Source organism: Coturnix japonica, chromosome 3 (assembly GCF_054131305.1).
Source record: "Coturnix japonica strain WE chromosome 3, WE-NBRP24, whole genome shotgun sequence".
NCBI classification, from domain to species: domain Eukaryota; kingdom Metazoa; phylum Chordata; class Aves; order Galliformes; family Phasianidae; genus Coturnix; species Coturnix japonica.
In genome coordinates this window covers 39,157,787-39,300,046 of record NC_140665.1, presented here as the reverse complement: position 1 = coordinate 39,300,046, position 142,260 = coordinate 39,157,787, and the positions used below count along the sequence as shown (strand labels likewise).

At 42.5% G+C, this 142,260-nt stretch overlaps 4 protein-coding genes and 5 long non-coding RNA genes across 16 annotated transcripts in view; 8 read left to right on the top strand and 1 right to left on the bottom strand.

The window, feature by feature from the left end:
• COG2 (component of oligomeric golgi complex 2) overlaps positions 1 to 14,700 on the bottom strand; it is a 15,895-nt gene extending 1,195 nt beyond the window's left edge. The window contains exons 1-17 of one of the 5 annotated variants that reach the window (XR_014943928.1): positions 14,564 to 14,700; positions 14,267 to 14,428; positions 13,501 to 13,566; positions 13,022 to 13,102; positions 12,363 to 12,466; positions 12,079 to 12,187; positions 10,231 to 10,410; positions 9,471 to 9,595; positions 8,117 to 8,243; positions 6,704 to 6,843; positions 4,114 to 4,175; positions 3,330 to 3,481; positions 2,549 to 2,749; positions 1,676 to 1,748; positions 1,126 to 1,285; positions 459 to 598; positions 193 to 373 (exon numbers count right to left, since the gene is read on the bottom strand). Coding sequence is in view for 2 of the 5 variants with exons in the window: in XM_015857935.3 (XP_015713421.2) it covers positions 193 to 373; positions 459 to 598; positions 1,126 to 1,268; positions 1,676 to 1,748; positions 2,549 to 2,749; positions 3,330 to 3,481; positions 4,114 to 4,175; positions 6,704 to 6,843; positions 8,117 to 8,243; positions 9,471 to 9,595; positions 10,231 to 10,410; positions 12,079 to 12,187; positions 12,363 to 12,466; positions 13,022 to 13,102; positions 13,501 to 13,566; positions 14,267 to 14,428; positions 14,564 to 14,635 (2,118 nt within the window). In the remaining 3 variants the exon portion in view is untranslated. The remainder of the gene's footprint in view (positions 1 to 192; positions 374 to 458; positions 599 to 1,125; positions 1,286 to 1,675; positions 1,749 to 2,548; positions 2,750 to 3,329; positions 3,482 to 4,113; positions 4,176 to 6,703; positions 6,844 to 8,116; positions 8,244 to 9,470; positions 9,596 to 10,230; positions 10,411 to 12,078; positions 12,188 to 12,362; positions 12,467 to 13,021; positions 13,103 to 13,500; positions 13,567 to 14,266; positions 14,429 to 14,563) is intronic. The other 4 variants (XR_014943929.1, XR_001554071.3, XM_015857935.3 and 1 more) reach the window with 4 other exon arrangements.
• A 6,565-nt stretch (positions 14,701 to 21,265) lies between these two features.
• LOC146761372 (uncharacterized) lies at positions 21,266 to 26,688 on the top strand. Of its 2 annotated transcripts, XM_085541339.1 has the most exons (4): positions 21,266 to 22,328; positions 22,685 to 23,026; positions 23,913 to 23,988; positions 24,078 to 26,688. In XM_085541339.1, the coding sequence occupies exons 3-4, from the start codon at positions 23,935 to 23,937 to the stop codon at positions 26,535 to 26,537; spliced, it is 2,514 nt and encodes an 837-aa protein (XP_085397465.1). In that variant the 5' UTR covers positions 21,266 to 22,328; positions 22,685 to 23,026; positions 23,913 to 23,934; the 3' UTR covers positions 26,538 to 26,688. The 2 variants fall into 2 exon arrangements, with proteins under 2 accessions (XP_085397465.1, XP_085397464.1); XM_085541338.1 differs by lacking the exons at positions 21,266 to 22,328; positions 22,685 to 23,026 and adding an exon at positions 23,324 to 23,404.
• A 2,523-nt stretch (positions 26,689 to 29,211) lies between these two features.
• LOC146761371 (uncharacterized) lies at positions 29,212 to 29,909 on the top strand. Its single transcript, XR_014944996.1, has 2 exons — positions 29,212 to 29,339; positions 29,500 to 29,909. It is a non-coding gene; the product is annotated as an uncharacterized LOC146761371 (long non-coding RNA).
• A 541-nt stretch (positions 29,910 to 30,450) lies between these two features.
• LOC146761370 (uncharacterized) lies at positions 30,451 to 32,632 on the top strand. 2 transcript variants are annotated; one of them, XR_014943927.1, is made up of 4 exons: positions 30,451 to 30,844; positions 31,206 to 31,547; positions 32,422 to 32,497; positions 32,587 to 32,632. It is a non-coding gene; the product is annotated as an uncharacterized LOC146761370 (long non-coding RNA). The 2 variants fall into 2 exon arrangements; XR_014943926.1 differs by having other exon boundaries at positions 30,452 to 31,547.
• A 4,725-nt stretch (positions 32,633 to 37,357) lies between these two features.
• Positions 37,358 to 38,370, top strand: LOC146761369 (uncharacterized). Its single transcript, XR_014944995.1, has 2 exons — positions 37,358 to 37,800; positions 37,961 to 38,370. It is a non-coding gene; the product is annotated as an uncharacterized LOC146761369 (long non-coding RNA).
• Positions 38,371 to 40,331: 1,961 nt separating this feature from the next.
• Positions 40,332 to 43,209, top strand: LOC146761368 (uncharacterized). Its single transcript, XM_085542512.1, has 3 exons — positions 40,332 to 40,412; positions 40,921 to 40,996; positions 41,086 to 43,209. The coding sequence occupies exons 1-3, from the start codon at positions 40,366 to 40,368 to the stop codon at positions 43,207 to 43,209; spliced, it is 2,247 nt and encodes a 748-aa protein (XP_085398638.1). The 5' UTR covers positions 40,332 to 40,365.
• A 2,664-nt stretch (positions 43,210 to 45,873) lies between these two features.
• LOC146761367 (uncharacterized) lies at positions 45,874 to 46,581 on the top strand. Its single transcript, XR_014943925.1, has 2 exons — positions 45,874 to 46,011; positions 46,172 to 46,581. It is a non-coding gene; the product is annotated as an uncharacterized LOC146761367 (long non-coding RNA).
• An 867-nt stretch (positions 46,582 to 47,448) lies between these two features.
• On the top strand, positions 47,449 to 49,312 carry LOC146761366 (uncharacterized). 2 transcript variants are annotated; one of them, XR_014944994.1, is made up of 4 exons: positions 47,449 to 47,516; positions 47,878 to 48,219; positions 49,102 to 49,177; positions 49,267 to 49,312. It is a non-coding gene; the product is annotated as an uncharacterized LOC146761366 (long non-coding RNA). The 2 variants fall into 2 exon arrangements; XR_014944993.1 differs by lacking the exon at positions 47,449 to 47,516 and having other exon boundaries at positions 47,749 to 48,219.
• A 37,159-nt stretch (positions 49,313 to 86,471) lies between these two features.
• PGBD5 (piggyBac transposable element derived 5) lies at positions 86,472 to 141,266 on the top strand. The gene is made up of 7 exons (XM_015857913.3): positions 86,472 to 88,289; positions 111,764 to 112,191; positions 118,994 to 119,128; positions 129,266 to 129,446; positions 134,683 to 134,880; positions 138,873 to 138,978; positions 140,759 to 141,266. The coding sequence occupies exons 1-7, from the start codon at positions 87,602 to 87,604 to the stop codon at positions 140,952 to 140,954; spliced, it is 1,932 nt and encodes a 643-aa protein (XP_015713399.2). The 5' UTR covers positions 86,472 to 87,601; the 3' UTR covers positions 140,955 to 141,266.
• The last annotated feature ends 994 nt before the right edge of the window (positions 141,267 to 142,260 follow it).

Here is a 142,260-nt window from a genome sequence, read left to right as displayed (position 1 = left end):
CTATCATATAATGGAACAAGTAAGTAAGAAATCCTCAAAGCTCTTGGATGTAAATTCTTGACTATTCATTAAGGCAAAGCTGGAAATACCCAGAGAGAAGGCAAACAAAAACCGAAGCCATAAAGTCATTTATATCACTCCCTTCCCCAAACCAGTAATAGCAGTAAACAAATGTCCTCTCTGTTAACTTACTTGTTCTCCAAAATACTCGACATCCAGAGCCAGCTGCAGTCGGATTTTATCATCATCACTCATACCCCCATTTGTACCAACGGGGTTCAAAGCTGCAGTCCTTCTGGCCTGCTTCAACCTTTTTAAGCTTTCTTCCATTTTCTTAACAGAACTCAACACATCTGATACAGTTTCATAGTACCTGAAAAAAAAAGGAAATTAATGAAAGCAAAACTTTTACAGAAAAGCCCACTTTCTGCACAGGATGTTTTGTGTAGCTCTCTTACTTTTGTGTGCTTTCAGAGAGGGCACCTTCCAACCACAGATGGATCATGGGCTGTTTCAGTATATTTCTGTACTCATTCTGCAGTCGGTAGAAGGGCTTAAGAGCGCTGTCAACATAAGATGAAGCTTTAGTTGGCACTTCCTGGGAGATAACAGGGAAAGAAGGTGGGAAAAAGAACCTGTAATTTATCTACTGAAAAGACGGATGACAATTACAGCATATATGTTAAATGCTAAGGGCGTATGTGGGCCAAGAAATAGATACCTATTCACGCCCAGTCAATAAAGAGGTCATCATACGCAAGAAAGACACCATGACAAAGTCATTCAACATTGTTATTCTATGGAATATGCTATGGAACAGCATCCATAATGACCAAAGCTTTTGAGGATACGTGTGCCAGCCAGTTACTCATAAGGGCACTTCCTACTCACACTGACCTCAAGAAAAGCTGAACAGGCTCAGTATATACCACGTACTACTGTTAGAATAGCTACTATCTTGTATTATACCTCACTAAATTGAAAACACTGCTCCTTCTATTCTTATACCAACCAAAAAAACCAGATATGAACAGCCCTGAAGCAAATCATAAATGTACCGCTCAGTTAGCAGTCCTCACCCAGACTCCCTTGAGATCTACTTTAAAATCTGCAATCAGCACTGACCTTATTGGTTCTCCTATATAATCTTGGAATTTCCAATGCACTCTTCAGGTAGGTGAAAGAGGACTCGCTGAGATCCTGGATAATCCTGTTATTCAAGGTAGGCATGCAGGCTGATAAAGAAGTCTTTGAGTCTTCCAAGGCTCCTATTGAAGTAAAAATACTGAAGTTTAAAATGAGCTACCCTGCCCAATCACAATACAAATCAGCATCATCCCCATCTCACTGTCCTAGATGGCTGCTCCCAGGGTCAAATACAGGATAGTTAATAAATGACTTATTAGCCATTTATAAGACATCTCTACTAATATCAGCCAATCCTCAGCCAGAAAAATGGATACACAGAAGAAACAAACAAAAAAGGTAAAGCGACATTCTCCAGGTTCACATTTATTTTCCAGCATTATCAGTGTATCACGGGGCTTGAATCAAAAGGCTCAGATTTACCAAGGAAACGGGGGCTGTACAATTGTATGATATAAGCTGATATGGTTTGGTTAGCAGAAGGACTTGGGAAAAGGGGGAAAGACTGAATTCAGTCTCTCAGATTTACCTTTGATACAAGACAAATTCTTGAAGCCAATCATCTCAAGTTTTGGTTTAATCATTTCTAAGATGTCAGGAATCTAAAGAAGGAAATGTAAAACAGACACAGTCTTATTAACAACATATTGAAATAGCTCCTCCTACACCCTGCAAGTTAGCAGTGTAACAAAAGACCCCTTCAATCTTATCTGTTGGGTTTTTTTTTGTTGTGTTTATGGAAACCCAGTCTCAGGCCAGTGAGAGAATATTAGTGGGAATTAAGGCCTATACATTCAATTCCCTACGTTACCATTTTTGTCTTCAGAGAAAACAAGTGACAATTCACAAAACATTATCGACCCAGATGCAGCTTCACAGGATACAGAAATTTCAGTCTTACTGACCAAAGTACATTGGAAAAGTTCCTATTGAAAGCATATTAATACCGTACAGCTATTTTGAAGTTTCTGGATCATTAGTAAAATATGATGATGATAGAACTCTTTTGAAGAGTTCTCTTATAAAAGAGAATATAATATTAAAGCCAAAACTGCACCACACTTTGAGGCCAGAGATCTTACAAGCAAAAGCGAGTCTCTGAGACAGTGATACCCTGCACCACAAATGAGCAGAAACATTTTAGGAGTATAGTCTATCAGCTACTGATTAAATACCTGAAGAGGTTTCTTCTGTAACTGGTAACTCAAACTAGGTAGAGAATAGACCCCTTATGTCAGGTGATGTTTTCTCTATCAGACCTCTCCAGTTTCAGCATTCAAGATAAATTAAAAACAAAAGATGTACTTTTTCTTCTTGTTTTTTGAATTAACAGGATCCAAAACAAACAAAACTGGCACACAGATTGACAAAGACTTCTGTATGTGAAATCACAAGCACCAACCTTTTCCTGGAGCTTATCCACATCTGCAGCTACATACACCAGCTGAGTACTGGATATGGACGGCAAAGATTGACTTTCTGGAGAAGATCCATTCCCTTGGTCCTCATTAGAGCTGAGGTTTACAGAAGTTTCCTTTCTACCAGCTGGCATTAATTTTTTGCTGTCTTTTGTATTCTCGCTGGAAATGGGCCTTACAGAAACCTGAAAGGACAAATTGAGATGTGAATCCTAGCAATAGCAAAGGCAGTTAAAGTTGCATTTATAGAGACAGTATATAAAGGATTCATAAGTTTTTGACATTAAAACGTTACAACTGCATGTGATAACTGCACTCTTCAATTACATAAAGCAAGATGATTTTAAAGAAGATTTTGATGCACCAAGTAATTAAATGATTTAGAGCTTTTTTTTTGTCACTATACAACAAGGCAGTACAGTTCTAGAGTAATTTTCACCAGTGTGGTGTTCAAATGAACAGACTTAATACAAGATTAGCACTACTTTGGCCAGTGGCAGAGATAGTCTCAAGTATATATGGAACTACTGCCTTGGCAACCAGCAGACAATAACAACCACAGGGGCAGTAACAACACTGCAGGTCAATGACATATTTTGCAGTGATAACTTTTATAAAACAAACTCCCTAATTTGAGTCTTCTTATTAAGCATTTTTAAATTCAGAAAAATAATTACTTTAAAAGAAGTTAAACCCTTTTTTTTTTTTTAAGGGGTCTCTTACTGATGGACAGACATCAGAACCGTAACTACATTGTTCTCTTACCTCATTAATGAACACAGAGTAACGTGACAAAATCTGCAGACTAAGCTTCCATAGGCGATGTGCTAACAATGGTAAAAACATTTGATCCGACCAGCACTTCGAAAGGCTCATCCAGGCTGTGTGAGTAGCCAAAAGACAGTATGAGCTGCCCTCTAAAAAGAATCAGGCGACAAAGGTTAAGTCCCTATGCACAGTCTCAAAGTTAATTACTGATGTTAATAAATGCATTATCCAATGCTTAACAAAAAATATCCCTAAAAGACACAACCACAAAGATATCTAAAAGGATTTATTAAGCTCAGACTAAAACAAACTCTGGAAATACAAGCATTGCTGGACCTGTTGCTCACCAATGTGGAAGACATTAAAGAGGTTAGTACCAGAGGCAGCCTGGACTGTAGGAACTGGTTCAGTTTGTGATCTTGAGGTATGTGGGCCTAGCAAAGGGTAGAGTCAGGACACTGAAATTCAGGAGATTTAACTTTGGTTGGTTTAAGGAATTCAAAAGAATCTTCTTTTTTGAAATACGGAAATAGATCCACAAAAATGCTAATTACTGCTACCATAAGAAGTGCTGTTAGTAAGTGAAGCAATCACTGACCAATGCTCCTATATTGCCTTCCCTACAAAAATGTATCTACTGTTAAATCAGTTCATCAAAGATCAATACTTGTGAACCCTAAGGATGCAAGTCAGTAAATGATGAAGAGGCAAAAATCAGTGCTACTTAAAACACAGCTTCCATGACAATAGGGAAACTATTAATTTTTGCACTGAAGTTTACCTGGTGCTTCCTCTAGGGAATCTGAAAGTGCAGCTTCTAAGGCCCCAGCTATTTCTCTAAATCTGAAAAACAGAAGTTTGGATTATAAATAAATCATTTCTTACATTGATGCTTCATTACTTTTCAGTGTTTTGTCTGTATGCCATTAGTGTACACACACTAACAGATTACACATTTATTCTTTTCCTCAACATAACCCAGGATATAAATAAGGCCAGTCAATCAATACTTGAAAGACAACATTTGATTTTATATAGGCAGATTTAAAACTTACACATTACAAATAAACACATAACTTAGGATAAGATCACGTCAAGTCTTTAGATCATGTTATAGGGAGTAAAGGTTTGTGTCTGTGGGTTCTTTTTCCTAATTGTTACTGCTTTCACACTAGAAGTGAACTCATTACCTCATACTTAATTAAACTGACCTTCAGGTATGTCACATGGCACTGGGAATCTTTAGCTTTCTATGTGTTTGTTAATGGACACTGGCATAAGGTTCTGCAAACAACTCTGTACCTGACAAAAATCAATAGTTCCTCACAGGATGCTCTGCCCCCTTTTCCTTTTTTGCCCTTTTTTTTTTTTTTCTTCTGAAGTGTAACAGCAAATAAGACAGCATTTCCTTCGGGTAAAAATGTAATCATTACTAACATTTTTATCCCTAACTCTGAAATAAAACTGTATTTTAAGCTTCTCTATAGAAAGCTTTTGAAAGCTTCCTTATCGCTTTTATGTTCATCACAGTAACCTCTGCACCTACCAAACTTCCTAATTATGAACCTGCAAGGATCATTTTTAAAACTTCTCAATTATCATTTCCAGATCAGAGCCTTCCCAGCTCTTCCTGTTCCAGCTACTAATGTGCTACATGCATATTTAAATTACTTTAAGTAACAATACCTGTGACTGACACATCAAGGAGGAAGAAACCCATAAGAGATGGTCTATCTTGCTCAGTTGCTACCAACAGTTAGCATGTATTTTCAAGTATTTGTCAAATGGCTTTGAATCTTTATTCCTGCCTCTACAACACTTATACTGACAAAGCAACACATTCAGGTCTTACAGGGAAACAAATTAGAGAACTGAATCACTTCTTTTTAACTATTCAGCTTTTGTTGAATATTTCTTACATGGGAAAACAACCTCAAGCATGAGTTCATTACAGTTCCATTATCTGCTGTACTGATGTAATTGAAAGAAAAGGCAAGTTACTGAGGCTGCTGGTACCTGCACTGCTACAGAAAAAAATGCCTCTGCATCCATCTATTCCTTACAGCCTTCTTTGTACAGGCTTTAGTGAGGAGTTTTGGTTCTGGGCAATTTCTGTAACTGAAAAAACTAGCAACCTTAACCACAAGTGTAATAGTGGAAGAACACACTTCAGTACAAATCCTGTGTGACTTGAGGACAGTTACCTACAGCAAAGAAAAAACTTCCCTGCTATGAATGTTACATTATTTTCACTGTCATGTACTGAAGGATACAAGGGCAATTCCAAATGTTATGCACTATTTGGACTTACAGTAATCTTAAAGGAGAATCACTTCTTTTACCCTTTTGATCAGCCAGAACTCAAAATATCTAAGAGATTGCTGTTTTCTTTTGAAAGAATACACTGAAGCTTCATTTCAGTGTTTAGAACAAAAGCATCAAAGCTTGATCAAGCGGTCACTTGTTTAAAAAGCTGCCCTTTCAAACAGACGGGCAGATTCACAGACTCATTAACGATACCTGTCCTTTGCTAAGAAGTTTATAATTGCTGTAGACACTCATAGTCTGCACAGTCAGCAGCACTATTGTACGCCTGCCCTTTCCCTTGGGCCAGCATCAATATTTGTACAGTTAAATGGTTTGGAAAAATTGATTGGAGTTAGAAGTCAGACTTGGCTGCCACCACCTACTTCTCCTCTTTTATTTTTTAAAAAGACCTGATAATTTCAGTGATCCAGCATGTAGGTCAGCCCCGCAAACAGTTATGATGGAACAAATGAACGTGTAGTATAGTGGGAAACAAAAGCAAGAAAATCTTCTGACTGGTTTGTCCAGCACAGAAAACATAAACAATATCGAAGTAGAATGCAGGACAAGAGGCTATATGTAGTTAGGGTACAACACAGTGTTATACAACACAGTTCTTAGGCTAGCACGTTCAAAAATAAAAGCAGAATATTAAAAACCTCATTAATATTGTGGACCATAAACGAAAACAATCCATAAAATCAAGCATTCATCCTCAATCAGTATATGCAAGTTGAAAGATACATGGAACAGAAAACTGAGGAAGGAAACTGTTAACTGCCTCTGCTAATGATCAGATTCCCAACTAACACTGCTGCATTATCCTCAGGGGAACAAGATCTACTCCTGTAACAAACAGCACATGAAGCTGTTGAGAGACTCTCAGAACACTTTTCAACCTTTGCAACCTACTGTAGGGAACCTGCTTTAGCTGGTGGGTTGGACTTGATGACCTCCAGACGTCCCTTCCAACCCCTATGATTCAGAGATTCTGTGACTCTGGAACAAAAGAGATGACACAAGGAACATTTTACTTCTGAAACAATCAACAGATGTTTACCAACCTTATCTGAAAATAAACAGGCAAGTTCCATTTGTTGTTAAAGCTGTGGTAGGAAGGATGAGATCTCAACCGCTTCACACTGGCCTGTGAGCCACACTGCCGTTCAAACTTCCGTACAAAATCCATACTGGTAGTGTACTTCTGTAGGAAGAGTATGAGCATTCTGATCACTGCCAGGGTCCCATTAAGCAACGAAGGCCACAACACTCTGAAGAGAACTCCTGTATCAGCCTAAGGTTAAGCTCAAGGCTCAGAATGGGCCAACACTGATACCTAATCATATAATGCCAAAATCCTGGATTGCAGTGAAACCAAAACCTGTTATCCAACAGGTGTTACTCTGTAATAAGAAAAAAAGACTGCACAGCACTTCTGAAAAGCATTGAATTGTTTGAGCTCCCTCAACAGCCAGATCACAGAGATCTATTTCTGAACTGAATCACCAAGGTGGAACAACACTGGTGCACAACAATAGGAACAGTCAGCCCCAGTAAATGAGAGATAAAGGGATACAATAGATGGATTTTGTTCTTATTTCCAGAAACATGCTTCACCAAACGCACATGAGAATGAAAGTATGGTATTTTATTTCTGTAAGCAGCAGGACTTTTACCCCACTCCAGTGCAGCAAGTGAGCAACACACTCAGATTCTTTTATGAAGCAGTAAAACACTCCCAGGAGAAGTCCTGGAGCTGCTGCTGATCGGTTCTGCCCTCAGAAACGATCCTGGGCAATGCACTGACATGGGCAAGCTTTTGCATGGCGTACCCCAGTGCATTTGGAGCCTTCTGTTAAATGTTTCTCTTGTGATGTGGCAATTGCATGGTGTGGAGGTGGTATTCAGGAAGTGGCACACAAAAGCCTTTAGGTTAGCTACTTTTGTCCCTGTGCGGTTGTATTTATAACACAATAATTAATTAAAAATTAAGACAGCCCTTTATATACAGAAGTCCTAATCTTGGAAAAACACCACAGTCATCCACTTCCACCTTCATCGATGTTGCAATTCTCTGACTAAAACAGGACAGCTACTCCTAAAATAAATATTTAAGGCCAAATTCACATGACTAACTGGCTTCCAGTAACCGCTTTAAGACCTACCCTGATGGCTGTGGTTTAACCCAGCAGGCAGCTAAGCCCCACACAGCCATTTGTTCCCCCGCACCCTGTTTCCTTGTAGTGGGACATGGGAGAAAACGGAGGGGAAAATGAAGGGAAAAAAAAAAGGCAAAATTTCTGTGTTGAGGCAAAGATGGTTTAACACGACAGGAAAGAAGTGGAAAATAATAATAATTGAACATATAAGACAAGTGGTGCAGAATGCAATTGCTCTCCACTTGCAGACTTGACTCACTCAATTCTTACATGCATCATAAAAAGAAGAACTGGAAAATAAGTCATAAAATGAATTACCTCGTGAAACACATCTGGGTTTCCAGGATTAAACAGCGATGGCAATTTTTCTTCTAAACCACGTACTATTTCTGGCCACACTGAGTTCACTAAGAAATCATATCCAGGTACAATATCCGCTTTTTCACTGCAATAAAAATGAAATGATTCCATGGTTGTATTTTAGCACCAGGCTTCTATTTAGAGGTCAGGATAGCTAAAAGGACATGCACTGCATTAGACAAAATGTAATTGCTTTTTCTCTTTTTTAAAGCATAGGAATGCTGATTCTCTCACACTGTTCTTCCTTCCAGGTTGGGATGATCCCAATGATCTCAACAAATTGCAAGTATTTTAATAGCCCTAAAAGTGTTATACGATTTTATGTTATATATTTTGCAAGCGTGTCTGGAAAGCAACTGCTTTTCAGCTGAAAACTCCTAACTCTTCCTCATGTATTTTCAATATTTAAACAGCTTCAAATTTGAAAGAAATACCAAGTATGTGTAAGGTGACTTACACAATGGAAAGAAAGAGAATCAATTCTCTTTTGTCATTGTATCTATACGTGATACAGTGCTTCCAAACAAAAGACTGAAAGCCACCCTCATTAGGAAGATTTATAAATTGAGAGCAAAAGAGAAGCAAGCATTTCTTTCCATTTCAGTATAACAAAGTCAAAACCTTCAATTATGACAAATACAGACAAAAAACTTGCTGAAAGATTAGAAGTATTGACACACTGATATAACTTAAGAGCAAACGGGATGCCTCCATAGTTTTTGCTAATTACAGCATTCCACCATATTAACCAGTCTGTAAATAGATGGATAAGTGGATACAGTTCAGTACATATTAAACATTTAAACTTCAGAAAAGGCAACTTAATTGCGTAAGGAATTAAACTCTTTTTCAGACAATAGCTGACATATAGAAATCAATTAAACATGTTACGAAATACATCTGTCCAATTGCTGGGGATCATCCTCACTTTTTTTTAAATGTACCCCAGCAACCCAGTAACTCTTGAACTTCTGTTGTCTGAAAGCTTTATGATGCCCTTGCCCTTGGATGAAACATTCAATCATGTTTCCTTCAGTAAAAGAAACCAGCCCCAATTATCTGGTATGTTCTATCATGACCAGTATTCAATTCTACTACTGAAATAGAGGATTTTCTTCACCCCCTGCGAAGGTCTGGACCCCAGAGCAAGAAAATTTGTTCACTGACTTAAAAACACATATGATGCAAATCAAAATTGAATATGAATCCTTAGGAAAAGACCACATTTGTGCATGGAAGGTACAAGATATTTCAAAAATGTATTATCTCTGTGGTAACTTTAGAGCAATCAAAAGAAAGCCCAAACATTTACCTTGAAATAGCTCCCCCTGTAACTTCACGCAAGAGCCGGCAGTGGTGAGGAACAAACTCCAGCAGTTTATTGTACATGGCCTGAAGGCCATTAGGATGAGCTTGAACATACTGTTCCACAATTACCTGTCACGAAGAGTTCAATGTTGAACATCAGAAGTGCGAGTATGAAATACAGTAATAAAACATTCAGATGTCTATTCACTCATAACTCCCAATACCATATCCAAAAATATCTCAATATTCAGTATATTGCTTTCCCAGTTTCCAAGCAGGACACATCAGCTTGAGGGAAAGAAGACCATTCCCCACAGCAGCAGTTGTTACAGCATTAGAAAGCACCAAAAAAAAAAGACCATTCTTAAGTGGATGGATCACAAACATTATACTTCTTCTACCATCCAAAAGCCATCAGCCTTGTTCTCTGAGTGTATGTGCACGCAAAGTAAAAACAGAACAATTTTGAACGTTTCCTTTTCTAAAGGAGGGAAGAAGCATCCTATCGACAATGACAAACAGCTCATGTTTTATCAGATAGACTATCCTTTCACTAAAAAGAATCTCAAATAGATGTACCCCAAATTGGTGACAGGTGAATAGAGAATTCCTCCACCTTTTTCCTTAAGTAAAAGCAACAAAAAATGGCATGTTCAGTTCCCTTGCTCCCTTCACAAAGGTACTTTGAAACTGCTAACTGAAGCTGGAAAAATAAGTATGCTTGTAAGTCAGTTCGCTTTCCTAGATTCTTGATTCTCTCTTACCTCATCTACGTAAGGTTTTACGAGCACTTGACCAACTAATGCCTCTGCATCTCGTGTTTTGTCAATTGTTGCATAAGTGCGAAGACAGTGACGTATTATGTCAACATTTGATGTCTGAAGACCTTCCAAGAGCAGTCCTTCCAGAGACTGCTGCAACATGGCTGTTATTCCAGCTATACGCTATGAAGAAAAATGAAATACAGCAGTTAGAAAAGCTTTGCCATCATTGCTGAAGTAAGTTCTTCTAGAAATACTCGATTCAGCTTTCAACTTTTACTTGAAAGGCGCATGAGTTCTGATAAATGTTAGCATCAAATGAAAATTAACATAAGCTTACTTGGTTACTGACATTATTTAGTGCAGTATTTATTATTACAAAGTTTAATTAAAAGGCCATTCTTTTATATTTTGAAAAAGACATCATAACTTATCTAAGGTACTCACTATAGCGAAGAAATAGGGCAGTAATTATGCCTTGCTGAACTGAACAACTGTGTGTGATAACGCACAAAAGTTTTTCAGTATGTTACCTGGGTAACAACTGCAGCATTTACCCCTCTGTCAAAAACTATAATTACTGTGTTTTCCCAGCAATACTTCCCAAATAATTGCAAACTGAAGACACTGAATTATACTGGCAACAAATGACCTGCTGGTGCATTCCTTCTGGTTTCTGCTAAACAGCTCCTTCAGTCAGCATATATCCTCCTGTTCAATGTATATTCTCCTAATCATTCTTCCTCATCTCCTACAACATTTCTTTTATTAGATCCAACTCCCTGCTACATTAGCTGCAGATATACTGTTGGCCCAGCGTGGTCCCTTGAAGCTCTGTACTGAAAGTGAATTCAATAACATGGCAATAATTTAATCAAAGTCGAACTACCAATTTAACAAGCCAAATTTTCTTTCTAGCACTTTGCATGCTATATCGCGCACATCCATCTTAAACTGATTCTTTTTACATGACCAGATAATCTGTTCAATAGGGCTGACAATAGCAGGACACGGGGAAATGGTTTTAAGTTGAAAGAGGGAAGATTTAGGTTGGATGTTAGGGGGAAGTTCTTCACTAGGAGAGTGGTTAGGCCCTGGAACAGGCTGCCCAGGGAGGTTATGGATGCCCCGTCCTTGGAGGTGTTCAAGACCAGGTTGGACGGGGCCCTGGGCAACCTGATCTAGTAAAGGTGTATGTTTGGTGGCCCTGCCAGGCAGGGGGGTTGGAACTACATGATCCTTGAGGTCCCTTCCAACCCGGGTCATTCTGTGATTCTGTGTGATTCTGTGCTCTGGATACGCAAAGCCAATAAACCAATTGCTGACCAATCATGGAAACCACCACCTGATGACAACTAAAACATTGGTATATTCCAAAATCTTCATCACTGGTCCGAACAAAAAATAAAATAAAAGCACCAGACAGGCTATTAAGAGATCACACAACCAAAACTGGGACATCAACAAGAAGTATAGAAAACTGGGCAAACATTGTTAAGAAATTGTTGTGCCACTCTAAGGCACATTCAGTTTATATTTTAGTCTGTATGCTGCAGCTAGCAAAAACAATATACATCTCTGGAATACGCTTTGTTATTAATAAGCAGACAAACTGCAAGATGCATTAGGCTAACAAAAGCGTCTGTCATATCTCCCACTATTACTTTAAGTAATTTATCCTAAAGCTAGCAAACAAAATACAAGCTCTCAGAAGAAATAACACTTTGCCACAGCTGATAACACAACCTCTTGAAAATAATTTTCTCCTCTGTGGAAATGGCCTTTGTTTTCCAATAGCATCATTTTAGCTTGATCACGCAAATGTTAAGCTGGTTATTAGATAATACTCACTGGTCTCACTTTGTCCAGAAGGGGCATTCCTTTGCTTTGTACTGCATGAAATTGTAGTTGATTAAATTCTGTGGCAATTCTCTCTAAAACCTGTCCAGTTAAAAGAGGGCTAGAAAAGAGATAATGAGAAAATGAGCATGCACAAATCCAACTTGTGTTGCATAAATGTGTACTTTAATGTTGTTTAATGTTTATTTATGCAAGCTACAACAATACCATAAAATTCAGTTGGTCCCATCAATTAAGCAAGCACTTTTTTCCTATTTTTTAAAAAAATTTTTTACCTGTTTCCTTCTAAGGTGGATAACTCGTTAGTGCCTTGAGAATGGAGAATCTTCTCAATTTTCTCAACTGACTGAATAACGTGAATAAGCCTCAGGACACACACCTGTAAGTAAAGAAAGACTTTTAATGTCTGACCCCAAACCCATTACAATACTTCTGAAGATACTTCGGATGCTTTTTTTTTTAAATTTTCTGCCCTGGTAGAAGATCTCTGCCTTCTTAATATTTAAATCATGTATCTCTTACTGATCACAAGTCTATAAAATCCCACAGTGTTATCACAGTTGCTCTTACCCCTGAATTTTTCTGAGTCAAGCAAAAAGACAAATGTTATTCTTCTCCCATACCAAAATTAAGCTGCTGTGCTTCAATTACTTTCACAATATATGTTTACAGACTGCTACAAGCAAAAGTAAGAGCAACTGTAACTAAAAAAAGGCAACTGAGACAGTGTTTCCAACAGACAAAATATTTATCATCAAGAAGATGTGAAAAAAAATGAAGTCAGTCAATCAAAATCTCTCATTTTAACAACTGCAAAATTCTGCACAGTGTGCATCTACATGGCCTAGATCTTTGTAAACTCAATTTTCTAGGGGTTAATGGCAGAAGTTGCCCTAGTAAGCATCTCTTCAAGGTAATAATTTATCTACTGTACCTTTTTTTTTCTGATATCTTCTTGTCTGGACAGACGATCATCTATTGCTTGAATTCCTTCAGTGACACATGACCTTAGACTCTGTGAGAGAAAAACAAGTCAGTATGAAAACCTGGCTTACTACTATGAAGAAGTAGCTTAAAAAGCAAATTAAAAACCTAAACTCTAACAATGCAGAATAGGAAACAGATTAACTGCCCTCAAAGTAAAAAAGGCAGAAATAGTTCCAACATTTTGTATAGATTTATCTAACGAGAGTTCATTCATTTATTATTTAAGAAATCCATCATTGATTGATTAAAAGGCACTACTGCAATGTAAGAAATGTAAGTTAACTGCAGGTCCAATAAAACACATCTCCCATTACCCATCTAGGAATATAATTTGTAAAGATTATAATAAAGACTAATACAAATAAAATGTAGTTTATGTATCATAGAGAAGTGAACACAAGTTATAATGACTTTCTTTGAGCATACCATAACTTCTTCTCTTAACTGACCCAAGGGTACTGAAAGCTGATTGAGGGCCTTGTCCATGCCAACCTAAAGAAATTACCATAAAAACATTTATAACTCATTTGGAAAGTTGACTGAATTAGTGACTATGATTTTATAGACACTGAAGAAGAACTGAGATACACAGACTCTTATAGACTCCAGTTTTAAGCACAATGCAAAAAGATGTTACTTTAAATGCACGTATGAATACATCAGATTGTTACATAAAGCCAAAAATGAAAGAAAATCACAATCTATAACAACTTTTCTTACAAGAGAAAAGATAAATCTCAATCTTTGAGCCTGTATAATGTTATAAACTGAGGTAAAAGAGTAAGAGAAAAAGGGAACAAGCAATTTTAGCATGAAACTCTCAGTAAAATGAGCTGGAACTTCTAAAGATAGTAAGTTTGAAGACTCCTAAAGAATCCTGCAGAATGGCCTTGTCTAAAACTTTACTACTGAATCTTAATGACGTGCTGCCTTCAATTTTACAAGCGTTAGCAGATGAAAACCGAAAGCGTTTGTCTTGAATCTATTTTCCTCATGAGTTATACAACAAAAGTACATTCTAATATATTTACCATGGGACAATCCTCTACTTCAGCTAAATTATCTGGGAATGGGCTTTCACCTCCCCTCAAAGTCACTGTTTAAGATGTCTTAAATCTGATATAGGCTTTTTGTATGAAAAATAAGAAGCACGTTACAGTGAATAGAGCATGGACATGACAGTAGCACTTACTAGGTTCGTTGAGAGATTAACAAAGTCCGCATAGTCCTTATTGATGAGCTCTACCATGGCTGTCTTAAGGAGTTTGTAATAGAGCTCCAGATCCTCCCTGAGCTCCTCCAGCTGCACACGCTTCCTACACTCCGATACAAAGTGATCGACGTCAAAATCCGGCTGGAAATGAACCAGGAAAAGGAGAACGATGGAAGAAGTGCAAACCAAGCATGCACACACACACACCACATCCATCCCCTCCCCTGGATCACCCCCCAGCGACACCCGCCGCTTGTGCAGACTCAAAGAACCCACCTTCATGAACTCGTCCTTGTCGAAGCAGAGGTTCTCTGGCCCCCGCGGCAAGTTCATCTTCCTGGCCTCCATGACGGGCCACGACTACCGACAGCTCCCCAGCCCGGCTCGGCAGGCCCGACACGGCAACAGGAACCAGCTGCCAGCGTAACGCCTCATCCGCCCCGCGGCCCGGACGGGGCGGGCCCGGCGTGAGGTGGGAGAGGCGGGGCAGCCGCCATGGCAGCGCCCCCTGCAGCGTTCCGAGCCGCACTGCGGGCGGGGCGGGCAGCTCAAAATGGCGGCGCCAGCATAAACTTGTGGCAGCTCCAAGCCAGGCCTCTGAGGTTTGGTGTATTTTGAGGTGGAGCTCCTGCTGCTTTTCTTGTGTGTTCCCGAGTGTTAGAAATGAATCAGAGCATAATTCACCTCCTCCATCCTGCTGCCTTCCGGTGTACTCTGTTAGCACCTTCTTTCATGTTTTTCATTCACAGTTTCTTACACGCTGTTAAAGGTAACTTCATATCTAAAAATATGCCCTGCTATTATGTACTTCTGTGTGCCAGAATGGAAGAACAAATGACCTCTTTCCTCACACAGATGCTTTACCTTCTGTTTAACCTTGCCTCACTGAGCTTACGTTACTACTCACCCATCTTTTCAATGTAGCAAACCAGATGTTGGAAATTAAACTTCTGAACAATTTAAAAGTATGTGCTTTACAAAGGAGCTGAGATCTCTTGTGTTAGCTAAGACAAATCCTGCTCTAAAAAGATCTACTCTACTACTTATGCTTTTGCTTACAAAGTTCTTTGACGAAAAAAGAGTATGCTTACATTTGAATCTGTTGTTGAAATGTTTACATCTTTCAGATTTGTTGATGTATTTGTAAAATAACCTTGGAGTCGGTGGAATGTAATCATTTGTCAATGGAAACTGCAGTATAACAAGCTCAGTAAATTAACAGTAAAACCAGAATTAGGCAGCCACCTTTATCTGATGCAGCTATGCACAAACCAGAGCATCCCCATGACTCAGCAGACCAAACCAAGGAGAGAAATGAGCCATTTCACAGAACTGTAGGAATCATACAATCATAGAATGGCTTTAGTTGGAAGGGACACTAAGGATCATCAAGTTCCAACCTCCCTGTCACAGTCAGGGTTCCCAGCCACTAGATAAGTACTAGATCAGGTTGCCCAGAGCCCCATCCACCCTGGCCTTAAACACCTCCAAGTGAGGCACCCACAACTCTTGGCAGCCTGTTCCAGCACCTCACTACTCTCTCAGTAAAAATCATCTCCCTGAATCTATCTTCCATCATTTTTGTGCTAGGATTATTCATTTCATTTCTATTATAAAGCCTTTCATGCTTTTCCTTTTCTGACTCATCACTCATTCCAAGATTTCTAGGCCTAGCAAAGCACAGGCTTTCACTTTTTTCCTTGTCATCCCTCCAGAGACACAAAGGCATGACACTTAATAACTTCTTATGAAAATTGGAATCACTATTTAATCTGCAGGTTTTAGATAACATATGATTAATGAACTCATTGAATGAATGAAGAGAGAGCATCTGAAAGACTGTCTCACCTTATTGCTACTACCTGAATACGATTGTTGTAGGAGCCAGTGAATAGAATAGCTACTTTTAGCTTTTGCGTGAGCACTGAATTTTAAAGATTCCAGCATCCCTTCTTATTCTCAAATAATGAACACTGTGAGGGATGCATAATTATATGACAAATCATGCTTAGTATAATTGTATCATCATTTTCTTGAAGGCTGCCAGTAACTAATCCACTATCTTGGAAATACTTTCATTCCAATATACATAGGTAAGATGGGAAAGAAAGCATCTGCTTTTACCTCCCACCACATTCTCATGACTTCTCTCTGTTTCTATCACTTTAAAAAGCTGAAGGCATCACATTACAATTTATGATAAAGGAGAAAAGTGTGACAGTGTGCATCATGCAGAAACAGAGATACTACAATTAATTTGTGGTAGAAGCTCCAGGTACAAAAATCCTTCAGAAAATGTAGATAATATTTGACAAACTATCATGCCAGCACTGATACATTAGCTTGCGTACCTTGCCTGCCTAAAATGACTTCTCCATCCAGTATCAGGGTGGAAAAAAACCCTGTTTGCTGCTTTCAGTAGATATTAGAAACAAAGAGCTCCAGTTAGACATAGAAGTTCACAACAGAAAATTTTCCCAATATTCATGTTTTACAGCTTTTTATTTGTTTTTCTTTTGATGCATAAGACATGGGAATGAACTTGCTTATGTGAATACAGAAAGAAGAGCTTATGTCCCCTGTTCCAGTCCTGAACACTGAAGTCAATAAATGAATGCTGCTGATTTCTTGGATAACTGTCACTCATTGCAACATGTCACTGCATGAAAATGAACTGGCCTAAAACATGACTTGAATGCATGTCATGTTAAAATGTTGAAGAATAGCCTCTGTTCCCTGATGTGTTCTGTATGAGCTAATACTTTATATAAAAAACTCCTTCTGAGATAACCACCATGACTGTGATGGAAGCTCTTAAAATTAGACTTAATTATTTTGAGTTAATCTGAAATTTTACTCTGGGCTGTTGGTGTCTCAGCTGGCTCCTTGAAACTGAACAGTATCCCAGACAGCGCAGAATTGGCAGCACTGAAGTTGAGATAACTGCCTGTGGCTGATTCAACAGACTCTTGACCAAAATTCAGAGGCTATCAACTTATTTCCACTGGGAGAGGAAACAGCACTCTGCCTAAAAGTGCCTGTGATGCTTTTCATCAGGATTATGTTATGGCTGTTGCTTTTGTTTCTTTCTGTGTTCCTTCTTCATCTTCTCATGCTGTCATTCACACACCTCCATGGAAGACTACCTAGTGAAACCCTTGTATGTATACAGCTAGTACTTCTCAGCAGTCTCACATCTGATTGTTTAATTGGTTTTCCTTGTAATCTATATCTGTTTTGATGGGAGACGCCTTTGGTGGCACAACTTCAGCCACCCGGTTTCTCAAAGAGCTTCTGTAGGTTCTAACAAATGACACAGACAAAAAATAACAATTATATGGTACATGGTCAGTGAGGTTTAATCAAACACAGAGTAAGGATGCATTATGGAAGAGCCAGGAAACACATATTTTCTGCCTTTCTCTGTTTTCAAATAGCTTGTCTGTTACAGAAGGAGAAGGAGGAATTTTAGGTGTCCCTTGAGAACAGGGGCTAAGCATTCTTACCATTTGCATTAGTCACCACTGGATGTCACTAATGCTTCACACAAACATAGAAATCCATGTACATTTTCCAGGCTGTAAAAAAAAATGACTTTAAGGAGCTGGTCTGGAGAAATATTTCTATTTAGAGTGGGATCAGATTGTGTCAGTGTACAACAAGCTTAGAGCTGGTTGAGATCACCAAGTTGTGTTGAACTGGGTGACTTTATAAGTGGTAAGCAGGTATTCTATTGTAAGACTTTGAGAAACAAAGCCTGTAATGATTTTTTTGCATGTATCAGTTAAGAAACATGAGCATTATCCAAGCTGCTAGGGACACTACAAATGGGAAGGTGTTGATATGAGTTGGGTTGTTTGTATATTTTATATTGCATGTAAGTGTACACACATGCACACACAGAGTTCACCTATTATGGATAAAGGAGAGGAAATAAAAGGCTAAAATATGTCAATATTGTACAAACCAGTTAAGAGGAAGGATATGTCTGAGGATTTTAATAACTGCACTTTAAGATGGCAAAGCATCTTCTGTCCAGCATCATGACATAGTTCCACTAGTGGTGTGCCTTTTTGAATGGCTTGCACTGCAAGTCTCAAAAAGACAACTTACTCAGTGACTTATGCTGTCATGACTTTTGCATTAAATTATCAACCACTAGGATACATTCTGCAGATGTATGTAAGATTTCCAGAGTTCAAGAAATCTCAGAGAGGGAAGCACATATGCCAGATATCAGACATACCCAGCTGCTTCAATTTGCTGTGAATTTAGAGATCAACTGTGCAGCCACTGTGCAAGGGATGTCTGTCTACTGCCATCCAGGCAGCTGCTTTGGTCAGATCCAGCAGCCTTGGTTGCCTTCCTCTTGCTGAGAATGCCATGAATTCCCTGGTGTACCCAGATAATCTGCTTGTGCACCACCAGCGATTTGCCAAAGTCTGTCTCATTTCTAGAAATCCCAGAAAAATAGCCAGACTGCTTATTCTTCCAAGATAAAAACTGCAGAAGGTACAAGAGGGTGTGCCAGGCTCAAAACTCTATAACCAAGCAACAGAGAGCAGGAAAAATGGGACAGTATTTATACTATACGGCTTGCTGCAAAAGTCAGGCTGGAGAGGGCTCTGAGCAACTTGATCCAGCTGTAGGTGCTCCTGTTCATTCTAAGAACTTGGACTAGTTGGACTAGACGACCTTTTAAGGTCTCTTCCAACTCAAATTCTATGATTCTATTCTATGCTCAAACTATAATTTCTTTCTTTATTCTTTTGCTATCCTTTTTTTTTTTTTGAATACTATTATTTTTTGCTTTGTTGTCTATTAACTGTCTGCTCTTTTTTCCTTCCATTTCTAGATTGAGGTTTCATTGCTCTTTCATAATTGTCATCTTTTTGATGCTTGTCTGCTTACTAAAACCTAGGCACAACTCAAAGGAAAGTGGCAGCAATACTAATGTATGTAACATGTGAATTTTATGGCGTGGCATACAAAGAAAACCCAAAGTATAATGAGGCTCAGCGTACTAATAATCTTGCTATAACTCTAATGATTTTACATGGGTTATACCAATAGAACAAAGATTTAATTTCTTACTATGAGCAAAAAGACATGCTGAGTCATCATTGGTCAAGGGGAGCTGAATGTAAGAGACATTTGCAGTTCTAAGGGACTGTTCATTCATAGACAGCAGGGCTGTAGCTTTCTTCTAGCAGTCCCTGGGCCAAGGACAGATGCTTGCAAGAAGTGTTGGTTCCTTTGTGGAACAGCATCCTGCTGTAAGACCTTGGGGAGCTGAAACTTTAATCTCGACTCTGACATTAAGTTTCTTTCTGATCAGAGGCAATGTACTTAACCTTTACTTGACTCCATTCCTCCTCATTTCTAAAAATGACACTACATAGCTAGAAACTGCGCAATATTAAAGAAATAATAATGATCCTAAACTCTATTGAAGTAAAGCTTACCCAAAGGCCTGGGAAAAAAAAAAAATCTCTTTTATGAGAAAAGCTGTATTTGATTGGAATTAATTTTGCCCCTTCCTACCAGGATGCTGTCAGGCTGCATTGTTTTCTTCTGAGAAGAATTCTTAATCCTTATGCAGATGGGAAGTAACAATAAACACCATCTGCTGTAAATTAGGTTACTCTCTTAGCAACCACTGTGATCAGGCTCTGTCTCAGCCTCTCATTTTTCTATGCTGAAGTATGCGCTGGCACTTCAGCTTGTATCAGAACAAGTGATTGGAAAGAAAGTGGAAATGAGAAATGAAAAATATTTCTTCCTCTTCTCTTTGTGAGATCCTTCCCTCCCTGCCAACCCTGCTATGTTACTGCTGGGGAGCTCTGCTCCTCACACACCTTCCTCCTCTGGGACTGGTGAGAGAAGAATCATCAATGGGAAGGATGCGACTTGTGTGCAGTGTGAGCAGCTAGATGAGCTGCTCAGCCTTGTGGTGGAGCTTAGGGAGGAGGTAGTTAGACTGCGGACAATCAGAGAATCCGAACAGGAGAGGTTGAGGTCCATTAAGGACTGTGAAATTGAAATTGATGAGTGGTGCCATGCCCTATCAGCCCCGGGATCCAGGCACACAGCTGAGGCTCCCCAAGGAGCATGTTGCCCCCGGTTGCCTTGCAAACAGGCGATAGAAAGGAGTGTGCAGATGGACTGTGCTCCTGCTGCACTGAGCCCTCAGTCCTCCCTGACCCCTACCAATACAAATGTAGAGGTAGGGGGTGTGGGACTGTCGGCAGAGCCTCTGTCCTGCAGATGCCAATCAGACCAAAGTAGTCTGAGAGAAAAGGATGGGTGGAAACAGGTACCGGCGGCTCGGCGAAGTGGGCGTCCCCCCCCACGACCATGCTCGGCTCCCCTGGTGCCTCTGCAAAATAGGTTTAGGGCCCTGGAACCCAAGGGAGAGGTGAATACAGATGTGGAAGCAGCCCCACCTGTGAGGGGGACTCGGGGGAAGCGGACACACTCGCGCCTCAAAACTTCTTCCACACGGAAGGATAGAAGGGTAGTCGTCATAGGTGACTCCCTTCTGCGAGGAAAGGAAGGCCCTGTATGCTGGCCCAACCCTACCCGCAGGGAGGTGTGCTCCCTCCCCGGGGCACAGGTCAGGGACATTGCTGGGAGACTTCCCAGTCTGATCTGCCCTTCTGACTACTATCCCCTGCTGATAGTTCAGGCTGGCAGTGAAGAAGTTAGTAAAAAAAAGCCTTAAGGCTATCAAAGATGATTACAGGAGACTGGGGCGGATAACTGAAGGAACAGTTGTGCAAGTGGTTATTGCATCAGTACCTTCTTGTGGCAGGGAGGGATACTGAGTTGGGCCTAAAAACCCACCTCTTAAACAAATGGTTAAAGAGTTGGTGCAGACATAGGAGTCTTAGTTTTTTTGATCATGGGGCAATTTATTCGGCTCCTGGCATGACAGCTGCAGGCGGAAGTGGTCTGTCTCATAGGGGCAAGAGGGTTCTAGCTGAGGAACTGTCAGGACTTATTGACAGGTGTTTAAACTAGGTAGGATGGGGGAAGGGGACAAAACGAGGGCCGCTGGGTCTGAGGTGGCAGTTCAAGACTTAAAGCAGAGCTCGCTGGGTGCAGACAATGGAGTTAAAAAGCATGGAGAGGGGTGGGGAGATGCTGCCTCTCTCAACTTTTTAAAACGTCTGTCACGTTCAGACGGTGTTGGAAGATGGATGTTTGTGCTTTGTGCCACGTTAATGCCACCATTTAGAGCCATGCTTGCCGTAATGCAATGTATGGCCATGTGCTATATCCTCAAGTAAATCCGGTATTTTAAGGGGAATCAAGTGACTGTCTGATCATTTTCACTTCATCCCTTTTCAAGGAACTTTTGCTTTCATCTTTTTTGCTAATCTTAAAATGCTGGAGTTCCAAAAATGCCCGTTTCAGTTACCATTTGCTCTGGGATAAGAGAACTTGATTAGGGTCGCAATCTACTGTTAACAGAGAACTACAAATGAGAACTTGCCTTTAGTGTATGGAAATAGACGTTGGAAGAAAGTTACTGAAAATACAAACAACTAACTGACTTCACAAGGACAAAGAAAGTATAATTTTTACTATGTGTTTTTTCAGCATAGGAAAACCTTTTCTACCTGCCCTGCTTTAGTTGTACTTCTATTACAAGATGATGCCCAAAAGAAGATGTTTTCACATATATGCGTTGTTGTCTTTCTTAAGGCACGTACAAGTCTGGTTTTTATCATTACTTAAAATTTCATCAAAATCCCAGATTTTACATGATCACCTCATGTCACTTGCCCAAGGACAATTAATAAAATATGCTGCAGTAGCATGACATTAATTTGAACAACTGCAGGAAGTATGTTTGGAGGTAAAGAGTAGGCTTCACGCTTCTAATTTAAACCTCTTCCAGTTGAATCTCTCTGTGCTTTCTGAAGACTCAAAGCACCACAAGGGACGTTTACAAAGCCAAACACTTCACAGGGTCCCATCAGAGCTCCCTGGGCTGAGAAATCTGATTGCTGCTGGAAAGCCTTATTGGAAATAGGTGAGGTGCCTAACGCTGGATAAGCTTAACCTCCTTCTCTAATATGCCACTAAAAGCACTTTGTGGAACACAGTGAAAACACTAAAAAGATCCCTGCGCTGTAGGATGAAAATAAGATACCTTCTGCTATAGTCTTAGGAGAAGCAGAGATTTACTTAAAGTTATGCCAAAAATACCACTGACCCGATGTTTCAGTGTTGACGATCAATTACTCTCTTGATAAAATACCTCGAGGAGCCTGAACATTAATCCTCAATTCTAACCTCTCTTTATGTGATTGTAATGAGCCTTTTTGTTTGTGAGTTTAAACCCTGAGATCACAAGAGTTAATTGCAGCTGAACTTTTATGTCTGTAGATCATGAGTTGTGCTGGAAGGTGTTGCAGCCTACCAAAAAATGAGAAGAGCACTAGTTCACAGCAAGTTGAATCTACGTTACGAGAGCTACATTGGATAGCAGACTTTATTCAACATGTTCTTTGCACCAAACAAGCCAAGACAGCCTTCACTTTTAGCTCTTCACTTGGTCCTTTCCAACCTTGTGATTCTATGATTCTGTGTGTATCACCCAAGGGAGACTTGGTGCTTGCAGGGAGGATAACAGAGAAGACATGAAGATACACCAGAGGGAATGGAGGGGCTCTGAGTGAAATCTACAAAGATTTGGAGCAGTGGCTTGGGCATCCTGTGTTCCTGCAGGTATGCAAGGGGTTGCTTCCTTTGGCTGCACTGCCCTGGTAAATACATATATTTTTGGAACATGTGAACCCCTCCCTCTGCCCCAAGGGCCTTACAAATGGAAGACTGGCACAGCTAGCCTTGGCAACTGGCACTTCACATCACCAAGAGTCACTAAGCCTTTTGTGATGTCATAAATCCCGCAGCAGACCTGGGGCCCCACAAGCACAGCCCCCAAAGCACAGTGCATTCTGGTGCAGGTGCTGGTACTGGTGCTGGTGCAGGTATTGGTACTGGCAGCGTTGGCACTGGTGGTGGTGGTGCTGGTAGTAGTGCGCAGTTTTGACGGATCATGAAGATCCAGAAGCTTTTCCGGAGATTGAGAAAGACATTGAGAAGGTATGTGCCTTCTGGTTTCTGTTCTCAAGGGCACTCAGGTGTGCTTAAAAGCCTGGCAAAATCAGCACATGTCCTGACGATGGCAGCTCAGCCCACAGGCGAATTTGGCCTCCCTGCACATAGCCCATCCCGCGCATATATACCTCCCATGAGGTATATATGACTGCACACCTGTTCTAGACATCATTTCTTCCCCTCTGGTCACCCCCATCATCCCATGCCTCCACTGGCCAGTATCAGCTGGAGGCAGGAAGAAAAGCTGCCTGGGGCTACTGTGGGCTGTCAGCAGCTCTGGGAATAAAGTATGCTGCATCTTTCATAGCAGTCTTGTTTCAGGGGAGAACTTGCTAGTAAACACCATAGTGTGCAGGAGAACATTTAAGTATCTAATAGCAAGTGTGTGCTGCTCTCTCCCAGTTTGCTGTCAGTCTGAAACAGGTGGCCAAGAAAGGGCTGTTAGGAGCGCAATAGGCAGCGTGTGCAACTGAATGTGCCTTCCATTTTCCAGGTGCAGTGCTTGTGTGCACCCCATGGACTACCCTGGTGAGGAAAATCAGGGCCTTTTGGAACCTGAAGTCGAACAGGTGATGGTCTTCTGGATTTATAAAATGCTTGCCATTGCATCGTCCTTTGAGCTGAGTGTTGACCATTTGTATTTGTTAACTTTGAACAGGCAGAGGACAGCACAGATGGAGTATCAGCAGCAACTTCATCCCCGCTCAGTCTCCCCAACATGGGTAGAGTAGCAGCGGCAACTTCTGTCCCGATCAATGACTCCAACAAAGCTGGAGTAGCAGAGGCAACTTCTGTCCCACTTGGTCTCTCCAAGACTGATGGAGTAGCAGACATAACTCCTGCCCCACTCCATCTCTCTAACACGGATAGACCAGAAGCGGCAGATAATGCCAAGTTTGATGACAACTGCATAGATGGAACAGCAGCAGCAATTTCTGACCGGATCAGTCTCTCTAACACCAATGCAGGAGCAGTGGACACTCCTGCTCTGCTTGGTCTCTCCAACACGGGAGGAGAAGCAGCGGCAGTTTCTGCCCCGTTCAATGACTCCAATCCAGATGGAGTAGCAGAGGCAACTTCTGCCCCACTTGGTCTCTCCAAGACTGATGGAGTAGCAGACATAACTCCTGCCCCACTCCATCTCTCTAACATAGGTAGACCAGAAGCGGAAGATTATGCCCTGTTTGATGACAACTGCATAGATGGAACAGCAGCAGCAATTTCTGACCTGATCAGTCCCTCTAAGACCAATGGAATAGCAGTGGACACTTCTGACTCGCTTGGACTCTCCAACACAGATGGAGAAGCAGCAGCAGTTTATGCCCCATTCAATGACTCCTACACAGCTGGAGAAGCAGAGGCAACTTCTGCCCCACTCGGTCTCTCCAACACCAATGTACTGGAAGCGGCAGTTTATGCCCCATTTGATGACAACTACATAGATGGAATAGCGGCAGCAGTTTCTGCCCTGTTTGGTCTCCCTAACACCAATGCAGGAGCAGCAGACACTTCTGCCCCACTTGATCTCTCCAACAGAGATGAAACAGCAGTGGTAACACCTGACCCGATCAATCACTCCAATACAGCTGGAGTAGCAGAGGCAACTTCTGCCCCACTCCATCTCTCCAACACCGATACACTGGAAGCAGCAGTTTATGCCCCATTTGATGACAACTATGTAGATGGAGTAGCAGCGGCAATTTCTGCCTTGTTTGGTCTCTCTAACACCGATGGAATATCAGAGGACGCTTCTGTCCCGCTTGGTCTCTCCAACACAGATGGAGAAGCAGCGACAGTTTTTGCCTTGTTTGATGACTCCTACACAGATGAAGTAGCAGAAGCAACTTCTGCCCCACTCTATCTCTCCAACAGCGACGTACTGGAAGCGGCAGTTTTTGCCCCATTTGATGACAACTACATAGATGGAGTGGCAGCGGCAATTTCTGCCCTATTTGGTCTCTCTAACACCAATGGAATATCAGAGGACACTTCTGTCCCGCTTGGTCTCTCCAACACAGATGGAGAAGCAGCGGCAGTTTTTGCCTTGTTTGATGACTCCTACACAGCTGGAGCAGCAGAGGCAACTTCTGCCCCACTCCATCTCTCCAACAGCGACGTATTGGAAGCGGCAGTTTATGCTCCATTTGATGACAACTACATAGATGGAGTGGCAGCGGCAATTTCTGCCCTGTTTGGTCTCTCTAACACCGATGCAGGAGCAGCAAGCACTTCTGCCCCACTTGATCTCTCAGACAGAGATGAAGCAGCAGTGGTAACACCTGCCGCAATCAATCACTCTACTACGGCTGGAGTAGCAGAGGCAACTTCTGCCCCACTCCATCTCTCCAACACCGATGCACTGGAAGCGGCAGTTTATGCCCCATTTGATGCCAACTACATAGATGGAGTAGCAGCGGCAATTTCTGTCCTGTTTGGTCTCTCTAACACCAATGGAATATCAGTGGACACTTCTGCTCCGCTTGGTCTCTCCAACAGAGATGAAGGAGCAGTGGGAACACCTGCCCCGATCAATCACTCCAATACGGCTGGAGTAGCAGAGGCAACTTCTGCCCCACTCAAGCTCTCCAACACCAACGTACTGGAAGCGGCAGTTTATGCTCCATTCGATGACAACTACATAGACGGAATAGCAGAAGCAATTTCTGACCTGTTTGGTCTCTCTAACACCGCTGCAGTAACAGCAGACACTTCTGCCATGCTTGTTCTCTCCAACAGGGATGGAGTAGCAGTGGGAACACCTGCCCCAATCAATTACTCCAACACGGCTAGCGTAGCAGAGGCAACTTCTGCCATGTTCGGTCTCTCCAACACGGATGGAGTAGCAGCAGCAGCTTCTGCCCCACTCAGTCTCTCCAACACGGATGGAGTAGCAGCAGCAGCTTCTGCCCCACTCAGTCTCTCCAACACGGATGGAGTAGCAGCAGCAGCTTCTGCTTCGCTTGGTCTGACTGAAACCTTTGCAAGTCACTCAAGTTCAGCAAATGGTGTTGAGCAGCGATTTATGAGACAGCCAGAGCTATGGTCTTCTTGGGTAGGAAACCTCTTTGGTGTCACACTTTCCTTCTTCGTAGAAATGCGTAGTCTTGCTTCTCAATAAAGTTCCTCCATTTCACCATAACTGCTGTTGCAAGTGTTTTCTTCTAAGGATCTAAGGCCTCATCTGGAGTATTGTGTCCAGTTCTGGCCTCCCCAGTACAAAAAAGACAGGGATCTCTTGGAAAGAGTCCAGCGGAGGGCCACAAAGATGGTGAAGGGTCTGGAGCATCTCCCCTATGTGGAGAGACTTAGGGAACTGGGTCTGTTTAGCCTTGAGAAAAGAAGGCTGAGTGGGAACTTGATTCAGGTTTATAAATACCTGAGGTGTGGGAGCCATAGTGGCGAGGCTGGTCTCTTTTCAGTAGTGCGTGGGGACAGGACTAGGGGTAATGGGATGAAAGTACAGCATAGGAAGTTCCACACGAATGTGCGGAAGAACTTCTTTACGGTGAGGGTGACGGAGCACTGGAACAGGCTGCCCAGGGAGGTGGTGGAGTCTCCTTCTCTGGAGATATTCAAGACCAGCCTGGACTCCTACCTGTGTGACGTGGTGTAGGGAGCCTGCTTTGGCAGGGGGGTTGGACTCGATGATCTCTAGAGGTCCTTTCCAACCCCTACAATTCTGTGAGCTTGTCCCGTTGTTCTGCGGTCTGTTTGTACAGAACTACAGCAATACAGAGTGCTTGCTTCAAAGAAAACTGTGCACATGGAGGCTGGGAAGCACTGCTGCACGTTGTGTAGATACGAGTACCTCCATGTTTATTATGGTTTGTTGAAGGAAGTAACACAAAACCTTACGACGACGTTCCATATTAATGGCAGTTGCACAGTCACATCTTGTATGACCACATGAAAAATGATTTGCGCTCGGTGCTGTTTCCTGGCAAGCACAATTCCATTGGAAAAGCATGAAAATACAGCCCTGTTGGTGCGTAGTCACGGAGTGCCCCTTCCAAGCAACTCCCTCACTTGGGAAGTGCGGGTGGCTTTTCAGTGACATCTGAACTGGTCCAACAGATGGTTTTTGAGACACGTGTGTTCCTGCCTTGCCTCTGCAAATGCTTCACGGTGCACTTATTTGTGAGATCGATGTTCTGGTTAAAAGCATAAGGATAACCCTGTGTGCACTGCACGTCTAAACATCTGCTTTATGTAATTGTTTTGTTCTTTTGACTTTTGGTCGTCATCATTCCACATCATAACAACGTGTAAAGCAGTGGGAGTTAAAGAGTTAATGTTCTGGTTCTGTGGACTGCCTTTTTTGGGCCGTTCTGGTTCTTGGAGGAGAGGGGCAGCATTCCCCAGAGGACTCTGTGCCCAGAGGAAGAGAGGTGGATCTCCTGGCAGCGCATCAGCCTCTCCCTCTCTCACAGACTCTCTTTTTCACAGCTGAGAAGCATGTAGTTCCCTCTGTGGCCTACAGCATAAAGACTCAACTTTGGACACTATCTTTCTCATTTTGTTTGATTTTGTTGGATTCAGTAAATTAACATTCCTCCTCAGATCGTTGCTGTTGCTCTGTTTCTTTTTTCAGGCCCATCTACTATGTCCCTACCCTCCCCCCCACCATGTTTTCTCAAGGTGCTGGCCCAGCAGTGCCCTGTCTCATTAGTCACGAGATCAGGCTGGACCGGCCATAAATGGTTAACACTTGGGGATCCTGGCGGACAACAGATTGGCCGTGAGCCATCAGGGTGTCCTGGTGGCCAAGAAGGCCTGGGACCTCATTACTACCAGCCTGAACTGTTAATAAAGGTTAATAATCAGAGGGGCAGATCGGACTGGGGAGTTTTCTAGCAATATCCCTGACCTGGGCCCCAGGAAGGCGGCACAATTCCCTATGGGTAGGGTCAGGCTGACTTACCGAGCTCTCCATTCCTCTCAGAAGGGAGTTGCCTATGACAGCCACCCTTCTGTCCTTCTTTCCTGAGAATGGCCCTTTGCACTTTTCTGCAGGGATGTTTCCCTTCCCCAATACAAATGGGTGCATTTACTCTGTCAGCAGTTGGAAGATGTGCAGAGGACATACCAGGAAGGAGCAGTGAGCGATGTCTTTAAACACAAGACAAAGTAGAAGAACAGGTCAGGTGGGCACTAAAGTAGAACAACTCCCAAAGTCATCCAGTGCCTCTAGAATTTATATGGCTTCCTGACGGGGAGGCCATCACTTTGGTTGCTTCTGTTTTGTTCCCTTTCTGCTGCCATTTGGCAAGTGGCAAATCCCAGCTGTACTCCCCAGTGAAAGGACTTTGTATGTGTTCTCCTATTTCAATTTACTGCCTTTTACCCCAGGGGGTCAGAAGCAGTGAATTGCAATTGCTCGAGCTGTGCTCAAGGTAAGACTGCACCTGTTCGTTAAGTAGAGTTATACAGTGTTGTGAGCTCTCATCTGCGGTTGAAACACTGATTGCTTATAGACTTCTGTTATGTTGTGTTTCTGGGCGGTAAAGTAGCAGACAGACACCAAGCAGCATTCAGCTGAACCACCGTGAAAGATTCGTAAAAGAATTTGTAAATAGGAAATCGAACTTCTGACTGCAGTGCTGCCAAGTATAGGTTAAAAATCACCTACCACGGTGCTGCCGTTAGGTTAGGTATCTTTGAAATAGTCACCAGTTAGTAGTGTTCTGTTTCTTTGGCTTGCAGAACTGGAGACGAAAGCGCTGTTTCCATTTTCCTATCTCAGCACGTAGACTTACTAAATGTAATTTCAGAGTGGCACCCAGATCTTTTGAAGAAATAATTGCTGAGCCGTACAAACACCACATTTTTGTTACATTCAGATCTTGTCCCATTGTAATCGTAACCAATTTTACTTTCTTCTTCAGAACCCCAAAATTCTTCTGTTAGATGAAGCAACAAGGTAAGAGAGAGAAAAAAAAATGTTTTCCCGACCTAGCCTCATGTGCAACATAGCTTTGAAGCAGCTGTTTTGAAAGCTGACCTGTTCTTAAAAGAACAAATACCCTCTTCTCCCTACCCTCCCTTCCCCTCCACCTCTTCTGCTTCTCGTTTCTTGTTAGTGCTTTGGATGCTGAAAACGAGTACCTGGTGCAGGAAGCTCTGGACCGGCTGATGGAAGGGAGGACGGTCTTAATCATTGCTCATCGTCTGTCTACTATTCAGAATGCTGATTTTGTGGCAGTCTTCGGTGAGGGCAGAATTCTTGAATGCGGAAAACGTGAGGAACTCCTTGCAAATCCAAATGGACTTTTCAGGAAACTAATGCAGAAACAAGCTTTCCTCCAGAACAGCGATACCTTTGCATTAGACATACAGTCCAGAGAAAATAATCTATTAAAAGAAAACGTATGAGGGAACGTACGAACGATGGAAGCTTACAAACTATGAAGAATGTAACTTATGTTCCAGTCATGTAAAGTAAATGTTCTATTTTTCCAAAAACGTATAAAATATCCTTTTGAAACTTCAATGTGCTTCAACTTTGTATTGAAAGCTTTTTGATAATTATTGTAACTTTTAAAAACGTCTGTCACGTTCAGACGGTGTTGGAGGATAGATGTTTGTGCTTTGTGCCATGTTAATGCCACCATTTAGAGCCATGCTTGCTGTAATGCACTGTATGGCCACGTGCTATATCCTCAAGTAAATCCGGTATTTTAAGGGGAATCAAGTGACTGTCTGATCATTTTCACTTCATCCCTTTTCAAGGAACTTTTGCTTTCATCTTTTTTGCTAATCTTAAAATGCTGGAGTTCCAAAAATGCCCGTTTCAGTTACCATTTGCTCTGGAATAAGAGAACTTGAGTAGGATCGCAATCTACTGTTAACAGAGAACTACAAATGAGAACTTGCCTTTAGTGTACGGAAACAGACGTTGGAAGAAAGTTTTATTATTACTGAAAATACAAACAACTAACTGACTTCACAAGGACAAAGAAAGTATAATATTTACTATGTGTTTTCTTCAGCATAGGAGAATCTTTTCTACCTGCCCTGCTTTAGTTGTACTTCTATTACAAGATGATGCCCAAAAGAAGATGTTTTCACATATGTGCGTTGTTGTCTTTCTTAAGGCACGTACAAGTCTGGTTTTTATCATTACTTAAAATTTCATCAAAATCCCAGATTTTACATGATCACCTCATGTCACTTGCCCAAGGACAATTAATAAAATATGCTGCAGTAGCATGACATTAATTTGAACAACTGCAGGAAGTATGTTTGGAGGTAAAGAGTAGGCTTCACGCTTCTAATTTAAACCTCTTCCAGTTGAATCTCTCTGTGCTTTCTGAAGACTCAAAGCACCACAAGGGACGTTTACAAAGCCAAACACTTCACAGGGTCCCATCAGAGCTCCCTGGGCTGAGAAATCTGATTGCTGCTGGAAAGCCTTATTGGAAATAGGTGAGGTGCCTAACGCTGGATAAGCTTAACCTCCTTCTCTAATGTGCCACTAAAAGCACTTTGTGGAACACAGTGAAAACACTAAAAAGATCCCTGCGCTGTAGGATGAAAATAAGATACCTTCTGCTATAGTCTTAGGAGAAGCAGAGATTTACTTAAAGTTATGCCAAAAATACCACTGACCCGATGTTTAATTTCAGTGTTGACAATCAATTACTCTCTTGATAACATACCTAGAGGAGCCTGAACTTTAATCCTCAATTCTAACCTCTCTTTATGTGATTGTAATGAGCCTTTTTGTTTGTGAGTTTAAACTCTGAGATCACAAGAGTTAATTGCAGCTGAACTTTTATGTCTGTAGATCATGAGTTGTGCTGGAAGGTGTTGCAGCCTACCAAAAAATGAGAAGAGCACTAGTTCACAGCAAGTTGAATCTACGTTACGAGAGCTACATTGGATAGCAGACTTTATTCAACATGTTCTTTGCACCAAACAAGCCAAGACAGCCTTCACTTTTAGCTCTTCACTTGGTCCTTTCCAACCTTGTGATTCTATGATTCTGTGTGTATCACCCAAGGGAGACTTGGTGCTTGCAGGGAGGATAACAGAGAAGACATGAAGATACACCAGAGGGAATGGAGGGGCTCTGAGTGAAATCTACAAAGATTTGGAGCAGTGGCTTGGGCATCCTGTGTTCCTGCAGGTATGCAAGGGGTTGCTTCCTTTGGCCGCACTGCCCTGGTAAATACATATATTTTTGGAACATGTGAACCCCTCCCTCTGCCCCAAGGGCCTTACAAATGGAAGACTGCCACAGCCTTGGCAACTGGCACTTCACATCACCAAGAGTCACTAAGCCTTTTGTGATGTCATAAATCCCGCAGCAGACCTGGGGCCCCACAAGCACAGCCCCCAAAGCACAGTGCATTCTGGTGCAGGTGCTGGTACTGGTGCTGGTGCAGGTATTGGTACTGGCAGCGTTGGCACTGGTGGTGGTGGTGCTGGTAGTAGTGCGCAGTTTTGACGGATCATGAAGATCCAGAAGCTTTTCCGGAGATTGAGAAAGACATTGAGAAGGTATGTGCCTTCTGGTTTCTGTTCTCAAGGGCACTCAGGTGTGCTTAAAAGCCTGGCAAAATCAGCACATGTCCTGACGATGGCAGCTCAGCCCACAGGCGAATTTGGCCTCCCTGCACATAGCCCATCCCGCACATATATACCTCCCAGAATGACTGCACACCTGTTCTAGACATCATTTCTTCCCCTCTGGTCACCCCCATCATCCCATGCCTCCACTGGCCAGTATCAGCTGGAGGCAGGAAGAAAAGCTGCCTGGGGCTACTGTGGGCTGTCAGCAGCTCTGGGAATAAAGTATGCTGCATCTTTCATAGCAGTCTTGTTTCAGGGGAGAACTTGCTAGTAAACACCATAGTGTGCAGGAGAACATTTAAGTATCTAATAGCAAGTGTGTGCTGCTCTCTCCCAGTTTGCTGTCAGTCTGAAACAGGTGGCCAAGAAAGGGCTGTTAGGAGCGCAATAGGCAGCGTGTGCAACTGAATGTGCCTTCCATTTTCCAGGTGCAGTGCTTGTGTGCACCCCATGGACTACCCTGGTGAGGAAAATCAGGGCCTTTTGGAACCTGAAGTCGAACAGGTGATGGTCTTCTGGATTTATAAAATGCTTGCCATTGCATCGTCCTTTGAGCTGAGTGTTGACCATTTGTATTTGTTAACTTTGAACAGGCAGAGGACAGCACAGATGGAGTATCAGCAGCAACTTCATCCCCGCTTAGTCTCCCCAACATGGGTAGAGTAGCAGCGGCAACTTCTGTCCCGATCAATGACTCCAATCCAGCTGGAGTAGCAGAGGCAACTTCCGTCCCACTTGGTCTCTCCAAGACTGATGGAGTAGCAGACATAACTCCTGCCCCACTCCATCTCTCTAACACGGATAGACCAGAAGCGGCAGATAATGCCAAGTTTGATGACAACTGCATAGATGGAACAGCAGCAGCAATTTCTGACCCGCTTGGTCTCTCTAACACCAATGCAGGAGCAGTGGACACTCCTGCTCTGCTTGGTCTCTCCAACACGGGAGGAGAAGCAGCGGCAGTTTCTGCCCCGTTCAATGACTCCAATCCAGACGGAGTAGCAGAGGCAACTTCTGCCCCACTTGGTCTCTCCAAGACTGATGGAGTAGCAGACATAACTCCTGCCCCACTCCATCTCTCTAACACAGGTAGACCAGAAGCGGAAGATTATGCCCTGTTTGATGACAACTGCATAGATGGAACAGCAGCAGCAATTTCTGACCTGATCAGTCCCTCTAAGACCAATGGAATAGCAGTGGACACTTCTGACTCGCTTGGACTCTCCAACACAGATGGAGAAGCAGCAGCAGTTTATGCCCCATTCAATGACTCCTACACAGCTGGAGAAGCAGAGGCAACTTCTGCCCCACTCGGTCTCTCCAACACCAATGTACTGGAAGCGGCAGTTTATGCCCCATTTGATGACAACTACATAGATGGAATAGCGGCAGCAGTTTCTACCCTGTTTGGTCTCCCTAACACCAATGCAGGAGCAGCAGACACATCTGCCCCACTTGATCTCTCCAACAGAGATGAAGCAGCAGTGGTAACACCTGACCCGATCAATCACTCCAATACAGCTGGAGTAGCAGAGGCAACTTCTGCCCCACTCCATCTCTCCAACACCGATACACTGGAAGCAGCAGTTTATGCCCCATTTGATGACAACTATGTAGATGGAGTAGCAGCGGCAATTTCTGCCTTGTTTGGTCTCTCTAACACCGATGGAATATCAGAGGACGCTTCTGTCCCGCTTGGTCTCTCCAACACAGATGGAGAAGCAGCGACAGTTTTTGCCTTGTTTGATGACTCCTACACAGATGAAGTAGCAGAAGCAACTTCTGCCCTACTCCATCTCTCCAACAGCGACGTACTGGAAGCGGCAGTTTTTGCCCCATTTGATGACAACTACATAGATGGAGTGGCAGCGGCAATTTCTGCCCTATTTGGTCTCTCTAACACCAATGGAATATCAGAGGACACTTCTGTCCCGCTTGGTCTCTCCAACACAGATGGAGAAGCAGCGGCAGTTTTTGCCTTGTTTGATGACTCCTACACAGCTGGAGCAGCAGAGGCAACTTCTGCCCCACTCCATCTCTCCAACAGCGACGTACTGGAAGCGGCAGTTTATGCTCCATTTGATGACAACTACATAGATGGAGTGGCAGCGGCAATTTCTGCCCTGTTTGGTCTCTCTAACACCGATGCAGGAGCAGCAAGCACTTCTGCCCCACTTGATCTCTCAGGCAGAGATGAAGCAGCAGTGGTAACACCTGCCGCAATCAATCACTCTACTACGGCTGGAGTAGCAGAGGCAACTTCTGCCCCACTCCATCTCTCCAACACCGATGCACTGGAAGCGGCAGTTTATGCCCCATTTGATGCCAACTACATAGATGGAGTAGCAGCGGCAATTTCTGTCCTGTTTGGTCTCTCTAACACCAATGGAATATCAGTGGACACTTCTGCTCCGCTTGGTCTCTCCAACAGAGATGAAGGAGCAGTGGGAACACCTGCCCCGATCAATCACTCCAATACGGCTGGAGTAGCAGAGGCAACTTCTGCCCCACTCAAGCTCTCCAACACCAACGTACTGGAAGCGGCAGTTTATGCTCCATTCGATGACAACTACATAGACGGAATAGCAGAAGCAATTTCTGACCTGTTTGGTCTCTCTAACACCGCTGCAGTAACAGCAGACACTTCTGCCACGCTTGTTCTCTCCAACAGGGATGGAGTAGCAGTGGGAACACCTGCCCCAATCAATTACTCCAACACGGCTAGCGTAGCAGAGGCAACTTCTGCCATGTTCGGTCTCTCCAACACGAATGGAGTAGCAGCAGCAGCTTCTGCCCCACTCAGTCTCTCCAACACGGATGGAGTAGCAGCAGCAGCTTCTGCTTCGCTTGGTCTGACTGAAACCTTTGCAAGTCACTCAAGTTCAGCAAATGGTGTTGAGCAGCGATTTATGAGACAGCCAGAGCTATGGTCTTCTTGGGTAGGAAACCTCTTTGGTGTCACACTTTCCTTCTTCGTAGAAATGCGTAGTCTTGCTTCTCAATAAAGTTCCTCCATTTCACCATAACTGCTGTTGCAAGTGTTTTCTTCTAAGGATCTAAGGCCTCATCTGGAGTATTGTGTCCAGTTCTGGCCTCCCCAGTACAAAAAAGACAGGGATCTCTTGGAAAGAGTCCAGCAGAGGGCCACAAAGATGGTGAAGGGCCTGGAGCATCTCCCCTATGTGGAGAGACTTAGGGAACTGGGTCTGTTTAGCCTTGAGAAAAGAAGGCTGAGTGGGAACTTGATTCAGGTTTATAAATACCTGAGGTGTGGGAGCCATAGTGGCGAGGCTGGTCTCTTTTCAGTAGTGCGTGGGGACAGGACTAGGGGTAATGGGATGAAAGTACAGCATAGGAAGTTCCACACGAATGTGCGGAAGAACTTCTTTATGGTGAGGGTGACGGAGCACTGGAACAGGCTGCCCAGGGAGGTGGTGGAGTCTCCTTCTCTGGAGATATTCAAGACCAGCCTGGACTCCTACCTGTGTGACGTGGTGTAGGGAGCCTGCTTTGGCAGGGGGGTTGGACTCGATGATCTCTAGAGGTCCTTTCCAACCCCTACAATTCTGTGAGCTTGTCCCGTTGTTCTGCAGTCTGTTTGTACAGAACTACAGCAATACAGAGTGCTTGCTTCAAAGAAAACTGTGCACATGGAGGCTGGGAAGCACTGCTGCACGTTGTGTAGATACGAGTACCTCCATGTTTATTATGGTTTGTTGAAGGAAGTAACACAAAACCTTACGACGACGTTCCATATTAATGGCAGTTGCACAGTCACATCTTGTATGACCACATGAAAAATGATTTGCGCTCGGTGCTGTTTCCTGGCAAGCACAATTCCATTGGAAAAGCATGAAAATACAGCCCTGTTGGTGCGTAGTCACGGAGTGCCCCTTCCAAGCAACTCCCTCACTTGGGAAGTGCGGGTGGCTTTTCAGTGACATCTGAACTGGTCCAACAGATGGTTTTTGAGACACGTGTGTTCCTGCCTTGCCTCTGCAAATGCTTCACGGTGCACTTATTTGTGAGATTGATGTTCTGGTTTAAAGCATAAGGATAACCCTGTGTGCACTGCACGTCTAAACATCTGCTTTATGTAATTGTTTTGTTCTTTTGACTTTTGGTCGTCATCATTCCACATCATAACAACGTGTAAAGCAGTGGGAGTTAAAGAGTTAATGTTCTGGTTCTGTGGACTGCCTTTTTTGGGCCGTTCTGGTTCTTGGAGGAGAGGGGCAGCATTCCCCAGAGGACTCTGTGCCCAGAGGAAGAGAGGTGGATCTCCTGGCAGCGCATCAGCCTCTCCCTCTCTCACAGACTCTCTTTTTCACAGCTGAGAAGCATGTAGTTCCCTCTGTGGCCTACAGCATAAAGACTCAACTTTGGACACTATCTTTCTCATTTTGTTTGATTTTGTTGGATTCAGTAAATTAACATTCCTCCTCAGATCGTTGCTGTTGCTCTGTTTCTTTTTTCAGGCCCATCTACTATGTCCCTACCCTCCCCCCCACCATGTTTTCTCAAGGTGCTGGCCCAGCAGTGCCCTGTCTCATTAGTCACGAGATCAGGCTGGACCGGCCATAAATGGTTAACACTTGGGGATCCTGGCGGACAACAGATTGGCCGTGAGCCATCAGGGTGTCCTGGTGGCCAAGAAGGCCTGGGACCTCATTACTACCAGCCTGAACTGTTAATAAAGGTTAATAATCAGAGGGGCAGATCGGACTGGGGAGTTTTCTAGCAATATCCCTGACCTGGGCCCCAGGAAGGCGGCACAATTCCCTATGGGTAGGGTCAGGCTGACTTACCGAGCTCTCCATTCCTCTCAGAAGGGAGTTGCCTATGACAGCCACCCTTCTGTCCTTCTTTCCTGAGAATGGCCCTTTGCACTTTTCTGCAGGGATGTTTCCCTTCCCCAATACAAATGGGTGCATTTACTCTGTCAGCAGTTGGAAGATGTGCAGAGGACATACCAGGAAGGAGCAGTGAGCGATGTCTTTAAACACAAGACAAAGTAGAAGAACAGGTCAGGTGGGCACTAAAGTAGAACAACTCCCAAAGTCATCCGGTGCCTCTAGAATTTATATGGCTTCCTGACGGGGAGGCCATCACTTTGGTTGCTTCTGTTTTGTTCCCTTTCTGCTGCCATTTGGCAAGTGGCAAATCCCAGCTGTACTCCCCAGTGAAAGGACTTTGTATGTGTTCTCCTATTTCAATTTACTGCCTTTTACCCCAGGGGGTCAGAAGCAGTGAATTGCAATTGCTCGAGCTGTGCTCAAGGTAAGACTGCACCTGTTCGTTAAGTAGAGTTATACAGTGTTGTGAGCTCTCATCTGCGGTTGAAACACTGATTGCTTATAGACTTCTGTTATGTTGTGTTTCTGGGCGGTAAAGTAGCAGACAGACACCAAGCAGCATTCAGCTGAACCACCGTGAAAGATCCGTAAAAGAATTTGTAAATAGGAAATCGAACTTCTGACTGCAGTGCTGCCAAGTATAGGTTAAAAATCACCTACCACGGTGCTGCTGTTAGGTTAGGTATCTTTGAAATAGTCACCAGTTAGTAGTGTTCTGTTTCTTTGGCTTGCAGAACTGGAGACGAAAGCGCTGTTTCCATTTTCCTATCTCAGCACGTAGACTTACTAAATGTAATTTCAGAGTGGCACCCAGATCTTTTGAAGAAATAATTGCTGAGCCGTACAAACACCACATTTTTGTTACATTCAGATCTTGTCCCATTGTAATCGTAACCAATTTTACTTTCTTCTTCAGAACCCCAAAATTCTTCTGTTAGATGAAGCAACAAGGTAAGAGAGAGAAAAAAAAATGTTTTCCCGACCTAGCCTCATGTGCAACATAGCTTTGAAGCAGCTGTTTTGAAAGCTGACCTGTTCTTAAAAGAACAAATACCCTCTTCTCCCTACCCTCCCTTTCCCTCCACCTCTTCTGCTTCTCGTTTCTTGTTAGTGCTTTGGATGCTGAAAACGAGTACCTGGTGCAGGAAGCTCTGGACCGGCTGATGGAAGAGAGGACGGTCTTAATCATTGCTCATCGTCTGTCTACTATTCAGAATGCTGATTTTGTGGCAGTCTTCGGTGAGGGCAGAATTCTTGAATGCGGAAAACGTGAGGAACTCCTTGCAAATCCAAATGGACTTTTCAGGAAACTAATGCAGAAACAAGCTTTCCTCCAGAACAGCGATACCTTTGCATTAGACATACAGTCCAGAGAAAATAATCTATTAAAAGAAAACGTATGAGGGAACGTACGAACGATGGAAGCTTACAAACTATGAAGAATGTAACTTATGTTCCAGTCATGTAAAGTAAATGTTCTATTTTTCCAAAAACGTATAAAATATCCTTTTGAAACTTCAATGTGCTTCAACTTTGTATTGAAAGCTTTTTGATAATTATTGTAACTTTTAAAAACGTCTGTCACGTTCAGACGGTGTTGGAGGATAGATGTTTGTGCTTTGTGCCACGTTAATGCCACCATTTAGAGCCATGCTTGCCGTAATGCACTGTATGGCCACGTGCTATATCCTCAAGTAAATCCGGTATTTTAAGGGGAATCAAGTGACTGTCTGATCATTTTCACTTCATCCCTTTTCAAGGAACTTTTGCTTTCATCTTTTTTGCTAATCTTAAAATGCTGGAGTTCCAAAAATGCCCGTTTCAGTTACCATTTGCTCTGGAATAAGAGAACTTGAGTAGGATCGCAATCTACTGTTAACAGAGAACTACAAATGAGAACTTGCCTTTAGTGTACGGAAACAGACGTTGGAAGAAAGTTTTATTATTACTGAAAATACAAACAACTAACTGACTTCACAAGGACAAAGAAAGTATAATTTTTACTATGTGTTTTCTTCAGCATAGGAGAATCTTTTCTACCTGCCCTGCTTTAGTTGTACTTCTATTACAAGATGATGCCCAAAAGAAGATGTTTTCACATATGTGCGTTGTTGTCTTTCTTAAGGCACGTACAAGTCTGGTTTTTATCATTACTTAAAATTTCATCAAAATCCCAGATTTTACATGATCACCTCATGTCACTTGCCCAAGGACAATTAATAAAATATGCTGCAGTAGCATGACATTAATTTGAACAACTGCAGGAAGTATGTTTGGAGGTAAAGAGTAGACTTCACGCTTCTAATTTAAACCTCTTCCAGTTGAATCTCTCTGTGCTTTCTGAAGACTCAAAGCACCACAAGGGACGTTTACAAAGACTCAAAGCACCACAAGGGACGTTTACAAAACACTTCACAGGGTCCCATCAGAGCTCCCTGGGCTGAGAAATCTGATTGCTGCTGGAAAGCCTTATTGGAAATAGGTGAGGTGCCTAACGCTGGATAAGCTTAACCTCCTTCTCTAATGTGCCACTAAAAGCACTTTGTGGAACACAGTGAAAACACTAAAAAGATCCCTGCGCTGTAGGATGAAAATAAGATACCTTCTGCTATAGTCTTAGGAGAAGCAGAGATTTACTTAAAGTTATGCCAAAAATACCACTGACCCGATGTTTAATTTCAGTGTTGACAATCAATTACTCTCTTGATAACATACCTAGAGGAGCCTGAACTTTAATCCTCAATTCTAACCTCTCCTTATGTGATTGTAATGAGCCTTTTTGTTTGTGAGTTTAAACTCTGAGATCACAAGAGTTAATTGCAGCTGAACTTTTATGTCTGTAGATCATGAGTTGTGCTGGAAGGTGTTGCAGCCTACCAAAAAATGAGAAGAGCACTAGTTCACAGCAAGTTGAATCTACGTTACGAGAGCTACATTGGATAGCAGACTTTATTCAACATGTTCTTTGCACCAAACAAGCCAAGACAGCCTTCACTTTTAGCTCTTCACTTGGTCCTTTCCAACCTTGTGATTCTATGATTCTGTGTGTATCACCCAAGGGAGACTTGGTGCTTGCAGGGAGGATAACAGAGAAGACATGAAGATACACCAGAGGGAATGGAGGGGCTCTGAGTGAAATCTACAAAGATTTGGAGCAGTGGCTTGGGCATCCTGTGTTCCTGCAGGTATGCAAGGGGTTGCTTCCTTTGGCTGCACTGCCCTGGTAAATACATATATTTTTGGAACATGTGAACCCCTCCCTCTGCCCCAAGGGCCTTACAAATGGAAGACTGGCACAGCTAGCCTTGGCAACTGGCACTTCACATCACCAAGAGTCACTAAGCCTTTTATGATGTCATAAATCCCGCAGCAGACCTGGGGCCCCACAAGCACAGCCCCCAAAGCACAGTGCATTCTGGTGCAGGTGCTGGTACTGGTGCTGGTGCAGGTATTGGTACTGGCAGCGTTGGCACTGGTGGTGGTGGTGCTGGTAGTAGTGCGCAGTTTTGACGGATCATGAAGATCCAGAAGCTTTTCCGGAGATTGAGAAAGACATTGAGAAGGTATGTGCCTTCTGGTTTCTGTTCTCAAGGGCACTCAGGTGTGCTTAAAAGCCTGGCAAAATCAGCACATGTCCTGACGATGGCAGCTCAGCCCACAGGCGAATTTGGCTTCCCTGCACATAGCCCATCCCGCGCATATATACCTCCCATGAGGTATATATGACTGCACACCTGTTCTAGACATCATTTCTTCCCCTCTGGTCACCCCCATCATCCCATGCCTCCACTTGCCAGTATCAGCTGGAGGCAGGAAGAAAAGCTGCCTGGGGCTACTGTGGGCTGTCAGCAGCTCTGGGAATAAAGTATGCTGCATCTTTCATAGCAGTCTTGTTTCAGGGGAGAACTTGCTAGTAAACACCATAGTGTGCAGGAGAACATTTAAGTATCTAATAGCAAGTGTGTGCTGCTCTCTCCCAGTTTGCTGTCAGTCTGAAACAGGTGGCCAAGAAAGGGCTGTTAGGAGCGCAATAGGCAGCGTGTGCAACTGAATGTGCCTTCCATTTTCCAGGTGCAGTGCTTGTGTGCACCCCATGGACTACCCTGGTGAGGAAAATCAGGGCCTTTTGGAACCTGAAGTCGAACAGGTGATGGTCTTCTGGATTTATAAAATGCTTGCCATTGCATCGTCTTTTGAGCTGAGTGTTGACCATTTGTATTTGTTAACTTTGAACAGGCAGAGGACAGCACAGATGGAGTATCAGCAGCAACTTCATCCCCGCTCAGTCTCCCCAACATGGGTAGAGTAGCAGCGGCAACTTCTGTCCCGATCAATGACTCCAACAAAGCTGGAGTAGCAGAGGCAACTTCTGTCCCACTTGGTCTCTCCAAGACTGATGGAGTAGCAGACATAACTCCTGCCCCACTCCATCTCTCTAACACGGATAGACCAGAAGCGGCAGATAATGCCAAGTTTGATGACAACTGCATAGATGGAACAGCAGCAGCAATTTCTGACCGGATCAGTCTCTCTAACACCAATGCAGGAGCAGTGGACACTCCTGCTCTGCTTGGTCTCTCCAACACGGGAGGAGAAGCAGCGGCAGTTTCTGCCCCGTTCAATGACTCCAATCCAGATGGAGTAGCAGAGGCAACTTCTGCCCCACTTGGTCTCTCCAAGACTGATGGAGTAGCAGACATAACTCCTGCCCCACTCCATCTCTCTAACACAGGTAGACCAGAAGCGGAAGATTATGCCCTGTTTGATGACAACTGCATAGATGGAACAGCAGCAGCAATTTCTGACCTGATCAGTCCCTCTAAGACCAATGGAATAGCAGTGGACACTTCTGACTCGCTTGGACTCTCCAACACAGATGGAGAAGCAGCAGCAGTTTATGCCCCATTCAATGACTCCTACACAGCTGGAGAAGCAGAGGCAACTTCTGCCCCACTCGGTCTCTCCAACACCAATGTACTGGAAGCGGCAGTTTATGCCCCATTTGATGACAACTACATAGATGGAATAGCGGCAGCAGTTTCTACCCTGTTTGGTCTCCCTAACACCAATGCAGGAGCAGCAGACACTTCTGCCCCACTTGATCTCTCCAACAGAGATGAAGCAGCAGTGGTAACACCTGACCCGATCAATCACTCCAATACAGCTGGAGTAGCAGAGGCAACTTCTGCCCCACTCCATCTCTCCAACACCGATACACTGGAAGCAGCAGTTTATGCCCCATTTGATGACAACTATGTAGATGGAGTAGCAGCGGCAATTTCTGCCTTGTTTGGTCTCTCTAACACCGATGGAATATCAGAGGACGCTTCTGTCCCGCTTGGTCTCTCCAACACAGATGGAGAAGCAGCGACAGTTTTTGCCTTGTTTGATAACTCCTACACAGATGAAGTAGCAGAAGCAACTTCTGCCCCACTCTATCTCTCCAACAGCGACGTACTGGAAGCGGCAGTTTTTGCCCCATTTGATGACAACTACATAGATGGAGTGGCAGCGGCAATTTCTGCCCTATTTGGTCTCTCTAACACCAATGGAATATCAGAGGACACTTCTGTCCCGCTTGGTCTCTCCAACACAGATGGAGAAGCAGCGGCAGTTTTTGCCTTGTTTGATGACTCCTACACAGCTGGAGCAGCAGAGGCAACTTCTGCCCCACTCCATCTCTCCAACAGCGACGTATTGGAAGCGGCAGTTTATGCTCCATTTGATGACAACTACATAGATGGAGTAGCAGCGGCAATTTCTGTCCTGTTTGGTCTCTCTAACACCAATGGAATATCAGTGGACACTTCTGCTCCGCTTGGTCTCTCCAACAGAGATGAAGGAGCAGTGGGAACACCTGCCCCGATCAATCACTCCAATACGGCTGGAGTAGCAGAGGCAACTTCTGCCCCACTCAAGCTCTCCAACACCAACGTACTGGAAGCGGCAGTTTATGCTCCATTCGATGACAACTACATAGACGGAATAGCAGAAGCAATTTCTGACCTGTTTGGTCTCTCTAACACCGCTGCAGTAACAGCAGACACTTCTGCCACGCTTGTTCTCTCCAACAGGGATGGAGTAGCAGTGGGAACACCTGCCCCAATCAATTACTCCAACACGGCTAGCGTAGCAGAGGCAACTTCTGCCATGTTCGGTCTCTCCAACACGGATGGAGTAGCAGCAGCAGCTTCTGCTTCGCTTGGTCTGACTGAAACCTTTGCAAGTCACTCAAGTTCAGCAAATTATGTTGAGCAGCGATTTATGAGACAGCCAGAGCTATGGTCTTCTTGGATAGGAAACCTCTTTGGTGTCACACTTTCCTTCTTCGTAGAAATGCGTAGTCTTGCTTCTCAATAAAGTTCCTCCATTTCACCATAACTGCTGTTGCAAGTGTTTTCTTCTAAGGATCTAAGGCCTCATCTGGAGTATTGTGTCCAGTTCTGGCCTCCCCAGTACAAAAAAGACAGGGATCTCTTGGAAAGAGTCCAGCAGAGGGCCACAAAGATGGTGAAGGGCCTGGAGCATCTCCCCTATGTGGAGAGACTTAGGGAACTGGGTCTGTTTAGCCTTGAGAAAAGAAGGCTGAGTGGGAACTTGATTCAGGTTTATAAATACCTGAGGTGTGGGAGCCATAGTGGCGAGGCTGGTCTCTTTTCAGTAGTGCGTGGGGACAGGACTAGGGGTAATGGGATGAAAGTACAGCATAGGAAGTTCCACACGAATGTGCGGAAGAACTTCTTTACGGTGAGGGTGACGGAGCACTGGAACAGGCTGCCCAGGGAGGTGGTGGAGTCTCCTTCTCTGGAGATATTCAAGACCAGCCTGGACTCCTACCTGTGTGACGTGGTGTAGGGAGCCTGCTTTGGCAGGGGGGTTGGACTCGATGATCTCTAGAGGTCCTTTCCAACCCCTACAATTCTGTGAGCTTGTCCCGTTGTTCTGCAGTCTGTTTGTACAGAACTACAGCAATACAGAGTGCTTGCTTCAAAGAAAACTGTGCACATGGAGGCATGGAAGCACTGCTGCACGTTGTGTAGATACGAGTACCTCCATGTTTATTATGGTTTGTTGAAGGAAGTAACACAAAACCTTACGACGACGTTCCATATTAATGGCAGTTGCACAGTCACATCTTGTATGACCACATGAAAAATGATTTGCGCTCGGTGCTGTTTCCTGGCAAGCACAATTCCATTGGAAAAGCATGAAAATACAGCCCTGTTGGTGCGTAGTCACGGAGTGCCCCTTCCAAGCAACTCCCTCACTTGGGAAGTGCGGGTGGCTTTTCAGTGACATCTGAACTGGTCCAACAGATGGTTTTTGAGACACGTGTGTTCCTGCCTTGCCTCTGCAAATGCTTCACGGTGCACTTATTTGTGAGATTGATGTTCTGGTTTAAAGCATAAGGATAACCCTGTGTGCACTGCACGTCTAAACATCTGCTTTATGTAATTGTTTTGTTCTTTTGACTTTTGGTCGTCATCATTCCACATCATAACAACGTGTAAAGCAGTGGGAGTTAAAGAGTTAATGTTCTGGTTCTGTGGACTGCCTTTTTTGGGCCGTTCTGGTTCTTGGAGGAGAGGGGCAGCATTCCCCAGAGGACTCTGTGCCCAGAGGAAGAGAGGTGGATCTCCTGGCAGCGCACCAGCCTCTCCCTCTCTCACAGACTCTCTTTTTCACAGCTGAGAAGCATGTAGTTCCCTCTGTGGCCTACAGCATAAAGACTCAACTTTGGACACTATCTTTCTCATTTTGTTTGATTTTGTTGGATTCAGTAAATTAACATTCCTCCTCAGATCGTTGCTGTTGCTCTGTTTCTTTTTTCAGGCCCATCTACTATGTTCCTACCCTCCCCCCCACCATGTTTTCTCAAGGTGCTGGCCCAGCAGTGCCCTGTCTCATTAGTCACGAGACCAGGCCGGACCGGCCATAAACGGTTAACACTTGGGGATCCTGGCAGACAACAGATTGGCCGTGAGCCATCAGGGTGTCCTGGTGGCCAAGAAGGCCTGGGACCTCATTACTACCAGCCTGAACTGTTAATAAAGGTTAATAATCAGAGGGGCAGATCGGACTGGGGAGTTTTCTAGCAATATCCCTGACCTGGGCCCCAGGAAGGTGGCACAATTCCCTATGGGTAGGGTCAGGCTGACTTACCGACCTCTCCATTCCTCTCAGAAGGGAGTTGCCTATGACAGCCACCCTTCTGTCCTTCTTTCCTGACAATGGCCCTTTGCACTTTTCTGCAGGGATGTTTCCCTTCCCCAATACAAATGGGTGCATTTACTCTGTCAGCAGTTGGAAGATGTGCAGAGGACCAACCAGGAAGGAGCAGTGAGTGATGTCTTTAAACACAAGACAAAGTAGAAGAACAGGTCAGGTGGGCACTAAAGTAGAACAACTCCCAAAGTCATCCGGTGCCTCTAGAATTTATATGGCTTCCTGACGGGGAGGCCATCCCTTGGGCTGCTTCTGTTTTGTTCCCTTTCTGCTGCCATTTGGCAAGTGGCAAATCCCAGCTGTACTCCCCAGTGAAAGGACTTTGTATGTGTTGTACTATTTCAGTTTACTGCCTTTTGCCCCTGGGGGACAGAAGCAGCGAATTGCAATTGCTCGAGCTGTGCTCAAGGTAAGACTGCACCTGTTCGTTAAGTAGAGTTATACAGTGTTGTGAGCTCTCATCTGCGGTTGAAACACTGATTGCTTATAGACTTCTGTTATGTTGTGTTTCTGGGCGGTAAAGTAGCAGACAGACACCAAGCAGCATTCAGCTGAACCACCGTGAAAGATCCGTAAAAGAAGTTGTAAATAGGAAATCGAACTTCTGACTGCAGTGCTGCCAAGTATAGGTTAAAAATCACCTCCCACGGTGCTGCCGTTAGGTTAGGTATCTTTGAAATAGTCACCAGTTAGTAGTGTTCTGTTTCTTTGGCTTGCAAAACTGGAGACGAAAGCGCTGTTTCCATTTTCCTATCTCAGCATGTAGACTTACTAAATGGAATTTCAGAGTGGCACCCAGATCTTCTGAAGAAATAATTGCTGAGCCGTACAAACACCACATTTTTGTTACATTCAGATCTTGTCCCATTGTAATCGTAACCAATTTTACTTTTTTCTTCAGAACCCCAAAATTCTTCTGTTAGATGAAGCAACAAGGTAAGAGAGAGAAAAAAAAGTTTTCCCGACCTAGCCCTGTCATGTGCAACATAGCTTTGAAGCAGCTGTTTTGAAAGCTGACCTGTTCTTAAAAGAACAAATTCCCTTTTCTCCCTACCCCCCTTTCCCTCCACCCCTTCTGCTTCTCATTTCTTGTTAGTGCTTTGGATGCTGAAAACGAGTACCTGGTGCAGGAAGCTCTGGACCGGCTGATGGAAGGGAGGACGGTCTTAATCATTGCTCATCGTCTGTCTACTATTCAGAATGCTGATTTTGTGGCAGTCCTCGGTGAGGGCAGAATTCCTGAATGCGGAAAACGTGAGGAACTCCTTGCAAATCCAAATGGACTTTTCAGGAAACTAATGCAGAAACAAGCTTTCCTCCAGAACAGCGATACCTTTGCATTAGACATACAGTCCAGAGAAAATAATCTATTAAAAGAAAACGTATGAGGGAACGTACGAACGATGGAAGCTTACAAACTATGAAGAATGTAACTTATGTTCCAGTCATGTAAAGTAAATGTTCTATTTTTCCAAAAACGTATAAAATATCCTTTTGAAACTTCAATGTGCTTCAACTTTGTATTGAAAGCTTTTTGATAATTATTGTAACTTTTAAAAACGTCTGTCACGTTCAGACGGTGTTGGAGGATGGATGTTTGTGCTTTGTGCCATGTTAATGCCACCATTTAGAGCCATGCTTGCCGTAATGCACTGTATGGGCATGTGCTATATCCTCAAGTAAATCCGGTATTTTAAGGGGAATCAAGTGACTGTCTGATCATTTTCACTTCATCCCTTTTCAAGGAACTTTTGCTTTCATCTTTTTTGCTAATCTTAAAATGCTGGAGTTCCAAAAATGCCCGTTTCAGTTACCATTTGCTCTGGAATAAGAGAACTTGAGTAGGATCGCAATCTACTGTTAACAGAGAACTACAAATGAGAACTTGCCTTTAGTGTACGGAAACAGACGTTGGAAGAAAGTTTTATTATTACTGAAAATACAAACAACTAACTGACTTCACAAGGACAAAGAAAGTATAATATTTACTATGTGTTTTCTTCAGCATAGGAGAATCTTTTCTACCTGCCCTGCTTTAGTTGTACTTCTATTACAAGATGATGCCCAAAAGAAGATGTTTTCACATATATGCGTTGTTGTCTTTCTTAAGGCACGTACAAGTCTGGTTTTTATCATTACTTAAAATTTCATCAAAATCCCAGATTTTACATGATCACCTCATGTCACTTGCCCAAGGACAATTAATAAAATATGCTGCAGTAGCATGACATTAATTTGAACAACTGCAGGAAGTATGTTTGGAGGTAAAGAGTAGGCTTCACGCTTCTAATTTAAACCTCTTCCAGTTGAATCTCTCTGTGCTTTCTGAAGACTCAAAGCACCACAAGGGGCGTTTACAAAGCCAAACACTTCACAGGGTCCCATCAGAGCTCCCTGGGCTGAGAAATCTGATTGCTGCTGGAAAGCCTTATTGGAAATAGGTGAGGTGCCTAACGCTGGATAAGCTTAACCTCCTTCTCTAATGTGCCACTAAAAGCACTTTGTGGAACACAGTGAAAACACTAAAAAGATCCCTGCGCTGTAGGATGAAAATAAGATACCTTCTGCTATAGTCTTAGGAGAAGCAGAGATTTACTTAAAGTTATGCCAAAAATACCACTGACCCGATGTTTAATTTCAGTGTTGACGATCAATTACTCTCTTGATAAAATACCTCGAGGAGCCTGAACTTTAATCCTCAATTCTAACCTCTCTTTATGTGATTGTAATGAGCCTTTTTGTTTGTGAGTTTAAACTCTGAGATCACAAGAGTTAATTGCAGCTGAACTTTTATGTCTGTAGATCATGAGTTGTGCTGGAAGGTGTTGCAGCCTACCAAAAAATGAGAAGAGCACTAGTTCACAGCAAGTTGAATCTACGTTACGAGAGCTACATTGGATAGCAGACTTTATTCAACATGTTCTTTGCACCAAACAAGCCAAGACAGCCTTCACTTTTAGCTCTTCACTTGGTCCTTTCCAACCTTGTGATTCTATGATTCTGTGTGTATCACCCAAGGGAGACTTGGTGCTTGCAGGGAGGATAACAGAGAAGACATGAAGATACACCAGAGGGAATGGAGGGGCTCTGAGTGAAATCTACAAAGATTTGGAGCAGTGGCTTGGGCATCCTGTGTTCCTGCAGGTATGCAAGGGGTTGCTTCCTTTGGCTGCACTGCCCTGGTAAATACATATATTTTTGGAACATGTGAACCCCTCCCTCTGCCCCAAGGGCCTTACAAATGGAAGACTGCCACAGCCTTGGCAACTGGCACTTCACATCACCAAGAGTCACTAAGCCTTTTGTGATGTCATAAATCCCGCAGCAGACCTGGGGCCCCACAAGCACAGCCCCCAAAGCACAGTGCATTCTGGTGCAGGTGCTGGTACTGGTGCTGGTGCAGGTATTGGTACTGGCAGTGTTGGCACTGGTGGTGTTGGTGCTGGTAGTAGTGCGCAGTTTTGACGGATCATGAAGATCCAGAAGCTTTTCCGGAGATTGAGAAAGACATTGAGAAGGTATGTGCCTTCTGGTTTCTGTTCTCAAGGGCACTCAGGTGTGCTTAAAAGCCTGGCAAAATCAGCACATGTCCTGACGATGGCAGCTCAGCCCACAGGCGAATTTGGCCTCCCTGCACATAGCCCATCCCGCGCATATATACCTCCCATGAGGTATATATGACTGCACACCTGTTCTAGACATCATTTCTTCCCCTCTGGTCACCCCCATCATCCCATGCCTCCACTGGCCAGTATCAGCTGGAGGCAGGAAGAAAAGCTGCCTGGGGCTACCGTGGGCTGTCAGCAGCTCTGGGAATAAAGTATGCTGCATCTTTCATAGCAGTCTTGTTTCAGGGGAGAACTTGCTAGTAAACACCATAGTGTGCAGGAGAACATTTAAGTATCTAATAGCAAGTGTGTGCTGCTCTCTCCCAGTTTGCTGTCAGTCTGAAACAGGTGGCCAAGAAAGGGCTGTTAGGAGTGCAATAGGCAGCGTGTGCAACTGAATGTGCCTTCCATTTTCCAGGTGCAGTGCTTGTGTGCACCCCATGGACTACCCTGGTGAGGAAAATCAGGGCCTTTTGGAACCTGAAGTCGAACAGGTGATGGTCTTCTGGATTTATAAAATGCTTGCCATTGCATCGTCCTTTGAGCTGAGTGTTGACCATTTGTATTTGTTAACTTTGAACAGGCAGAGGACAGCACAGATGGAGTATCAGCAGCAACTTCATCCCCGCTTAGTCTCCCCAACATGGGTAGAGTAGCAGCGGCAACTTCTGTCCCGATCAATGACTCCAATCCAGCTGGAGTAGCAGAGGCAACTTCCGTCCCACTTGGTCTCTCCAAGACTGATGGAGTAGCAGACATAACTCCTGCCCCACTCCATCTCTCTAACACGGATAGACCAGAAGTGGCAGATAATGCCACGTTGGATGACAACTGCACAGATGGAACAGCAGCAGCAATTTCTGACCTGATCAGTCCCTCTAACACCAATGGAATAGCAGTGGACACTTCTGACCCGCTTGGTCTCACCAACACAAATGGAGAAGCGGAAGCAGTTTATGCCCCATTCAATGACTCCTACACAGCTGGAGCAGCAGAGGGAACTTCTGCCCCACTCCATCTCTCCAACACTGATACACTGGAAGCGGCAGTTTATGCCCCATTTGATGACAACTACATAGATGGAGTAGCAGCAGCAGTTTCTGCCCTGTTTGGTCTCTCTAACACCGATGCAGGAGCAGCGGGCACATCTGCCCCACTTGATCTCTCCAACAGAGATGAAGCAGCAGTGGTAACACCTGCCCCGATCAATCACTCCAATACGGCTGGAGTAGCAGAGGCAACTTCTGCCCCACTCCATCTCTCCAACATCGATGCACTGGAAGCGGCAGTTTATGCCCCAATTGATGACAACTACATAGATGGAGTAGCAGCGGCAATTTCTGCCTTGTTTGGTCTTTCTAACACCAATGCAGGAGCAGTGGACACTTCTGCCCCACTCGTTCTATCCAACAGAGATGGAGAAGCAGCGGCAGTTTTTGCCTTGTTTGATGACTCCTACACAGATGAAGTAGCAGAGGCAACTTCTGCCCCACTCCATCTCTCCAACATCGATGCACTGGAAGCGGCAGTTTATGCTCCATTTGATGACAACTACATAGATGGAGTGGCAGCGGCAATTTCTGCCCTGTTTGGTCTCTCTAACACCAATGGAACATCAGAGGACACTTCTGTTCCGCTTGGTCTCTCCAACACAGGTGGAGAAGCAGTGGCAGTTTTTGCCTTGTTTGATGACTCCTACACAGATGAAGTAGCAGAAGCAACTTCTGCCCCACTCCATCTCTCCAACACCGATGCACTGGAAGCGGCAGTTTATGCCCCATTTGATGACAACTACATAGATGGAGTGGCAGCGGCAATTGCTGCCCTGTTTGGTCTCTCTAACACCAATGCAGGAGCAGCAGACACTTTTGCCCCACTTGGTCTCTCCGACAGAGATGAAGCAGCAGTGGTAACACCTGCCCCGATCAATCACTCCAATACAGCTGGAGTAGCAGAGGCAACTTCTGCCCCACTCCATCTCTCCAACACCGATACACTGGAAGCGGCAGTTTATGCCCCATTTGATGACAACTACATAGATGGAGTAGCAGCGGCAATTTCTGCCCTATTTGGTCTCTCTAACACCAATGGAATATCAGTGGACACTTCTGTCCCGCTTGGTCTCTCCAACACAGATGAAGGAGCAGTGGGAACACCTGCCCCGATCAGTCACTCCAATACAGCTGGAGTAGCAGAGGCGACTTCTGCCCCACTCAAGCTCTCCAACATCGACATACTTGAAGCGGCGGTTTATGCTCCATTCGATGACAACTACATAGATGGAATAGCAGAAGCAATTTCTGACCTGTTTGGTCTCTCTAACACTGCTGCAGTAACAGCAGACACTTCTGCCACGCTTGTTCTCTCCAACAGCAATGGATTAGCAGTGGGAACACCTGCCCCAATCAATTACTCCAACACGGCTAGCGTAGCAGAGGCAACTTCTGCCATGTTCGGTTTCTCCAACACGGATGGAATAGCAGCAGCAACTCCTGCCCCAGTCAATCTCTCCAACACGGATGGAGTAGCAGCAGCAGCTTCTGCTTTGCTTGGTCTGACTGAAACCTTTGCTAGTCACTCAAGTTCAGCAAATGATGTTGAGCAGCCACTTAAGAGACAGCCAGAGCTATGGTCTTCTTGGGTAGGAAACCTCTTTGGTGTCACACTTTCCTTCTTTGTAGAAATGCATAGTCTTGCTTCTCAATAAAGTTCCTCCATTTTACCATAACTGCTGTTGCAAGTGTTTTCTTCTTAGGATCTAAGGCCTCATCTGGAATATTGTGTCCAGTTCTGGGCTCCCCAGTACAAAAAAGACTGGGATCTCTTGGAAAGAGTCCAGCGGAGGGCCACAAAGATGGTGAAGGGCCTGGAGCATCTCCCCTATGTGGAGAGACTTAGGGAACTGGGTCTGTTTAGCCTTGAGAAAAGAAGGCTGAGAGGGAACTTGATCCAGGTTTATAAATACCTGAGGTGTGGGAGCCATAGTGGCGAGGCTGGTCTCTTTTCAGTAGTGCGTGGGGACAGGACTAGGGGTAATGGGATGAAAGTACAACATAGGACGTTCCACATAAATGTGCAGAAGAACTTCTTTACAGTGAGGGTGACAGAGCACAGGAACAGACTGCCCAGGGAGGTGGTGGAGTCTCCTTCTCTGGAGATATTTAAGACCTGCCTGGACGCCTACCTGTGTGACATGGTGTAGGGAGCCTGCTTTGGCACGGGGGTTGGACTTGATGATCTCAAGAGGTCCTTTCCAACCCCTACAATTTTGTGATTCTGTGATTCTGTGATCAAATGTTGGCAACCTCTCTCAGCTGCTCGGTGCTGGGAGCCATCCCTAAAAGTAAATAGGATCAGCAGGAAAGGGCTGCTTACCAGATGAAAGAAGCTTTAAAGCAGCCTGCCACTGGCTGAGCTGCTGGGGAGAGGGCCAGCAAGGCACTTGATTGCAATATGGCTTCCCCCATCCCATCCCATCCCATCCCATCCCATCCCATCCCATCCCATCCCATCCCATCCCATCCCATCCCATCCCATCCCACTGTCTTTACTGTTTGCCTCTCTGGGCAGCCATCAGCCTCCTCTTAGAATCATAGACTCATAGAATTGAGTTGGTCCTCCCTGCTTCACCCCGAGACTGCTTCACAATTACAGCATGTCAAATGCTTTAGGACAGCAAGTGTGTGGATAGATACTTGTTATTCACTTGGCATGGCACTATTCCATGTAAGGTGTTTTTGAAAGAGAATAATTTTTATTTTATTTTATTTTATTTTATTTTATTTTATTTTATTTTATTTTATTTTATTTTATTTTTTTCCCAGTGTTTTACCTGGTGCCTGAGCAGCACTCTCTGTCTATAACATCCATGAGGTATTGACCAGGTTTGGGCAGCTGTTAGCTCAAGTTCTGCACCTATCACACACACATACACACTCAGAAGACAGAAATTCACAGTCTTCAGTGTCATTTAAAGCACCCTTCTGATGCAGCTGTATAAGGAAACCTTATCCTTTCCTTGAAATCACCAAAAATATACTTGTAGATAAAGGCCTTGAATTTGATTCGCTGCCAGAGGAACAATCTTTCTCCTCTTCATACAAATATTTCTGGAAAAAAAAATGTGCCCATCTTGACAGTTTCAAGGACTCCTCATAGAAACGTTGTATGTGTCATTCCTTTTTCTGTATTTGTTATGCTATTGTTTCCAGTCAGCACACTGGTAGGTGAGTCTTGGCATTATTAATCACCAGAGACCAACCTTTTATATCTGCCCAGAAAATAGTACTAGCTCAGTGCTGGATGTGTCAAACTAACACATATAATGCACAGTAAGTTGTGAGACTGAGCTGACTGCAGTGAGCAATGCAGACTGTTCAGTGCTGCACTCACCTGCCTGTGGATGCATCAGCTACATATCCTAACCAGTGGATGCTCCCGAGGAGTGCAGGATTTATGGGCACAGCCTTGTGCTCATGTGTTGGTCCTGCATCTTGAGCACTGTTCAGCTCATCTGTTGGTGCTCTGAGGAAATGCCCCCGCTTTCCAGACATACATGGCTGGAGCTAGCGAGAAATACTGCCATCTGCCCAGAATTCACAGGCAAATGTGAAAAATCCTCTCATTCTGCCCAGGAAAACTTTTTAAGTGGGAAAAGATCATATTTGAGACATATAGCAGATGAGATGCAGGCTGAGTCACTGTCATCTAATGCTGTATGGTTAGAGCTGGGGAAAAAAAAACAAAACCTAAAGCAACAAGGTTATGATTTGCAGTCCTCATTCTGTCCTTAGACCATCTTTGTCAGGTCTCACTTAGGCTACCAACTAATTTACACCTGGCAATAAGCGATCAGACATGACTTCACATTTTCTCTCGAATCTGTCATTTTCAGCTTGTCCTCCACAGTCTAAATAGAACAAATGGCTCTCAATGGGACGCTTCTGCAGCCAAGTACCTTTCTTAAAAGAAGTTCCCTCTGACCTCAGCTACAGTGTAGAAAGATATTGTAATGAAATTTTCAAGCAATTAGTTGTGTAGTGCTTTTGGCTTACATAGGCTATAACACTTTGAAGAGACCACATATTCAGAAGGTTCTTAAGAATCAGATCCTTTCGAGATGGATTGCATTCAGCATCTGAAGGCGAGGCAGGAAAAATCATGAGTCATAAAAAAAGTAGAACAAGTCTGTGCTTTACCAGAGGTGTAATTATGTACACTAGGATAAGAAAGCTCTTCTTATGAAGAAGAATTTTTAGCGTGCAACCTCCTGAGATATAAGCAAAGAAATTAGCAATAGAAATGACCTATTTGGTCATTAAGTCTGTCCCTTTGCAGCAGGATAATTTCTATGCAATGCAGAGCACAAATAGCTGAAATAAGCTTTCATTTCTTCTACAGAAGGCTGATATTACTTCTTTTTATAGATTAAAGAGACTTGTTTTGATGAATGGTCAATGTTTGGTATAAAAAAATCATTGTGCCAAGATGTCAGTGCCCACCTTTGATAGTCTCTGAAAAGCAAAAACCATGGTTTTGTCTTTTCTGCTGTCTGTGAGTGTGAGGCTCCTTTGAGAAATGGGAAAATTATGCTATGGAGACTGATAACAGACTGACATGCTAAATATTCATTTGCTGTGAAGAATATCTCCTAGTCCTCGCTCACTGATCAGTGAGGGCCATTCTCCACTTTTGGAGCTTGCATGAATGTCACTGAGTGTACTCTGCTGGGGTTCTTGCTCCTCCTTGGAATGGAAAGGTGGAGGGCAGAGTGCAGGGTGCAGAGGCAGTGCCTGTGGTCCCTACTTGCTGAACTAGCAGGCTGACAGCACCTGAGGTGCGGGGAGGCATCCGTGTCAGCTGCTTTCAGTGTTCCCACTCCCACTGCTTGCTGATGATCCTCACTGTAAGTCATACAGTGCACCACTTGGTGCTTCCATTCCTATTTCACTTTCCTTTCCCATACCCAGATGAACAACAGCTGCTTTTCAGTAGCTGGTGAATCCTTGCTGGCGTGTACAGGGGCCAATGGGAAGGCATTTAATGGATGATTAGAGAATTTAGGAGCACTTCTCAGCCTTAAAACAGAGCTTCACACCTCCCAGACATGGATGCCACCCAGAGCAAGACTGACTGGTGTTTTTGACAGGCACTCATAGTTACTGCTTAAAAAGCTGTAGGACTGAGGAAGCCCACACAGAGCTCTTAGCTGAGAGCAAGAGGACAGAATCAGAGGAAGAAAGATATTGGAGGAGAACTCTGAACGTACCCAGCAAACCTATATGCAGATGCTGCTGAGATGTCCAAGAGAGCTGTGTGAATTATTTGAAGAAATCACAGGAAAGAAACATGGAAGAGTTATGGGATATTTGGGAATACTGAAAAAAAAGTAGATCGAAGACAAGAGAAGGGATAGCCCCTGTCTTGAGTTATGGTGAAAACAAGTCTATTATACTCTAAACCTTCCTGAAGCCCGCTTCTAAGTTGTTGCCATCAGAATTCTTGGTAGCTGAGCTGTATGGTGCTATGCAATGACCCTTTCCTTGCTAATTACAGCTGGATTCCACCTTGGCCAGGTAGATCCTCTCTTCATCTATCCTTTGCTTTTGTATCCATCTGAAGCATCGTAAGCTGTATTTTACATGGCTATACTAAGTGGTGCCCAGTTGAGCATGTTACCACTTGTATAAAAACAATAATAATATTGTTTGAAAAAGGAACAGAAAAGCTTGGAGGAATTTTCAAGGTTGAGGTGCACTTAGAGTAGCTATAAACTAAAACCATCATTGTATCTGCTTTTCTTCTCTAACAGTCTCCAAGATCCCAGGCTTTGAGTGTCACACTCAGCAAGGACCGGAGAATGCAGAAGGAAGAAAGGAATACTGCTTGCAGTGTAGAAAATGCAAGTTTAAAATATATTTCTGTCTCACAGGCCCTAAACCATGACTATTTTGTGCAGGTGGTGAGTTCAGCCATGAAAGCGCATGGGGTCACCTTGCTACGAATATAACTCACTGCTGTTTTCTGTCCTTGTCTCACAAAGTATGGCATGGGAGGTTTCAGTTCCAATTTGTTCTCCCTGCTCTTTCCTGGGCTGCAACGTCCCTTTCCTAAAATGTTCTCTCTATTCCTATTTGTAAATTTAAAATGTTTCCAGTTCAGCTTTTGAGTTCTTCTTTTCTTTATATATATCATTCTGTAGCAGTTGCTACAGAAACTCTGACAGACAGCTCAGCTGGCCCCACATTCTGTCTTTGATGGTATCTAAAAACAAGGATATTTATTGAACCTCTGAAAGATATTCTACTGAAATTTCTCCCTTGCTAATTCCTGAAAGCACATAGATGCCTCAAAGCAAAATCACAACATGGGATGTCAAAAAAAGAACAAAAAACACAACAACAACAACAACAAAAAAAAAAAACAACAACAAAAAAAACCAACCTATTTTTGACACAAACAGTGATTGTGATGTCCCCATTAATGAAACAAAAGACCAACGCTTGTTCATACACAGTAAGAACCAATCACTGCTATGATCACATGCTACTCTGCCCAGTCCTGCATCCCATCAGGCAAACCCTCTGCAGCAACTACTTGTGTGCAGGCTTTAATTCAGGATAATTTGATGCCTCTTTCTCCTTGGAGGAGAAATAGCTTAATGTCCCTTTGGCACAAGGAATGGTGATGTGGGAGTGGTGGATGCATTCTGGTGGGAGGTAGTGCGTTTGCAGCTCCAAGGCCTCTTCTGAAGCACCCCATGCAAAGGCTGAATGATGCCACGACCTGTGCTGCCCACAAAAGCTCTGCAGAGACTTGGGAAAGTAGGGTGCAGACAGAAGTGAGCAATGGAGGTGAGCAGAGAGAGGGTGGGAGAGGTAGGAATGGTGAGAACAGCCGTGGGGTAGACACTCATCCCCGTGGAGAAGGTAAATTGACTTAGAGCTACTGAATCCAAGCTTGGCTGCTGGCCCAGTTTTATTTCAAGCCAATCTTTACAGCACACATTCACTCCTCACCAGAGAAGAAGAGTTTTCTTCACAACATCTGAGCTGACAGGACCAGCTGGAAGCAGAGAGGGTGTGAAAGGGAAGGGGGACTTTTAACTGGTCTTCACTGGTCTGGTTGGTGGCAATAATGTAATTTGTTCCTTCAGCTCAGAAAGCTCTGCAGACAGCAGTCTTGGTTTGTCATTCTGAATCTAGGGCAGAAATCTGTGATGGTCTGTTTTTTTGCATTAACCTCTCAGATGGTTATATTTTAATTTTTTTTAAGAGAGGACGCAAGGTATTCCATGTGCTCTAACAACATTTGCTGTTTATTATCCTCCATCTCATTCAGATTATGGCTTGCAGCTTCTGCGCACCAGGGAAGTCTGCATAATAGTTTCAGTTCACTTGTTAACAGTAATTATTTTTTTCTAGCCTCTCATTTGATGTACACTCAGTAGCTTGGCCTCTAAGAGATGTAATTAGTGATTCCTGCAGTTTGCTATGGAATGGGGCAATTGCATCATTAAATTCAAGATAAGTCTTCACTTTGTATTTCAGACACTCACATAGCACATTACACATCAAGGGAATAAAAGCTATGAGAACCTGCCCTTAGAACTTTGCCCCAGCTATTTCTGCCTCTCTATGGCTCTAACACAGAGTGATAAAACACAGATTTATCAGTGCAGGTGAAGGGATATCAGCTGCCCACACAGCATCAACTGGCATGTTGCAGGCTAGTGTGACATAGGAAAAAAAAAGTAGAGATTTAGTAAAATTGAAATACACTACTTAAAATATTTTTTTTACTATATTCATTTTATTCTTTGCAAATAACTAAGGTTGATTTTAAGGTAAAGACTCTGGAAGATTATTTATGAAATCCTTAAAAATGTCTCTGCTTTGAGACTGTCCTTTCCTCAAAGTCGTACGCCCTATGACAAGGCACCATTGTACCTGCTCACACGAGCCTTAACACTGCCTCAGTGATTAATAGGACACTGCCATAGTGGAGACAGAAGCATGTTTTTAACAAATTGCAACCCCATCTTAGGATCAGAACTGCATGACACTCAGAAGAAGTGGCAACTGCACCAAAACTTATCAGCTTTATTTCTGTCTGCAGTGCCCTGAAAGGTAATACATAGCTGGACGGATGTCTCCAGTACTTGCTATCAAAGCATCATTCTTTCAAACCTCCCGGAACTTATATAGTCATCCTTTGACTGTTCTAAATGCATCAAGATGCTTCCATCCCACAATTGTAAAACAGTTTTAGTGCCTTATCCCTCTGACATTTTCAGAAAGCAGAGAAATCTGGTAGAAAGATTCATTTTTTGTGCTATGTTGTCTTTCTCACTGTTTTTTCTGTAGTGTCTCTCTTACCTACATACACTTTCTGAAAGACATTCCTTCGTGTTCTCTTCCCTCCCACCTCTTGTCTGTTACAGTTTTTGCTCTCTTACTCTCTCCTCTCTTTCATTCCAATTCTTCACTTTCATCTGCTTGCAAGAGTAGCCCAGATATTCCGATGGATCCATGTGAGTACCAGTTCAGATTTAAAATTCATTTTAACCAAGAAAAATCTATTTCAGCTATGGACAAAAATAGCATAACAAGAACTGGAGTTTGGCCTATTTGGTGTCTTCTTCCGAAGAACAGATCACACATTGGAATTTGGCAAATCTGTCCCATATGTTATGTTTTTTCCCTTTGCACAGATCCAGTCCTTTGGTAGATTTTGTGCATGCTTCCCCATTTCTCAATTAACCACATCTCTTTTAATTTGAACACACGGACTTCCTTATAAATGTTTCATATTGTAGCAACATCAGTATTTCCTTGAAGACAATACCCAATAGTTTGGGTTTTTTGTTTTAACTTTCTTTGACAAGCTCTGCCTTGCCTAAAACCTGGAATCATTTTTTGAAGATGTCCTTTTATTTTCAGTTAATTGGTCTATCGTATTTATATATGAAGCCTTTAATTCTTCATTCTTGCTGTATCAAATAGACCTGGAAAACACAACATTCCTCTACAGCATGCTACCACAAAGATCAAGCCCAGCTTCTTAGGCTGATTTATGGGGTTTTCAAGACTACTCTCAGGTGGCTGAACCTTTATTTCTCTTCCCATCACTGCCTTTCCCATTGATGGATGCACCTTCTGGGGATCTGTGAAGTGACAATGACTGTGCTGTATAACTTTTATACCATCTTTGGTTCGCATTATCCTTCTATTCCATCAAGGTTTGCCAAACAATGTAGAAAAACAACAACGGGTGGAAATCTCTGATTAAGCTAGGAACAGAGGCTGTTCTAGTGACATATGTGAAGAGCAGCTCCCATAGCATTCCCAGGAAGCACAGCTACTGATAAATGTTAATTAGTTCATTAGCATCCGCATTAGTATCTGGCAGAGTTTGATTAAGCTGCACAGAGCTCAAAGGGGAAGCCAGTCAAAAAGCTATGGGGATCTCAATCCACTCTGTAGAATTCTGCCAGCAGCAGAACATCAGAGGGTTCTACTCAGTGGCACCAACACAAGTCGTAGCAACACCGCAGGAGTAAGAGGAATAGAGGTTCTACCTTATTACCAACATAAGGAAGATTCACCAAGATCACTATTGGGAGTGTCCATGGCCCACCTCCAGCCTTTCCCTGCCTTCTTGGGAGCTGTTGGTAATAGGTGAACGGTTCTTGACTAAGACACAGACTCTGTGTGTTAGCTATCAGGCCTCACAGGAATATCCTTGACCACCAGACTAGAACAGCCCAGCCTTATTTTTTTTCACAGAGAGGGAAAGTTGTTTGATTCCTCACCTTATAGACCTTCTATTTCCCAGTATCTGCTAAGTTCCTCTCCTTACATGGGAAAAGCGGTCACTGAGGTATGGGCTTTTGAGTGCACAGATGGTTCTGCCATGAGGGGATACTCCATTACCCTGGAATTGCCAATGAAGGTGTGTAGAGGCTGCAGATAAAACAGGTGACTCTCTGGTAACAGAAATACCAACTATGTTCTGCCTCTACCAAACTGATCAATCCCTTGTGGCCACCAGCAAGTAGAGCTTATGAACCCAGTTCTCAACCCAGTTCTGGTTGTCACCATTTCCCACCCCTCAAAGACAGAACATCACATTCAAGGTCAGTGCACACATAAGCCCAAATCAACTGGGTGGTATGCCCAAATCCAGAGCTGCTGCTCCTTGGTGTCACTGTAGGACAATAGAACTGGTAAAATCATTGCCTCCACAGTAGCTGCAGGTTGCTTTATAGAAGTTATTTAACAATCATCTGGGGAAATAACTTCTCCAGTCACTGAATATTGCAATGACTTTGCAGTTTGTGAGAACCCCGAGCTTTACTGATTTAAATGATTCCTTGCAGTATCCTCACTATTGAATTATTAATCAAGTGGCTTAAGAAAGTTCTAGTACCAAACCTATGGCCACTTGTTTCCCTGCAATGGTTTAGGCACTATTTTTTCTGTAGTTTCCTTAGTCTGACGAGAAGCATAAATTGTCAGTTGCATGGTTCTGTGCTGGAGACACATCCTTCAAAAATATGAGAAAGAAGCCAATTATGACAGAAATTATTTTGGGTAGCCAAAGAAAGCTGCCTTCATATGCCAAACTTAGCTGTCTTGACAAGTCATTAATATTAGGTTGGCAAAAACCTTCTTCTTCCTTTTAATCTGTATTTTTTAATTTACTGCCCCCATTGATTTTGCAGAAAACGAATACTGGGCCAATACAACCAGTGAAAAACAGGGCACAAAGTTACCCAGAGGAACCAAGAACAAGGAGAAGAAACATGAAAAGCCAGACCAAGTTCATATCACTGACTGGAGGTAAGTCCCAGGTAGGACTACTTTCTTTGACTGTAATTCTCTAACTCTATAGCTGCTTAGGACAGAACTTGCCTTGCTGGGTGTCTGTCATGAATTGTTGTTAGGTTTTATTTATTGTTATTTCTCTTAATGCCAACTAAATACTCAGTGACAGAAAAGAAATCATGGGGAAGCTTTTCATGGTATTCACCATCTGGCAATTCCAGACTGCAATCCTATGAAACAGAACTCTCCAGAAAAGAATCCTCAGTTCTTTCTGGTATATGTGGTTACTGGATAAGCCGCAGCAGACTTATAGATAGAACTGAATAGACTTCAGTTCTCTGGAATGTTTGTGGGTTGTGTAGGTGTATAAAGGAAACACTGCCTTTGTGAGACAAGCTCACATCTTGATATTGTTAAAAGTGGAAGAAATAAATCATGACACAGTAGAACTCACTGGGTATGACTTCTGAAAGTAAAGAGGTGCTGAACTTTTCTCTTTCTTCTTGTACTTGTACTGGGGAATTCCTCTGCAACAACTGTAAGCCAAGATATATTTGGTCTGTCCTTGTGTGATATAAAAAGCACTTTCTTTTTGAGTTCTGATATCCTGATCAATGTCACATTTTTAACACGACACACAGCTGTGAAAATATGTCAGCTAAATAAAACTGAAAAATTCGTCAGTCAGAGCTGGATTGAGAATGTAGTTCTATACATACACCCTGAAGTGTAATTTCTGCAGTTGACGGGAGTGTAGAGTTACCCACTTTTTAATAGTTTTGTAGCTTTTGCCTTCATATTTTAATTTGATACTGAACTTTGGGAAATGAAAGTATTAAAGTAGGTGGCTTAAAAACATTCACCTGATTGTTTGAATTTACTTTTTCACCTACTTTTGCATTTTCTCAGACTTTTGTTTGTTACTGGGAGCTCAGAATCCTCATTAATTTCCATCTTCTGCCAGCATTGCTTTCAGCAAAAGTTATGGCTTCTTAACTCTTTGGATGGCTGGAAGTGAATTGAATGCTGTTTTCACAGGAAGGCTGTTGATGACATTTCCATTCTTTGCAGTGCTTTAGAGAGGCTGATCATTGAGATTCAGTAACAAAGGAGTAGATTAACTTTCCCATCTATCAAGACATGTTCCACCATTCAAAGCCTCATTCCATGGCCTTTCACTACATCCTCTGAAAACACACTGTACCAGATAGCTTTGGAAAGTAGAGCCAAAGCTTTCAAACAGACGGTTCCTCACACTGGGTGAAAGAAGTGCATGCCTGATACTGTGACTAACACTTCCCACCTTATGTCCTGAAATACAGGATCCTGTTTGGATCATCTCTTCCTTCCTTTTTTCTTCCCCTCATAGATGTTTAAACAGCTTTTGGCCGGTCCCTTATGTTGGCTTTTGGCTTGCTGCATTCAGAGCACGCCCATGACAACAAATGCACGTAGCTCATATTTCCTGTCTGCCTTCTACACCTGACACAAAGCCCACCCTATTAGCAAAGCCATTAGTGTGTATGCTCTTTTTTTTTTTCCCCACAAGAAGTTGTTATTATTCCTCATAATAGCTAATCGCAGTGACATCTATCATGTGACTTGTTTATTTAATGTTTTCCATTTTATTTATAGCTCACTTGAGATCATCATCAGCTTGCTCCTTGTGCAGCAGAATAATTTATCATGTGGTTCACAAAATTCCCTTGAGCAGGATAGCTTGCACAGGCACTATGTTAACACTGCATCCAAAGATCTAGGCAACACAATATATGAAGAAGAATCTTCCTTGGCTAGAATTTTCTTGAGATGATTCTGCACTGGAAGCAATTTTCTGCATTCCAAATATTATTATCATCTGTGTAATCACTTCTGCACTTGCTGCTCTTCATTCAGTGCACGAAGGCACTTCTGGTAGAAAGTTTTTGTCCAGTCCTTCCTCCTTCATTGCAAGATGATGCCCATATAGAGAGCGAACAACTCCTACAGCTCAGCATCCTGTCTCTGATACTGGCAAATTAGATGCTTAGAAAAAGATAGTAAGAAAAAGGGAAAATATAAAACAATCTGTCTTCCATTTCTTGTAGCTTCAGCTGTGGACATCTGGTAATCTGAGATAATTATTATTTTTAATTGCTTTAGGACTCATTTTCTAAATTATATTGTCCACAAAAACTTTGTCATCTAAGCATTCATACCCTCCTGTTATCTCTTGGATTCTTGTTAGTAATTTCCTTTCATTATTAAAAGCAATCATTTGTTCCTATTTTCTCTCTTACATCATAAGCAGTTTTTAATGACAAGAGCCCCTTCTCTTACCATGTCATGATGACTGTATTCCTTTTAATGCTTGCTGTGAAAGAGCTAACTGAAAGCTTAGGAAGGAGTTTTGACCTTTGAGAGCTAGGGATTCAGATTACAGCAGCAAAGTATCTGGGTCAGCTGGAGGGAAGCTGGAGCTACTGAAGGTCATGACAAAACAGCTGGAGAAAACATTGAGGAGACCTAAAATTAGGACTGGCTGAGACAAAACAGGTTGGAGGGGCTAAATGATCAGCTCATGGCTGATCTTGCTCAGAAAGAGTTTAAGCTCATTCAGTTTAAGCCATGCTATGTGAATGCAAAGAATTATATTAAAATTACATCACAGAAAAAGGATTAGATGACTTGAGGTAGAGGCTCCATATCTCATTCCTCTCCGACTGTCAGTTTAAATCCAGATCAGAGCTGTATTGCCCAAGACTTACTAGTATCAAGTGGCCCATCTTCGTACAGTATGATTATGTCTGCAAGCTCTTGTAATTCAAATAGAGACAAAGGAATTTTCCTTGTATGTCTGCTCCACCCTGGTCTAGTTCTCACGATCAGACCTCTTAATATGTACGGATGACCCTTGGTCCTAAAATGTCATATTAGAAACTGGGAATGAATTCAGAGTGGGTACAGCTCTTCAGACGCAGTAAAGGTGGGTATCTTAGTTTCTCCCACAACAAATATTGATAGGTCAGAGCCAAGAGCTTGGTTTCTCATCAGCCTGTTAGTGATGAAGGGTGCCAGCAGAGATGCCAAAGACTGATGAGGTAGGCTGGAGGAAATACCGCATTCTCACCTCCCAGCAGGTTCATTTCTGATGACTAATGATTGAAGACATACAGTTCTAGGTGGGTGAGGTCTTTCATCCCACCTATCCTGTTTTCTCTTTATGCTATCGCTAACCTCTGATCCATTTGATTTATAAATGATTCATTGTTCTCAGAGAGGGTGAAAATTGTTTTTGAAAATATTTGGAGTTTTCATTCTCTAGCTTTGGCTTTTTGAATATGCAACATGCACCATCCATCTTTGTGAGAGTTAGTGGACCCCGCTGCCACCAAATTGTCCTACTTAATTAAAAATATGCGGTATTTAATTGAATTTATTTTTATTCCCTACACTTGCATTCACTCAAACTGCTATTTCTCAAGTGTTAATATTTTTAAAAGCAAGGAAATAAAAATACCTAATGATCTATTTGAAACAAAGTGATGGTTGAGATGGAATTTTAGCTAATATAAAATTGTATTGTTTTAGTTGACTGAGACAGGGTTCTGATCACTTATGAGAAAATTTCTTCCATCTGTGGTTTAATGTGACCAACAGAATGACACAGAAAGAAGTGAATATTTCTTTGTAGAGTGTTCTCATTTTTCATCACAGACTTGCACCTGGTTTATCATTGAAGAAATGTTTTTACTGCATGAAAAGGAACTGTTCATTATGATGTATTGTTGTGCTGCGCTAGTGGTGACTTTTGCTATTTTGGTGCACAAGGCCAAAAACTCTTTCAGTCTGGATGACTTCAATTTAAATTTCACATATCAAAAATTCCATGTCAGTGATAGTACATTGTGCCCCTCTTCTTTTCAGACTACCGAGAATTCTCCCAGAGGGTTATTAGTTTGAGAAGTTAGACACATGAAGCCGTGACTCTCAGCTGTTGTCTTCACGGCCTATATCTCAATGACCCTTCGTTTTGTCCAAGTAGTGAGGTCTTTAAAAAAGAATTCCTTGATTGTCTCCACTTACCATCTCCTGGTTTGATTTAGCAAGTGGTGTCTGTGCAGAGCAGCTAGGTTTGCTAAACTGGAAACTCTGCTCCAGCCGTGCACCAAATGCTTTCTCACCCCTAATAGGAAACTTCAAGTTCTGTAACAGCTGCTGGACCTTGGGACCTGATCAACTTCACTCACCCCAAATTAACTGCTCATGCAGACAGCTCCTGGGTACCCCAGTCCTCAACTGGTTGCCAGTACAGGCAAACTGACAAAAACAGACATCTTCCAAAGATAAATCCCCACTGCCTAAGACTTGGTGGGATACGCAGGAGGAGCAGCTCCTTGTTGCTTTGCTGTGTGGACAGAGTCTGCCCTGCTGGGTGAATGGAGATCAAACAAATCAATCTCAGATTTCAGGGAGCACGTTGTACTCCAACTTCCCACATAGTGTCAAGTCGGTTGAAAACGTTTTCCAGTGAAGCAAGATCATCAATACTAAACATGCTTTCAGCTGAAGATGTTGTATTTCTAGGCAAAACTTTTGTTGAGAGCACTGTTGTCCCAAACTTTCCAGATTAGTAAAAGAACCTTCAGAAACCTCCTTGACATCTTCTCTGCCTTTCTTGCAACATATCTGCTGATCACTTTTCATTTGGAACTACACTCCAAGATGGCTGAAGCTGAAGGCAAACAATTGTCTTCACATTCACTTGGACTTCTCAGGCGAAAAGAAAAAAAACAATAGCTATGTGTTTGTGTGGGTGTATCAGTGGTGTATAGAGAGGTTAAGTGACATACTGGAATCAGTGAGTATCTATGGAGCTACTGAAAGGAAAGAAAAAGCACAAGTTTAAAAACTTTAGAGAGAAAAAGAGAAAAGGAAATGCATTGTTCAGACAAAAAGAAACGGAAAGACTACAGAGGAATAATGAAAGGAATGAAGACCCAGAAGAAAGGTACTAAAAAAACCCTCAGTATTTTCATGATGAGAAAGCAGATTCATTTTATGCCCATGCATCAGTGAATGAAGTTGGCTGCCCTGTCAGTGAGTTTCCGAGGGCTTACAACTTCTCTTCATTTTTTCAGCAAACTTCTCTCATCTCAGTGGCAGTTTCATTTCATGAGCACAGCTGTAAGTCTCTTCTCTCCTACTGGGGCTCCAGGAACCATGACCTCCCATGCCACTGGCATCTCACTGATCTGTTATGGAAAGCTGTGGGGGCCATCACTGTCTATGTATGAAAGCAGCAGGGATGGCAGCTATTTTTAGGACATCCTGCAGCATAGAACCCCAAACTGGTCAGGGAGTACCTTCATATTTGCAACTGCTGACAGGTTCTCAGATGGCATTACTGCAATTCAGAGCTTCAGAAATTATTAACATAGATGATTTTTCATTCTTGCCTTCAAGCCATTTAAGGTGGGAGTGCACTGGCTTTTTTTTTTTCAGAGGGGTTGATGTATTTTCTGTAGCATTTTAAATTAATGGGGGAAACATTATTTTTCAGTGCAAGTTAAAGGCATTTTGAAGATGAATTTCAGTTGAACTCCATTTAGACAGTTGATCTCCTCTGTTGTTCCTAGAGGTCACCCTGAGGAATGATCTTTCTAAAGGCTTTACAGCCTCCCTCATTCCTTCACGCCTTACAGAAGATGAAAATCTGTAGTGGGACAACTCCATAAAAATTTCCATCTTGAAAGAATCATGTAAAAGTGTAGGAATTTCCTTGTGCAAGAACACACTTGAAGGAGACTTTCTGGAGGGTATTTTTAGTAACAGCAACAGCAATAAAAACAGAGAGAATAGCAAAGAATTTCATAGACAGTTACCTGTAACTTTGAGAATATGACCAATGCCATCTTTGTCCCTTCTCTAAAAGAAGGGGCTGGATAACCAAGGTGTATACAAGCTGCACATCCAGGTCTGTAAACAGTGTCTGAAATGAAGATTTTAAAGATTTTAAGTGAAGATTTTAAAGTCACCTTCCAGTGTTCTGACCCACTTTCAGGCTGTGCATGGTAAATATATATGCTTCTTAGCACTTGTGTTGACTCCAGCTACTTACATACCAAATGCATTCTACTTATCAATAATGAAATGCTTTCTTTTGCATTAGTGGGAAACTGCCATGTGCTATCAGATTTGCATGGTGCAATCCTAAGTCGGTATTTTCTCTCTGACTTTGAGCCCTGCAGATTTCACTTAATGGCTCAGAGAGTCAGTGTATGTTATATGTTCTATGCTCCTTCATTTACATTTAAAAAATGATAAATGACATACTGTGCTTCTTTCTTCAATGTGTTCTCCCACTGACAAGAAGAACAGAAGTGGTAGGTTTGCTAGAAATTTATGAAACCTATGCTGATATGATTATTTAAATATGGAGAAGGTAGATGGTTAATCATTACAGTGATTACTAAAAACAACACCAGCAACAGAATCACTTGCTAGTTTTTCTTGTGTAGTAAATTCTTGTATTTTGAAAGCTTTCCAGTCTAACTCAGTTTCTGCCCAGAACTGACCTGACAATGTCTTTTAGATAGGTATTGCAATTGTGGAGGTATTGCACTTGATTTTAGATTCCAGAGAAGTTCATAGGTGCCTTTCACTGCCTTCATTTGCCTCTGGCACTTCAGTTACTTATCTCAGCAGAATTATTGACTCGAGCTAAATCAACCACAACAAACACGCACACAGCTCCACACCCACACAGCCATTTCTGCCCGGCTTCCTACACAAAAGACAAACACTCTGTCTCTTATTTGTGACAGTCACCTAAATTTTCACAAATACAAAAGCTATCATCATTTTTTAACTTTCACTAGATAACACTCACAACCCCTCCACTGCTGCAACAGCAAGTGGAACAAGCAGCCTCTCCTGCCTGCGCTCACACTCACTTTGAGTGAGTGCCCGTGCTCAGCTGGAGATGTGCATAGGAATAAGTTTCAAAGAGGACTTTTCTAGAAGTGTTTTCATCTGTGTGAGTCTAATGCCACATAGGCTTTAAGAACGATTTTGAAATCCCCTTCCAAGTGTTGTTACTCTGACAGTTGCAAAAGCAAGTAGTTACAGTGGGCATTTGGAAGCTATCTTTAAGGAGAAAGTTCAGAGTTTGTGGCATCCAGACTTGCAAGTACCTACAAAGGACCTCCAAATGTGTATTTGATAGTCATTTTAAAAACTAGCTCAAAATTTGCCCCAAATGCCTGTTTGTTTACCATGCTTGCATACTTTCTTTTGGGTCATAAACACTGATGGCAAGTAAAAGGAAATCTGGTGATGGAAACAATGATTTTGACTTCTTCATTGAGTAGGACATGACTTGTATTCAAACCTCGTTACCATTCACCATCTGAATTTCCTTGCTTGAAACCATCTTGGTTTTGCTTTCTAAAAACATCTGCAGATGAAGAAGCTGTTTTCCAGCAGGGAACACTCTTTTCTCTGTAGTATTTTCTTATTTTCTCACAATGATTTTTCTTTTCTTTTCTTTTCTTTTCTTTTCTTTTCTTTTCTTTTCTTTTCTTTTTTTTTTTTTTTTTTTTTTTTTTTTTTTTTTCCAGGGAGAAACAGTTTTTAGTGCTGAGCATTACCATAATGTTTTCTAAAAGCACTTTCTGTGATTGAAGAGACCACTGCTGGGTTCCTCTCCTCACAGGCCTGCTTTGCAGTCTTCAACAAGCCAAAAAAAAATAGTAGGGTAATGAGAGAAATCTGCAAACGGACACGATTCCCCACGTTAATAAATATTTCAAATCATCTCACTAATGCTGCGATTTTCTAAGAATACCCAGAACCTTTCATTAATGACCTCAGCTAATGCCTTTTCCTGGCTAGAGCCGTTCCTCTCCATCACACTAATGGCAACATGACGGACAGGCCTGTAATGGCCTACTGGTGACAGGGTTCACCCTCTAGCTGTGCTCTGCCTAGATGGGAACTGTGATGAGGGCTGGAGGGGGCCACGCTGGTCTCCTGGTTCTTCCTGGGGGTTGCCATCATCTGGGGATGCCTTTGCCAGGGCCAGCTGGAGAAGGAGCAGTGTCTGTGGGAGAACTGGGATGATCCAAAGATGCCGAAACATAGGGCAGCCCATGAGCTGCTCTGAATTGTATGTGAGGCTGAGCTTCAAATCACAGGACTATGGGGTAGCTGAGGCTGGCAGGGACCTCTGGGTCCATCTGCTCCAGTCCAGCCCAAGCAGAGACACCCAGAGCAGGGTGTGCAGGACTGTGCCCCGATGGCATGATTGAAGGTTTTCATGGACTGCACTACCTCTGGGCATCCTGTGCCAGTGCCCCACTATCTACAAAGTGCAGAAGTGCTTCTGGTGTTCAGAGGGAACCTCCTATGTTCCAGCTCACCTATGGCCACATCAGCAACAGAGAAATCGTAGAATCATAAAACCATAGAATCACCAAGGTTGGGAAAGACCTACAAGACCATCCAGTCCAGCATTCCATCTATCACTAGTAGTTCTCACTAAGCCATGTCACTCAACACAACATCTAAATGTTCTTTGAATGCCTCCAGGGAAATGACTCCACAACCTTCCTGGGCAGCCCATTCCATCCACTGTCTTCAACAGTGACTTTGCCTGGGGAGACCTTGGGATGCCCAATGACAACAGGACTGAGCTCTGCCTACAAACACGGACGTTTTCAGCCTGCCCCGAGACTACCACTTCCCTATTATGATCGCGTGCTGTACTGCCCAGACATCAGTGTTACAGCTGGGTGCTCACTGAAGCTTTTTCTTCACTGCGCTTGAGCTGATCTGAAGTATAAGTCATATCAGGTCAGCAGACTGACGGGGAGCAACAGCTCCACATTCTTGCTTGCAGCAAAAATGTCTGTGCTGCCTCTGTGTGCAGCAGACAAAGGTGACACTGCTCCTAATGGTCTGTAGTATTATCTCTGTCATGCAGGAAATTATAGACAAACAGCTTTAAGTTATGCGGTACAAATGCACCTGGTGTGCACATCATGCTACCATGCCTTTCATCCATTCACCATAGCAGTATCTTTTCGGGCAGATGCCAAACAGTTGCTGCAGTGATGTTTTGTTTTTTTTTCCAAAGAGGCTTTTGGTGTGAACATCTTTTCTTGGTTTTCTAGATGAAAAAATCCCAATAGATCTATAGCGCTGCTTGATCTGTTTGCTTCCCTAGCGTGCAGCCCTCGAAATACCTTAAGAAGCAAAGCACTCAGATGCCCTGGTGAACTGACATTTTCCTCCATGTCCTCCTTAAACATGTTAAAATAAGGGAGAGGTTGAAGGAGCAAATTTAGTCCAAGGTAATGCAATATGACAGGTGCTTTTAACAGGGATGTCAGACATGCCCAACATAAAACCGAGGTGAATCCAGTTTTGCCTCTCTGTGCTGCTTCTTAAAGGCAGGCACACATTTCTCATCTTCAGCTGACTTGAAGGAGTCCTTTTTGTGCTTGACCTGTACTGAGTATCTTTGGCGCTTCAACACATATTTTGGATGTAGACAGGACAGCAGCCAATTACAGCAGATGATAAAGAACATAAAGGGTGAGAAATCAGGAATGCAGAGCTCCCTGTTCTTAGGCATTTAGTTCAAAAACAATGAGCTACATTTTCAGATGTCATCATAACCCAAAGATGTCACTGTTTATTTCACTTATGGGATGTGGACAATGCTTGTTCCCACACATGCTTGAGCAATGCATGAGCCAGTGTTACAGATTTACACTGCCAGTGAGCTCTGACTTAGCACTCACAGTATGCAATGTGTGTACCCCTCAGGGGAAGCAAGAAGAATCCAGATAAGAAAAGTTCTGGTTGTTGAGTTTAAAATGTTCCACTTTTAGATATGCAATTTGAAGAACGCTACCAATAAATTCCCCTGGAGTGCTAAATGAAAGTAATATTCTTCTTGATTTTGAGATAAAAAATATTAATGATATGTAATATAAAAAAAAGAAAAATATCGTCCTTGATAGAGATTATTTTACTCTGCAGCAGACTTTATCTGGAGTTTGGATACTGAGCTGGACATTATGAAACATTTCTTCTCAGAAAGATAGTGAGGCAGTGGCACAGGCTGCCCAGGTAAGTAATGGGGTCACTGTCCCTGGGAGTATTCAAGAACTGTGTGGATGTGGCACTGAGAGATGTGGTAAGAGGGCATGATGGGGGTGGGCTGGTGGCTTTACCTTCTGAGAGGCCACTTCCAACCTAAATGATTATATGGTCCTTTAATAAAACATTGAATGTATAGCAGTGTCTCAGTTGGGTGAACTCTAAATGTTTAATAAGTCTTCATAAAGTGACCTCAGGAAACGTGCTCAAGAAACGTTTGAATGTTGTGTTGAGGGATATGATTTAGTTGGGAAGTATTGCTAATGGTTGGACTGGATGATCTTCTAGGTCTTTTCCAACCTTGATAATTCTGTGATTCTGTGACTTATCTGGAAAACAGAAAAAAACAACACAGCTTTTTAAGTTTAATAAACTTATTAGTAGAAAACCAGCTCTGGGTCTTCTTTCCCTTCAGCATTGCTAAGTATTCAATTTCAGCATATTTCATTGGTTTCAGAGGACTCCTTCATGAAGAAAGATAATCTGTAGTTAGAGTAAGATAATTCTCAGAATTAAATTATTTCTTGATTTATTAAACAATCAAAAAAGCAACCAGCAACCACAAAAACCACGATTTCACCTCTTTGTCTATAGACAAATGAAATTGTTTGCTTTGTTTTGCCTAAGAAACTCTGAGAGAATCCATCTGCATCTGGTGAATAAGTTTAGCCACAAGAAATTTTCAAAACACTGAGTAATGTATCCCTTCCTTCCTTCCTTCCTTCCTTCCTTCCTTCCTTCCTTCCTTCCTTCCTTCCTTCCTTCCTTCCTTCCTTCCTTCCTTCCTTCCTTCCTTCCTTCCTTCCTTCCTTCCTTCCTTCCTTCCTTCCTTCCTTCCTTCCTTCCTTCCTTCCTTCCTTCCTTCCTTCCTTCCTTCCTTCCTTCCTTCCTTCCTTCCTTCCTTCCTTCCTTCCTTCCTTCCTTCCTTCCCTTCCTTCCTCCCTTCCTTCCTCCCTTCCTTCCTCCCTTCCTTCCTCCCTTCCTTCCTCCCTTCCTTCCTCCCTTCCTTCCTCCCTTCCTTCCTCCCTTCCTTCCTCCCTCCCTTCCTCCCTCCCTTCCTCCCTCCCTTCCTCCCTCCCTTCCTCCCTCCCTTCCTCCCTCCCTTCCTCCCTCCCTTCCTCCCTTCCTCCCTTCCTCCCTTCCTCCCTTCCTCCCTTCCTCCCTTCCTCCCTTCCTCCCTTCCTCCCTTCCCTCCCTTCCCTCCCTTCCCTCCCTTCCCTCCCTCCCTCCCTCCCTCCCTCCCTCCCTCCCTCCCTCCCTCCCTCCCTCCCTCCCTCCCTCCCTCCCTCCCTCCCTCCCTCCCTCCCTCCCTCCTTCCCTCCCTCCTTCCCTCCCTCCTTCCCTCCTTCCTTCCCTCCTTCCTTCCCTCCTTCCTTCTCACAGAATCACCCAGGTTGGAAAAGACCCACAAGATCACCCAGTTTGTTTCTGTGCACCTGTCTTATAGAAGTCTTCTAGAATGTATTCTTCCACTGTTACTGGTTCAGCAACTGAGAACACTTGTTTTAAGACAGACACATATGTGACAGGCTCACATTGTTCCTGTGTACTGCAAGGCAGTATTCATTTCTGCTTGGCATATGAGCTAATTTTAGTTAAAACAGAGCAGTGCCGTTAGCATCATGGAAACAGGAAAGCTGAAATGCCAACGGATACGGTCCTTTCACAGCAGCCACGCACCAAGATTTGATTTTGTTTCCTGAGAATGCAGGTATTTCCCCACCTCCCTGGGCTGTCCTCAGCAAGACAGATGATCAGTGCTTACATGCATGCCATCCAGTGATAAAATGTCCTCCATTCTCCCTCACTTTCTATAATTTGCTGCTGTCCTTGCCTATTTTGCAATGCATTTCATAGTCAAAGCTGATTCATTCGAGCTTAAAAATGCAGCTAGGCTGCCTACTGGCATCATCCCAGCATAATCACTGTAATTCCTTCAGTTTCCAGTATAGAAAAAGTTATGTCTGATTCAATGAGATATTATTTTAAAGCAAGCATCATTTATCCTACTGTGCATTAGTCTGTTTCATTTTAGTAATTGGTCTCTATCATTTTTGTTTGCTTTTTCAGATTTTCCTCGGTCTTTAATTCTGTCATCACGTGATGGATTATTAAAAAGCCAAACCTCTGTTAAATAAGGTAACCACATACAGACATTTCTTTGCAGTTCATTTTCCATTTTTCCACGCTTCAGCCTTCACGCTCTCTTGCAGCTGAGTGGAGAAGAGAGGAGTTCTGATTTTTCAATTATAGGCATAGAAAAGGAAGGAAGAAAGGAGAGGAGAGGAGAGGAGAGGAGAGGAGAGGAGAGGAGAGGAGAGGAGAGGAGAGGAGAGGAGAGGAGAGGAGAGGAGAGGAGAGGAGAGGAGAGGAGAGGAGAGGAGAGGAGAGGAGAGGAGAGGAGAGGAGAGGAGAGGAGAGGAGAGGAGAGGAGAGGAGAGGAGAGGAGAGGAGAGGAGAGGAGAGGAGAGGAGAGGAGAGGAGAGGGCCTGGGTGTAGTGAAATTTGAAATGGATTCAACAGAAGTATAAATAGTTGATTAAATAAATTGGACTGGCTGAGAATGTGAGGTGTCTCCAGGGACTGAAATTCTGACATTTTCTTGTGTGGCATTTGGGAACTTTTGGAATGTGGAAAACATCACCATTGCTGATGAGGGAGAGAAACAGCTGTAGTTGTAGATGATTATATCTCTCTCTATTATTCCATGTTTCTGAGCCCAGACTCCAAAATGAACTGTGCGCAAGTTAAAGAGGTCAGAAATCAATAACAACAAAAACATCCTAAACTTTTGTTGTAAGTGACTTCAGCCTGAGAGATCCTCTCTGCCACAGGCAAAGGCTTCCCAGCAGCTGATAGTCCTGAATGCTGAATAATAATACGAATTTGAATTCAGAATTTAGGGAAATTTAAACATGTTTAAATACTTTGCACTGATTCTACTAAGCCCTTTTCCCTAGCTCTAACAATATTTAGGGCATGAAAAAAGGATGTCAAGTGCAATCACTCTCCTGAGCTGCTGCTATCTCCTTGTGTCTTTATGTCTGACAAGTCACTTGGTGTGCCAGCACAGCAAGCCTGCCCGAGGAGTGGATCTGCTCCTCCCTCCCACTTCTCTCAAGCAGCCCCTGCAGCCTGCCATGAGCTGCTGGGTGGTGGGGAGGAAGACGAGGAGTGGGGACAGAGCAAAAAAGACCTACACTTCCTGGACTGGATCACCTCTTCTGTCTCATGTTGGTCAAGGGACCAAATTAGGACAGGTCCCTCATTATGCAGCTGTCTCTGTACCTAATCTTGTCCTTCAGAGATCCCTGTGCTTGATGTTATCCCTCTGACACTGCTGACTCGAGTCTGTAGCTTTTCCTTTGAGCTACACAAGCTGCTGTTTGAGCTTTGCTGTTGTGCCACTGGGCTGTCACAAAGCATGAGGGCTGAAGAGGGCCTTCAACACTGGCCCCCAGGATTGCACCAGATGAGAAACTCAAGTTATCATTTGGAATCCCAAAGATTTAGCAATTATAATCCCAGGGCAGATCTGTCCTACATTGTTCAGACTGTAATTCCTACCATGCTCTAATACTCCTTTAATCCTTTCGTTCAGCCTAATAAGTCTAATTAAACTCCTGGCTTGGCAGCCAGAAAAGTTTGTGTTCATTTCTACACCGTCACCTGGAATTACTGCTCAGTTTCTCCAAACTTCATCCCATCCCCTCAAATCAGAAAAGCCCATCCAAAGTATATTGATCATTGCAACCAAATGGCTGAGAAAAATAATTCAAATTAATGAATTATGTTTAGGCTCTTGTGGACGATTCATCCTGCTTTAATTCCATTTATTTCAGTGAACTAACACCGGTGATCATTTGGCTCATATCTTTTGGATCTGTGAAGTAAATAGCTATTCAATTACACACATGAGGCCAGAGCTGTCAGTGTGCCAAATAAGATTAATGCAGTTCTTGTCTGGTTTGACGCTTTTCCCTGGGTTGGTGTAGGGGAAACTTCAGCCCATTGAAAAGCAGTTCCAGATGATGTGATTTCTTATCCTGATTAAGTCTTTGACATGACTTTCTGAGAGATCTACTGTGATTTCCAGGTGCATCCATGTGGAATAAAAAAGGCAAACTCCTGTCTATCAGGGACAGCAATTAGGGCTGTGGGTTCCTGAACCAGCTGCCTCCAGCTTTTAGTTACTTTGGAGGATGACTGAAATCCAAATATGAGAAGAGGCTGCTTTGCAAGAGGTGATGTTAAAAGTAGTCAAGGCGTGAATTCAAACAGTAAGCGAAGTGGAAACAGAGCTGTCATGAGGAAAAAAAGGCTTTGAACTCCAGTCTTTACCGAGCATTTTATGTTGTGCACTCCAAAGCGTGGATGTCCAAGAGACTTCATAATTTCTCCAGGGCCTCTGCTCAACTGGCAGAGCTTTTACAAGGGGCAACAACTGCTTGTTCTGGACACGGACAGACTGACCTCAGGCACTGGAGGAGATGGAGGCAGATTTCTGTGCTGTTTCACTGCCATTCATGACAGTGTGCATGTGACTAACGTTCCAAGATAACAAAGACTCCACCTGCGGCATCAGTTAAACACAGAGGTTAACTTGGTTTCCAGACCAGACTCATCCACCTTGGGGATATATACGTGAACATACAGATACCACCTCTGACAGGGCGCTGTACAAGGGAAGGAGAAACATGGAGGCTTTCTAGATGCTTCAGCCTGTACCCAGCACCTTTTTCAGATGGACTGGGTGGTGTCAGCACCATCAGAGCTGAGCCCAGTTCACCCAGCAGCTCCCTGAGTGTGGCTCTGCTGCAGCATGGGAAATTACCCCATGTTACAATAAACAATTGTTTTCAATCAGAGATAGATGGAAAAAGAAGACATTTACTCACATAACTGATTTTCTCCAGACTTTCTGGAATTATTTTTTCTTAGAATTCAAATTATCCCAGTCAATTTTGAAGTCAAATCAATTAGTCACTCAAAAATAATAAATGGGGAAAAAATTAGATTTTAAACTGTAAATATAGGGAAAATTTCTAGTCTCCATCCTGCTCCGAGACAAGCGAGTAACATTTCTCTGGAGAAAATCAGGTTAATTTAATCACACAGACATTTGTGGTGTCAATAGAAAAGTATAAAAATCACTTTGACTGATGGTCATATTGCAAGAGACTGAAACAATTAAATTATTTGGATAGATAAAGCCAACATATGTGCACCATAATCCCATAGGTGCAGTAAAGAGTAATAGTGCTTGGAGCACATGAATTTTCACATGAAATATTCTAGGAGATAACTGCTGGAAGCCTAAGGCAGTAATGGCTGTAAAATCATATGTAATTCATTAACGGAGACAATGCATTACACGTAAAGAACTTGCTGTCGCTAAATGTGTAGAACACGCTTACCAAAATGTATATTTTCATTCACTCATCTCATCTTCTCTCAATTAAAAAAACTAAAAAAAAACAGAAAGGGAAGTTAGGACTAATCTTCCAGTTTTGCATTTCTATTCGACAGTATTACGTACTTAATACAGGCAGCATTACAGCAGCTGAAATGAAGTCGTATATCCTGCCAGCTGCTGACACTCAGCCATTGCCTCCCTTGTCTTTCTAGACTGCACCTGGGCCCCTCTGACAAGTGGTCCCCAGTGTAGTTGAGTGCCAAACAGCTACATCATTCCTTCTGTAACCTTTTCTTCTCCTTCTGTCTCCACTGAAATTCCACTATTATCTCAATTTTAGCGTCTGTCCTCATTAGATATTACACTACGATCTGCTATTCCTTGTGGATAATACCTACTTCATCCAAATGTGACAAGTGAGGTTATATGGTCGATGTCTTGGTCACCTCTTACCCATGACACTGTAATTTGCTTCTCTGCAGTTTCCTCTCATCCAACCCTCTGTTCTTTATGAAGATGGCCTGGGGATGGTCTGCATGAGTCAAATCTGTACGAATGTATGCATGCTTATTTTCTTTTCCATGTCTTTGTCTCTGTTTTTACATTCAGTCAAACCACCTCAATCCTGAAATTATACACCATCTTATTATGTTCCAGTCAGCAATAATTATTCATGAAAGAGAAACTGGATTTCTTGTTCTGGATAATTCTTGAGAATATCAGTTCAATATTCAACATCAGTGAAAAAGGATAATAGAAGGTTGAAAATTAGTAAGAAGGGAAGATGGAAGAAAAAGGGAAAAGAAGAAGAAGAAGAAAACGTGAATAGGTAATTGCAAAAGTGTGCAACACACACATAGAAAACTTCATGTGGTTCTGATTAATCAGAGTTAAACAGTAAAAGTAGAAAAGGTACAAAAAACATTAAATCATGGATGCCACAGAGAAAATGAATGGGTGAGAAATGACAGACATGAAATGATCAAGTGGCAGGTTAATAAAAAGGAAATACTTTACATACTGCTCTTAAACTGGGACTGATTGCCACAGCTTGTGAAGGGTGTTGAGAAAACCAGAAGAATGAGTCTGCTCAAAAAGCAGTTAGAAAAAATGACTGGAAATAAAGCCTACAAAGGACATTAGGCAGAGATACTGTAGTTACAACATCCATCTCTGAAAGCTGGTAAGCAGACAAGACAAGGCCAGGGTCTCACTGGCTTCGCATCAGGGTGCTGTGTCATTAGGCTTTTCCAAGCCTCTGCTTATAGTCCTTAACAAGAAGAGGCTGTGGGTATGAGAGCTGTTTCATGTGCTTTAGCATTATTGTTAGCATTAGCATTCTTGTTCATTTCCTTCCATCTTGGTAGATTCCTTTATCTTTTGATCTTTTCCTCCAACAGGTCATCTTTCCTACATTAAGTTTTGCATATGCTTTACCTCTTTCACAAGAATTCTTGGATTCTGAATCATCATGGAAAGATGTGATGATTAACCTTACACCTTGACAATGTGTGTCATAAGCTGATCTGAAAGATAAACTGATTTTGGAAGGTGTCATCCTTTTTTAACATTTGCAGATTGCTGAGAATGCCCTTGGGGACAAAAAGTGCCACTGTATCTTCCAGCTTCATAATACAGTGTCCACATCTCACAGATTTCCTTGTGGTTGCGGAGATCAATAGTAAACCTAAATTAAGAGACAGAAAAAGAAATGGATGGATGTACTCTGTATTCAGCATTGATCAAGGGAATGAGTTCTGCTTCTGAGGTGATGCAGAAAAAGTTAAGACAGTGCTGAAAACACCTGTAATCTTTCCCAGCAGAGCTGTCGTGGAAAGGAGGCTCTGTGCTCATGCCAGAGGAAAATGCGTCCCATGGAAGCCACAGATATGGCTCACTTCTTGTCTTATGACTGGACTCACATGTGGCAGTGGGCATGGCATCTGTCACTCTGTCAAGCTACTTGTCACACAGTGATGGTGATCTCTTGATTAACATGATGGGCATATATCCAGTCACTTGAAGCTACCTGGCACTGTTGGCACAAGTCATCCAGCCAGCAGCTGGCTCTCTGTTGTGTCTGAGGGTCTTTCTGAGGTTTTTTGAAGGAAAAATACAGTGCAGGTAAGACAGATCTTGTTTGTGCTCTCTGGATGCGGGCTGTGGCTGGACAGAGTGCAGGCCTGCATTTCAAGGCTTCTGATTCAGTGCACAAGATGGATGGGTGAAGAAACTGCAGACTCAAGCACAAATAAGAAGCTTCCTAAACATGTCCAGTATACATCTGATGGCCAAATAAGGCTAGTAAGGCTGACTATTATTGAGTGAAACGGTTACAGCTCCGGATTACCTGGCCTAACCTGTTGACTGATGTCACTAAGTAGCTGCCACAAACAAAAATCCTCATGAACAAGCAATCATCCATTAACATTGCAAATGTGATGATGGAGTATTCAGATTTCTTTAAAACGTGAGTGCATTTTCCACTACTATATAAATCCAGGTACATGCTCTTACTTCTGAAGAAGGGCAAATATACGGTAATGCATTTTATCTGTAGCTTCTACTTATTATTTTCTCTCAGCAGAATCAATATCTCTTTACTTATACTACCAAACAAAAGATGCCTAATACTGAACAGATCTGTTTAACAAGATCCACAGAATAAATCGTGCAGACTATATATTTGGGAAGACATTTCTGAGGCAGCTGAGTACTCAAGTTTTTCTTTTAGATTTCAGTCTGCGTTTCTGTATTCCAAAATCAACAAAATTTATGGGATTGGAGCTCACTGAATTAGTTGAAAGGGGACAGCATTATAGCCAACAGCTGATGATTTGACCTCTGCTCATCTTCATAGAGCATCTGCTTGGAAAAAAAAAGAGTTGAAATGAAACAAAGATGACTTAGAAGTATAAATCCAGCTGTACTCATCATAGAGCACATTTAAGACTGTGAAATGACTGAACATTCAAAAATAACCCTCATAATTGTCCTTGGAAAATAGTTGTATCAAATTATTAATCTACACTAAATAAATTGGTTTGACTTGTGCTGCAGCTGCCTGCAGCAAATGTCTGTTCTACTAAGAAGTTCAAGGCTCTAGAGAAATGTAATTTACACACCAATCTTTAAATACTGCAAAGACTAATGGTCTTTGGGAGCAGGGTATATTTGCCTGAGGTGCAAACTTCCTTATGGTAGTTGATGCTGTTGAATATGGCCAGGATGCAAAAGAGGTTGAGAAGTTTTCCTGGAGAAGACAGAGAACAGAGAAGCTGATTTAGGGTTGGGTGTCATGGAAATCTGGGCAAGCAGTGTGTTCTTCAGCTCAAAGACTGCGAAGGCTGCTTTCCATTGATGGCAGACTTCCCAGAGGAGCAAGTAACAGCTATTTACAGTTGGGGAAAATGAAGAAGGATGCAGATGTTGTTCAAAGCAGATCATCGCTGTATTTTCAAGGGTTATTTGCGTAATCTCCTCCAGGGACTAATGTTACACATAAAGAGCTTTGAAAAGGCGAGTGACCACAGTGAGAAAAAGTAAATGAAATGAGTGGTTTTACAGCATGCAGACAAAATGTTTTGCATAATGTCTATTTTAAGCCTCAGCAACTAAGCTAGTATTCATAAAACTTTCTCTTCTTTCTCTTTCTTATTTACTTGACTCTGTCTTACTGTGCACCTTTGAAGGACTAATAGTTTAGTGTTTGCAAATATCAAAGTTGCTCCAGAGTTTAACGATCAAGTGCCTGTATCCATTGTGTTTTCCCATTTCCTTCATGAAAGTGAGCAGACTAAGACACGACATGTGAAGCACTGTCAGACTTATAACAGTGTCTGAATTTCCAAGAACAAGAACGTTCTGCTGTTTTCAGCATATGTAGCTTTGTGGGTTTTTTTTGTTTTTTGTTTGGGTTGGGCTTTTTTTCTTTTGCAAACAGAAGCAAAATTACTGCAAAAATCAACAATCAAAGACCATTCTCAGCAAGGCAGGGCTCATTTAGCAGGATTAAATTATATAAATATGAGAAAAATAGGTTTCTTTTTCCTTTTTTTTTTAAGAAAGCAGACAACAGAGAAGGCTGAGATCCTGATATCAGGGAAGGGATCTGCTCAAGTCCAGGTCAATGTGTTGTTGCCTCATCATTGTAGAGCTCTGGTAGCTGGCTGATGTTCTGACTGAAACACACTTCTGGTACCCCAGAGAAACTACAGCTTGAGTATCTGACCAGTGATTGAATAAGTACAAAGTGATCCCCACAACCAACCTGTGCCAATTTGAGTACAGCAATCTGCAAGCAAAGCCATTAGGAAATGTTGCAAGCTCCAAGGACCGGAATTCTCTACTATGAAGTTCCAGTGAGCAGTTCTGTACCATGGGAAAATATGCTACAATAAACTGAGGCACAACAAGGAACTGGCCTTATGACTCCTATGTTAGATTTAACTAACAGTTTGGTATTGTCAGGAGGAAGACAATGGAAGTAATTGGGGCAAAACTGGAGTATGGCTTAATCATGTAGGAATGTTTTCACTCATTTACTTAAGAGAGTGGAAACTGGCTTTTAAAAGAAAATGTTAAGCTTGCCCTGAAATGAGATCATTTCATCACACAAGACCATGAAATTGGGGAAAAGTATGAGGGTTTGTAAGTGAATGCCGATTTGAATGAAAGTAACAAGCAATAACAAAATTATTTAAGCTACACAAAGGCAAAACAAGCAAACAAATAAACAAAGGGGGAAAAAGAGCAAAAAATCTGATTGGCGTTTATTTTTTCTTTTCTGTAACTTTATGTTTAACAACAAATAGAGGGAACTTCTAATAAATGCATTTCAGTTGATCGTTTTTTTCCATTTCACAGTATCAAGAAGTCTGATTTTTATTTTGACAACGTACTTTGGAAATGTTCCTCTTTTGAATCCAGAGTGTGTATTTGGAGAAAAGCTGGCGTGTGATTCAACCCTTTGTGACAGAGAATGATGAGCGTTTTTTTCCAGAGGTATTTTAAATATCCTATTTCTAACAATATTACAGGGTGTTTAGAGACTACAGCTTCTGGAATTGGTAGCTTCCAGTGGTGCATCTCTGAATAGAAATTCGAAATGTGTTGAGCTAACAGTCATTGACATGCCCAAAAAGGATCAGTTGATGGGCCAAATCCTGAGAGCTGGGAAGTGTTTCTGCATTTCATTCACTGCTGCAGATGTTCAATTACCCTTAAGAGCCAAGACTATTTATATCGTGATGGTTGAACTTTCAGCCTTTGCACGGAAAAAGAAATTGCCTCCTACAGAGTAACAGTTATCAAACAGAAGGTATTTTTGAGATTAACAATTATTTTTCTTAATTAAAATAGTCTGTCTTTCTTTTACCTTCTCCTCTCTCACATTTTCAATATAGCTTCGTTTTATGATCCAATTTTGACTTCTAAAGAACTTCTATTGCAGGAGCTAATTGGGAACTGGTCTCCCTCATGACAACATTGAACAGAATGGGTAAACACCCTAAATCCAGTGGTGACTAACAGCCATCTGCCATACTCTATGACTAACACTATTCCATTTTTGTGGGAAGATGTGATTCCATTTTATATCCTTAAGCAATTCAAACCTCTCTACTCAGAAGATATTTTGCTTTTTCAGCTTCTTTTTCTCTTCTCTGGAGAGAAACTGAACCCTATTAAAAATGCAGAACATAATCAGTTTCATATCTGATCAAATGCAATAGAGTTTCAGTCTAAATATATTTTGTTAACTTACTCTGCTTTGCAAGGACAACCAACTTTAATAGGATTATAATTGCTGAATAAGTTACTGCAGAAAAAAACAACAGCAAATGGAGATTCTGTCTTATAAGAAGGTTTAGCATAAACTGTTGATGGATTGGTGCCTGTTTAGATAACGCTAAACAATACATCCTGGCAACTACCAGATGTGTTGTAGTAGGCGTGGGGAACGACAGCTACTACACAGATGGAATTCTTTTTATTTCTTGGTAGTTTCAAAAGATGTCTTAGAAAAAAGTAGTAAAAAACAGAATGCATTTCAGTAGACCAAAGGAAGGTAGTCACAAGGGAGAGATAGCTTGAAAAACTGTTTTTTGGGTATTATGGTCTTCTACCCTCTTACAGGCTATGTTTCTTACCTCCAATAACATTCATAATGTTAGGAAAACTTTGAAGTGACTATTCAATTTCTTATTTTATGATATTGTAGATCTTAATGGTTTGCTTATATATTGATAAGGCAATTACTAATTAATCATTTAATTATTATCAGTTCTTAGTCTACTTGATATCTAATGATTCTATCACTCTTATTCTATCTTAGAAAGATAAATCTACAGTCTGATAGGTGGAAAAAATGAGCTAGCTGGACAAATAGGATGAGATCTGAAATTATCACTTGCAGCTAAAGTTGTTGTAGGTGGTAGAAATACAGGTATGTTTTGATATATTACTTGCATGGTAACAAGTAACCGTGTTGTCACAGACTGTGAGCTGCAGATTCTGAGAAGAAAGTATCTGTCACTAACACTGGGCTTCATACCCTGACAAATTAATGATTCTGTTGTTGTGCATTATAATAAAATTCACTAGATAAATACAGATGCTTCTGATCCCAGTCACTTTCTAGGTTCTGTTCCCACCTTGATCAAAGGATGGACATGATTTCCACACAGATTGTCATAAAGCATTGGCTTAATGACTTCAGCCGTTAACAGTGCTCACGTGAAGCTCTGCCTTACTGGATCTGCTTACTTTGAAGTGTGAGAAAGGGGTCAGCCCTTCAAAAGTGCATTTCAAAATGATGTGGTATTCAATGGAAAAAATAAGTGCATTAGAGCACTCAGTGTTTGATTTTTTTTTATGTCAGCACACTTCTGTGCTTTGGGCCTACTGGATATAGTTTCTGCTCCACTCATGCACCAGAGAGCAAGGAGAATAAGACAGGGCTTCTGCAGACAGTTGCCGCATACTCTGCGGACCCTCTATAAATTATTGATGAAACAGCTAATCTTCCATGCATGCCTGAGCAACACACCTTATCTTTCCCTTTGGAGCTTAGGTGAGAGTTGTTTATGAAATAGCTTTAGCTAAAAATGTCACATCCGTGCACAAAATGGGGATTTAAAAGGCTCTTAAGACCAGCAAATCAAAAGTATTTATCATTGAAACTCAAATTTCTCTGCTAAATTTTGAATTTCAGCCCACACATTTCAGTGGTAGAACTGTCAAAGTTCACCTCTTCCTTTTGTGTGATAGGAAAAATACATATGTTCCCTTGAAAACAGTAACTTGCTTTATTTCTGTGAGCTTCAAGTTCATGTCATATTTGGACAATGTAAAATATCAGTCAAAGAAAAGGAAGGTTCAAACACTACTAAGAAGTTGGAAACTTAAGTGTGAAAAGGAAATATCTAGACATGCATTGTTATTGCTGCCAGCATCACCTATGCTACAACTGCCTGAGAGGTTCAAAAGCAAAATAAATGTTACCCCTCCCCCCCCCCTTTCTTTTTTTCCTAGTGTTATTTCACATAGGAGAATCGTAAGGAGGAGGCAAAAGATGGAGAGTGTGTATTATGGAGAGCAGCACAGAGGCAAACCAGTCCCTGTAGAGTTGCTCCTCCCCCTGCCAAGAAGCCAGGCATGTACCAGAAGACTTTGTAGTGGAGAACTGAGAGTGATGTGACACCACTGATTGTATAGATTTCTGCCTTGTGAGGTGGGGGGTAAACCAGACATCACATAGTTATGTGCTGAGAAACAGCCTGATGCACGATGCTGTCTCTTCTCCTTTTCCACCAGGTTATCACAGTTTTCAGTGCTTATGCAGTTTTTTCTTGCTTTTTTTCTGCTCACCTCAGGTTGTACAGCAACAGAAGAGAGAAGTTGAGTCAACTTCACCTGATACTTAATTAAGAAATCAACTCTGATTGTGCAAACTTCTTTAAGGAAGACAATGAGATGGAGGATGGTTTGAAATTCAGATTCTAGGCTGCATTTGAAGAACACAAGTTGGAAAAGAATAACTTTGTAAACTGAATAAATATCATTCCAACTTGATGAATTTGTGCTGCGAAAGGACCATGCACACACCTTAGGTCTGCAAACCATGAAATCAATAGGAAGTAAGAAAGCTTAGATAGCAGGCAGAAATGTCAATGTTTTGTTGGGTCTGAGCCAAGGTTTGACAGCATAAAGTAGTGTGCAAACACAGCACAAGACTCTTCCTCAAAGAGCTTGAAGTCTAACTGTGAAAAGCAAATTATCAAGTAGTGAGGAATACAGGACTTCCTACTACCAGCTCAAGGCATCACATTTCTCATCCTATTAAGTTTTAAAACTCACAATATTGGGTTTAACAGACCCATTCAGAAGAACTCACAATCCTTTCCTTGTAGCATGTTGGTTTTCAACAAGAGATTGTTGCCTTCTGATGCAAGTGGAATAGCAGTACAAAAAAAAAACTTGGGTATATTTCTGTCTTTAAACACTATAAAGGGAAGTAGTTTGAAGAGGAGAATTAGAAACCCATGATTTGCCATCTTTCAGTAGTTCACTTTCTCAGCTAAAGCTCTTTAGACAGCCCACATTCAATTGGCAGTACCTACAAATCTACCATAGCAGACAAATACTAAATGAAGTGTTCCTCCCCTGCAGTCTAACTAAGGAGAGAAATTAGGGCCTAATCTCACTTCCAGAGAGGCCCATATTGATAAAGGCAATGGGATTATTCTATCTTTGTCTGCAGTGAAAGCAGGACAAAATTTGAAACTGTGCAAAGTGAATACAGGGGGCCATCTGACAACTTGTGCTGACAGTGTGCTCCCCTATGCATGATGTGGAATGTCATTCTTCTTCCTCAAAGTATTTTATAATATATAGATGACTTCAGGAATCAGCTATGGGCAGCTGGCCAGTGGATCTCCAAGGAAACTGTTAAAGACTTTGATGACCTTCTGTACATGATGAGTGGCTGAGGCCCATTATAGTCTTACCCTTGAATATTTGCCTGATCAGAAGAGCATACGGGAGGCAGCACTATTTTTGCAATAAAAATAGAAAATGTCAAGGAAGAAAAAAATCCCAACATTTTCTCCGAAGACAAATTAAAAGTTGACCCACAGGTTGCCATGGATACAAAAGTCAGTTTACTCTAGCAGTGTTTTCTAGAAACTAAACACCAGTGATTAAGAAGAAAACACATTGATGTTTATTATGTTCCATTAGGTTTGTATAATTAGATTTTTTCAACTGCAAGCCTCTACTGATGACTGTTTTCTCAGCTGTTCAGAAAAAACTTGCAGCATGATGAGACCACTGTTAGAACTACCTTTCCTGTTGTGGCTTCTCCTCGACCATTTGTGAACAAATGGCTACTAGCATTTAATATGGGGTGACTTTTACAATCCAGAACCCGTATTTCAGGTTATAGTAATCCAACCAGTAGTTTATATGAACAATTCTGAGTTAGACTGCTTACTACAAGGTAAAATCCTAAGCATGCAGTCCTACATGGGAGCCTCTAGAGTCCCATCTCACAAAAGTGATCTTACTCTTACATGCACACACAACGAACTCAAAGCAATCTCTTTATTTGTGGGACAGGAAGAATAGCTACTTATCTTTTTACAGACTGGCCTGAAACAGAGGATAGTTCCATCAACAAAAGCTGCACATGTGTGTGTTTCTTCGGACTCTGAAATGCTTCCATTAATGTTTTCACTTGGAACTCATTTTCACGAGCCTTTTTCTATCCTGGTTTTCAGAGCAGTCCTTCCTGTTGTTGTGTTTTACTGAAAAATGGAAAGTATAGAGACATTTCAAAGTCCACGGGACACACTCATAGCACCTGCATGCTGATGTGAATTCACCTGGATGGAGAGCTACATCCAACCACAAACCAAAAGTTGATTTCAGTGTTTCTAATACAAATAATCTGTCAGCATCTTTACAGTAATTTTTCAGTCTTAAAAAACATTGTGTGTGAAGGTCATCACAAGGCTGCACAATGTTTTGTTTAATGAGTGCCCATGGGGCTCAAGCCGGTCACTCATTGATACCAGCAAGAAAAATTCTTCAAGTCCAGTTATACATCCAAAGGCAGCTTTGCATTTTATTGTTTTCAAATGACCATCTATTACAGGTGAGTGTACTCTGAAGACAGCAGGCTAGCATGGATGTGATTAAAAGGGCACTCTGGCCTACAGAGCTGTGATTTCTGGTGAGCAGTGAGATGAGAAGAACTCAGTGTGATTCCCACATTACAGGCTAAGCTGGCAGAACTTGCAGGGGAAAATAAAATAAAATAAAATAAAATAAAAAAGAATGAAAAAAGGAGAAAAATCCATTTGTACAGAAACTTAGTAATTTTTAATATAATCAATAGGACACTTATGAGATTTTTCATAATAGAAGAATGGCTTAAATCTCTCCCCTCAAATTGCATCGGGCTTTTCTGTTTGCTTGAGGACACATAGGAGATGGATTCTTTTCTCAGGACTTGGCTGAATGTGTGCTACGTAATCTTAAAGTTTTAATGAAGTCATTGCATTTTAAAAATATCTGAATAGAACATAAGATTAAACTTCTAAATACTTATACATTCCAGCTTTTATTATATTTCATGTTGTCCAGAAGTCCTTGAAAATCATTGGAAGGACATTAAACTCCATTTTAAAAAGACAGAAACATTCACTATTATAAAACGTGTGAAGTTTGTCATAGTAACAGAACTTAAGATTAACCTACACCAAATGATTGCATACAAAAATACAAATTATGTGTGTTACCCTCTGCCTGAATTGCATATAAGCATACCACAGCAACTGATTCATTTTGAAGGCATTGATGTGAGGATAGACTTGATAGTTACTGTCATTGATGAGAAGGAAGGTAGGGAATGTCTTTGTAATGTGTGTTTGTACAGTAAGCAGCACAATGCGGTGCCAATGGTAACGATCATAAACCTTGATCAGTGATTTCGAACACTGCAGTAATGTCAGACAGAATATTACTTGTGCATAACTAGAGACTTCAGCTGCCTTATGAAACCCTTAGATCGCTCTGGGGATACTTCTGAGCTGTCTTTAACCCACTCAAGACACGCTGACTTTCCCTTCCCCGTTCTCCTTGCGCCACCATGTTGCTTTTCCATCAGTCACAGGTGCGCAACAAATGTCACCGCACCGCCTTCAGCACCGAGGCGGACGGACAGCTCCATCCCGGACCGGCCCCGTTGCGGGCGGCATGGCGGCATGGCGGCGTGGCGGCGGGCTCGTACCGGGGACCGAGTCCGTGCAGCGGGTGATGGGGCTGTGCCGGGGGCGGCAAGGCGGAGGGTCCCCCCCTTCCGGCGACGGTGCGCAGAGACGGCAGCCCCGTAAGCCGGCGCTGTGGTTTTAAATGGGCGGAGCGGCGGCGGGCGGAGGGACGGCCGGTAGGCGGTCGGCGCCGGCCCGCGGCTCCCATATAACCCCACCTCCCGGGCTAGGAGTGCCGCGGTAATTGGCTGGATGTGGTACTTGGAGATGTTGAGCTGGCTCCTTCCCCCCATGTCCCTGCACACACACAGGGGCGGGTGGTGCGGGCGGGAGCGGGAGGCAGGGCTCAGCCCCGGCGGTGGCGGGGCTCACCCATCCGCCTGTCTGCCCGCCGCCGTGCCCGAGCCGCTCCTGCTACTGGGCTGCTGCCTGCGGCCGCAGGACCCGGCCGAGCCGGCCCGAGGGGAGCGCGGGCGGCTGCTGGCGGCGGCCGAGATGATGGCGGAGGGCGGCGGCGGGCCGGCGCGGCGGAAGGCGCTGTCGCTGCTGGAGGCGGCCCGCTCCCGCTACGAGAGCCTGCAGATCTCCGACGACGTGTTCGGGGAGTCGGGCCAGGACAGCAGCGGGAACCCGTTCTACAGCACGTCGGCCGACTCCCGCTCCGCCGCCTCTTCCCAGGACGAGGAGGACGACGAGGAGGGCGAGGGGCGCCCGGAGGGGCCGTGCCCGCGGAGCAGGGCGTCAAGGCGTCGCGTCCCCAGGTCGGCGGCGGCCCCGGCGGAGCGAAGGCGGCAGCAACAGCGGCAGGCCGGCGGCGGAGGAGCGATGTCGGGCGGCCCGGGCCCGATGGAGGAAGGAGAGGAGGAGGAGGACGCGGAGACGGGCGGCTGGACGCGGTCGCTGCGAGACGTCCCGCCGCCTCGCTTCAAGGATAGCAGCGGTACGCGGGGAGCGGGGGCGGGCGGCGAGGCCTGGGCGGTGGTACGGCCGTGATCAGCCGGCTCCGGGCCTCGGGGGTGCGGGTGCCTCCAGAGGGCGGCCCGGCCGTTAGGCGGCCGTGTGGGGTGCGGGCCGCCTGCGTGCTTAGTCACAAACATCCTTCCTCGAGGCGCAGAGCGCGGCCAGCAGCGGGGTGCTGAGGGACAGCACAAGGGCTCACAACGGGGCAGAGATCTGCGCTTGTGAGGGCCGTGCACACAGGTGGGGACACGCGTGGAAACGAGCGGCTGGGTTGACCTGATGCCCGCCGAGGGTGGGATGACTTGCGTAGAGAGTTGCACCGCTGGACTCAGTGAGGTGACACAACACATCTGTCAGTAGGGCTGAGCTTGGTGAAAACAGGCCACTGGGTACAAAGGGGTGAGGTGCTGAGTGAAGCGCTTGCGTCTCAGAAGGGTATGTGAGGATTACTGCCTGTCTCTGCTAAGCTGATGGATGGCTTGTATGGCCTAGAGTTGCTTGTCTTCACTGTTGTTTTTTTACAGTGTTTAATTCATTGACTATGCTATTGGAAGGTAAGTGCAGGTGAGTGCTTCTACACTTGGTGTAGTGTGCTGGAATTTGTGCAGTGGGGCAGGTAGAAACCTACCTGAGGGATGAGTGAGCAAGGTGGAGCTGGTACTGGAGCTCAGAGTTCTGTGGTGCTTCAGACAAGGGTGGAAAAAAAAGTTGCCATTTCTCCCTAACTCTAGAAGCCTCTGGACACTGTAATATCCTTAACCATCAATCTGATCTGCCTCTTTAAAGAACTCTTGAAGTTTTGATTCTCACTTAGTCATGTTCTGGACCATAGGCTCCATGGTGCGAAGCTATTTTGTCATTAATTATCATTTAATTTCTCTGCCTCCACTGGCTTATTTCTTCATATCGTTACTTTATAGCAGTATGCATTCTAACAAATAGAACTGGGATTCACATTTTCCTGTTGATTTGGGAAAGAAAATTAAGTTGACCTGTTAACTGTAGAATTCAAGTTTCCTTTGAAATGAAAGAGTCTGATCTGTGGTTGTCAGAAATAGATGCAGAAGCCTCTTGAGATAGGCCTATGGGTATTGCTGTGAATATTTCTTCCTAGTGATAGATGGAGTAGAGCTTGCTGCTGCCCTTTCACTCTGTTGATCTTAATGATGATAATAGATGCTGCATGCTGCTCATAGCATGGTGATTTGGTTTGGCGAAAGTTCAAATCGTGTAGTGCTTTGATGTCTCTGAAGCATGTACACTCTGATTACTTATTTATTTATTGACTACTCTAATTCCAGACTACAGAAACTACCGCGTTGTACAACTAAACTCTTGTAATTCTAGTCTGTAGATCAACTGGCTCTGGTCAATGCATGTCTCATTATTAGGTCCATGCTAAGCATATTTGTACTGTCGCTGCTGGCACTTCACTGGACAGTGTTCTGACCCAGGAGACTGAGGCAGTTACCACTGAAAAGTTGGACTCGTTTTGGATGAAAGAATCTTTTCTTTCCAGATTCTGATCTTAAAAAGGAGTTTTGAATGAGGTAAAAATTAAATTAGCATAAAAACTTCTCAGTATGGCCTTCTGGCTACAGATGATGCCAAGTGCTTCCATTGCTATACTTGCACTGAGATTTCAACCAGAAGAACTCATGTACTTATGAACTGAAGTCTCATAAAACATCAGCTGCATCAGTTCTTGAAATAAATCTTTGAGTCAGACCAGGATCAAACTAGTGTCAAGCTAGTTTGGTCTGGGAGACAGCCCTGATAGGTAAGAGAAGGTATGGAACAGAAAATACTCAAGATTCTTAATAAGAATCTCAGAATGCATGTTTTGTTTGCTTTGTTTTTTTTGGTTTTTTTTTTCTTGTTCAATTTAATAAAAATAGTGGGTGCTTGGAGTCTTTTTTGTGCTTGGGAGTTTCTGGTTGGATATAAGGAAAAATTTATTCTCTGAAAGAGTAGTCGAGCATTAGAAGAGGCTGCCCAGGGAGATGGGACTGGTCCTGGAGGTGCTCAAGAAATGTGTGAATGTGGCATGGAGGGATATGGTTAGTGAGCATGGTGGAGGATGGGCTGATGGTTGGCTCGATCTTAGGCCTTTTCCAACCGTAATGATTCTATGAAAGAAATAACAAAAACATGAATAGCTTTATCTGACTTCCTTTGTGGGAATCCAAGGTAGCTGTTAACTCTTAACACTGAGGTTAGAACAGATGGTTTGTTGGCTCTTGGTGTTATTTTTAGTTAAGCTATTCTGCAAAATCATTCTCTTTAGTTGCTGGGAAAAATACAAGTCATACTGTGATGCCCTGATTTTTAAACTGATAAATAGTAGCACTATGCAGCTCTGATCAAAATAGGTTGAGGAAACAAGGGAGCTCAGTTGCTTGCCACAGATTTCAGAGTAATGATGTGAGTTCTGAAGTACTGCGTTATAAACTGTATAGGAGGTGCTGAAATGCTTTCCCTTGAGAAAGAGTGCTCCAGCAGGTCTGTGGGTAGGTCAGTATGTGTATTTAAAAGGATGATGACATTCTCGAGGAAATGCTGGATCTCAGCATTATACACACACATATATATGTGTGTGTATAATATCCCTTCTCACTGTCATGAAGGTGAGCTGTGGAAATGCTGCTGCGATAAGGGAATTAGAATTGAAATGGGGAGAAAGCAACTATTATTACTTCAGTTGTAGGCTAGCAAATGCTAGCGACTCAGTACAAAACCTTGATTTCTGGTTCCTCCGGCCTTAAACTAATTTTAAAGTGTCTGCTGTTTCTTCACAGAATGCCCTAGGTTTGAAGGGAATCAGATCATTCAGTCTAACTTTTGGAGCGCCCAAAGTTCAGATCCTGTTTATGACAGCATTGTCCAAATGCATCTTGAGCTCCAGCAGGCTTGCTGCCATCACCCTAAATCACCACCTACTAAGGTTACCTATCCCTAACAGGAGCTATAGTGATAGTGCTCTTCTCTGTAGCTCTGAAAGCCACGGAGTGAACACCCTTCAGTGATGAGAGAAATGGAAGTATAGAGGTGAAAGGAGTTGGGTGGCTTTGAGTAGTGCTTTCCTCTGTTTGCCTAGAAATCTGCCCAGGAAACTTCTTGTGAAACACGGGTGCTGTTGCTTTTGGTCTTTCTTCTTGGAGGGTCTTAGCAAGGTGAATATCCTTGTATTACTGCATCTGGATGTTCCTGAACTGGGTAGTTGATATTGTCCCCCTAGAGTCTAACGCTTACCATATCTCTGTATCCAGTGATTAGAAAATTGGATTCTAGATGTAAAAGCCATCCTGTTGTTAGAGATCATGTTTTAGGGTGGCAGCAGTAGTGGGGAAGACCGATTAAAAATTATTGCTGAAGTCCTTGAAGTTACAGCCAATCAGTTTTCTTCATTTCTGTGTTCTTGGAAATCTGTTCTTAGACCTAAACCCAAGGACAAAATATAAAGGCTGTTCCTTACTGGCAGTTTGAGACAGCTCCTCCTCAGCAGGTTGCATTTGGAGAGCATAGCTAGCAATTTATGGGCCTTCAGAGTATTTGTCAAACACAGAATGTGCTGTAAGATATCTTTGGAGAACACACTCCAGTAGAACAGCTTGCACTCAAGAAGTTGCATAGTCCGTGTCTGGCAGACAGGCTCCCCTTGTTACCTAGAAGAGATTTAAATTAATATTTGAAGTAATTCTTAATATACTTTTAGGAGAGTAATTTTTTTTCCCAAAAGGATCACATGGTGGGAGTCATTTATTCTATGATGGCTCGCACATGAGATGCAGTGTGTATGCTTTTCCCAAGAGTAGAAGACTTGTGTGGGAAGGCAGATGAGAAGACACTATTCCAGCAGCAGGCAAACAGGATGAAGAGTTCTTGGATCAGGCTGGGCCCTGAAAGAGGGCCACATACAGGCTGCCATCTAACAACACTGATCATCTTGGTTCAAGTCCTGAACTGAATCCTGTAGGCTTTTGTCTTAGTCAATTGAGGACAATACTTAATGATTGCAGAGTTATAAGAAAACCTGTAAAAGCTACTGAGTTGCTTGTGAAGTATTCTATTTGAGAAATATCTGGGCCAGATTTTCTGACTGCAAGTTGGTAAAATGCATCTGATGTGTCCCGTTATTGCTTACTTCTGTCATCAGAATTAGCTGCTTTTGACTTGCTTAACCATGGAAAATGGCATATCTGTATGAGTTGTTCTTGCATTCTAAGTTATTTATAGCTTCCTGGATGTTTTGTGATGCTGCTATGTTTTATGATAAACACATCAGAAAGATGTATTTATACAATTAATATATGCAATTTTCCAGATCATCTATTGGGTGACTTAAAGGTTTAATGTTTTGCTAAAGATGTGAATTATGCAAGGGCTTAATACATCATACCTCTTATGAAACCTAAATATGCTTTCTGTATGGTTTTAGAACACGCTTTCTTGCTTCCATCATCACTGTAATACAGGTTCATGACAGCCTTCTTAATTCTAAAGTTTCCTGCAGTTTAGCTGTGTTCCCATCCTTTTTGTGTAGCTCTGTGATTGTGAATAACATACTGTTGATATTTCAAAGAAGTACCAATTCTTCTCTGCTTTTATACAGAGAGCCAGTTCTGGGCAGTACTTGAGACACTTATATCTATAAATACTGCAAATTAAGGTCTTCTCTATAGACACTGACTGAAATTCTACAGAGAAAAAACTTATTTACTGCTTGATTTTGTACTGAATCAAGCAAATATTTTCCACTTGTAGTTATTTATGGGGTCATCTCAAAGAAATAGATTACTTCCTACAAATACTCACGTCCACTTGTGCTGTACTGTTTTTGTGACGTTGACAGCTTCCCTTGTCTGCTTACCTCCAAGTCAACCTGGAGAGGAAATTGGCCTCTCTCCTGTGCCTAATAAGGAAGCTAATAGCTAAGTTGACATGCTAGTTATGTATAGACTGAGCCACAAGAGCTGTCCTGGTTGCTGTAGAAGTGGGAAATTTGTACTTGTTTGTTAAGGTATTTTGTTTAGTTTTCCTCCCACGCTTGTCTTCCAAAAACTTGGGAGTGGATGGATTTAGCAGTTTGGAAATAAAAGGTGCTTCCCAAAGGGAAGATAATAGATGCAGTTCAACATCTTATCTAGAAGTCAAAGGAATATAGTCCCTAGAATACCTTATACTTCCTAATGCTGCTGAAATTTCTGCATCATATTAGAAAATAGAACAGATGGACTCCAAAGGAATACATAAGACAGATGCATGAGAACGCTGCCATTTGACATCTCACTTCTTTGTGGCAAGGCTTCCTTTCTAGGAACTTATCCAAGCTCTCACTTTAAACAGGATGTTAATCAGTCACTGTCTTTATCTGAAAATGAACAGATATGTAACTCAGTGGGTCTTGTAAAAATGAAGCCATAGCTTCAAGAGCGAGGGACTGCAGGGAAACAGTTTAAGAGGGTTCTTTAGCTTGTTTTGGCCTTATATAAATATTTCTGATTTTCTGTGAAGATGACTGATATTAATGGCACCTGATAGAAAACTTGCTTTCAGTTTTGTTCTCCTGGACATTATATGGATTCATGTGATTTGTACTGACAGAATTTTTTTTAAAGAAGGATAAATAACAAACGCATGGAGCTTCTATACAGCCAGCAATACAAGGCTGTAGCTGTGCAGTTGAGAACTGGTAAAACTGCAATGTTGTTGATGTATCACACTGTAGAGATGCAAAAATCTTGTCACAGAAGGATAAATAGGAGCCACTGAAGCAAAGAGTATCTTATGCCTGTATGGGTGGGGGAAAGTCATTTTGAACAAAAAGATTAGTGGACTGAGATAAAAGATACAGTGGGCCAGTCAGCAGGTACAAATGGTTTTGGTTGGTTTTTGTTGCTGGGGGGGGAAGGGGAGAAAGAACATAAAACAGATTTAAAGCAGATGCTGTTATAACTGTGATTCATTTGTGATTACATATGGCGGAGAGGTGGGTGTGTATGAAATAGATTAAATTGCAGCATGAAAAGAGAGTATTTTTCTTTTTTCTAAGTTACTTATGAAATTCAGTGCTGTGGAAAATTTGTCTATCCAGTGTGTGGAGTCATCTGCTTTTTTTTTTTGAGTGGTAAATGCTGGCTGACATCCCACTGGGAAGCATCTGTGCAGTCAGAGATCTGCGTGTTGCTGTGGACGTGTAGCTGTTCTCATTGTTACAATGCTCTCTGCTTGCAGGATGCAGCCTGTTCATGTTGGGTTTAGGCAATGGTAATCTTGTCAGTTAGTGCCTTGAAAAATTACCCTGAAGGAGTTACACGTATTGAAATAATCTATGCTTTTATGCATATGGTTTGTGGTAATTGGGGTGGGGATCTGGGATCACTTGTTCTGTCAGTACTGGGGTGGAACAGCTTAACTTGATTGGTATTGCAAGGCAAGAGATGGGCAGCTTTCTCCAGAGGTCAACGTGGTGGATGTTATATCTTTCCTTGCTGCAGTGGCCTGGCAAATATGAGTTATATCCAGCTGTGCTGGGGCTGAGGATTATGGTGCTCGGGGATGACCTCAGGGCCTGGGCCTCAGATAGGTTTGTCAGTGCCTCCAGGGTAGTTCCTTGAAACAAACTCTAAATAAAGTCTTTGCTTTTGCTGGAATGTCTCTTGTCTTGGTTAGTATCTCTGAAAATGTGGTGTGAAGATCTGGCTAAAGCTTAGGGATTATGATGGAAAAATTATTTTTGGTTTACCAAAAACTTGAAACTTACTGAACTTGTTCATTAAAGTTTTAGATAAAACAAATCTGGGAAGGGCTCCATGTATACCAGAAGACAGGCTCAGAACTCATGCAGTTCTTGACAGCCTGAAATAGCCCAGGGGAATGAAAGGGTAGAGCACAAGTGAGAAACACATAGTGTGAAGGCAGCAGTGATTAACAGTGGAAATGCAAGATGGAGGGGAAAAGGAAGAAGCATTTAGATAGAAAGGGAACAGGAGGATGAAGCTGAGCACAAGATGAATGTGACTCAGTGTCATATTTTTGTGAAAAGAAAAACATCCTCTTCAAGTATTTAAATGAAGAAGCTTACAAGATTTGTGATGAGTCTGACCTGCTGTTTGGGAGAGAGTGAGTCTGGGTCACCACCTTAGGTGGGAGGTAAACAGTTGAGGGAGAGAGGATCAAGAAGGAGAAAATGTACCAACTGGACCATGTTTCAGTATTCTGTTTATAAACTAAGTGGCCATGTGGATAAGTAAAGGCTATTGTAGAAAAGGGCATTATCTGCCTTATCTGCTATGGAAATTGAATACAAGGAATAACAGGCTTAAGCTGAATTGATGGAGAATTAAATGAATCATGATAGAAGCTCTCAGCCAGTGTAATACCGTGGCAGACTTGGTTTGTCTCTGGAAACCTAAGAACAAGCTTTACTAACCTATTGTAATAGATTGACACCCAGTATGTACACCAGTCTCTGGTTGAGACTTGTTTTAAATGACTTCTAGTTTCCCTTGCCAGCACTTTTTTCTGCTGTTTTACAAATGGTTAAGATAGATGTATACACTAGGAAGGCTGCTCAGTGGTAAGTTGTATGTTGGAGTGCTAGGAAAAGACTTGCTGCTTGCTTCATCTGCCTCAGCTTTGGGCATGGGGTGAAGCTGTGTATCTTGATGGAAGAAACTGTGTGCTCACAGAAGGCCTTCTCATCTGTTAGGGTGAAACCCTCCCTTTTCTCTTACTATGGTACAGTGGTCCAGGCTTACATGGCTGTTACTCAGAGTGTTTCTGTCTCTATCACATGCTAGGGCAATTAGTTGCATGTCAGTGATGATGTATCTCTACTCAAGTGATTAATTCTAGGCCTCGTTTTGTGTGTTTAAAAACTAATTTTTGGATACAGCACTACCCAAATACTTTCATTGTTATCCTCACAGCACCTGGGAATCTTTTAGTTGTTGTATTATCCAGTAGTGCTTAAGTCTGTAGTTGCTTTCGTCCATAACTTGAGGTATGAAGACCCTGCTTGCAAGTAAATACCAAGAATATTACTGTAAAGTGTGAGAACAGATGTGGAGGAGGAAGACAGGCACAAGTCTGCAATAGGCCCAATTAAGTCTTTATCCAGTCACCTGCAGTAATTGATGACTATCAAATAGGTGTCTTGACAAGGGAAGACAACAGAATGTGTATGTTTCTCAGAAGTTTGTTTCCTCACTTCTCTGTGAACTTTGCAAGGTTGTTTCATCTTGCGAAGAATATTATTGTGCTTAGCTTGTCTCTTTTCCCGATATATACCTCAAGTCTGATTGTAGGGTATCCTGTCTATGATACAAGTAACTAATACTGCTCTGAATTTGTCTCAGTGCCTGTGGTTGTTATTCTTTCCACTCAGATCTGTTCAGTCTTGAAGAAATGTTAGGATACAAGTAAGAAGCTTAAAGTCAGGTTTCCTCTTGTACTTGTTGGGTTTTGTTGGTTTTTTATTGTTTGTTTTTTTTAGCTTAGGCTGTTACCTTGAACTTGGATTCACTTTGGATCTTGTTATGAGGCTACTAGTATTTGAGGAATTAGAGGAAAAAAGTTAACTAACTTGCAACATTTTAATTATTTATGTTTTTGTTTTTGCTACAGGCATTATAGCTTATGTTATCCTATCCTCAGACTCATGAAATTTATCCTCTGATAAACCTCATTAGTTGTCTTGAAAACCAAAGCAAAATCCTTGCCTTGACAGCTGAATTGCACCTAGCTCATCATGAATTTGCCTCCTGAAAAATTCACTGACCTTATTTCTTCATCCCTCTTTCTCTCCATTTTATTTTGCAAAAGAGCCTTTTAGCTCTTTCTGTATGAGACACAGCTGTTTCTGATTAGGAAGTGCAGTAATACAGCCAGAAGTATCTAATTCCCTAATTCCACTAGACTGGGATAAATATGAACCACTTTGAGCTCTGTGAGTGCAAATCTGAAAACTACTTGCTTTCTGGGGCAGATGGTGGGTGTGAAATATTCAGCTATGGATATTTTTTAAATGGTGCTGTAAAACTGGGCATCAAAAATGAAAGATTCTAGGAATTTAAAAATGTACTTACGCTGGTGATGCTGCTGGTGAGATTATATCAGTGTTCAGTCTTTCTTCTGTTCTTTTAACTGTTGAATGTCACTCATTGAATCGATGGTGAAGAACTGAATGAGCTTTTATTTTTTTCCTGAAAGCACCTATTTGTGTTATATGCTGAAGAAGAACCATTTGATAGCATTTTATGAGCAGATACAGAAGACAAAAAGTTAAATTTTAAAATACAAATGATGCCTCCTCTTTCCGTCTTTTGCTGGCTCAAAAGGGAGAAAAAGGGTCCCAGTATTGACCTGGAGCAGCTTGACATTGAGCTGTGTGCTGCCAATTGTTCTAATGTCAGCTTTCTTCCTAAGATAAAAGGGAGATGGGATTTTTTTTCCTTTTCAGGCTGAAATGGGCAGCTAAAGGGAGAATGCTTTAGCACCATGCTTTAATCAGAAAAGGAGCTAGGAAACAAGTATAACAAAAGCTGTTCAAAACTTTACTTTGAAACTTTCCATTGCTAGTGAATCCTTTTAATCTGTACTATAACCTTTTCCTAACCTTCTCTTCTCTGCTACAGCATTTAGTTTTGCTGTTTCTCTTTCTAGAAAATCCTTTGCTGTCATAAAAACGACCATTTCTCCTGCACCTTAATATAGATTTTACTAATCCTTCACATTTTAGCATTGTATTTTTAGTCATTATGAACTGCCTTTTTTTGTTATTCTGAGCTCTGCTGGATTCCATGTCTTCGCTGTCCATGTTAAAACTGCAGGTAGTCTGGGGCAGGAATTCGTTGTTCACATTTTGCTTCTTAGTAATTCAGGCTTTTTTTTTTCTATGGGAGGAGGAGGCGAAGGTCTTCCAGATACTGAGTTCTCACCTACCTCAAGCAAAAATAGTCAATGAGGGGTGAGAGCACTTTGAAATGCACCTGCTTAGTGATAGTTTGTTCAAATTCGATCCTTATTAGACAGCAAATTTGTAGTGAGAAGAGCCTGTCCTGCAGCCGATACGTGGTGCTGAGGGACACGATCAGTGGGCATGGTAGTGATGGGTTGATGGTTGGACTTGATGATCTTCGTGGTCTTTCCTAGCCTTAATGATTCTGTGAAAAATCCAGTTGATGTTGTAATGAAGTCCATGTGAAAGCAGCCTCTGCCTGTTCATGTGTCCATAGTGCCACATAAAGATGGCAGCTGGTACTTCTAGCATTCTGCAGTATGGCCAGATGCTCCTAGACCGCATTGCTCGCTGACACTTGCTACAGCTGATGTTTGAGATCTCAGTGTGGGAGTTGCAATATGTGAACAACTGTCACACCCACCACAGCATTAAACTTAGCATTCCTTCCAGCTTGTTAACACTTGACACAGCTCAGCAAAATTTGAGTGTCGTATCTAATTGGTGTGGTACTTTTCTGTGGCTTTGGTAGTGGGGCTGGTGCCCAAGAACAACTTGCTTGACTTCAAGCCATTGTGATTACCTGCCTCAAATGGTCTCTGCTAGACAGAAGCCTGAGACCCGAAAGGAGAGCAGTGTTGTCAGCTAATCAGCAGGAATTGATCAAAACTATCAAGATAATTAAAGTGAAATATAACAAGGATAAAGCAAGACCAAATGAGTAATCACCAAGGAAAAACTGTTTAGCTCTGTAAAGCAACTCTATTTACTACTTATGAGCAAAAAGCTTTCAGTGTAGTTCTGGAGTCTGGAGCTTTCTTTTAAACAGTCACATACTCCTACTGCCAGCCCTATTTGTTGTCACTCAAAAGAAAATCTCATGAAATATCGGCTGCTTTTTTGTTCCTTAGTTGAGCTTTAGGAGTAAGAAGTGTTAAATGTGCACAAACACAAGTGTTCCCTTGTCACCAGGGAGAATTTCACTTGACTTTTCCCAATCCACAGGACACAGAAGCCATAGCTTTTCTCTTGTTATTTCCTTGGCCCTGTTCTCTTGTGATGAATAAAGGTGGATTTAAGAGGAATCACAGGTTAAGTAAAGCAACTTCAAATGTGAAGTCATTCTACCTACTCTTTTGTAGTATACAAGGAGTTTGTCCACTCAAATGATGGAGGGGAACATATATATATATATATATATTTTTTTTTCCCCACTAAAGGCAATTCCTTTAGTGTGTTTATCAAAAGGCATGACCTGTTTGCTTTGACTGTATGAGGAGCTTAGAGCCCTGATGTTACACAGCTTGCCATTGAATGCGTGACTGAATTGCTCCTTTAAAAACGGCATTCTTATAAAAACAGCAGCAGTCAATTTGGTATCAGATCTGTGTCTAAGTGGTAGAAACTAATGTTAAGTAAGACCCATGATCAAGAGGGAGCACTCATGCTCTCTGAAGAACACATTAGTTGTAATCTGCTTGCCAAGGCTTGGAAGTCATCACTGACTATTGAGTGACAGTCATAAGGCCCCAAAGGGATGATGAGAAGGCTGTGAGAATGACTACAGAGGATTTGTGTGGTAGAAAGATGGTTTCCCTCTTTTCCTACCACTATGCATATTGCAGGCTCAGTCTTGCTTATAGGATTAATAATTTCAATGGCTGACTGCACAGCAAGTTTGTGCTCTGGAAGTTTATTTCCTTTAGAGAACAACACAAGGATGTTAAACATCCTTTTGATTCATCAGCAATGCAAATTGAAAGTCAAAGTTGAGTGTCAAGGGATGTTAAAAAAAACATGTTATACTTTGAATCTAGGAAAGACCATAAACTCATGCTTAAATCCTAAGCTTTTCTGTATGTGAATGCAATACTACTTTAATGATAATACAGTAACATACTATAAGCAGACTAACATTGGAGCTGTTATACTAATGCAAAAGTGCCTCTGTCCAGTACCACTGCTGCCTTGTTCTTATAAGAAAACCAGTTTTATGGGGTCAGAAATGGAACCAACTCTGTTTCAGAGCAAACTGGATATACTGGTATAAAACCTATTGGTAGATCAGACCTTTCTGGGACTGATAGAATTCAAGTGCACACTCCTCACTCTGCTGAAGTGGGGGCTTGAGTGAGTACTATGAGATCTGGTATTTAGCAGTGATGCAAAGTAATATGTTCATCTCTCCCTCCTCCCCAGACAAGTAACGTTCTAGCTTGCCTGGGGTGCCTGAGGCTCTGATAACACTAGGTTATAAAAAAAATCCAGGCCTTGCTAATAATCTGAAAGCTTTTATTTATCTATTTTCTACTAAAACATTGATGGGGGGGTTATAGCACTTAAGATCTAGTACAACCTGGCCCTGAGGGAGGAACGTAGTTCCTGACGTGGAAGAGAAAATGCTGTGTATTCAGGGCAATTCGTGATGAGGAAGAAGGAACTACATCAGTTTATGGAAGAAGCTGATGGGATTGAATGAGACACAGCATGCCTGTTACTTTCTTAACTTTATTTTGAGACAGTCAACTATTATAAATAAAGTATGAATGGAGAGAAACATAGCTTAAACGTGAGACTTATGTGAACACAGCAACAAGCAGCTGAAGAAATGGAAGGGCTATACAAAGGAGGAAATCTGTCTTTAATATATAAACAGCTGTGGCAGTGAAGTCTGGAAAGCTTAGGAAGCAGGATGCTCCCTGTGGAGACAGATTCTTTTCTTTGTTTGCCTTCCTATTCCTGCACACGGAGCCAAGAGAGCAGGGAGAGACTTAGCAGTCAAAAAGGGAGGTTTTCAGATACTCATTTTACTGTGGGACTCTGTATTCAAAGAGTGCTGAAAAACAAGCAAACAAAAAACAAATAAAAAATGAAAGGAGGTCTGGAAATAGATGACATTCATCCTGACACTGAAGCTGTGATTCTTTTGTTCTGTCTGGAGCAGCAGCATGGGCTGATCTCTCCAGGAGGCGTGAGCCAACACCAGGGATTCTGACAAGCAGACACTGACTGAGATAGTGCTGCAGCAAGGGCATGGAGGGAGGTCTCAGCACTATATGAAAAGCAGTAGTAAAGAGGAAGAAAAACTTGGGTATCAGCCATGAGGAAGAGACAGCTTTTGCTGTTTGGGAGCAGAGACTTCCTTAAATAATCCTCAGTCATTTGTTGTTTAAGTGGAGGCTGCAAAGCACCTAAGGGATTGAGTGTTCCTTGTAGGAAATGTTGTGGTGCTAGATGAAGACTGTTGTGTAATCCTCACACAGAACTGGGGCTCTTCTTTGCTGGCAAGGACTGGCAAAGTTGAAGAAAGGGACTTAGAACAGCAGCTCTGTGTGAGGTATGCCACCATATGCCATGAAATTACGTTGATTTTTTTGTGGTGTGGGTGGATGGACTGTACAGAAGAATGAATCTCTGCATTTGTTCACTTGCAGAAATACTTAAACCTTTTGGTGTATTGTTTCTAAGCCATCAGAATTTGAGTCTGCGCTTTTGATTTTGAATGCTTCTTTCACTACGTTGATGGTTGAGGAGGGTGTAGGTACAGCATGCTTATACCTGAGAATTACAGGAAAAGAGGCAGAGGTTATGGCTTTCAGTATTCAATGTCAGGGTGGATGGGCCTCTGAGCACCCTTATTCAGCTGTAGGTGTCCCTGGTCACTGCAGGGAAGCTGAGCTAGATGGCTGTTAAGGTCCCTTCCAACTCAAATGATTATGATTCTATGAATGTGAAATAGCATTGACTTCAAATTGAAAGAGAGAAGCCTCCAGTTGCAGGCCTCCTTGACCTGTAATTGCAGAATTTGATTTGCGTTTACCTGCTAGTTAGGTGCTTCTTGCCAGAGAGGGGTTAGTAGAAAATGGATGTGTGAACTTGTGACTGCAGGTGTTAGTACTGTGCTTGAGGGCCAGAGGAGGTATGAGCAAGAACCAAAAGGGGATTTTGGACTTCAGTTTCTGTTATTCTTGGCAGACCAGGCACAGGTGCAGATCTTTATTCTATAGTTTATAAGAGAATAATGTGCAATTGGACATACTCCTGACCAACACCTACCCAGATGACCACCTGTTATATCCAGCAGCTAATCCTTGTTTTAAAACATATATCCTTAGAAACAGTGAGCATGCACTTTACAGGATTTCTGCTAACAGAAGCCTCACCTCATCCTGTCCCTTCAGCAAAAATGTCAACAGAAAAGGAAGCTTTGAGGAACATCAGCATCTTAGAAATGCAGGAGGAAAGGGGGAGAGTGTGTAGATCCAGGGGGAGGTCAGAGTGAGCCCAGCAGCAGCCTGGGGAAGGATGGAAACTTGGAGAAGGGAACAAATGAAAACAGGACACAAATCCCACTGTCAGCCTGAGGCATTGTGAAGCAGGAACGCAGATGAACGAATAGCATATCAGTAACAGAGGAAAGCATGCAGGGAGGCTGACTCCCAGTTTCATAACTCAGGGAACGTATTATCTCTGGCTTAGTGAGCAGGCAGTTTAGAAAGGAAGAACTGCTGTTGTTGAGCAGTAGTCAAAATTCACAGCCCTTGTTTGAGTGGGAACTTTTCCAGTTACTTGTCACTGAGTAAATACACTCCTTTCCATCATATAATGAAATCATTAACCAGCTTTACACAGAAACAGGATCTTTTTTTTACTCTTTAAGAAAATCAGTATTTAAATAGACAACAGCATGTAGGATGAGATAGGGGGCCAAGTCTACAGAGCAAAAACGCACTCAGAAACTTTCTTACCCCCTATGTAATTAAAACATTAAGTAAGAGGAAGAACACAGCTAGCAAATGTGAGCTTGTGGAATCTGCAGCTATAAATGTCTGTGGTTACAGAAGGGGAAGCTATTATTTCTGTTCTGATAATGCCCAGAAGCCTCTGTAGGAATACTTAGTGGAAAGTGCTTGGTACTTTACAAACAGAAGGCTGTGTTTTGCAGTGGTTGTTCCCATGTTGCTAATTTAAATTTACCTTGCAGGTGCCTCCTGCATAATTACATGCAAATTTAAGGAAGTCATGTGTGGGCCTGATTTTTATACACCAATAAAATTTATTGACTTTGTCTTCCATCCCACTACTTAATCTCATCACTATGGCTTTTTTTTTTTTTTTATTATTATTTTATGTGAGCACATAATGAAGTTCTTTGGAAATCCCTATTGTATTAAATCACTATTGCTACTTGGTCCAGAACAAGAGATGCAAGCTACTTCTTTTTATGAGTTGAAGTGTATTCTTACAGTAATTAAATCCTGCAGGGTCTTTTGGCATTTATTTGTTTATTTGTTCCAAGAAACATGGAAAAGATGAACTCAAGTATATTTGTGTTCATATGTATTAGGTGATTCTATAATCTTGAAGTGCATTAAATTGCAGGATGGTGAGGGAGTTGGAAGGAAGGGGAAGCTTGCTCTTGAGTTACCCAGCCAGGAATGCTTTGGTTTCCAGGTTTATCAGCTGGGAACCTTCTCCAATGCAGAGTTGGTATTTAGAGTGATGGGGATGGCTAGTGGGAAGTGTTGCCTGCTTGGCAAGCTCAGGCTTTTTACCTTCCTGAATTCAGGGCGCAACAGAATAAAGAGTGAGTCTGTATTTGAGGAGACAAACTTTGGCTCCAGAGACGTGTCCTGCCTGTCCTGAAAAGCTATGGAGGAGCATGTGATGCTCTTCTCTGCAGTCCTTCTCTCCATGACCTGTTCCTGCTGCATTTGTGCCAGGCTGCTATGCAGCTCGTCACTGACAATGGGGAAAGTTGGAGGCCAGGTGCTCACCAGTTCTGCTTGCAACTCAGAGTAGCTGGGAGGAGGTTGCAGGAGCGATGCTGTGTTGCTGATGGACTGCTACTTCAAGGTTCTGCTCTGACTGCAAGATGTTTAGCTCTGAATTGTGTTTCTGGATTTGTCTGCAATTACAGCTCTCCAAAGGCCTTCCCTGGGGCACAGGGGTTGGTAAGCATGTGCATCAGCCAGGAGATAACAGGCAGTACGAGTGGTTAAATCCACCTTTTCGTATGGATGATTGCTTTCTTGTTTTTCACACTTTATTGTTGAAGAAATGCTCTGGTTTCTTAAAAGTGAGAAGTTGTGGGTTTATAAGAGTTATTAGGAAGCAGCTTGAGTGCTATGAGATGTGTGTCATGCGTCCCGCGTGAGCTAAGAGGATTAGGGATGCTGGTGTGTGTGATGTACAGAAGTCATTCATCAAAGCTGCCAGCCGTGTGGCTATTCTTAGTTGAGATGTTCAGGCACCCTGCAGTGTGACCTGTATGTCACTTCTAAGGGGAGGTGGTAGAGCAAGGATGGAAAAAGAGAATCTGACAGAGAGACAGGTGTAAGAGAACAACTGCTGTGTGCATCCTCCTAACTGTTCTAAGAAAATAGACCTTCATTTGCCCCTAAACCTAATTCACCCGCTCTTTGTTGGCAAGGCACATGGTTTGTAAGTGCTTGTCCCGACACTTTGGAGGGTTTGGGGTTGGAATGTGGGGAATTAAAAGGGGTAACCTTGCAAATTTAAAAGCAGTGTGTAAGTGAAGATGTGTTATGATGCTCACTGATGGAGATGGTGTAGTCCTTAAACAAGAGTCCCAGTGACTGTAGCATTGACTTACTCTTTTAGTCTCCAAAGTGATGAGACTTCCTTTGCTTCCCTGTTTGGGGCCTGCACAGCAGGGAAAACTAGTTTGAGCAGCTTGTGAAGTTACCTAGGGATGCATGTGCACACTACTACGGAGACCAGTGAAATCCCAGGGAAGCCAATGTAGAAGAAGAGCCTGAATATCATTCCCATGTAGCCCCTGGCACTAAGCTCCTGGGCCAGCTTCTAGTTTTTAAGTCCTAGCTGGGCTGACTGCAGCAGGAGCCCCAGCTCCATGCATTGTGACTCGGATGCAGAGTCATGCTGTGGCCTTGTCACCCTTTCCCAAGTGGATGTCAAGGCAGGAGCTTCCTTCTGTGCATGGGAAGCAGCATCTGATGCTTTATGGACAACAGGCCTGTCCCGGCAGTTCTTTTCCAGAAAGTAGCTATAGCTGCTGGGGCACAGTTTTATAGCCCCAGTTCTGTAGCTATATTAGCACATATGGGATGCAGATGAATCACTGAAATGAAGGTCTTTGCATGAAAAGATTGTCTCTAATGCTTTGCTGAGCTGTCTGGATTTCCAGTTGGTATTATTTTTTATTGCTTTTTTATTATTTTTTTTATTATTATTTTTTCTTTTTTACACTTGGTCCTTTAAAAAAAAATTTTTTTTTTGACAAAGCAGAAAAAAATTTCCTCCTGAGAATTGCTCAAAATCAAATGGTCAGTTTTCTAGGGCCATATGTGTGTTTTGTGTGTTAGTGCTGGATTTGACGTGGAGACTTTCAGCGTCTCATTAGCTTATTGACTTTTAATTACAGAAAATAGATTAAATATCTTGATGATTTTAATGGAAAACATACTGGGCTATTTTCCCTTCTTCAAAAACAAAATTTCTCCCCTTACAAAGGGAGGGTTCTGACACCAAATAATCCTAATGCTGGAAGTTACTGACAGTGAGCAAGTAGCTTGTGGGTGATGAATGCTGTTTGTGGACGTGCACTTGAACTGGCCAAAAGCCCTGGAGAGAAAGATGTGAAGGCAGATTGCATCAGCAAGAGTTCCTAGCTCAGGTTCCTCCCATGGGGCTATCCCAGAACAGCCTTCTTGGTTTTAGCTCTGGGGATCACTCTGCTAGTAACGGAAGTTGTGCTGACATAAATCTATCCATGCTACTCTGTGAAGTTATCTCGGGCAAATACTAACAGCTGTGCCTACAGCCAGATGTGTACAGCCTATATTACAGATGATGAATGAAGCCACCATGTTAATGGTTGTCTCCAACCTGCTGGGTATGCGCAGTGTCAGCTGGACTGCCAGGAGCAGCCAATCTGCTCTGATGTTTGAGGATGGTAAAACATATTAATAGAATTAACACAAAACTGCAAGTGCAAGGGAAGCTGCTGAAGAGGGAATTCCTGAGAAAGGAACAAGTGTGTTCAGTCCCACAGCCAAATGAATAATGAGCTGTGTGAGCTGGCACTGTATGGTACTGTTTTAGAACGTGTCTGCTGATTTAAGGGGTTTTTGTTGATGTTGTTTTTAATGATTTTAGCTATAAAACCTTGTACCAGTGTTTGGGAAGTTCTGTTGAGTTCTGATAATGCTGGCTGGTAGATTATAAGATCTCACCATGGAAATGAAGTATATAATTATGAGTTTCAGCTCTGCCTGCAGTGGGCTTTTTAGCCTCTCATTCACTTGCTGCAGCTTGAAGGCTCTAAAAGATGGTAAACAAATACTTTCAATTAAACATGTGGAATTTTTTTTCACTGTGGTGTAAATCCCCAACAAGCTGCACTTCATGGAAGGTTGCCACAACATTTCACACGTGCTTATTTTCAGCCCAATGCTGCTGATGGAACTGTCAGTGGGTAGGGCACAAGACCTGGCTGCTTGGACCCCTGAAGATGCCCATGAAGATTTACCTGTTTTTATGTGGTGTCTGATCCCACATGTTAACCTGCTGAATTACAGCCAAAATCCTTTACTCTTGGCTTGTCCCACTGGTATTATTCTGGGCCTTCTGGGGCTACCCTCCCAGCTGGCACACAGCACCATCACAAGGAGCAGGTGACCATCTTGTGCTGGATAGGAACAAGGGAACTACACTAGGTTGATGTGCCAGACTTAGCTCTCAAGGTTCCTGCTATCCTGCAGATATCCTGCAGAGATTTTCACTGGGGGTTTGTTTGCTACTTTTAATAAACTGAATGAAATACATGCAGCATAATGTGCTGCATTACAGACTTGAATGCTTTGCTGCCCAGTTCCTGCAGGAGGACAGTGTCTGGTCTAAACTGCAAAAGAGAATTGTTATATGCACTCACTTCAAGCTTCCTTGACAGGCTTGTCATGAGGCTGTCAGACTGGCGGTGGTTTGAAGATGATCTGATGCACATTTCTTACAGACCATTAAGAACAGAGTTAATACAAAAACTGATTTTTCCAGTAGGCTGGATAAGCTCCAGTGCTTCCAAAGCTTAGGTGAGGGAGCATAGAGTGAAACCAGTCTTGAAAAAAATTATTTTGGGAAATAATTAGACATTGTTTTTAGTTATATAAGTATCTATTTTCCCCCCAGTTCTTTTTTTTGCTCTGTATTCTTTGAGAAAGCTGGAAAAATTGTTTAGACTGTCTGCTATATTTCATCCATTGACATTTGTTATGAAAGCATCACGATTTATTTTTTTTGACAAATGTTTATTTTCTGACAGAAATCTTCTATCAGCATTTTTTGATTTTTCTAAATAAGACATCAAAATCTTGTTGTGTACTTTGGGAAAGGGAGCTTCCCAGGCATACAAAACAGTCTTTTCTTGCTTGGATTTAGGATGACGGAATTAATTGGGTTTTCAAACCTTGTTCTTTGAAAGCAGCGCCGTATGTCAGAAGAGAAAATACTTCACAGTTGCCAGAAACTAAGAGATTCAGGTTACATTTCCTTCTTAGATATATACCTGTATATAATGCACCTTAATGTTCATACTTGGGTCTGTCAAGGCAATGAGATATTTTATGATGAACCTCAGTGACAGGGAGAGTCACTCAACAGCTTCCATGGGCAGCCTGTTCCAGGGCCTCACCACGCTTTCTGAGGGGAAGTTGTTCCTAATATCCAAACTGAACATCCCCTGGTGCAACTTGAGGCCATTCCCTCTAGTCCTATAGCTAGTTATGCAGGAGAAAAGGCCACCCTCACCTTGCATCAACCTCTTTTTCTTTTCTTGTTGAGAGCAATAAGATCTCCCCTGAGCCTTTCTCATCTCCAGACTGAACAATGTCAGTTCCCTCGACTGATCCCTGTAAGACTTGCTCTCCAGATCCTTCACAGCTTCATTGCCCTTCTCTGGACTCTCTCCATGGCCTCATGGTCTTTCTTATAGCAAGGGGCTTGAAACTGAGCGCAGTACTTGAGGTGCAGCCTCACCAGAGCCAAGTACAAGGGAATAATCATGTTCCTGCTCCTGCTGGCAGCACTATTTCTGATACAAGCTAGGAGTGCACAAGCAGTGCACTGTTGAGGCAGGGCTCCAGTCTCCAATCCAGTTGCGCCTCCAGGTTGTATCACAAATGGCATTCCCTGCTCAGCGTCTCCATTTACTTAGAGTCTGTTCTGATGATTTAAATAGTGATTTCCCTGCTGGTTGGCTTTGGCAGTGAAGTTAGTTTTGTGTGCAAAACAGAAAATGGAACCAATCTGGTCAAAATTGGATTGCATGACAGCAATGACTTGCAAGGTGACTGCTGCTGATTGCATGTGCCAGTTCTCCCTGGTAGTCAAGGTGAGAAGGAAGGAGGAAAGTGCGTTTACATGTTGGATTGTAACATGGGTAGATTGTGTAATTGCCGTTGAAGTGTTCTTGCCCATAGCAGGGGTTTGGAACTGGATGATGTTAAGGGATAATGTTAATGTTTCCACCCCAAACCATTCTATGGTTCTAAGTCAGTGTAGAAGTGCTTAAAAAGTTCAAATGCAATATTTAGGTTTCTTACACAGTTTGCTCTGTATGTGGGATATATTTGTGAACTTAGATAGAGTATCATATTTAAATAATGTATCTTAAAGTAGTCATTAGCTATGCAAAACCCAATTCATGTTAAAAATTCAGTTTTCTCCTTACAGAAACTCAGTGTCACTCTTGCTTTAATACATATCAGTAAATTATGAATCGAATGTTCTCACTTTGCCAATAAAGGCTTTTTTAAAAGACAATAAAATTATGCCGTGGCTTTCAGAATTATTTTTAGTCAACAATTAGGTTGATGATTGAGTCAGAAAGTGATTCAGCTTGTTTCTAGAGCTGTGTGGGTTCTGCGAGGCAAACAGGTTACCAGTCTTGTACATTCATTTCTAAGAGAGCAGACAGGAGATGTGTGCAGGTGGAGCAGATCTGCTGGGTAAGAAATAAAGCATCCTATCCAGTTTACCTGGCAATTTGCCATAATCACTTTTCAAGGTAAACTTGTGCAACTTCTGAAGATTTAATAATGTACAGAGTTACTTTTTTTTGTACTTCTGTCTGTGCTTGACTTCCTAAAATTGGGGTCCAGCACAGACATGTTGTCTGTATGCACCTGCCTCAAGACCAGCATATTTTACATCATAAGACCTACTGATTTATGAATGCATGTTGGTTGCTGTAGGCAAGATTTGAAATGTTACCATCCAATCCCACCTTCTGCTTCTTAAAACTTAAAAGCTACCTTCATGTACTACCTGGGAGGATTGCATGGGCACTGGAGGTGAATTCGGACAGCTACTCAAGGCCTTGTATATAACTGGGAATCCACAGTGTGTTGTTATCAGAAAGCTTTATCTCCTGTAGGATATGAAAACTTGATTAAGTTGTGGGGAGGGAGGAAGTGATGTACTATAAGTCATTCATGCACAATCATTTGTAGAGCATTTTATGTCAACTATAACAGTCTAGTGTGTGCTAGCAGAATATAAATCTCCTGATCAAAAGAAAATAACTCTATTATATAATATACTTTACTATTGCAGTAGCAGTTTAGGTTAAACAAGTATATTTATCCTATCCCCACGGTTTCCAGTTGATAATGAAAACTTTTTATCATTTAAGCTGAAATTTTCTGCTGTGTCTTTATTATGCCATGATTTGTGGGGAGTTCTTTTAGTCTTGTTCTTTCAGCTGAAGTATTTAATTTAGTTTCCCAATCTTGCAAATAAAAATTGGAAAGAAATCTTTAAATATGTTTATTTCCCTATTGTACTTGGGGAAAAAAAACCCACTTTGTTATGTTTTTGTTTTTGTTTTTTTTTCTTTTTCTTTTTCTTTTTCTTTTTCTTTTTCTTTTTCTTTTTCTTTTTCTTTTTCTTTTTCTTTTTCTTTTTCTTTTTCTTTTTTTTTCTTTTTCTTTTTCTTTTTCTTTTTCTTTTTCTTTTTCTTTTTCTTTTTCTTTTTCTTTTTTTTTTTTTTTTTTTTTTTCTTTTTCTTTTTCTTTTTCTTTTTCTTTTTCTTTTCATTCCCTTCAACCTGAAGGTTTTGGTGTCATTTCTGCTCTGCTTCTAGTAGGCTGAGATCATCAGCTTGTAGCCAAACATTTAGACATTAACTAGCTTTTGAGAGCAAGTTCAACCACAGAGTTTGTGTGGTTCCTATGCAGTTCCGAACCATGCAATATTTCTGTAATCCATAACTGTTGCTGTAACTAAGAATGTAAACTGAGATACAGGTGTACAGAAGAGTGCGACCTAACCAACACATTAGTGTATCTCCGAAGCTCTAGAGGACAGAATGGCAAATATTTTGCTCTGGATTCAGCTGATGCTGAGACCCAAGGAGCCATGCAGTACAAGGAAGACTCTTTTGTATTAAGTAGAATCTGTGTGCTCTCTGCTTTTGATCAGAAAGAGCGCTGTTCAGGCTGTCTTAAGCTTATCAGTTAAACTAAGGCACAGTATTTACTGAATCCAGCTATTAATGTCATGGTCATAAATACCATATATCTTTTGCACAGGGATGTAGAGCTGCTCTTTGTGTTGCCCTGTGCTTAGGTTTGCCCGTGCTGCCCCTCTCAGATGCATTGATTTTATGTCTGGCAGTTGCTCAGCTTTCTTAAGAGAACAGGAAACATCCCTATCCCTATAGCCATTACCTGGTGACTCAAGCACTGCCATTGTGGGGCATGAAAAACACTACTTTTAAAATTGAGCTTAATTAACTTATGGAAAGGATTACAGGAGAGAGGGCTGTAAGGATTGGTGTCTGCATCCCTGGTGTTGCAAGCTTGATGGTCCTAATTCGGCTTAATGTAATCTAGTGTCTGACTGGATAACCTCGTTACGTTGTTACAGGGCTGCCAACCCTTACTGCCTCCTTCCCACCCCGCTACTTAAGGAATAAAATAAATTCTTGAAACTTGCAGCAAAAGTGCAAGATCATTTAAGAGCTGGAGTAATTACCACACGGGACTGCACAGCTTATTGCATTATGTGAGGAAGGTGCCCCAGGATGCGTACTGTAATGCTTAGTAGTATTCCATGTGTCATGGAATGGTGAAACCAGCCACCTAGAGAAAGGCAATGAATATAGGGGTGAAGATTCCTGAAAGCTGTCAGTGGACGTTCTTCTAAAGGAATTAGCTGTCATGCCATCAGTTTGGCCTTGTTCTCCAAGTGTCCTGTCTGAATAGCCATTGCTTTACCTATCATGGTTGTATTTACACAAATTCATTTTCTTATGGTGTCCAAACCAGCATATTGACCTGAAGTAGTCATGACTGAGCTCTGTGGATTTCCATTACAACTGAGGGTAGGGAGTTAATTCACATCACTCTATGGTAATTCTTATCAAGCACTCAGGTTAGTCCTGCTTTAAACTGCTGATGTTGGCTGAACATGCCTTGTGAGCTTGCCTTCCCTTTCTGCTTTTCTTCTAGGTCCAACACGAAAAATGCCCTTGACTGCCAGTGCCATGGACTTTTTTCAACTCTTTGTCCCTGACAATGTACTAAAGAACATGGTGGTACAAACCAACATGTATGCCAAGAAGTACCAGGAGAGATTTGGTAGTGACGATACCTGGATTGACGTCACCTTGACAGAAATGAAGGCTTTCCTAGGCTATATGATATCGACCAGCATCCACCACTGTGAGTCTGTTCTCAGCATATGGAGCAGCGGCTTCTATAGCAACAAGAGCATTGCACTTATCATGACACAATCAAGGTTTGAGAAGATCCTGAAGTACTTCCACATTGTGGCCTTCCGCTCAAGCCAGACAACGCATGGACTCTACAAAATCCAGCCTTTCCTGGACTCTCTGCAGAATGGCTTTGACTCTGCTTTTAGACCTTCACAAGCCCAGGTAAGAGTTAATCTCTTTGTGAGGAACATAACCTACGTTCTCTGGGTTGTGTTGCTGTGTCTGAAAAGGCAAAGTTTGGCTGCCTGTGGAAAGAGCTAGGAATTCATGCTCTTAGGGACTGCTAGGAGTGACCAGCCCTGACCTCTCTAGTAAGTGCTTGCCATATGGTCCAGGCCCTCTTGGGAAGTAGCAGCAGTACAGCTATCTCCCCTCAAGTGGGCAAAGAGAAAACAAGCAGAGGATTGGTGTCTTTGCTTACTGCTGCTGTCAGCTGCCCTCAGCGATGCTGCCTGTGCCTTGTCCTGGTCCTGTATTTTGATGATAGGTGATGCTCCCGAGGAAGAATTTATTGCTGTGTATGTTTCCAACCAAAGTGTCAGCGAACTGGAAATATTTCTAGACTACCAGAAATAAAGTAAACAGGTCTCTAATGAATATTCATTTCTAGATATTAGCATGAGCACAGTAGAAAGCCATTTTGGAAGGAGACTGCTCTGGAGACTGGGCAAACAATGTAAGGAGCTGAAGATAGAAACTTATGGAGCTAGAAGTTGTCTGACTGCAGCATATAGTTGAAAAATGAAGAATAGTTGAATATAGTTGAATGAGAATGAAGAATATATAGACATAGATACATCATAGCAATGGAACTATGTCTAAAAATATGATTAGGAGTGACCAGGGAGTAATCAAATGCTTTTTTTTTCTATTTTACAGAAAATAAAAACCATATCTCTATAATCCAAGATAACTCAACTGCCTGAAAAGCAATAAATGTAGAGAAGGGAAGCAGAAGTGGTTTTGCTAAGCCATGCTAGCAAGGTGCATTTCCATTAAGACAAAACAAGCAGTTAGAGACATGGTATTGTTGGGATGAAACTCTCATTAAGATATGAAATCTAATCCTTATGGGCACTAACTTCAATGGGCATAAGATAAAGGATTCAGAAATGTGATCACAGTGTCTAATTGCAAATGCTTATAATGGTGCTGTGGGACATGGTGAGAGTGCAAATCCATTAAGGGATAAAATTTGATTTGCATGTATATCCTTTCTCCCTTCCCCTCTCCCAGACAAGGTTTGAGAACTGAATTGATGAGTCTCGTTTGCAGCGATAAAACCTCTACATTTCCACAAGCAAAATATGTGCTTGTATTAGGCTTGGTAAGGAGATGCTACTTTAAGAAGAAAGGAAGAAAGAATTCTCTTCCCTCCCTTCCACTTCTGTGCCCCCTTTTCAGTGTTTACGTCAGTGATTTCTATACAGCGTGTGTCGGTGTTATTGAGTGGAACAAAAAGCACTAAAATACCACGTCAAAAATAACTCAGAGGAAGAAAAAGGTTTTGAATTTGTTGTTAAAAATAGTCTGGTGTAGCTTCAGTAGCCTACTGGGGGATGTTCCAGGCCTCCTTCCAGAAGGAGCCTTGTTCCGGATGCCCTCTGTGGTGTTGTAAGGAGGAACTGCGCACACCCTGTCTCAAGAGATGTGGACCCCATCTGCTCAGAACTGCAGTAGAGGCCCTGGAAATTAGATCCTGAGTGCAGATTAGCAGACAGCAATAACCATCAATCCCAGAATGACAGACTCACTGAAATAATTCAGCTTCACAAAAACAAAGGGAAAATGCAAGGGGAAGGGCCATGCAGATGGGCTTTTGGACATGCTGCCTCTGAAAGTGTTTTGTCAAGAGGTGCCCGGATTTCTGTAGTCAGTAATACATGGATTCTCAAATTCAAAATGCATCTATAGCTTTAAGGGACACCTGTGTTTTAAACATGAGACTTTTGGTATCCAGATGGTTTGTGCCAGGGCTCTAGGCCCTGTTCTCAGGCTTTAGGCTATTGTCATCAAGCAGAGGGATGGCTTGGGCTCCATGCTGCTTAATGCACTGAGGCTGTTTGTGCTTCTGGGTTGTGTTTTTACTGACTTTCTTCTGCTAGCAGTGTGAGTTGGGAAGATGCCATGCTTAACACACTCCTGCAGACATCATTGGCAGTCTTGGTGTCAGGCAGGCAGTGTGGCATCCGCCATCATTGTTATTTCTTCTGTAGCTTTGATCTTCTCATTTTGGAGGGATAGAAATGACACTTGAAATGGAGTTTTTATCTCAGAAAATATTTTGTTGTTTGGTTTTTTTCTAACAGACAACCCTCCAAAAAATGTGCATGCAAAAATGACACTGAGCTTTTTATGAAAGGAAACTGAGAGGAGAGAAATATCTATGCCAATATACCAAAACAAAGAAAAACATCTAGTGAGTTATAATTATTTTGCTAAATATACTGAGCAAACAGAAGGAAATAATTACTTTCTAGCCTATGAATGCACTGAAAGTCCAGAACATTTTAATTGTATATCAGCAGTGCAAGCTTCAGTTTTGGAAATTAAAGAAACAGTGTTCTGACCTAGATTGTAGAAGAATGATGGGAATAATCTGTGCATCCTATCCCTCTCTGATAATTCATGTATAAATCACTGCTGCCTGTACCTGAACAACAAGAGGTGAAGTTAGGGGTTCAATTCCTGGAACTGGTATCATCTCCTTGCTGCTTTGCAGCTAGGCTATAAAGTGAAAACCTGAGAACAGAGAAGATGCCCAGAGCGAGCTTGGATAGTATACTGCAACAAATTCAAGGGTACTCACCTACCAAGGGTATAGGCTGAATTCCAGAAAGCAGAGGAGCTTGGAAAAATAACATTGCTGCTCAAATATCCTTCTGTGCCTGCTGAGTATTTATATGCCTGTCAGCGGGATGTGGCTAGACAAGATTGCTGTCTCCTGACCGGCATGGGAGAGGTCAGGAGCACAACTCTGTGCACTCTCCTTATCCCTCTCCTTGGCATCTTGGAACCAGACGCTTCTGCATCCACCCAGTGAAACCAGCTGGGAGCAGTTAAGCACATTTGTGCCACTGACTGAAATCCTTACTCCAGGCAGTAATGAGCTCCCTGGCAAAAACAGATGCAACTCTAACCTCATGCTCCAGAGGCAGTGCCACTCTGATTTGGCTGGTTACTCAGGGGTTTGTTGATTTTCATTCTTGGTGGTAGGTCCCTTCCAACCTTGTGATTTCTATGATAGAATTCTATGATTCTATTTAGTTAAAAGCCATTCCCACTTATCACTATCAGACCATGTGAAAAGTCTGTTCCCCTCCTTGCAAACTCCCCTCCGGTACTGAAAGGATGCAATGACATGTCTATGTCTCAGTGTACCCATTTAGAAAAGATCCTTTGTGCATAATGATCCTGGTTGCAGACCAGGACTGCTCTGTTTTAGGGGTTCTGTGTGCATAGCACAGTGATCCTAAATGTCCAGATGATGTCAGCCAAGACATGGAGCAAGACAAAAACAGTTGAAGTAGCAATTAGAATATTAGATAGCAAGGTAAACTTCTGATATAGATCTTGGCCAGTTGATTCTCTGGTGAAGCCAGAATTTAGGGAGAGTTTGATAGCAGAAATTGATGAAGCTTTTTAGCTATTTTTAAATGACCTCCTGGCAATGGAGTGCTTTAAGAAGTGATTTTTATTTGTTTATATTGAGAAAGTCGAATGAAGACTGTGCAAACAGGCAGAACATTTTGAGAAGATCTTGAAATCGTGGCTTCACTGGAGGTGGCAGTTAACATGTAAACAGAGGCAAAGAAGATCAGTAAAATATGGAAAGGTTGAACAGGACTTGGAAAGTGAGTGATGTTTTCTGTAATACCAAAGAAAGAGAGCCATTAGAGAGAAATACAGAGAAGAGAGACTGCCTAGTGTGACGGCCTTGCAGAATGGCTTCCCAGCAGGAATCATTAGAGCAGGATTGCCTTATGTTGAGGCCAAACTGTTGCTCTGGCCTTGTATGAAGTGGGTGAGTTGAAAAAACTATGCATTGCAGAACTTCTACTAAGAAAGCATGGGAAAAAATGGAGGCATTGCCTAACTCAGAGCATCATGCAAGGGGTTGGAGGTGAAGACTGGCGTTCACATGCACAGGCCAGCAAGATCTACTGCAGGAGAAGGGGGATGGCTGCTAAGACCAAAAAAGAAGATAGCAAGGAGTTATCTTAAGGGGAAGGAGGTGATCTCAAATGTAGCATAACAAAACTAGAACTGACAGATATCCAAGCAGAGATGTCAGATGCTAGCAGAGGATTTACTTTAGACGTGGGGAGCTCTAGAGCAAAGAAGCAGGAATGCAAGGTACTGATGCAGAAGCAATAGCTGAATCTGTATATACAGGTGCAGTTCCCCAGGGGACTTTGTTCACAGCTGGATGGTACGAACCAAAAGTCAGAGTCAAGGCAAGCTGAGGCAGTTCCTCCAGGGGACAGACTGAAGAGACAGCCTGTGGTAGGGGACAGCTATGGAGATAAGGGAAGATGACCTATAAAGGACATATCCAAGGCTGTAAGAGTCCAATAAGTCTGACAACAGTAGAGTTAGTGGCTCTTTGATTACAGGCTATTTGGGCTGTGGTAAGCAGCCCTGTGGAGTGGAAGGAACTTATGGAGAGGAAAATGAAAAGTGAAATCTCAGCAAGTAGACCTGGCAATGATGAAGATGGCTATAAACAAAATAAAAAAAAAACAATGGATAGCTGAAAGGGAGTGAAACAGCAAGATGAGAAGCTCCTTAACAAAATAGGATTTGAGAGAAGAAAATGGGAGACATTTCTGTGAAGAAATCCACAAGATATCTTGCATCAATAGAAGCCAGAGTAGGAAGAAGATAGAGCTTGGAGAGTGAGTCAAAGATGATGAAAAGGCTGCCAGGAACGTGTGTGGGAGTCAATTAAGCTTGAAAGTAGATTTTATCTAGGAAGATGAGAAACAGGAAAGAGTATGTCATGGGGGCAGCAAGCCTGCTTTTGGAAAAGCGGGCATTGCAGAGACAGCAAGAATGTGGAAAAGGAATGGGGAATTATTACTTTGTGTGAAGATCTGGCAAAGCATGGTTTGAGTTGGAGGAGGGAAGATAAACTAATAGGGTTGACCAAGGGCAACAGAAATAACTTTGTCTCAAAAGGGAAGTATTCCAGTGCCAGAAGCAATAAGCTGACCCCTTTGAAAGAGAGGTGGGGATCAGGATGTAAATAGAATGCAGTAGAGTGCTATGAGGAGAACTGACGCTGTCATGCAGGGGGGAAGCCTGTCTCGTGTCAGAGGAAGCAAAATGTCTTCAAATGACCCTTAAAGGAGCCTGTTCTTTCTGCTGCTTGCCATCCCACAGAATCAGATATAACAGCAGTCAAACCACACACCTGGCAGATAAGAGGGGCTTTCCAGAAGCTGACAGATTTCTACCAATGTATCCAACCTCATCCCAATGCATGCAGTCCTCCTCTCTGCTCAGAAGAGACAGAGAGCCAAACAAAAGGAATAAGGACATGGATAACATTTGCAAAACACTGTCTGAATTCCTTGAGGTGAAAGTATGAAACATCCCAGGTGGCATTCAGGAAGGAAGAGCGATATTTCTTGTGGATCATGAGAGAGGAATGGGATTTTGCTCCAGTGAGGTAATGGGGAAGCTGAAGCTTTAAAAACAAATATCTTTGTCTGCAACACTCCTTGCTTGCATCTGCATTTTGGTGTACAATTTGAACATTTCACAAGAGTGATTTCAGATGGTCCTGTGAATGTTTTATGAGCCGTTAAGAAGTGGAGTGTGTATAAATGAAAGTGTGCCACTGCTGCGCAGAGAGGGCTCGGATGCCTATTTTGGGCTGCCAGAGTAATGTTCAACAAGCATCTTGCATTCAAAAGGGCAGCAGCTGCTCATCAGTGGTGCTTAACTGCTTATGTACCACTTCTGCACAGATTTAATTCCCAGATTTAATGCAGCATTCTGCTCGTTTTCACCACCAGATGAACACAAGTGTTCATGAAAGAAACACGTGCACATATGGAAAGGGCCCATCTAAGGGTAACAGCCTCTGCCTTGTGGATGTTTGTATCCAGGTCCTATCTCTGTGTGGTGATGGTTACTGGGAAAAATGAAAAATGGGCTCCTTTGGGCATAACACAAAGATGAGCAGTACGTATCTGACTTATTTTACATCAGTCTTTGAGATAATATGAATTATGTTCTTCTGGGATGCTTTCCCCTATAGTACTAGGTAGGGAGCCTCCAGTGCTATGATTTAGATACAGTTGTCTGCTTTCCTCAGCTGAGACCTTTCAGCAGCTTCAGAATATGTCTTGGAAGTGCCTTGATAGGCAGTTCATATACTGCATAGTCAGGAATGTATATGTAGCTACCCTTGAGCTGCAAGGAAGTAACAGTACTTTTCTATAGGTGGGCTCCATAGCGTAAAACTTAATCACTGTAGTACAGAATTAATGGCAAGAAATGCAGTAAAACAGCTGTAAGTGAGAGGACGTGGAATGCAAAAATGGCTTCACTTTCACCACTTTTCATTGCTACCTCCAGTCTATCCTGTCTTTTTCTTTTCCTCTCTGTAGTCTTTTACGTATCCATCACTGTCAAATTTTTCAGCTCCTGAGGCAAGAGAGCCTTCCCTGAAGCTGCTGCAATCAGGAAAAATATTTTCTATCTCTTCACCACATCCACAAGAGGCAGCAAATACCTTTTTCTCCCTTTACTTTTGTCACTCTTTGCTGTGTGCTTTCTATTTGCTGTAAGCAAGGAGAATACCTTACAACAAATTGCAGGAGGTGTTTGGTTGGAACAAGTTCTGCCAAACAAGATTAAGCTTGGAGAAGTACGGCACTGACAGTTCCCCAACAAACGTTGACACTGTTTTCTGTTTCCTTTTTTTTAAACCTTCTTTTCTGTCTAATTGCAGGTTCTACATGAGCCTCTGATTGATGAGGATCCTGTTTTCATTGCCACGTGCACAGAGAGGGAGCTGCGTAAGAGGAAAAAGAGGAAATTCAGCCTCTGGGTTCGGCAGTGCTCATCCACTGGTTTCATTTGTCAGGTGGGTTTCACCTCTGCAAATCTTTTGATTTGGTTCCTAGCTAGCCCTCAAATGCACTGCAAGACCAGAGGTGACAGATGCTTCTATCCATAGCCATGCCATGGGCTACAGTCAGAGTATAGCAGAGCTTCTTGTTCTCAGATACTTGGTCCCATGGAGGGTGACGACAAGTTCCTGATGCTCTGATTGCTTGATGATTTAACTGAGGGTTCCTGTCTGTAACGCGATCTGACTGGCTGCCAGCCCTAAGCTAATTAAATTGAAAAGGAACTAAAGGCTCTGTCTGTTTGTACATCCTAAGTTTTATGAAAGGTCTAGGTACTGTGACTCTTGTCCTTTTTAATGGACCAGCTTCCTCTTCACATTAATACTGTCTGTGATAGCCAGCCATGCCTGAAAGACTAAGTCAGGATGATATAAAGATGTCTATTTTTTCCATGATAAACTTATTAAAAGGGTTTCCTTTTACATCTCTTTTTATACCTCTACTTCTCAACCAAAGAAATTAAATCACATGTGACCTCAAGATGAAATATGAGCTTCAGTGGAAGATGTGGTAAGGGATTTGTATTCAGCACTGCAAAGCACTGGGGACAGCTTCTCAGATTTTTAGATTCCTCAGTTGCTGGTGTGTTTTTAAGCACTCATCAAAATCTGCCCACTTATTTTGATATCTAGAGGTGAGGGGGCAGGTAGTTTCTGATATTTCTTTTTCCCAAGTGCTTCTGGTGTCCTGCATGCTCCAGGGCGGCTATGCTGAGGTGCTAATAGAGCTTACACACAGACTGCTCAGATTTGAATGCATGTCAGTGCTGTAGAGCCTGTGAATCACTACAACTGTTTGAGTAGCAGTGTAGGAGAGGAGAAATCTATCTGGGAACAGATGTTTGAGCTTCCAGCAGCGTTCTTCAGGAGGAAAATGTGGATAATACATCTTCTGTCCAGGTTTTAAAACAATTATTTTGTCCAACACAAAATAGGTTAATGCTGTGAAGCATCCTTGGAAATTTCCACTCTCAAGTCTTTCAGAAAGTCATTTGCTCTACAGAGGTAATGTCCTTAATCTCCAAAGTGAACTCCACCTGTCCCAGACACAGCTTATCACCATGGAATGTAATGGTGAATGCAGTGTTGAACAGTGAGCACAAAATTTGCTGATCTCTCTTGCCGTGTTTTCCACAGCCAATCACTACAGAACAAATAAGTCTTCAGATACGCCAGAGATATCGGATGCTGAGCTGTAATTACGTTGCATCTCCCTTCCTGTCCTTTGAGAGAGTAAATTAATAAAATGCCATTGAAACAGAGTAGATGCTCAGCATCACCCTAATCCTCTTGCTCCATTAATGAAATAGATACTTACGCTTCACTTGCATCCAAATGACGTCCAGGATTTTCTTAACAGCCTCCTATTTTCATTCCATGATTTGGCTCCGATTATCACAGTGATAAAATGATTGGGTGAGAGAGACCTTAGAGAAGTATGAAAAAGAATACTCAGGAACATGAACATTCCTTCTAAAAGGGAAATATCTGGTCTGAGGAGGAGGAAGGTCTTCAACTGGTATACACTTAAAATACTGTGTTCAGTTACATATCTCTATTACAAAAGGTCATAAGGCATCTAAAGTGCTTGTTTGGTGGTTGGATTTTTTGCTATGTTAAAAAGAGCTTTTTATTTGTTTAAAATATTGAGAGAATTAATCTAATCAAGAAGATAATCCAGTCAGTGTTTAAGGACTGACTGGTTTGTCATTTGTCTGCTGTCAAAAAATTTGAACCCACTTGGAAATATGTAGACATCTTTTAATGCTCTGGATGAATTTCTCCCCTCATCCTTTCTTCAGAGTGACATCAGGAGTCATGTTATTTGGGATAAAATATAACACCAAATACTTTATATATTAGGTTAACTCAATTTCAGAAGTCTGAAAAATGCATAGCTATGAATTGGTGAGGCAGCCCTGGCAGAAGAGGGAGCTGAATGTATGACTATTTCTTGGGGGTGAAAACAATCTCAAGAGGTTCATGACACTCCTGGCCAAGGTCTTCTAAACCTAAGTGATTAGTGATAAAAACCTCCATTAAGGAAAATCTAGTTGTTCCCACAATCTGATTTTCCTACTGTGTAAAGAGTGAGTTTGTTTTTCTTAATGTAAAATTGGTATCACTGCTTTGAAGACACATACTTAAGCTACTCATTCTCTCTTGAGAATGCTATGCTTGGTAGCAGTAGCTCTTGTGTTATGTTTTTCAGGACAACTCAGGTAGATCCAATACACGCATATATACTGAAGGGTCAAATTGCTTTCTTTCTCTACATATCACTATGATACTGGCAGACCGATATTTTGATATCCCAGTTCCAATTTAAATGTCTGCAGTAGCTAAGGAGTGTTTTCCTTTTCAGTGTATTTGCTGAGTAAGTCTTCATCTTTAAACCAAAGCTGTAGATGTGTCAGCTTTTCTTCTTCTCTCAAGAAGTCTGGAACACTTATTTGTAAAAGACATTTGTAATTTGACTGGTGGGTCTCTCTTATATATGTGTAGCAATAGAGCTTATAAAAAACTGATGAGAGTTCCCAGATATTCAGGGTCAGTCATTTTGTGCTGACACATCATGTTTTCTTTGTCCTAAAGTCATAGAATCATTAAGGTTGGAAAAGACAACTAAGATTAAGTCCAGCTGTCAACCCATCCCCACTGTGTGCACTAACCATGTCCCTCAGTGATACATCCACAATTTTTTTGAGCACCTCCAGGAAATGTGACTTCACCTGAGCCGGTGGAATCCACAGCGCTCCCTGGGCAGCCTGTTCCAAGGTCCCACCACTCTTTTCTGAGAAGAAATTTTCCCAAATATCCAGTTCCTGCTTGTGTGTGTGTGGCACATAAGGAACAGACAAGAGTATTTTCTGGTCTTGTAGATGGAGAAGGAAGCATTAGCAGCTGGTGCCTTAAAGAGAACACCATAGAGCTGGGCTGGGTAAAGTATTGTGTTAGAGCCTATTCCAAGTACCACAGACTCATGGCACAAGGACAACTGAAAAGGCAGTCTCCAGCCTAGAGCATCATCAATCAATGAAATGAAGGCAATATGTAGACAGTAGAGAGCACTGCAAAGGGTTGGTTGGGCAATATTAATCTCTGTGATAGGTGGTAATGGAATTAGCTCATCAACCTAATTATTTACTTAGAAAACCATGTTATTAAGAGAAAAGGTGAGAAGAGATGACATTTTGGATGTGTGTTTCTTGTTCCTTGTGATGAAATTTGTTCTCTGAGACTATTCTGGGCGATCTTCTCTTCCCGTATTCCATCCTGCCTCCACTCTACAGGTTCTGCACTTGGTTCTGTTCGCTGGCAAAAAGTTCCAGAAGTAATGCATTTCATTTTCACTAATAGTGCTGTGAAGCATCTTTCTCAGATTTATGAAGTTCTTTAGAACCTTTAGGGGCTGAACTTAAGTTTCCACCTTCCTCTGTTCATCCCAAGGAAGGGATGAATCAGAGCAGATTCAGAAAAAGAACTGTGTGCATCTCTGCTGCTCAAGTCTTCCCACATTGCAGTATTTAATGAGTGTACACCAGTCTGGGCTGGCCCCTGCTTGAGACATAAGAAATGACTCCCCAAAGAGCTGCACTGTGCTGCCTGAAGGTGCTCGACAGACCAGTGGCAGGGCTGGGAATAAACCTCAGCTCTCCTGACTCAGGCTGCAGTGCCACATCTGTTGCCTTTTGCTGCTTTTTCTACTTCAGCATGTCATTAGTTCTTTACTGCATTGTTCAGTTGCAGCAGAAAAATGAAAACAAAGCAAATATCGCAGTTTTTAAATATATGCAGTAGTTCATTCTTGATGCCAAATAGGGAGGGTACAGTTACTAGAGTATTTCCTAGCCCTGCTGATTTCACGGGGTAAGAACTCCCAGAATTTAGGGGAACTGAGAAGGTACTTCCAAACAATTTACTATTTTGCAACATATTACATAAGTGAATTCAGTCTCTGTTAAGCTATAATTGTTTTTACCCATTTCCTTTTGAAAGGGAAAAGCAGAGAGTAAATATGCCTGGGATTAATGCCGTTCTCAAGGTCAGAATTGTGGGAGCATTAGCCATCTGTGCATTTGTTTAGCAAAGCTGCCCAGAAATGTTGGTGTTTCAGCCTATTTAAGTTATGTTTTGAGATTAGCCTGAGCCAAGGGGTTTCTTTAAACAGCACCCTGATAATTTCTCTGTCTCTAAAATAGTTGTATCTAATGTGCACAGATGTAGTGGCTGCTTTGAACAGGTTCTGAAGGTCAGGCTTTGTCTGGGAGGGAATCCCAAGAAATCTGATCGCCTTCATTTACCAGTCACTCTTGGCTGGAAAATCCTATCTGCTTTCTCCCTTTGGCTCCCACCAGGCTCTGTCTTTTTAATGCATGTGATTCTGTGTTGTCAGCATCTGAGAATCCCAGATCTCAATTAGAAGTCTCTAATCCTCTTACTCTGCAGTGTTATGCACGAAGGTAGTTCTGCAGATGTGTGGTGGGTCAGCCCCATTTATTTCTCTGGAGCTCAAAAGCTTACTGTCCTTCTGTATGAATGGGAAAAACAAACATTTAAATATGACCTAATGCAAAGATTCCCCCCAGTGTTGGTCTATGGTCACAGTGTCAGTTTTCCACTGGGAGGGAATGTCGTTAAGTAGTTCCAGTCTGTAGTGCTTGGGGATTTAACAATACTGTTCACAACTAGCAGGTCAGTGCTGTAGTCTTCTTTCTGCAGCTGTACTCAGTCACTGCAACTCTGCCTCAGAAAGGAGGATAAAAACTATGGGGCTTCCCACAGTTAATAGTATTGCCACAGGAAGTTCCCTGACACATCCTACCCCATGTGCCAGGACTGTAGGCAGAACAGAAAGATAATCTCTCCCTTGGCAAGTTCAACATCTAAGCACAAGGTGGAGGTGTAAGCCACCCTCAGCTCATCAGATTTGTTTAGGTGCCTTTCAGTTGCCCAGAATCTGTAGGCAAGGTACACACAATGTTAATTGCTGGCTAATACAGGTTGTAGGCAGCTCGGGCTAACGTGCTGCTTGGCAGTGACAGCACCCAGTAAGTCCACAGACATCAGCCTTGTTGCTCCTTGGAAATGAGTTGGGTCCTCTGTGGAACTGTTTTGTCATCTTCTGGGTTTTTTTCTTAAGATTTTATGCTTTTTATGTAAATATTTCCTCCTTGAGCCACTAAATATTATCCCCTTAATGGTTACAAGGTGTTAGAGTGTTTTTACTTAAAACCATTGAAAAGTTCCATTATCAGTAAGAGCACCATCAATACACCAGCAACCAACAGCTGCTGAGGAAGATCTAGAACTAAGAGCTGGCTGGTAAGAGGGCATTAAAGAAGAGGAGAACATGGACTGTAGAGTTTGTGGTGGGATTGGAGGGGAGGATCTCCTAGCGGTGATGAAAACAGTAACAGCTAGAGGTAGGTTTAGGATAAGTTGGGAAGACAGAGTGAGGCAGGATCTAGAGGGCAGTGCAAGTGAGTATTTGGCTGGAAAAAGCTACAGATAAATGAAGTTATCTTTTCAATAGCAATTTAGGATCCAACGAGTCTAACAGTACCATTTGCTCTCTTGCATTTATAAGTGTTATCTGTAAACTTGCCTTCTGTTTTATCACTGTTTACTGTCTACGCTTTATTAGATAATGTAGCCTTCAAAATCTTCCTCCTGTGTATTACTACTCACCTCCCTTTTCTTCCAAATGTCACCCTTTTTCATTTGAGAATTGTACCCTGAGGTGCTTTAGTTATATATGAATGCAAAGTATTTGGGATGTGCTATTCAATCTGCTATCTGAGCTATGAATATTAACAGCATACTCAACATTTTAGTTTCCAGGGCACTTTAAAGTGTACAGCCAAGTGTAAGATTCTGTCCCTAACTATTGGCTTTTACCTTGTTTCTAGCAAGACCTTATGAACCTTCCATGTGACTTTTCCATAGAGTAAACTGTCAACAGAAAGGATGGAAAGCCTTGGTGGCTTGTAGCATGGGTGTCTGCTCTGAGATCTTCCATTCTCTGGTGGTGCTTTTTGTGGCAAACTTCTTCTGTAGCCAAACATTTTATGTTTCTGAATGACAGGTGCTTGATTTGCCTCTTATCCGACAACATGTGGAATCTCCTGCTAAGAAATGTGATGTGTTCTCTGTCTGCCTTTGTGTAGATAAGTGGATTCTTCAAGAAAACAGTTTGTGGTGTCTTTCTTGTTCTGTAAGAGCTAAGCACGGTCTTAACACTCTGTCACTCTGTCATCGAAGTATATTAAGCGATACCTACTTTTGCCTCTGTGATCCAGAATAAGTTGTAGTGGATGGGAAGATGAGCCAGTGGCTGTGAAGGCTTTTAGGACTGTTAGGATGGTGCATGGACACTGAAGACAGAAGAGAGGAGGTTTTGAGGGATGAGTTAAAGGGTGTGAGAAGGCAGAGCTGGCATTGTGCACATGGGATTAAGGTATACTGGATTAAGAAGTATCTGGTGCAGCAGATAAAATGATGGCAGAACTTAAAGTCTTCCAATAAAGAGAACTGAAGGATGGCTAGAGAAAGCTCCTTTTCTGTTCTATCATCACAGCAGGATAAAGAACTTAAGCCTGTATTTGTCCTTAAGAGAAATGACGTTATATCTGTAGAAATTATCCCATTTGCTGTTGTAGACTGACTGGATCGCTATCAACTAGAAGGAGCTGCACAGTAAATGTGATCTCTGCAGACATTTGAGAAATATTGCTTTGACTGTCACCTGCAGAAGCAGAGGGTGTTACTGCCAACATCTCCATCTGCTGTCCAGCAGCAGTTGTCAAGCCTGTACTTCTGATGATGCTTTCCTGCTAAAGCACATCAAGAGGCACAAAGCTCTGATGCTGTCCCAAGGCAAACCAGCAGCTCTAGTGAATGGTTTAACAAACATTTTGGGGGCAGCTTCTGACTGTGCCTGTGAAGGTCTTGCAATCAATTTTGGGCAATTCTGTGTTTTGTCAGCAGAGTACTAACTGTTAAATAACACAAGTAATTAATTACAGAAGGTGAGGGGAATGCTTTGGGCTTCAGTGGTAAGGGTCAGCGTGATTTAAGGTAGAATAGAATAAGCTGGATGGGAAGATGAGAAGAAGAAAAATAAAGGCCATATGGAATCCTAGATACTTGGAAGGATATTTGAAGGTATGCCTTTGCCAGTTGTCTGTACCCAGCCACAGCTTCACAGCAGCCTTAATGCCTTCCAACATTATGCTGCTGTCACCCATCCTCCCAGTAGAGCTGAACACAGCAAAGCTTTGAATGATGATTCTCCAAAACAAGAAAAATTGCACCTGGAACAAAGGCTGTGCTTGTGTACACAAAGAAATGCCCGAGGAGAAAAAAGGAGTACGCATTTTGACATTGGAGGGGGAGGGAATGTTCAGCAGTAAATTTGGATGTTTGGGAAAAGGCCATTACAAGGACCCTTGAGACAGATGGGAGTGCCAAGGGAGGGTGCCAGATGTTAGCTCTGCTTATAGAACATATGGAATATGTATCATCCAGGTATGAAAATGGTGAGTGGGGGCTCTTCAGGGAAGCTGCTTGCAAACCCAAACCAGCCCATAATGAGGGATCAGTTGGGGCACCTACCGGTGCCAGCAGATTGTCTCATCCCTTGGCATGGGCCTCTGCAGGGAACACAATGTGTGCATGGAGTTGCAGAGTCTCTTGGGTGGTTTGGACTTCCTGCAGTAGGGCAGGAAAAGTGCAGGGCATTTTCCTAGGCTTAGAGGTGCCTGCTTTGTTTTCACTTTGTTTTCAGCTCATCTGCTAACTCAAGGTCAGAACTAGTCTCTTTACAACTTTTTTGTGTCCTCTTCACCTCCTTGTCTGTAGATTTTTAAGGGCTATTTGTGCAGTCACACTACTAACCTAATCTTAATTTTGATGCCAATAATCATGCACAACCTTTGCTGTAAATTTGGAGCAATCTGCCCTTTGTATGCGTTCCACTGTTAAGTTGCTCTCTTGAGTCCTATTTAATAATCTAAATAACTTACTGTAATTAACTAGTCCTGAGTGCTTAGCATTGAGGAAAGCACAAATTTGACAGCTTTCAGAAGTGAATGGAGGATGGTGAGAGAATCTATGAACATTTCTGCCTTTGTCCTCATCTAAGAACTATTTTTATCAAAAGAAGGTTTATTTATACTTATTTATATGTAAATAATGTGTAGTTAAGGCTTTCTTTTAAGATATGCTTTACACTTTCGTAATTAGTGTGTGTTTATCCTGGCACTGCTCTGTTCTTTAACACACTGTTTACTTCAAAATGTATTGTTTCACAAAGGTTTCATACATAACATGCTCCTCCAGGGTCTATTTCATGATGAATAAATAGCTAGGGAATATTACGTTAATATGTCTGGTGCTAGGAGATACTGAAATCTTCTGGAATTCCTAAAAGATGTCAGGGGGAAGTTCTTCACAGAGAGTGTGGTGAGGTGCTGGAACAGGCTGCCCAGAGAGGCTGTGGATGGATGCCCCATCCCTGGAGGTGTTCAAGGCTGGGTTGAATGGGGCTCTGGGCAGCCTGGTCTAGTACCAGACTGGGAGGTTGAAGGCCCTGCCTGTGGTAAGGGGTTGGAACTGGATGGTCTTTGGGGGTCCCTTCCAACAGAAGCCATTCTGTGATTCTATGAATGTTTCAGAGCCAAAGTCACGAAGATGTACCTGGACAGCTTTGTCAGAAAACAAACATTTGAGAGTAGCTTGGAGTTATGGCACTGTTTGAATGACTGAATGCAGGGCCTGCTTCTTCTCATTCTTCTTTCCAGCAAGTTATTTCTCCTGAATTTCACAACAAGGGGAAGGTCAGACAGGTAGCTGATTCTGATAGATGTTGAACTTCGGTGAAAGTTCCACTTGTGAAATACAGTCAGTGAAATAAAATCAAATGCTTCTGTACAAAGGGAGGGCAATGCAGAGGCAGAAAGCACAGCAATGCAGAAGTCTCCTCTTCTAGCAGGGTCATTTATAGGAACAAAAGAAGAGCTTTACTTCAGTGCTCTTACAGTTGCTGTGAGTATACTAACTTTGTTGTGTTCAGTCACTGAGAGATAAATGTTCCTGCTCTCTAACATGCATGTCCACCTGCAGGTGATGGTGGCAGCTCTCTTGAAATGCGTAGCTGTGTGAATTGCTCAGCAGCAGAACACATGCTGAAGCGACTGCAGCCTGCTGCAAATGAGCCAGACATCTCATTATTAAAAGCAGCATATTGCACCATACTCTGCTTTTTGGTTCAGTCAGTTTTGGTGGGTTGTCTCCAAATCCTGATCTAAAAGGATCTGAGTTAGTGCTGTGCCTGGAGAGTTTGATTAGGATGTTCTGGCTGGTTAAGTACGTACATTGCTGGCTCCTCTCGCTTGTGGGGGTGCACAGACACTTGTATTGCAGCCTAAGTGACTGCTGCCAACAGAAATAAATCAGAACATTACCGCAGAGAAGCTCATGGGCCATTTCCTTTTGGTCATCTTGTAGAGGCCTTTTTTGGAATGGAAGTTTCTGTGCTGTCTTTTTGCTGGCAGCAATAAAGCCTATGCAGACTCAGTAGAACACGTAATCTTTTATATGACTTGAGATTTTTTTTCCTGGCAAGCAAATGGTCTTCAAACTGCTCAACAGTGACAGGGACCTCAGGAAGCCCTTAAGCTGACACTGTGTTTATTGGTAGCTATGAAAGCTAAACTGGGCTAGTTTTAAAGTAACAGCTCCTCCAAAGAGCCTTTAGATCATTCATGCCCAGCCTGGTTTTATTTTTTATTGTTCTTTTTTTTAGTATTTTAATTAAAAAATTAAAAAAATAATAAAAGTTTTGTTATTTGTATATGTTAATTATATTGCATGTTTTATATATGACCTGAGACAATTCCTCTTCAATCAGTGTGACTCAGGTAAGTCCAAAGACTGGACAACTGTGCTTTAGATAACTGCAGATTAGTAAGAGTATCTGCTGCCTTCATCTTCACATTGTCTCCCTTTGAGCAGATGCGCTGGCCATTGCATCTGCTTCCTCTGGATTCATTATAATCTTTTGACCTTTCTCTCTGTTTCTCCTTTAAGATTTACGTCCATCTCAAAGAAGGCAGTGCTGCTGATGGGCTGGATGCTTTGAAGAACAAACCACAGCTGCACAGTATGGTGGCCAAAAGCCTTTGTCAGAATGCCTCTGGAAAGAACTATATTATCTTCACTGGCCCAAGCATTACCAGCCTCAATCTCTTTGAAGAATTTGAGAAGCAAGGTGTGTATTGAGTGACTCACTGGGTTTTAATGATGACAGGCCTAGGGGCCTCCTGCCACTGAATTAAAAAGAACCTTGCAAAAGGCTTCAGTGAGATCTCAATTCCATGTTTGGATAAGTTGATTAACCCTAGGAAGAGATCTCATTCATGGAATGGTACTATGAAAAGTACTTTTTAAGTTCCATCTATGCTCTTTAAATCTTCTGAGCTAAAATGAGGGTGTTTAAAAGTCCTGACTTTTGCTCTTTGCCTTAGAAATGTGAGGTCTGATCTTCTGTATGACCTAGGGACTTTCAAAGGCATTTCCCTATCTACCTGTGATTTTTCTGTTCCTGTTGCTAAAAGACCAGGGATGCAGTGAATCCTTAAAGGTGTGTCTTTAGAAGTCGTTGCTGGTTTAGTATCACTTAGATGTGACTTCTTTGGGTGATGGTTTTATATCATTGCAAAAACTCTGGCATAGTTCGGTTTTTTGCTAGTACAAATAAGCCTTGGTAGGAAAGTTGGTAGTTGGAAAGCATAATAAAACTCTGCATTTGTCAGAATGCCCTTTGTTACACCAGCGTGGCTCTTCCTGCCCGTATCTTGCTAGTGCAGAGAGTAACCTCAGAACATCTTTTCTGTAAAATGCCTCTTCACCTTATGTGAAATATCTGCCTGCTACCTTGCCTTGATAATTCACACTGTTTTTAGAGGTAAATTACTCATGGGTCTTACACTGAGCAGATGATTCTAATTAACAATTTCTAGCAGGTAGAACATTCAGTAATAATGTTCTTACCACATGCAATTTGGGCTTACTATCTGATTCAATATTCTATTACTATATTGATTTCAGTTTGACTCATGATTTGTTATATTGCTTCATGAGACATTTCCAATATTTGACAGCTGCTTGCAAAATTAAAGTTCTGATCTGGTACACTCTATCACTTTCCTTGCTGGCTCTGAAAAACGACTTGGAGTTCCTATATTATAGAATCATGAAATGGCTTAGGTTGGAGCTGCCCTTAAATATCATCTAGTTCCAAACCTCCTGACTTAGGCAGGGCTGTCAACCATTGAATCAGGCTGACCAGGGCCCCGTCCAAACCTGCTTTGAATACCTTCAGAGGAGGGGCGTCTATATCCTATCTGGGTAACCTGTTCCAGCTCCTCACCATCCCCTGAGTAAAAGATTTATTCTTAACATCTAACCTAAAACTGCTTGTGAGGTCTGCCCATAGCCTTGTCTTCTCCAAGCTTTGCCCAACTCCCTTAACCAACCTAGGAGAAGTACTCCAGCCCTTTGATTGTCTTTGTAGCCCTCCTCTGGATGCACTCCAGCAGCTCTGCATCCTTCTGGGGCCTCAGGCCTTTACACAGTTCTCAAACAGGGCTTCACAAGGGAAAAGCAGAAGTGGACAATCCCCTCCCTTGCCCTTCTGGCCCCTCCCTCTTTTGAAGTAGCCCTGGGTACAGTTGGCCTTCTGGGCTGCAAGCATACACCGTTGGTTCATGTCTGGCTTTTCATCTGTGAGGACCCCCAAGTCCTTCTCTGCAGGACTGCTCTCAATAAATTCTCCCAGTCTGTATTTGTAACTGGTATTGCCTCAACCCAAGTGCAGCACCTTGCACTTGCTTTGTCTCTTAGATGAGAGAAAGCAGTCCTGTTTGCCCTCAGAGTCGACCCTACTTTCAGTAGGGGTTTGGATTGGAGGTCTCCTGAGTTGCCTTCCAACCTGAATTATCCTATAATCTATCGGGAGCCTATGAGGACTTTTGTGGAACTGTAACTATTGTTAGCTTTTCCTATGCCACCCATGCATTACTGCAAAAATCATGGTGTTCTTTTTAGAAAGCCTGCTATGTAGTACCTTTTCTGTACCACAATACAGAATATGCATCTAGTAATATAAAGGGCTATCAGTGAATATAATGTTAAGGTCTTTGGAGATAGCAAGAGATGAAAAAGCTTTGGAAAATAAGACTAGGAACTTCGATCTATTTGAAAATCTAAAACCTGAATAGATTCATTTTCTTTTTCAAGGAACATTCAAAACGTTTCTTTTTCTGGCTTCTGAATAGAACTGGAAACCTGCACTGAAATGCCCCAAATTCTCTGTTCTTTGAGCAGACAACTGCTGTTATTTGCTGTGACAGACATTCATAGTGCATATTCCTTTTCACTCCTCAAAGCAAAAGTGTTATTCTCTACAGAGGATAGCGCATCCCAAAGTCCCATGTTTCCCTTGAGGATATGAACCCCAAAAGTCCCTGTTGTGCTTTCTAAACCAGCAGGAGCAGCTGGCTCTGTACTCAAGCTGCAGGAGAAGCCAGCCTGGGTGACCTTGGTGCTTACAGAATCATTGCAGGATCCTTTAACTCCAAGCATGTGGACTAAAGCAAGCTCACATCTCCTTGTTGCAACAGGCCCTTCAGTTTCCCTGACTCTAACATGACCCACTATTGGATGCAAGATATGTGACTGAAAAATGTGTACTTTTGCTTCAACTGATTTCAGCCTGGGCACCTCTGCAAATGGATCATTTGCACCATTGGAATACAGGGTGAAATAGGCTTCCACACAAGATCTCTGTGGCCTGGAGACCCTGGGAGTGAACTTGGGTCACTCTGCCCCACTTTCTCTTGTTGCTTTAGTCACTGCCCAGGCTAGTTTACGTGTTTACATTTCTGTACAGTTACTGTACAGTAGAGAACCTATCTCCTTGTCTCCTGTGCCTGCAGTAAACACCTGTTGTGATTTAGGTTAAATTATGTGAAAAACTTCATTGATCCAGATGGGCTTATTTTTTCTTGTTTCTATTGCTATAATAACTGAGTGTTTTTTAAAAACTCTATAGATAAAGGGTGTCATCCATGATGAGAGACACCAGTAAACCTGCAGAAGTGTTGGGCCTTTCTTTGCTGCATAGCAGGGAGGTTATGCTGTGTGCTTCTGAGAGAGGAAATGGTTCCCATTATTCTGTGTGGGGACTGAAATATCTGCTGAAGGTTTTCTCCAGGCTTACTGCCTGAGCTAAAGGGAAAGCTGCAATTAATTATTATGGGATTTCTGAGATGTCTGTTACTATTTTGAAGCTCTAGCACAATAATGTAGTTATTGGCTCGATTTTATACTGCTGCAGTCTCCTGGAGAGAGTTAGTATCACCCCTTCAGTGAGTCATAAACCTTAGGCAGCTCAGGAAACATCTCATGCTGATGCATTATTAGAGCAGGAAAGTCTTACTATTGGCTAGAAGAAAGCTTTATAAAAATTCAGTATGTTAACACCTATGGCTGCAGGAACATGACCTCTACAGTATTTGCGTAACTTATAGCAAGATAAGAAATAAATAATTTTTTAAAAAAGCAGGTGCAATTCCTCCTGTATTGATTCTAGGCCTGTTGCCATGAGGCTTTTCTTGTCTTTTGTACGGGGAAATTATAGATTTCCAAGGATTGATTAATTTCCTTAGGAATAACCAATCAGGTCTTCCTCTTTCAGAATCAAGCAGCCCCAGTGCTGTTGGTTGACCTTCTTCTGATGTGAGTGTCTTACTCTTTGGATGGAAGAGTCTTAGATTCTCCTAGGTGTGCCCACAAAAGCTAGATGAATCCTTGAGCATTTGCTGTTACAGTATCAGTATTCCTATAATGTTTGTGAACCTATCTACTGAGTATGCTTAGAATGCCAAGCTCTATATGAACCAAGGGCAAAAGCTACACCTGCTGCCCTCAAGAACTTGCATCATTACAGAGAGACAGAAGCCGAAGGGTCGTGTAAGTGGAAATCCATCAGGTAATGTGCTCTTTGGGATCCTGAAACTCTAATCTGTCACAGCATTTCCCCTTTAAGGATATCCAATTATCCACTGTGGAAAATTAAGCGTGATGAGAAAATTGATTAAACAGTCTTAGCTGACGCATTAGCTTCAGACCTCAGCTGCCATATGAATGATGTGCACAGATGTCACCTGCTTCCATGCCCATCCATTTTCTCCACGCAGGCGGGTTAAAGCAAAGCCTAGGGACACTGAGGAAATTTCCATCCAGAATTTCCTCGAGTTTAATTAACTTGCTTGAGAAGATCTCCTTCTCCTTGAAAGCAGACCATTACTATTTCATGACCTAGTGAAAAGTTCAAGCATTTTCATTGCTAATGGAGATTCAAAATCTTGTCTGTTCCTACCTGTCTGCGACTGAGATATGCTTTGTGGCATTGGATGCTATTCAGGAGGAGAAACGGGAGCTATGATGAGCCTGGGAATAAGGGCTGTGGGGAGAGCTTATAGTTTGGTTTTAGTTCTCACAATTGTACTCTGTTACCATTTGTCAAATTAATCTTCCCTAGGCTAACTCTGTTTTGTCCTTGACAGTAACTGATGACTGACCTACCTGTGCTTATCTTATTATACTGTATGTTTTCGCCCTCTCCTGCTGAGTAGGAGAGTGAGTGTGTGGCTTGGTGGGAACCTGATGACCAACCAAAGAAAACCTACTACAGGGTTTTTATCTCCTTTCCCTAAAAGCTATTCTTGTGAAACCTTGTGTTTCCATCTTCTCCATCATTTAGAGTGTGCATACTTTTTTAAATTGACCCATGGTTTCAGTAGTTCTTAATTGCGTATCCATGATTTCTTTAACAAACTAGATTATGCAGGTACAAGAAATGCCAAAATAAAGAACTAGAACTGGATGGCACATTGAAACAGCAGATGAAACCAGAGTTTGTCGGCTGTGTATATTATGAAAAGTATAATAGGAGCAATGTAGGAGAATTAATTTCAGTTAACAGCAAAGATGTTACAGCTTTCTTTCCTTCCTTGCTCCACAATTTATTCTCTCAGTTAAAAATCGAAGACTCTCTTGGATCATAAATTCTGATCCATAATACATATCACTGCTTATATTTTGCAGTCCAATTTAAAACATGTTGTGAAGAATATTACACGGCTTATGGATGTCATTGTTGAGAAGACACCCTGCATTCTTCTCCTTGTCACTGCACTGTGTCTGTGCAGGAAATGTCAGTACATTTCATCTTAAAAGCAGGCTTTCTGTACTCATCTCAGTTTCCAGAGCCATTCAGAATGGACTCAAATGTTAGGTACTGCAGGCAGAGGCCAATTGGCTGATGTGTTTGTTGGACTACAGCACTGTAGGATAAGCTGTTTTGTAGTCGAGTCAGTTGGACTTGCTCTTCTGCTCCTTCTTTTTGGGTCCATGCGATGTCTTGCTTTTTTCATATGCAGAGATTTACTGTTGTGGGTTGCTGAGCGCCAGGAAGAGCGACTGTACAGGCCTACCTCCATCCATGCTGAACAACCCCGACACTCCCCAGTCCAGAGGACAATACAGAATAAGAATGAAGGGAAACATGTCCTTGATCTGCTGGTACAACAAAGGGCACTTCCGTTTTCTGACTAACGCCTATTCACCGGTTCAACAAGGTAAGCAATATTCCTGCTGCTCATGTGGAAAGTGCACATGCTTTAAGCGACGAGGCAAAATGAGTCATGGAGTTTGATTATAAGCCTGAACAAAGAGCTTGATCATAATATCCTAGAGAAATGATTGCAGTAGTGATGACTGCCCTTTTGTGTCTTCTTACAGCTATTATATTTTCCTATTCAAAGGTTAAAAGCTTACTAATGCAGCATCCTTTGACTGTACTGGTAAAGACTGCATCCTTTTAGGTAAAAAGATGATATCTGTGCTGGTGGTCAGAGAAGGGGTGTGTTGTTGTATGGTGCTATACTAGTTGCATTTGCAACATGTCATGGGATTGCTGTTGTAGAAAAATTAATAAATGACATGATGTACTTAGAACTGAGTAGGTCCTACAATTAATGTATCTTATCCAGTAAAAACACAGTCACAAATGCCAGAAGCAAATTAAGGCTAATTGTTATGTTAAATTGATTTTAGCAGTTGATGAAAAGAAACAAAAACAGGTAACTTGAACGGTTCAAACAATGGCAAAAAAGCTTCTTGATGACTAAAATCTTTTCCATTTCAAAAATATATAAATACTTTAAAGACCATTTAGAAACTATAAGAAGCGACACTTCAGCAATGCTTCCAGAGCCAGTCTCTGGAACAGTGCTGCCCCATGAGAGTAGACACGGTCAGGATTTGTGCTGCCTCCTGCATGCACTTTGTCAAGTGTGCTAGATGTGTAAGAGTTATCACTAAATGTCAAATAGTCTGTGCTAGCGTGGAGCTTGCAGTTGTAATGCATAAATGGTACTGACAAGAGAGCTCATTAGAAAACTGTTCTCTTTGTGAAGGTCAGTTCTAATTGCCCCTTTCAGAGAGGGGCCATGAGCAGGCTGGAGTTGGTGGTGGCCCTCCCAGGCAGCACACAGCAGTGTGAGTAGTTCTGTCTGTTAATGACTTTGGGCAGGTTGTAGCATGAGCAGCATTGCAGGTTGCATGTGCAAGGTGGTTTAAGGCTCTTTGGTTAGGACTTGTGCATGTGTTGGGCAAGACCTGCACCATACAGTGCTCACCAAACGCCTGCTGGGACAGCCAAGATAGTTCAGGGTGAATCAGAGCAGAAAACCGAGAGGGCTTTTCAGAGCTATGCTGGGGAGAAGAGAGTCTCCGGTGAAGATCTGAGAACAGATGGAGGTTCAGCAGGAGGGTATGAGACCAGATTGCTTGCCTCTAATTTGGCATCTCTGAAGTCAGTGCAGTAAGAGTAGATGAAGGCATCTTGACCACCATAGTCTCTTCTAAATGATGGAAACACGGAGGAGGAAGAAAGGCTTACCTTGAGGTAAGCCTGAAGCACAGACCTGCTGAGCAAGTGTGTTAAATGGGAGTGGAATAAGGAGTAAATGGGAGTGAAACCTACATGGAGCAGTCGGATAGAGACTGGAGCCCATGGGATTACCTGACAATAAACTGACTTCAGAGATGTTTATGCACATTGAGCATAAACATTAGTGGGAATGGAGAGGCCATGAAAAGAAAACATAAAAACATAAAAGATGAGATGGACAAAGCAAAACCTAGCATGAGAACAGAGGTGAGTGGAGCTAATAGTGAGCTAGGTATTGCAATTTAAAGGAAAGCAGGGAAGGTAAACCTTGCATATACCTGGAGGGCAAATCCCACCTAAGCCAGAGGCAATGGGAGGGCAGTTACACTTGTCACAGTTACTCTTGTTACAGTTATCTGGATCCTGCTTTCCACACATCTTGAGGGCTGTGTTCTAGAAATAACAAAAATCCTTTCCTATTATTTATTTATTTGTTTGTTTGTTTGTTTGTTTGTTTGTTTAACAAAGCAAAACAGTGGAGGCAGCAACCTCACTTGCTGCACAGCAGGATGACCAGGAACTCAGGGAATCCTGGAATTTCTGGCCTATGGAGGGTATGGGGAGCATCAGGGTCCCTGGTGCTGTGTGGTGTTCCCAGCCTGCTGGAGACCATGAAAATCATAGGGTGTTGGCAGCATGCTGAATGCTTAAAAATACGCTTCAGGACAGGGAAGCTCTAGGATTATAACCTTAAATTTACACATATCCTTTGTGAGATTGAAATCATGGGGTTGTATTCAGGTCTGGTGAGAGGGATAGATGGAACGAGGGCAAGCCCTTGAACTTAAATTAAGCCTTGTGTGAAGCTGCCTGTCTGCAGCTCTGAGAAAGAGCTGTAACAAATTTACATCCAGATCAAAAGTCGTGTGGCACTTGGAATGTGAAACAATCCAAACCTAAAGCTGACTCCAGCAGCTTGCACCAGAGCAGCAGGGCAGGCGCCGGCTGCAGCGCAGGCAGTGTGCTCCCCTGGGAGGCTGCCAAGGACTGAGCACAGTGATACTGAGGGAGGACCAGGAGGGGAAATAACTCATTGGAGGTGCAGGTGAGTCAGCTTGCTTAGGGCCTCCTGCCACAGAGACTTGCAGCTAGGAATGACCCAACTCCAGCAGTTGCCTCCCTGGAGGGGCAGCCCTGTGGCTGCCTGGAGAAGGACGTAAAAATAATGTGCATATGAAGCTACTTAATGTTCTCAGTACAGAGGAACGTTGTGCAGAATATAATAGAAAGTGAGAGGGAGTGTGTGGTGCCCACATAGCTGCCGTCACAATGCATTGTTAAGGATTGTGAATACAAAGCAAATTGCAAAGGAAATAGAAATTCTTCAAAGGAAGAGAGGAGGGGGAGAAGACAGGGAACATTTACACCCTGTTCAGGAGGAGAAGAGGTGAGAGTGTTGAATGTCTTAAAGGTGATATTGTTTTGGATTCCTGAAAAATCAGTATTTAAAAACCACAGATAAATTGTTGCATGGCTCAGCAGTAAAGTGACATTTTGTATGTGTGACAAGTCTTGCCTCAAAATAGAGCCTGCCGGCTAGGACAGCACGGGGGGTTTGACGGAGATTATGGATGGAATGAGACTTCCAGCTGAAGGAATGAAATGGTAAAGTCTGCAGTCAAAAACGTGAGGAGCATTTTAAGGATGGCTGTAAAAGAGTTGGCGGAAGGAAGGAAATGAAGGATGGAGAAGTGAAGAAGCCCAGGATCATATCTGTACTGAAACACTGCTGAGAAAGAATGCAGCCAAGCCTTTGCATCTCTAGAGTTGGAGAAAAACACTCTTATGCCCAGCAGGGAGTAGGGATCATCCCTAGACAGTTAGCTGTAGTTATGGAGAAAGAGGTGGTCCATGCCTTGTAGACCTGACTATCAAATGCTGAAGGAACCTGAAGCCAAAAATGAGGAAATGAGGGAACAGACTTAAGAAGGTACTATAAGTTTACCCCATTCATCCTTCCCTTCTACAGACTGGAGTAACAAAGCAAGGAGCTGGGTCAGTTTCTTATGAGAGCATTGGGCTTGTAAATACTGTGGTAGCACTGGAAGAAGCCAGGAGAAAGACACACTGAATAAACTGAGGCAATTCTTGTGTTTGGTTTAGTTTAGTTTGTGGGTTTTTTGCCAAGTAGCACCCACTGGAGTGGGGAAATCCTATTGCTCTTGGTATTCAGGGGCAGATCTGAGGAAGGGACGCATTTCACTGTTTAGGACTGTTAGAGCTCAAAGCAGGAAATATCAAGTCACAGCTCTAGAGCTGACCACAACTCACGGTGAACTTACAGAAGAGAGACTGATACACTATTGGTAGCGGGCTGCTGCGTGACTAAGGTAGTGGGTTTTTACCTGAAATGCGGTGAGAACATTGTCTCCCTAACACCTTGTCACCTCCAATTAAATATTGATTCATCTTCCTTTTTCCCTTGTTCAATGTATTATCAATGAAAAAAATTGGTCAAATTATCATCTGTGTTCCAGGTAACAGAGGGGCCACCTCCTGGTTTTGGGACAGAAACTAGCAAAATTTTATTTTATGATGCTCAGTGTATGTAAACTGTATCTTTTAATGGCCACACCTATCGTGGATTTAAAACTGTTATGTTTCTAATTGATGCAGGGGTTATAATTAAGAGAAAAAGCGGAGAAATTCCATGCCCTTTGGCTGTTGAAGCATTTGCTGCTCACCTTAGCTATATCTGCAAATACGACGACAAATACAGCAAGTAAGTGAGAATGGGTTGGGTGTGAGGGAGTTTATTTCTTCCAATCCTTCCCCATGGCTGGACTGAGTTCTCCATGTGGAACTGCAGCTGAGAGCACACTCCTGCTTTGACTTAATTCATTTCTGTCAAAACTCTTGTTCCAGTCAGAGATCAGAATCTGCCTCTGCACAGTGGTGAGAGCTGCATTGCTAGCCATGCTGTAGGGAATCTCTGCAGGAATACAGAGATGAATGAGCACTCACCATTAAGCACATTGCATTTTTTTACCGCTTCCTTTCACCTTCTGAATAATCTCGTAAGGCCTGCTAGTCTCCTTTTGGCTCTACCCACATACCTATCAGTCCAAAAAAAGAAAATTATGAGTCTCATGTTCTTAGCTTCTTGAAAATGACTTGTAAGAGGAGCTGGGAAGATGAGCCAAGAGGCTGATGATGTTCTTGACCACATAAATTCAAGGCTAAGCTGAGAATTCAGCAAAGGTCTCCAAGTCTCTCAGGACAGCTCAGCTCTCCAGCTCTCCACTCCTATCAACAGGAGGTGATGATCTGTCTTGGTGATACTTGAGCCACCCTGAGCCAAAAGATGCTGAGCTGTGAATACAGAGCCAATCCAGGTGAATTGGGAGAGCAGAGTACAGGTATTTGTGCTCCTGGATTCCTTTTGGTGTGCTCATTGCTAGCTCTTAGTGGAACGGAGAAACAGAGACAGATAAGAACAGCAGCAGGGAAGCTTGGCAGTGGGAGTAGCAGTGAGGTGCAGATGATTTCATGAGCTAAATACTGAGGAGAAAAAGCAGCAGAGATTTTCTAAGTTAATCTGAGCAAAGTAGCAAGAATTTGGTGTGTGGAAAGCAGCACAAAGAAAGAGATGAGGTAGTAGATTTAAAAAAAAAAAAAAAGAAAATGGAAAACTGGAAAATCTGATGACTGAAGAGAATATTCTGGTAGTCCTAGAATTAGTCAGAACCTAAATATAAGGTTGTCAGTCTGTTCTAGTTCTCTTGCCTTATGGAGAGGAGATGCTCTGTCTCTGCCCCCATATCCTCCCACATACTGTTGACAACAGCTGAAATAATTTTTCTCTTACAATTGAAATAACTGAGAGGAGAGGCATGAGCAGTCTTCCCTAAACTGGTGACAGGTGACAGGAAGAGGGGAAATGGCCTCAAGTTGTGCCAAGGTAAGTTTAGGTTGGACTTTAGGAAACACTTCTTTACAGAAAGGGTAGTTAAGTACTGGAATAGGCTGCCCAGGGAGGTGGTTGAATCGCCATCCCTGGTTGTGTTTAAGAGCCGTTTGGATGTGGTGCTCAGGGATATGATTTAGCAGAAGGTTGTTAGAGTTAGGGTACTATGGTTAAGCTGTGGTTGGACTTGATGATCTTTAAGGCCTTTTCCAACCTGGGTAATTCTATGATTCTAACAGGCCTGAGTCTTTTCTTTTAGTTACAGTCTTAAGGGATTTAGACCAGTGGCTCCCAGCACTTGGGCGTTTATCAAATGCAAGCTCTAGGAGTATAGCATCATTTTTTTTTGCTGTGTGCAGAGGTGAATGCCGCTAAGTTTTATTTCTAATAGAAAGAGACAGGCAACTAACTGTAAATGATTTCAAATACAAAGAACAGAATTCTTGAAGATCATACTTGCACTTGGCAGTAAGTACTGGTCCTGCTTCCATTTTGCATAATCCTCTCCCTAGGGTTATTTCTTGCCTTTCAGATGAAAGTGATGGCTGAATACTGTTCATTTATTTGTTTGTTGCCTTTTCTCTTGGCTTCGTAGGTATTTTATTTCCCACAAGCCGAACAAGACCTGGCAGCAAGTATTCTGGTTTGCCATCAGCATTGCTATAAACAATGCCTACATCCTCTACAAAATGTCAGAGGCCTACCATGTGACGAGGTATAGCCGCGCACAGTTTGGTGAAAGACTTGTAAAGGAGCTTCTGGGCTTGGAAGACACCTCACCCTCCCATTGATGTAATGTTCTTGGTGGCATAGGCAGGAGGTAGAAGGTAAGCGGAAGAAAATACCACACCTGGAACAGCAAAGGAAGGAACTTCTGACACCACCAGTGCTGTCCTTATCCAAAAACACCAAGTGATGCCACTAGAGAGGTGGAAACTTTGTTCCTAGTAGCAGCTGGATGTGTAAACGTTCCGCAGAAAGTGCCACAAGAAACGCTGACACAGAATTGCATATGCGAATGCCCTGTGGGTATCTGTACACCAGAAATGAACTTAAATTAGTTGTCTCTCAATGCTATTCATTAAACAGGGTCATCTTGTAAAGTCCTGCTTGGGCTCAGTGCTTGCCACGAGCTGAGATAGCTCAGCAGGCCCAGGTGGGCATTGCATAGAACTCTGTACCTTATTTGGAGTTACTCAATTCTGGTACAAGTAGTGTTAAGTCTGTACCGTGGGCTGTGGTTGAGAGTGCCAACCACCTTGTAGGAATTGCTGCTGTCCTCACAGTGTGCTAAAAGAAGCAGTTCCAAGACATGAACCCCATATAGGCATGTTGACAAACAAAACCTTTAAGGCAGGCAGCCAGGAACTGAGAATTGGTTAAGACTATTTTCTTTCTCTTTTTTCTTTTCAAAGCATAAGGCAATTTGATCCCCCGTAGAACACAGCAAGATTAGAAGAAACCAAATACATGAGTACATTTAAAATAGAAAAACATGACAGATTCATTTTTTTTAACTAAGATGAAACATTTTATACATGAACAGTGAGTGAATTACTACTGCCTCACATCTTAACTGCCAGAGTTGGTATACAGGTCAGAAATAAGAACATAAGTCATATTTTTTCTTGATTTCAACTGTCTTGTATGTTGCTTTAAAGTCTAACCTAATGGACTGTTAAGTGGATAACAAAAACAGTTTGTTTAATTTCCTTTCATAAGTGTCAAGGCTTTTCAGTCCATTTTGGAACTTCATTTTGGCACACAGTTGGCAGGAAGAAAATAATCCACAAATAGCTGTGTGTTTCGCATTATCACTGCGGGATGTTCTGTAGGAATTCTTCTCACTAGAACAAAGGGCTTGTTGCAGTAGCTGTAATTAAGCAGATTACTTGTTTGTCAAAATAACATAGTGTTGTGTTTTGCAAAAAGAAAGAAGTCCAGTTACAGCCAGAAGTTAAACATCACTAAAACAGAGCAAGCCCAATGAGTTCACCTGTTCTGAGTCACACTGTAGAGGACAAGCATTGTCACATGCTGGTGCCTGTGGCTGAGTGGCTGCAGTTTGGCGTTGGTGGAATCTGAAGGCAGTAAAGC

Bases quoted from the DNA above. Each gene is read 5' to 3' on its own strand.
- LOC146761372 (XM_085541338.1), top strand. From the start codon at position 23,358: ATGAAGATCCAGAAGCTTTTCCGGAGATTGAGAAAGACATTGAGAAG. The intron at 23,405-23,912 runs GTATGTGCCTTC...TCCATTTTCCAG, and splicing joins TTGAGAAAGACATTGAGAAG to GTGCAGTGCTTGTGTGCACC. The intron at 23,989-24,077 runs GTGATGGTCTTC...AACTTTGAACAG, and splicing joins TGGAACCTGAAGTCGAACAG to GCAGAGGACAGCACAGATGG.
- LOC146761368 (XM_085542512.1), top strand. From the start codon at position 40,366: ATGAAGATCCAGAAGCTTTTCCGGAGATTGAGAAAGACATTGAGAAG. The intron at 40,413-40,920 runs GTATGTGCCTTC...TCCATTTTCCAG, and splicing joins TTGAGAAAGACATTGAGAAG to GTGCAGTGCTTGTGTGCACC. The intron at 40,997-41,085 runs GTGATGGTCTTC...AACTTTGAACAG, and splicing joins TGGAACCTGAAGTCGAACAG to GCAGAGGACAGCACAGATGG.
- PGBD5 (XM_015857913.3), top strand. From the start codon at position 87,602: ATGTGGTACTTGGAGATGTTGAGCTGGCTCCTTCCCCCCATGTCCCTG. The intron at 119,129-129,265 runs GTGGGTTTCACC...TTCTCCTTTAAG, and splicing joins CCACTGGTTTCATTTGTCAG to ATTTACGTCCATCTCAAAGA. The intron at 134,881-138,872 runs GTAAGCAATATT...TAATTGATGCAG, and splicing joins CTATTCACCGGTTCAACAAG to GGGTTATAATTAAGAGAAAA.